The sequence below is a fragment of the Necator americanus genome, chromosome V, assembly GCF_031761385.1.
Source record: "Necator americanus strain Aroian chromosome V, whole genome shotgun sequence".
Classification (NCBI taxonomy): domain Eukaryota; kingdom Metazoa; phylum Nematoda; class Chromadorea; order Rhabditida; family Ancylostomatidae; genus Necator; species Necator americanus.
In genome coordinates, this window is record NC_087375.1 from 26,587,354 (window position 1) to 26,714,271 (window position 126,918).

The 126,918-nt window shown below is 40.4% G+C and overlaps 16 protein-coding genes across 25 annotated transcripts; 8 read left to right on the forward strand and 8 right to left on the reverse strand.

Moving 5' to 3' along the window:
• Positions 1–1,265: 1,265 nt before the first annotated feature.
• Positions 1,266–16,692, forward strand: RB195_015309 (uncharacterized protein; the record flags this gene model as incomplete). 3 transcript variants are annotated; one of them, XM_064205962.1, is made up of 27 exons in its annotated part: positions 1,266–1,379; positions 1,500–1,603; positions 1,752–1,835; positions 1,897–2,017; positions 2,409–2,591; positions 2,647–2,813; positions 2,880–3,009; positions 3,080–3,211; positions 3,357–3,594; positions 5,632–5,768; positions 5,823–5,941; positions 6,040–6,205; positions 6,341–6,450; positions 6,502–6,571; positions 6,634–6,762; positions 6,846–7,010; positions 7,095–7,166; positions 8,523–8,681; positions 8,739–8,821; positions 10,357–10,450; positions 10,591–10,788; positions 10,859–10,974; positions 12,274–12,415; positions 13,085–13,153; positions 13,789–13,901; positions 15,127–15,270; positions 16,656–16,692. In XM_064205962.1, the coding sequence occupies 27 exons, from the start codon at positions 1,266–1,268 to the stop codon at positions 16,690–16,692; spliced, it is 3,396 nt and encodes a 1,131-aa protein (XP_064061842.1). The 3 variants fall into 3 exon arrangements, with proteins under 3 accessions (XP_064061842.1, XP_064061843.1, XP_013301231.2); XM_064205961.1 differs by lacking the exons at positions 12,274–12,415; positions 13,085–13,153; positions 13,789–13,901; positions 15,127–15,270; positions 16,656–16,692 and having other exon boundaries at positions 10,859–11,038; XM_013445777.2 differs by lacking the exons at positions 1,266–1,379; positions 1,500–1,603; positions 1,752–1,835; ... (17 more) ...; positions 10,591–10,788; positions 10,859–10,974 and having other exon boundaries at positions 12,335–12,415.
• A 7,264-nt stretch (positions 16,693–23,956) lies between these two features.
• Positions 23,957–24,285, forward strand: RB195_015310 (uncharacterized protein; the record flags this gene model as incomplete). 2 transcript variants are annotated; one of them, XM_064205963.1, is made up of 2 exons in its annotated part: positions 23,957–24,067; positions 24,127–24,285. In XM_064205963.1, 2 exons carry the CDS (start codon positions 23,957–23,959, stop codon positions 24,283–24,285), a joined length of 270 nt encoding a protein of 89 aa, XP_064061844.1. The 2 variants fall into 2 exon arrangements, with proteins under 2 accessions (XP_064061844.1, XP_064061845.1); XM_064205964.1 differs by having other exon boundaries at positions 24,002–24,067.
• Positions 24,286–25,626: 1,341 nt separating this feature from the next.
• RB195_015311 (uncharacterized protein) lies at positions 25,627–35,555 on the forward strand (the record flags this gene model as incomplete). The annotated part of the gene is made up of 11 exons (XM_064205965.1): positions 25,627–25,674; positions 28,244–28,423; positions 28,724–28,808; positions 28,868–28,968; positions 29,058–29,151; positions 30,689–30,788; positions 30,994–31,143; positions 31,825–31,916; positions 33,349–33,455; positions 35,108–35,220; positions 35,426–35,555. 11 exons carry the CDS (start codon positions 25,627–25,629, stop codon positions 35,553–35,555), a joined length of 1,200 nt encoding a protein of 399 aa, XP_064061846.1.
• A 2,238-nt stretch (positions 35,556–37,793) lies between these two features.
• RB195_015312 (uncharacterized protein) lies at positions 37,794–43,357 on the reverse strand (the record flags this gene model as incomplete). Of its 2 annotated transcripts, none has more annotated exons than XM_013445775.2 (8): positions 37,794–37,980; positions 38,474–38,609; positions 39,525–39,690; positions 39,779–39,867; positions 40,694–40,814; positions 41,070–41,236; positions 42,841–42,949; positions 43,049–43,357. In XM_013445775.2, the coding sequence occupies 8 exons, from the start codon at positions 43,355–43,357 to the stop codon at positions 37,794–37,796; spliced, it is 1,284 nt and encodes a 427-aa protein (XP_013301229.2). The 2 variants fall into 2 exon arrangements, with proteins under 2 accessions (XP_013301229.2, XP_064061847.1); XM_064205966.1 differs by having other exon boundaries at positions 43,049–43,159.
• A 634-nt stretch (positions 43,358–43,991) lies between these two features.
• Positions 43,992–45,390, reverse strand: RB195_015313 (uncharacterized protein; the record flags this gene model as incomplete). Its single annotated transcript, XM_064205967.1, has 6 exons — positions 43,992–44,305; positions 44,373–44,538; positions 44,628–44,713; positions 44,780–44,903; positions 44,983–45,149; positions 45,231–45,390. The coding sequence occupies 6 exons, from the start codon at positions 45,388–45,390 to the stop codon at positions 43,992–43,994; spliced, it is 1,017 nt and encodes a 338-aa protein (XP_064061848.1).
• A 5,398-nt stretch (positions 45,391–50,788) lies between these two features.
• RB195_015314 (uncharacterized protein) lies at positions 50,789–67,308 on the reverse strand (the record flags this gene model as incomplete). Of its 2 annotated transcripts, none has more annotated exons than XM_064205968.1 (9): positions 50,789–51,102; positions 51,170–51,335; positions 51,425–51,510; positions 51,577–51,700; positions 51,780–51,946; positions 52,024–52,183; positions 54,999–55,092; positions 57,473–57,528; positions 67,261–67,308. In XM_064205968.1, 9 exons carry the CDS (start codon positions 67,306–67,308, stop codon positions 50,789–50,791), a joined length of 1,215 nt encoding a protein of 404 aa, XP_064061849.1. The 2 variants fall into 2 exon arrangements, with proteins under 2 accessions (XP_064061849.1, XP_064061850.1); XM_064205969.1 differs by lacking the exon at positions 67,261–67,308 and adding an exon at positions 58,405–58,464.
• Positions 67,309–75,138: 7,830 nt separating this feature from the next.
• RB195_015315 (uncharacterized protein) lies at positions 75,139–75,573 on the reverse strand (the record flags this gene model as incomplete). The annotated part of the gene is made up of 1 exon (XM_064205970.1): positions 75,139–75,573. The coding sequence occupies one exon, from the start codon at positions 75,571–75,573 to the stop codon at positions 75,139–75,141; it is 435 nt and encodes a 144-aa protein (XP_064061851.1).
• Positions 75,574–75,692: 119 nt separating this feature from the next.
• Positions 75,693–78,685, reverse strand: RB195_015316 (uncharacterized protein; the record flags this gene model as incomplete). The annotated part of the gene is made up of 3 exons (XM_064205971.1): positions 75,693–75,969; positions 77,150–77,250; positions 78,674–78,685. The coding sequence occupies 3 exons, from the start codon at positions 78,683–78,685 to the stop codon at positions 75,693–75,695; spliced, it is 390 nt and encodes a 129-aa protein (XP_064061852.1).
• On the forward strand, positions 76,868–80,906 carry RB195_015317 (uncharacterized protein; the record flags this gene model as incomplete). Of its 2 annotated transcripts, XM_064205973.1 has the most annotated exons (3): positions 76,868–76,995; positions 79,112–79,507; positions 79,640–80,906. In XM_064205973.1, 3 exons carry the CDS (start codon positions 76,868–76,870, stop codon positions 80,904–80,906), a joined length of 1,791 nt encoding a protein of 596 aa, XP_064061853.1. The 2 variants fall into 2 exon arrangements, with proteins under 2 accessions (XP_064061853.1, XP_064061854.1); XM_064205972.1 differs by lacking the exon at positions 76,868–76,995 and having other exon boundaries at positions 79,245–79,507.
• A 220-nt stretch (positions 80,907–81,126) lies between these two features.
• Positions 81,127–85,084, reverse strand: RB195_015318 (uncharacterized protein; the record flags this gene model as incomplete). 2 transcript variants are annotated; one of them, XM_064205975.1, is made up of 4 exons in its annotated part: positions 81,127–81,192; positions 81,534–81,680; positions 83,392–83,499; positions 84,974–85,084. In XM_064205975.1, 4 exons carry the CDS (start codon positions 85,082–85,084, stop codon positions 81,127–81,129), a joined length of 432 nt encoding a protein of 143 aa, XP_064061855.1. The 2 variants fall into 2 exon arrangements, with proteins under 2 accessions (XP_064061855.1, XP_064061856.1); XM_064205974.1 differs by having other exon boundaries at positions 81,153–81,176.
• A 2,208-nt stretch (positions 85,085–87,292) lies between these two features.
• On the reverse strand, positions 87,293–95,015 carry RB195_015319 (uncharacterized protein; the record flags this gene model as incomplete). Of its 2 annotated transcripts, none has more annotated exons than XM_064205977.1 (12): positions 87,293–87,305; positions 87,373–87,425; positions 87,482–87,649; positions 88,511–88,624; positions 88,692–88,759; positions 90,304–90,412; positions 92,658–92,783; positions 92,852–92,961; positions 93,058–93,123; positions 94,378–94,480; positions 94,540–94,642; positions 94,891–95,003. In XM_064205977.1, 12 exons carry the CDS (start codon positions 95,001–95,003, stop codon positions 87,293–87,295), a joined length of 1,146 nt encoding a protein of 381 aa, XP_064061857.1. The 2 variants fall into 2 exon arrangements, with proteins under 2 accessions (XP_064061857.1, XP_064061858.1); XM_064205976.1 differs by lacking the exon at positions 87,293–87,305 and adding an exon at positions 90,135–90,194 and having other exon boundaries at positions 87,369–87,425; positions 94,891–95,015.
• Positions 95,016–97,844: 2,829 nt separating this feature from the next.
• Positions 97,845–98,225, forward strand: RB195_015320 (uncharacterized protein; the record flags this gene model as incomplete). The annotated part of the gene is made up of 1 exon (XM_064205978.1): positions 97,845–98,225. One exon carries the CDS (start codon positions 97,845–97,847, stop codon positions 98,223–98,225), a length of 381 nt encoding a protein of 126 aa, XP_064061859.1.
• A 3,358-nt stretch (positions 98,226–101,583) lies between these two features.
• On the forward strand, positions 101,584–101,982 carry RB195_015321 (uncharacterized protein; the record flags this gene model as incomplete). The annotated part of the gene is made up of 3 exons (XM_064205979.1): positions 101,584–101,631; positions 101,702–101,806; positions 101,857–101,982. The coding sequence occupies 3 exons, from the start codon at positions 101,584–101,586 to the stop codon at positions 101,980–101,982; spliced, it is 279 nt and encodes a 92-aa protein (XP_064061860.1).
• A 4-nt stretch (positions 101,983–101,986) lies between these two features.
• RB195_015322 (uncharacterized protein) lies at positions 101,987–102,808 on the forward strand (the record flags this gene model as incomplete). Its single annotated transcript, XM_064205980.1, has 2 exons — positions 101,987–102,073; positions 102,665–102,808. The coding sequence occupies 2 exons, from the start codon at positions 101,987–101,989 to the stop codon at positions 102,806–102,808; spliced, it is 231 nt and encodes a 76-aa protein (XP_064061861.1).
• A 2,423-nt stretch (positions 102,809–105,231) lies between these two features.
• RB195_015323 (uncharacterized protein) lies at positions 105,232–112,403 on the reverse strand (the record flags this gene model as incomplete). Its single annotated transcript, XM_013445772.2, has 12 exons — positions 105,232–105,384; positions 105,901–105,970; positions 106,067–106,189; positions 106,953–107,061; positions 107,151–107,262; positions 107,347–107,440; positions 107,500–107,632; positions 107,689–107,755; positions 108,249–108,395; positions 108,451–108,645; positions 112,143–112,244; positions 112,314–112,403. 12 exons carry the CDS (start codon positions 112,401–112,403, stop codon positions 105,232–105,234), a joined length of 1,395 nt encoding a protein of 464 aa, XP_013301226.2.
• Positions 112,404–115,318: 2,915 nt separating this feature from the next.
• Positions 115,319–121,503, forward strand: RB195_015324 (uncharacterized protein; the record flags this gene model as incomplete). Of its 2 annotated transcripts, none has more annotated exons than XM_064205982.1 (10): positions 115,319–115,321; positions 116,158–116,164; positions 116,231–116,334; positions 116,566–116,736; positions 116,809–116,910; positions 118,532–118,588; positions 119,053–119,167; positions 119,220–119,359; positions 121,251–121,350; positions 121,400–121,503. In XM_064205982.1, 10 exons carry the CDS (start codon positions 115,319–115,321, stop codon positions 121,501–121,503), a joined length of 903 nt encoding a protein of 300 aa, XP_064061862.1. The 2 variants fall into 2 exon arrangements, with proteins under 2 accessions (XP_064061862.1, XP_064061863.1); XM_064205981.1 differs by lacking the exons at positions 115,319–115,321; positions 116,158–116,164 and adding exons at positions 117,381–117,454; positions 117,530–117,602 and having other exon boundaries at positions 116,233–116,334.
• Positions 121,504–126,918: the final 5,415 nt, after the last annotated feature.

A 126,918-nucleotide genomic window follows, 5' to 3' on the forward strand; every position in this document is an offset into this window, starting at 1 on the left:
TGGAAGTAAGATGCGATAAAAAAAAGTAGTAAGATACGTAGCCAGCTGCAAGAGAAATGTCTCACAGTACAGTCAAAACAACTTATTTAAGGTGTGTTACAGTGCGTAGCGAAGCAGAGCGGTTCCCATCCGGCAAGTGAAAGGAAGCGTATCAATGCTGTGGCCGAGGAGTGATTCGAACAAGTGCACCACAGCTCTGACGTGTACTGTAGATGCGTTGGAGGCAAAATAGAGCACGGTACGTAGATACCAGATCTTGAAAGACTTACAACTATCGGGACCGCAATGGGATCAACATGAACACATTCATTTTGTCGTACTTGGTCGGGCAAATATCACGAACTACAGAAAGGATCCGAATACCATCTTGTACTTCTAAAAAGGTCGTCTCGCCCGAATGACCACATGAATCGACTGGACTGCTTGACAAGTCGAGCATCCAGAGGAAAATGTAGTTAAGAAAGGAAGAAACATTCAGTGGCACCCTTACCTCTGGAACGCTGGAATCTACTTCCTAGTAACTTTAGCTCACATGTCATAGATCCTCTAAAACTAATGCTTAGTTATTAAGGCCCCATAGATTTAATTATTTACCTCGAGAAATAAGGGTGCCACTGAGTGCACCCGATCTACAGAGTATCCATTCCTCCGAGTACATTCAACTGGTTGACAATTCACAGAGCCTAGAAATCAAGCTATACGGGATCCATCTCGTATGTCCGTGCAAGCGTTGCGAATCAGGCCACACCCCACAAAACCACTTTGCCAAATTCTCGAACCACCGTCACATTCCTACCCTTCTACTCCACAAATATTTTAGAACTCTAGGCTTCCCTGCTCCAAAACCAATATCCGACTCATGCGGTCGCAGCTTGGACCTGCGTCGCGTATCGTTTAAAGGCTTTTAACAGTTTGCGTCATCCTTTAACAGACATCCTTCCTTTAATGATCAGGTAATTTTGAGCATCCTTTAATAACGTTCTTAGAGAGTGGTTGGAGTTTTTCATTGGAATTGTTTCCATTTCCGGTTCAAGAATGATTGGGGTGAGTTCGTAACAACATCGGTGGTCTTCTATTAGTATGGTTTTGATGGGGATCGATTTAATTCGTTCACGAATTTGCAGCCGAAGGTTTTTGTGGGATAGTTACAGGAGTGTAAAGTTTTTCCTAGAACATCTTAAGTGACAAATGAAGAAGATGAGACCAATAGAACCAGGATTGTTTATGATGGTTTTTCACTTTGGCCGAGCTGAAAATGTTTAGCCATGGCTTCAAGGCTGCAAGTTTTCTCGAAGGAAATTCAAAGTGAATGCGGCTATGAGGAAGATCGACATAAGTTGTTCGGGAACGAAGATGAACTGCATGATGAACTTCAAGAAGTGAGCTTTATCATATAATTTAAAGTGAATTCCCTTACCTGGATGTCGTTGTAGTCATTCAAGGATGAGTTGAATGACTACAACGACATTCGGGAAATATAAAGAGTGTCAACTTTCTAGGAACTTCTCTGTGATGAAGAGATTATCGACACAGGTGAAGAAGATGACTTGAGAACTGGTGAACTGCAGTTTATGAGGTCAATTCATAAGGAAGACCCTCCAAGGTCAGTTTGTGCAGTGTTGATTTTTTTTTCAACATCAAGCATAGATTAACTTAGATATATCTGGGGAAGAAAGTCGAGCTCTGAAACAGCGAATTTCAAGCAGGGAGCTCTTTTTCACTAGTCCAGCTATCATTATTGTTTCTTCCAGAAGAGTGATAAAGCCGAGAAAACGGCGAAGAGATGATGGTGAAAGCCCCACATTAGATCATGACATTGACTACACGGCCACAAAGTAAGCAAGTGTTTGGATTTTTTGTCGGTAGAAATATCATTCTCATCAAAATAATGTTCAGCTACTACCATCGTTATAAAAATAAATCTTATGTGCGGAGGAATGATGTAGGAAAGTACTGTCAAGTTTGCAAAGCCAAACGATTAGGAGGACGTTCGCGAGGGCTACCGAGCGATTTGCAAGTAATATTTCCTGTTTTTCTGTCTGACCTTTGCATTTATTTGCAAGTCCACGTCAGGAGGTCAAGCAATTAAATGCTTTGGAAAATGGGACATTAGATACTTAAGCTTTGAACCTTCATCCTTGAAATACTCATTCTGTTTCATTTATTTCCATATTCACATTAATATTTTTTGGTGAGAAGCCTTGATTTCTGCTCTTGCTTTTTTTTTGGAATTCTTTTCTTATTTTTGGAACGATTTATTGCGTGGATTACGCGCTGCGACCGTTGACGGAAATGTGTACCTTATCTCTGTCATAATGGGGTGTTTTGTAATTGTTTGACATCTTTTCAGCATTCGCACTTCCTTTATCCTCCTCTTTATTCCATTTTATAAGAGACATCTCTTTCAGCTGCGGAAACTTTGGATTCTTCGATTCAACTTGGATCCGGAAAGAGCAGCAGAATTATGGGTTAAAGATGCTTTTTCTGATAATGCTCACAGTGGAGAAGTCTGTTCTCTGCATTTTCCTGAAGTTAACGATACATACCGAAATCCTCGTGATGTTCTCCCCATTGACATGAGAGATCCTCAGGTAACATCCTATGTTTTTTTTTTTGTTCCTTTAAAGTTGTAAATCTTCTTTTCAGCTGGTGGGCGACGATGCGGACGATGTGGACTTCGGGAACATGATTCTTGCTTGTGTGTATTGTAGCGCGCAAAGACCTTTAAAGTCAATGATCCCTTTTGCAAGGGCACGATTTCGCCGTCGGAGATGGATAAGCGCCCTCTGCGATGGGAACCTTCAAGCAGAAGCGTGTGTTTTTCTTTTTTTTTTTTTGTTTCAAGCTTGATGATAGCTGCATTTATAAGAAACTTCCAGGCACCTACGCGAAGCGCTGAAGAACGGTGCTACGAAATTCCTCTGTGATTGGCACTTTGCAGACAACTGCTTCTCGATTAACACTTATGGGGAATGGAAGCTGAAGAAAGATGCCTTACCAAATCCACTTGTAAGCTGGCATCCTCAGCTTTGTGATGTTGTAACAAATGCAAAACATTCATTTTTATATAAACTTTCAGCTGGAAGAAAACGAACGCACGAGCTTACGTATTTACATGATTAACCACGTTGATTCAACCATTCAACGAAATGATGAATTGCGTCGAAGAAGGCTCAACTTTCTGATGTTGCGGAAACATGCAAAAGAAAAGGTTTGTCCTATCAAAAGGGAAAAAGAAGATTACGTTTTCTTGACGAATTTTCGCGCATTTTTTTTTTCTGTTTCTGGTACGGTATACTATTCAGCTGCCGTGAGCTACTCAATTGTTTAGCTATGGTTTAGCTTTTTGGTTTTAGGAACGAATGGACCGAGAAAATAGTCGAGCCATGGTAGACAGAATGCGACGGACATTTCCCAGACTCGAGTATGATCAAGCAGTTGGACGACATTCCATCTATCCCGAACCTAGCCCACCTCATTATGTATCGGCAAATGAAAGACGCATCGCACTGCTTAATACGTCAAACAATCATGAATCACAAGAATTCATTGAAGTGGATCCTGATATGCCTCTCTTATATCCTGATGTGGCAGGTAAATTCTACTCTGTTTCTGACCGCTCTATTCTTTCGAGTTATTTCTTGCACGCTCCGAGGGTATATTTTGACTTTCCTAAAAGCCGTCCACGCACTTATACACTCGAACGAGTTACGGCTGAGTGCTTCTGAAACTCTGTCTGAACAGCACATTATTCTAAGACTGTTGTCAAGCGTAGGGTAGTCACCAGCCAGAATTGCAAGGGTACGAAATTTTAGAGTTATTACCACGAAATACTCTCCAACAAGTACCACCTTCGAGGTGAGACGCTGAACAGATCGATTTTAAAGGCATCACCCCACGAATTTGGGGTGGTGTGGTGGGTTATGCCTATACGGGGTCGTAGATTGTGAGAGGGTGATTCCGTCCTTTTCTTCCTAATTGCCGTAAAACCCACCGTTTCTGCAGTCTACGATTCCGTGTAAGGGCGGGTGTAGTGTAGCGGTTAGAGGTTCCGCTTCCTGCACGATCGATCGGAGGTTCGAATCCGCCCTAGTGCTCACCAAGCCTTTCATCCCTCCGGGTCGATAAATTGATACCAGACTTGTCTGGGAGGATAAAAACACTGACTTGGCACATCGGCTAGTCACCGCAAGTCATTACACGCTCGTAGACATCAAACGATTCTGAATTGAAGTGAACATATCACGTCAGATTCGTGGAGTGATGCCTTTCAGCGGCGGCTACAACTAGTTGGGAGCAGAACTTTAGGTGTGAAAGTATAGGGATCACCTGCGACAACCAGTGTGCAACTTATTATAATTATAATTATAATTATAATTATAATTATAATAATAATTATTACTATTAATTATTAATTATTAATTATTAACTATTAATTATTAATTATTAATTATTACTCAAACTGTTTCCTGATTATAGTGCGTTTTTCGCTCAGGATGTTTGAGAATACAATGCTGCAGATGTCAAGAACGAAGCTCCTTAGCACTCTAATTCTCATAAGAGCTAGCTTAAACTTGAACTTAAAATTATAAAAGACACGCAGATTCTAGAACAAACCTTTAAAAATACCAAAAGAAATTATAGTGATCCATATCTGATACATGCCCTTTGGCTCTAAAAATCATCCGTTGTGATAAATTTTGGAATTATTACTTCTCTCTTGCCGCGTTCTATTGTGATGTTGGCTAGGATGTTAGCAACCGTCGGTCACGCGAATCAACTTTCTGAAGAAATGTCGTAGGGTTATCACGTGCCGGTGGTCCAGGACGAGTGCATGAATTGATTCATTTATTTTGAAACTACTGCCATAAATAGCGTATGTATGAGAGCCCTGTTCTTTTTCTCTCTTTTCTTTAGAGTGTTGTTTCTTTTAACTTTGACTTTTCGGTATTTTGTTCCTGGAACGGTTGGTTTTCCGGCTTTTCCTACCATAACAATCGTAGTCGACTCAGTTTTGGTTATTTGATCATTTTATACTAATCAAATTGTGCTCCACTAGGTATATTATCTCTCCATCAGAGTTTGTAGCCGTGAGGACTACGAATATAGCGAGTAATAGACCACGCAAGACGGAGCAGCGAAGTCGATACCCTTCAATTCATCGAATTCCGCAAGAAAGCCCAGTCCTCGCAGTTGAAAACTGCTATCGGTATTAGAGCTATGACAGTATACATGTTACACTGCTGGTATTGTTGTTGACTTTAAAGCTTGATTTTCTAATGCTAATTCTTTTTCAATGATTTGTCTATCCATCCGCCAACATTCCTATCATGTTCATAATATATGAAATATATGCAAATTTAGGACTATACACCTCTAATTTGAAACACTTAAAAGTCCTAGCAAGCTCGTAGATGCAAACATTCCGTTTGACAATCACTTACTGTCTATTGTTTCTTTTTCCTTTTTGACTTTAAAGAACTATTTCATAATTAAGTTTAACCTGTTCTGTTTTGAAAGTATAGTCTTCTCCTTTGTCCTGTCTTGAAGCAACAAGCAACTGTCTCTATTCCTTCTTCTATCCAATTCATCTGTTCTAATCTTCTGTTGCACTTCTTTTCTCAATTTTAGAAGGCCCAACTGAAGTGTATAATCAAGATCCTAGTACATCTCATGGTGCATTAGATTCGGAGTACCTAGAGGATCTAGTGGATGGAGACGTTCTCTACTCTGATGACAGTGATGCAGAATCGGAGATAATACGAAAGGTGTGCTGGAAATACTATATGCTTTGAAATCACAATCTGATTGTTATGTTTCAGTTGCAAAGGACAGTCGATGTAGTGGTCTCAGAAGTTCGTCAGTGCGAATTCTGTCATGTCGTTTCGGCATCCACCAGGTCAAAGTCCGAAAATCGACCACGCACGTGGCCTTATGATGAGTAAGTACTTTCTTGTTCAGAAAATCCCAACGTTTCTTTGTTATCCCGAACATTTCTTCTTTATCGTAAAATTTCCATCTTAATTCTTCTGTTTGCAGTGTCAAACATGAGAAATATCTCTCGTTCCTGGCATGGCCAAAAGAAGTCGAGGAAGACATACGTCGGTTGTGGGTGAAACGGCGTATCGAACCTCTTAACGTGCTTCCTGGTTCCGTATACAAGTATCCAACTCTTAGTATTTGTCAGCGGCATCTAGATGAAGCGGTAAACTACAAACTTTCACATTTGCTTCTTTCGCTCAAATCTAACATTTGTTGATGTTTGGACAATAAAATACATTCATAAACTTCCATTCAGAATGTGCCATCAAAGGTATTTGATAGTAACATACCTTTTTAGGGTGTTCCTCAACAGTATGAAGCTTGGCTTGCTAGATATTGTGTGTTATGTGATGAAGAGCTTCCCGATGAGAACCTGCTTCTGCCTTTCCCGGTTGATAAACTTGGAAGGTAAGGAATTCTCCTAGTTTCTAGAGCAACCAATCATCTTTATTACCTCAGGGTTGCATGGGCAAAAAGCCTCTTCTCCAAAAAACCATTGAACAATCTTGTACAGAAACAGCAACAATGGGTATGTAACTCCTTCATTTACTACCCTTTGTCATACTAATGGAGTTTTGGAATTCCTTACAGTTATGTGAGAGACTCACGCGAGATACTGCGACGCACTATCGCCTATGCCTCTTCCATTTTCACAAGTCCAGCTTCACCGTGTTGAATGAATGTATTGATTTTGATCAGTCGTCGCAGCCGTTAGGATTGGTTGGTCATTCTATTTTGAAACCCGGCAATACCTCAGAGATCACTTTCCGAAATTTTGAGAGGCTCAATCCTTATTCTTTTAGAACATTTGCCAGTATGCGAAAATCCCACGAGGCCCACAAGGCGTAGTAAAATGTCCTTTGTGTGACACTTGGAATGTGGAATCGGAAATGACGCAGATTCGCACACCGAGGGGATTGGCTGAACGCAATTTCCTCGTTGAAGTTCTCATCACTGCTGACAAGGCTGTAAATACTATCTTTTCTCTCCATCTTTATCTCCGGATTTTTACCTGTTCTAATTATTCACTATTAGCCATTTTCCTTTTTCAGACGCTCCGAAAAGGTGTCGACAAATTGTCTGCTGAAGCATCAACCATCTGTAAGGCGCATATGCCAGATGCGGTTGGTTACTCATTCAATGACACGTTTTATATTTATTTATTTTGTATTATTGTATTATTATTGCATTTATGCTTTATTTTTCACAAATAGGATTTTGGATAAATTGGGTAAAATGTAGTTGTGGGGAGGGCGGTTGGGGGGACGCTATGACTCGACAGAATCGAAAAGTGCTACTGCTGTAATATGGCGTGTACATCGACTCTGCTATTACTATAATACCGTATACTGACATACGCTCAAAGCACGAAAAAGGCTATGGGGCAGAACAAGCGCAAAAAACTCCAGACAGCACAGAAACAGTCGTTAAACCGTTTCATTTGTATGATGGTTGTTGCTAACTTGCTAACTCTTCGCGATTTCGTTTTAATTACTATGTGGCTGGAACTTGGATCGAAGTCTATGGAGGAGTTTGACGAAAAAATTTGGCGCGCTTATCGTAGATTCTGGGGAAAGAGCTATTTTGCCCCAACTGTGGAATTCTGCTTAAAAGCCGCGAAACAGACGAATATGGGCACCCTTCATAAAGGCTTACCCAGCGGCCCTTTTTAGGGCAATCTACTTGCGCGTACAATGAAAATGTGCGAATAAAGTTGTGGTACGGATGCTTGGTGATCTAGGTGGCTGTTTAGTCCATTTTCGGTTCTTTTTTATTTGGAAGTAATAAATGATGTGACTTAGTTCACTTCCGGTAAGCTTGTTCGGAAGGTTTGGTAAAGTTAAAACGGTAGTAGTTCTAGCTCTGTCTTCTTTTTTCCTAGTAACCTTAGCCTACATGTCATGGATCCCCTAAGACTGATTCTTAGGTTTTAGAACTCCGGCTGACTCAACTACTCATTTCTAGTAATGATCTCTCGATTGATGAACTATCGCCTTTTCAAATAGGAAACCTATTTGTTACTTAAGAACCATTTTGTGCTCTATGGACGTTTTTGCGCCTTCGCCATTACACGCCATATCAGATTACAGTAGTACACAGTTCGATTCTGTAGCATCAGAGTACTTCCCTTCCCCCAACTACATTTTACCCGGGATTTTTTTTTTCCTGGAGTTCTTTGTCCCTTTCTTTCGTGAATGCAATATCTCTGTGCTGTGTGGAGGCGTTTTTTTGCGCGCTTTTGCGCCTATTTCCACATATATTCCATATTTTCTGTGAGATTTACAATCATAGTTTTTCATCTACTTTCAGCTTTACGAGAGCACAATCCTTTGTCAAAAGAGTAACTAGAAGGAAATCAAATACGCAAATTTGTTTTTTTGTGAGACTGACATAAGATTTATGGATTATTTAGTATTTTACAACATTTAAATAACCAGAAATTCAACAAAAGAGGTAACAGTTGACGTCTACCATTATAGGATCCCTTCGAAATGATCGCGGAACGTGAGCTAGTCGCTTCCGTAACGGTGCAGTGTGTATCCTGCTCTATTCATGATTTAGCGCAGAATATGACCCCCTTCCCATATCAACCGGCTAAACGCATCATGTGGGTGGACTCAATGTCTCGACGGCGTGGAGTGAGTTATTTCGACGCTTTCTTCGCAACACTGGTTGAATACCCGTCGTTCTTTTAGAATCGCTTGCGTCTTCTGAATCGTTTAGCTCTTGAAGGACGTCATTACCTCTGCCCCGCTCACTTCCATCCCAATGCTCTTCGGTACGTTATAGAAAGATGGGTTTATGCCAGTCTCGGTTTCATCCAGATTTCAAGCTCAAGAGCCACCTTGTGTTATTGAGCACTTAATTGAACTAGTAATGTCTTTCCTTTCGGTCTTGTTTTCTTTTTCAAATTTATTTGTCATTGTTGTATGAGAAGAAGCTGAGCATATGCAAGAGTTTCATCGTTAGTCAAGACATGATAGTGGCCAACTTGCTGCAGGCACCATTTCCTATCCTTGTGATAATAAGGCAGGAAAAAGTTAAAGAAACCAGGTTTTCAGTGCGAAACTGGTGTGGGTTTGGTAATTTTCCTACTAGCAGTTATCATTTGTAGGGATCTGATCTTGGCAAAACATGACACGAATTGTGCTTCCATTCATGGTAAGAGTGGGAGGGAAACGCGGAACTCTAAAACGAATGCTAATATACTCATTTTTATACGATAGAATGAAGATTAATCGTTTAAAAGCAGATAGAACTTGGGACAGGCAGGTTGGGACATCTACGCTGACATGTATGGATCAGAGCTTAGTTCGCAAGTATCACAGTGAAAAATCGCAGTTTCCCCTTCTGTTCCCTCAACGAACCCTAGGATTTTAGAAATCATGACCCCTCAGAGTCAGCAGTCCGCACGACATCTCTGTCTGTGAATCTGTGAAAACACAGTCCGCACGACATCTGTGAAAACACATCCAACAAAATGATTTGTGCGCCCTCACAAAATAAGGTTACGTGCTGGAGCAAAAGAATCTTTTACTAAATTGTTGTTAACCGAACGATGGCTGCAGGGAAGAACTTCTGGCAGCTGTTCTCACTTAGTGAGAACATGTAGCTCACTTGGTTGGTTGTGTTCGCAGCTTCCTCAGTACTACTTGAGAGTCCTAAATATCGAAAATTCTCCCGAACGCCGGCTTCATTGAGAGTAAGTCCAAAGAAAGAAAATAAAGGAGAAAAGTGCGGAACAAAGAATTTCATAAAATCTCGAACTATCTTCCGCTTCTTCAAGATTGAAAGTCCATCGGCAGCAGTCTCTTTCGATGTGAACAGTATACTTTCCTGTTTGTACCTAGAATAAGCTCCGTACCATGTTTGGGGTTACTTGGTGAATTGCATGAACGCGTTGGATATGTTGCCAGCATTTGCTTCATGGGGACTGGCCATTTTAAAAACTTCATGGGGACTTCATGGGGACTTCATGGGGACTGGCCATTTTAAAAATTCTTATTTTCTTTTTAGTAGAGGATTTGCTTTCTTTAAGTCTATACTTCAACTAATGGTATCGATGTCGATTTGAACGTTTTTAGCGTAATAACTTTCGATTTGATTTGGAGATTTGAAGTGAAAGCTTCATAATTGTGGCTACAATCATGAACGTGAGTAATCGAAAAAGGGGAAACGGAAATTTCTGTTTCCTCTTTTTCGATTACTCGTGTTCATGACTGTAGCTGCAATTCTTTTTTGATTACTCGTTAAAAGCTGAACATCAATTCGTCTCATGAAAATCTTGTACGAGTAGGAGGTATGTGTTTTCAGGTACATCCCCGGCCTAGGAATCTTCAAAAAGTTCTATTTCCTTCCTATACCGGACCCAAATGAACAGCCGATTACTCGTGTTCCGGAACCGCATGTATGTACTTTGTTTTCTCATAATTGAACTTTACTTTTCTGTAGATTTAGTAAAGATATCCATAGTCTACACTTTCCTATGGGAGAAAAATCAGTAACGAATAAAACTTTTATTTTCCACTGATTTCCAATCACTGCCAGGAAGATGACTACATCCCCTTGCTTATCGACGGCTTCGATAATGAAAAAGTGCAATGGCACTTGAATTACGAAAAAGTGAGAAGTCTGGTAGGAGACATTGTCGACGACGTTCATGATGAGTTAGAAGAACATCCCCAAGCTGAGATCCCTGTTGTATACGCCGACCGCGGATCATCGGAAGTCCGGCAACAACCTAAGGTATATCGGTCTTTTTTTCTCGGAGAGATGTGCGGTAATGAGTGCAATTCAATTAATGCTTTATTTGAAGGATGTTGCTGCCGAAGACGCTGACGAAGTAGAGTATTGTTACGAATTAGAAGCTGACGATCATGAAGATCTCGAATCAGCTATTAATATCGAACCATCTAACGATGAATCTCAAGTGTTAGTTCATGATATTCCAACCGCTGGAAGGGAAGAAATTGTTGTCAGTGATGATCTGAGTTGAACATTGAACCTTTGCAGTTTACTGTTAGTAGCTCTTCTAATCAACATAACTTCACTCCAAATGGCCTAAGTTTTCTCCTAGAAAGAAATTTTATATATTATCATACGTTTTAGTTGTTGTTGTCGTACTATTTGTTGCTCCTACTTGTTACCTTTCATTGTTCATACAAGTGGATCATAAACATTAAAGTTGTGATACTTGCATACCTCGTTTAGAACGTACTGCGTTTTGATATTCGAATATTGCTGATTGTGATTGCTTTGTTTGTAGCGAAATGGCAGCATTGTTTCCGTTACGATTCCCAAGGAAAATTTCTTCCAGTGGAACTCTCCACTGATAATCGCATCGAAAATGATCCCCGATAGATTTCAAACATTTCGGTGTTCTGTTTTATTTGTGGCCTTTTCTATTATCTTCTGCTATCATTTCTATGAAAATCACGTTGAGTTCTATGGTGCGCCTTTAACATTTTACAAATAAAAAAGTGTTTCGCAGTTCGTTAGTCCTTTAATAGTGTTAGAATTTGACTAGCTGTTCTGAACTATTCGCTTTGTGCAGCCGCTTGACTATCAAGTTTCCGTTTTATTTTGTTGCCAACTTTTCTGGTTCCTATTTTGTAATAGACCTAACGAATTCTGTCATCGGTTTGTTGGAATAGGCTTAATCCAGGGACGAGCACAAACTGTTTCCAGTTTCACCTATTTTCATCAATATTTACTGCGTGCGGCTTTCCTAACATTTCTTAGCGTTTGTCTAACAATCTTAATTAGTGCTGTGCCATCTGCCTATCGGCTTTTTTCCTCTGCGATGACAGTTGCGCTTTCACAGTGGGGCAATCGAAAATCTGGTGCACTCTTTATAATTCTCTGTAATTAGCATTTCGCTTGCAGCTCTTCAAGCATTAAGGACAAAATTGGATTTTTTTTTTTGTGATAACATCTGCTCTCCGCTGCTTATTCGTACGAGTTCATTTCCTCAGTCTTAGAACAGCTGATCGATAGCGTGCAGTGTGCTCATTCGCTGCTATTGCTTCTAATTTAACCTTGGAACGATTCCCACTCTTGTGTTGAGAAAGATGCGTATGCTAACACCTGAGATACTAAATCATGCCGCTTTTGCTTCGAAAAACGGTGATGTTTTGATTTTTAAGTCCTTTATTCGCATGCTTAAGCGTCAATCATAGTTGTTTTCGGCTTGTCTAACTATTCGTGTCAGGAAATTCATATTCATTTCAGACTATCGTTCTTATTATCTGGATTATTATTGGGGAATTTTATTATCATTTCAGGTTCTGGAATGGCTTTCACTTTTGCTGCCTTCGGTTACCTCATCGCGCTGATTGCTGTCGCATTTTGTATTTTCTTTGCGATTTACACAGTAAGTGAAACATTTTGTTCTTTTTTTGTTTTTTTTTCTGTAGATGTTTTGTCGACTGTGTAGACATCCTTCTCTAATGCGGGTCTAATGTTGGTTGAACATTTCTGCTTTGAAGCTTTCTTAAAATGAAGGAAAAAGAGCCATTATGAGGAACAGTGCTAATCAGTGTTTTAAGTCAGAATATGAACCATTTTTGAAATCGCCACTGCAGGTAGGTATTGTGCTGAATTAATTTTGTATAAAGCCATCGTTTCAACCGAAGTTGCGTTTGCGCCATAATGAAGTTAGTGTCCAATGAACAAAAAAAAGTAATTACTGTTATTAGTGTAGAAGGACAGGATAGTTTACCATTGACTGAGGAAAAAGTTTTATTTTTCTGTGCAGTTCTACTTTTTTTTCGTTTCTTTGTTAATCTGACACCAAGAATTTCCCATTATAAAAACTTCCGCTATTGCACTCTTTCAGATTATCCACACGAAATCGTGATTTCCTTTATCATAAAATTAAGTAATTTCTGGTCATATGTATGGCTGCTTTTTGTTAGTTAGATGATATTCATTATTGCTTTGTGATCATCATTGAAAAAGGGAAATTTCTCATTTCATTCTGAGTAAATTCTTCCAACAAAATATCTACGGTTCGAAGAGTGTAACAGCATTCTCTTTACAGGTGATCTGCATTGATGAGCTCAAGACAGACTATAAAAATCCCATAGAACAATGTCGAAATCTCAATCAGGTAAAGTTAGCTTCGTATTTGCGATGTTTGTATGTTTAAAAAAAAAGAATTTGTAATTACTTCTTTTTTCACTTGCTGTTTTCCCTTATCGAACTTTTCCTCTTTTTTTTTGTTGTTAGATTTCCCTGATACCAGTTGTAGTAAATCAAGTGCAACCTATTGCTGCGTTTCACTTTTTTTTTTTAAATTAGTTCCCACTCCCATTCTTTTTAATTGGCTTTTCGATATTGCGCCATGTCAATAATGCAACACATTTTCTATCACAATTTTGCGATGATCTGCAGGTTAATCAACCTTACTTTGTTGTTCTAAAGAAATCAATATTTTGTAACATTTGCATAAAGAATGAGGACAACATACCGAGCACAAAGTATTAGCTGCTGTCAAGTTCACTCTTTTTCTTGAAATGACTAATCAAAACCTTCAAAACTTCAAACCGTTTGCGTTCCTTCAGGACAAAGAAATGACGCTAGACACATGTTTTGTGCCGAATCTCTACCATGACGCAATAAGTGCCGAGATTTTTCCCAGAGATATTCCACGATAATGCTATTCTATTCTACACTTTTCATGAAATTTATTTAGTTTAGAAAAACCTTCGCTCAGTTTCTTCAATAATGAAGTTTTCATTTCAGTTGATCCTTCCCGAGTATGCCATTCACATGACGTACACCTTCCTCTTCATCCTTAGTTGGCAGATGTTTGCGATTCTTATGAACCTGCCGCTTGCTTTCTACCATATTTCAACGTACGTTTTTTCTTGCTATTATTCATGTCTCAAACATTTTAATTTCAAGTTTATTTTGTAGCAGAGTATGTAAATCGGTGGTAGATTTAATATTTCTCAACTGCTAAAGCTAGATTTTCTGTTGTCACGACATTGAAATGGGATATCGATGAACTTCTCAGTTCGATGTGTACATTAGGAACTCATAACCGTGCACACACCTCAATGATAGATGATAGGACTCTTTCAGTGGAGTAAATCAGATTTAAGAACAATTGAAAAATACTAATTTCCACAAATACACCTTATGAACAGTAGCCTTTTTTTCTAAATTGGTATTCAACTTAAAATCACCCAAAATCACTACTATATGTGGACGCCAAGTTTTTTTCCCACTTCCTTCAAATCTCTGCCTTTAGGCCGAGAAGGTTCTGGTATATGCCTTTTAGATTGGTAGCTCTTCAGGCAATTAACGTGGCAGCACAAAAACTTGTCACTCGTGCTTTTGTTGCGCGGCTCTTTCATTATAAAACTACATTTTGAATACAAACTTTGAATATCTGCCTGAGCGTATACCAGAGAAGAGCGATGAAGAAGCAAGCTTTTTGAGTTTTGCAAGATTCCTCTTTCATAGCTCAAGAGCCGAACTGATGATCCAAACCAGGATTCCGTGGATGACTTGTGCATGAATCTCTGGTTAGAATAGTGGGTTTGGTAATAGCTGTACTTAGTCACATTACCCTCATTTCTGAGAGGAAATAATTCCTCTGAATCCGAATGGTTTCCTAATGCGTATATTTTCACTTTGAGCGCATAAGTCTAAAAACGTTCAAAGTAGTAACGTAGTAATGTGAAATCACAAATTTTTTATTTGGAAGTTTCTACATAGTACAAGCAGAATCGCAAAAGTAAAAGCAACTGCAGGGATTTCTTTGGGCGCTTCATTATATTGTTCCGCTACTGTGGATAACCGATTTATGTGGGCTGTTTACAAGCGAGTTAATTTTCTGTTGTTCATTTGAAGCGCGGTTTAAAAATAAAGCTGCACTATTTAAATATCCAGTTAAAAGTTCGCGGGATTTTGTTCCGAAAGAGTCTCAGAAGGAATATTTCAAAGCTCTTTTTCTTTACTTTGAAAATTGTTCTGTGGTCATTACTTTGAAACATTGCGTAAGAATTTGTTGAAATAATGACAAAACCTTTTCATGATTCACAGTGATTGTCTTTAAAGGTAGTATCGTTTTAGCTACATGAGGCGTCCGGTGATGTCTGGTCCAGGTATTTATGATCCAACTACGATTCTAAACCGTAACGAGTTGAGCGCTGCTCTTCGCGCCAGCTGGGCTAAACTGGCGTTCTACCTTCTATCCTTCTTCTATTATCTTTACGCGTAAGTTTATCTAATGAATCTCAGTTTTCCTTCAAACCATGAGTTCTTCAGCTTTTCTTTGTGTTAAAGGAGAACACTCATGTTGCTGTTTTTCTAACTAGAAGATGTGGGTACCCAGCCACTACTGCCTGAAGAGAAACTTTTGTTCGTAAAATCCTATAAAGCCAGTAGCCTTCATAATTCGTGTAAAAGTGTAAGTGCGTAGAGGCACTAAAAACCTTTGGTTATTGAGGGCAGAGGTGTGACTCGAGACATTTTTTCGTGTCTCTGGTAACGAAGTTATTTTTTATTTACTTTAACCTTTGCCTTTGCGGGCGTCCAAGTTCCTCAGTTAGGCTGCCCGCAGAGTTCACAGCCGCGCGGGCGGCTGTTTGGTTGTTATTGAGTGCGCGATTGCGGGCGCTCAATAACCATCAAGTGCAGACCAGCAAGCGGCCGGAGCGCCCGCAATCGCGCACTCAATAGCCACAAAACAGCCGGCCGAGCGGGCGGCGCCGCCCGCGCGGCTGTGAACTCTGGGAGCAGCCTTAAATGCATCACTCCATGAATCTGGGGTGGTTCGGGTTTCAGGTGGGTTATGTCTATCCTATAGCCTATGGGTCGAAGATTGTGGGGAAAAGGGTGATTCCGTTCATCTCTATCTGTATCAATGTAAACGGATGACCCCGGAACGCTGTTTCTTACGACGTCCTCTATTGCAACGCGCTGCCCTTGTGTCCCCTCCCGCTTGCGATTCGTCCGAATGGGTTTTCGACGAATCGCAGGCGTGGCGGGGCGCAAACGTTGCACATTGCAACAGAAGCCGTCGTAAGCAACAGCGTTCCGGGGTCACCTGTTTACAGTGATACAGGCAGAGATGAACGGAATCACCGTCTTCCCTACAATCTATGACGCCGTACAGACATAACCCACCTTGAACCCGTATCAACCCAGATTCGTGGGGTGATGACTCTAAATTCGTTACTTTGAATCACTCTCCTTGTTTTCTAAAATTTTAAAACGTTAAACGAGCCAGGCATTCCCTAAATATTTTATGATCATGGTTAGGTTTTTCTTTAATTCTCAAAGGTTTTCCGAAAATTTGCACACTTCTTGTGATTGGTATGTTTCTAGTTCCTACCATGGATACCTTTATCACCTGACAAACCATTGCAGTAAGGGTTTGGAAGTAATTGCAAACATCTTCCGAGGTTTCGAAATTCGAATCGAAAAGGTTTCGGCTCCGATGTTTTGAATTTTTGTACTATCTTTCTCTGGCAAGTCATTGTGTGGTAAAAACTTGAACATTTTTCTCTTCGGTTCTTGGCAAAAACATCAACACGACATCACGCTTTAGTTAGCATACGGTTGCATGGTTTGGATGTGTAACTGAGCACTTGTTCCAGGTTGATTTACACGCTAGTAACGTCGAGTAGCAGCTGATTCAGCAAGTGGATTTGGACATTGTGGGTGGAAAGAAAGTATCCTCCTGCCATATCTGCAACTTTGCCCACACAAAAGATCTGGAAATTGCTTTGTTTTCCTTAATTTGTACTTACTGTGTTCAAGTGTACGCGTTTAATTCTTCTTTCCAGTTGTTGATTAAGAATACCTGTGACCAGTACTTGTAGTAGTTTTTTTTTTTCTATGTGATTCGCTACTTAATAAATGTCGCTTATTCTTCATTTTGCCCAACGACATTTATCATCAGACAGATCCCAAACTAGTTCCAATTTGTTTACAACCATTTGGATGCAGAGAGAAAAATGCGCTAACATAGGTACCAAAAAGTAGCCTTTTCTTTATCTTTTTGCGCTCAATTCTTGTCAAGCTCACAAAAACTCTGCGATTTAGAGTGCGACTGTGGGATGTGGGACGTGGATTTCATTTTATGCCTCATTCTGAGGTGACTATAATTTGTTTTAATTAACTGGTTAATTTCTTCTTGATTTCTATCTTCTGCTGTTTCAATTCATGACAGTTCAGTAGTTCATGTTTCTGTTCGTTTTCCTTATAACGTACATGAAAACACCTGACCTCTAGCAAAGAATCTCTTCAACATTCGTACTTTTCGAATGGATAACCGTTTTACCTGAGGCTATGTATAGTAACCAATGTGAAGAAAATGTATTTCTCTGATAAGTTTTGAAGGAGTGGGAACAGCGAGAAAATTGAACCATGATAGGAAACTATACCATAATGAAATAAGTGGAAGAGTTAACAGAAATAGGTCCTTTGTTGCATTTCCCTAGCGCCGCTTCCGCATTCCTTGTGACTGCTGTGTCTGAATCGGAGTGAATGCGAACGCGCGACTTCAACTTCCATTCGATGTGTCTGTGAAATGGTATTGATGTGTATAGGCGACGTCAAATAGTGATCATCTGGTTCGGACGTTCGTCATATCCGATTTAAAGAATTCGAGGCACCAACTATGGTGGTAGACTTCGGAAACTGCATTCAATATATTTGTCTTTGGGAGGATAAATACGATGGGAACAGGATCATTGGTGACTTCTTCTCCCTCTCGTGCTATCCACTGCTATTTGGTTACTTTCCTGGAACTCGCTTGTCCGGGGGAATTCAAAGCGTAGGTTTTGCCGTACTATTCTGGATGTGAAATGTTTATTTTCCTGGCGCAAACTCAGTGTAACGGCACTACGTCGCTTGTTGTAGAAACATTTTCAGTGCTAAAACGAATGGAGATGTATTTCCGTCACGGAAAAATTTCCACGAATAGCAACCAAGAGATTTTTCTTTCCGCTGGAGCGCGTTTATCCAAATGGAGATATTTTATCAGACATGGACTCAGGTTCCCTAACTCCTCAAGAGTAATGAAAATGGGGGACTCTCAGCAGCGTGAAAATCCAGAATGCTTGGAATTTCTCCCACTACTTTGTTTTTTATTTCAACACTCGAAAAGTGTTTTCAAATCGTCATTAACACTCATGGTGTCATTCCACGAAATGTGGTGGCGTGATGAGCGTCAATGAAATAGTACGAAATAAGGTCAGGTGAGTCCTTCAAATGAATTTGCAGCATTTTTTTCTCCAGCAAAACTACATGTTTTTGATTGAATTAGAATGAAATTATTTAGCTAAGTAAAGGGCCGTTGAAGTTAGAGAATTTTACAAGTTCTGCTTTCCAAATAATCCCGTAGTACAGGGAAATGACGTTGATTTGTGCTTTCTTCTCGTATTTTGCTTACGTACGTGCATCTCGTTTCTTGTTGTTATTTTTCTGTGCGTGAGACAACCGCTGTGTGACGCCTAGAACAAGTTCCTTGTGGCGTCGTCTTAAGCGCAACGCAATTCCGAATGCGGTTTGGGCTTCTCTAACTTCTGTCTCGATGACTCATAAACATTTATTATCCTATACTGGATTTTATTACAGTAGTATTGCGTTTCTCAATGTAAACGTAGTTTGTTCCCGTTCTTGGTTCGAAGACGAAATGACGCTGCTAAGAATCTCTTACAGTTTGTATGTCCGGGGAATTTTCTTTCAAATTTTTTTTCATTTTCATCCTTTTAAGAGTAAAGATCTACAACCGAGTAAAGCATGACTACTTACATAAATACGCTCCTTTTTACTGCTATTATTATTGTTACCATTACTATTATTACTGATACTAAATACCTTTGATCAAATTTATGGTGTTTTCTTAATGTTTGGACTCATCCAATCCCACAGAAGCCGAAGTAAAAATACTGCAAAAACCAATACAGAGCTTTGTTGAGTTTTTCGAAATTATCTGTCCAGTTTCCACACTAATGAATTGATCTTTCTGGATATGACGACGGGCATTGCGGTTTACAAACGACAAGCGTTACATGTTAATTTAATTGGAACTGACTGAAGGTTTTGAAAAAATTGCTTGGAAAACTGGCATACAATTTTTGAAATAATTCAAGGTGCACAAATCGCAATTCGTTACTAAATTAGAATGAGAACGGAGGGAGAAGAAACAGGAAAATTGAACTTTTCCCAACAATACCAACTCTGAACTGAATAATTTTGAAAACTTCTTTATTCAGACACATTTTCGTCAGATTTCAAGTAGTTTTCCAAAGGTATTATTTGCTCTGAAGAATACTCTAGAAATAAACGGCTTCAATTTGACGGAAATGATTCTTTTTATAACTGGTCGATTGAGTTTCCATTTACGTTGAGAACCTCAACAGGCCCACAGTTCATTTATGAGGTGAGTGTAAAATGGTGTTTGAATCTGCTTGAGGTAACGCAGTCACGTAATTCTAATACAGTGCCGGATTTCTTGATCTTGTGATCCGTGGGACACTACGGACTATCCGCATTAACCTCTTTCTTCGAGTTGTTATCATGTCAAGGACATTCCTGGGAGAACCCAGGCACCTGTATGACCTTATGATTATTTTCGACGGTTAGTATTGTTCGTTATTCAGTTTCGTAGGTGCCATGAACAGATTTTTAAAAGCTTAACTTCTCAAGAATCAATCGTGCTCTGTTTCAAACTTATTGCACATATCGGTAGAAGAAATCTATTTCTATTTATTTATTTATTTTATTTGCTTATTTATTCTTTACGTGACTCCACGGCACTCAGTGGTCATTAAACACGACGTCACAACGGAGAACATTTGAAGTTAAGATCACAATATTGGCACGCGAACCTAGTATTCCCGTACATAAGGCTTTGGAAGCGTTTTGGGTCCATTCGAAGATCTCAAATATGAATCGCAGAAAGTAATGGCCCTATATTACCCGGGAACTCGCCTCCTATTTAAGGTAGCTACTTGAGTGCGTTAGTCACCATACCACGGATATCTAGCTGAAGCAAGAAATTCACCGACCTTGAGGTAAGACTTAAACATCCACTTGTAGCTATGAGACCCAACAGCAGGCTTAGGATTCTCTTTATTGGGAATATGGGGGGTTTGATCGGATAGTCACGTTCAATTTGATCCTTTTAGGCCCTGAAGAAGGCGATTTCGCCGAAATGTTAGCCGGTAATAAAGGATTGTAACAACCTCGCGTCCGGATCAAATTAAGAGCACATACTGAATCATCACCATGTCGCGGTTTATTGAAAGTCGAACCTGGAGATGTTCTTTAGTTCCTTTGCACCAGTGAAAAATTTCTACTTGTTTTTTTTTCTTTCGCAAGTCCGAAAGACCATTTCGGATCACAAACTTGAGCAAAATAGTCGGGTTTATATACAATGTTATTCATGGTGTCACTTGAGAACCAAGAACTGAAACCCACAGAAAAAATCCCTCAGCTTACAAGTGGGCGTGGTTTGTGTCGCACTGCTACCCATACTCGCGGTGTTGTTATTAAGGGGAAGAAATTTCGTTGGAATTTGGAAATGTATGGAGGCACATCCGTCAATCTACCACACAATCTGCTAAAAAGATCAACTTTGCTGTGTAAAACGTAGGCGAAATTCTAGTAAACTGTGTTCCTTCTTGTTTCTGTTTTACGGCACATCGGTGGATATTTTCAAAGAAATTAAAAAATAAATAGCCTTTCAAATTTCGATGCAATAAATCCATATCTATTTTATGTCGATGAGATGGCAATCACCCTTTTCGTGTGTACGGCAGTTTCCAGAAATTCACATTAATCTTGTAGAGCCACGTATAGAAACACATTAGCAGTGGTTTTCCACTGCTAGTCATCGCTGTCAACAGGTTCTATCGTCATTTCTTTGCCGCTCGCTCATTCGAATCGACTCGAGAAATCACATCACCATCGCGTATCACAACGTTAACGAGTGACTTATTGTGTCGCACAAGGTCTTTCCAGTTCCGTACGGTTCCAAACATCTTTGCCATCGCTCAGCCATGGTGTTAGCTTCTTCGCAGTGTAATATGATCAACAATTTCATTCTATTTATCTATTATACTATATATTTTTACCAGTCCGAACGTCCGGCTAAAGCCGTACTTCAGAATTTCTGTGGTGTTTGGTTCGCTCGCGTTCACTGATCAACGAAAATTAATATTACTGCCGTTCTCTGTGAAAATAGATTTGTCTATCTCTAACAATCTTTATTCATCTTTTTTATTATGACTAAAGACGGAAGGTTTCATAGTCTTCTTTCTAAACGTGTCAGTTCTGCATTTGGAAAACATTCAAAGTTCAGCGTCAAACACTCCTTATCAATATAATATATAAAAAAGCATTCCTCAAAACGTGAGTTTTCTTCCTGTTTCCCCACAACAGTTATCAAAGGATGATGTTTTGGCATAAAATGACGTGAAGACATCAGCCTCCTGATAAAGATAACGTTCCTCCTCAGATCACATAAACATCCTGCTACTATTTAAGCAGCCGTTTTCATGGGCGTTTCCACATTCTGAGAACGGCATGCTACCAACTTGAGGCGAACGAAGAAGGAAATAGGCACGCGAAGTCATAAAGGTGAAGAGCAAAGCGCCCAGTGGTCAGTGGTCGCCCAGTATCCAGCGCCGGCACATCAATCCGACGCCGTTAGACCCGTCGCACCCCCTTCTATCGGTATCTGGCGCCGGCGCACCAATCCGACGCCGGTGGACCCGTCGCACCCCCTTTTTGAATTTCGTGACACACACACGTAACAGAATAAGCCCGTTAGCATATATCATGATCATGATGATCGTTTATACTCACTTAAACCAATGGTGCATGAGAAAAAAAGAGACACACTTTGTGTGAGTTAGGGCATTTTAATAAAAAGTCAGAAGCAAATTTATGTCAGTATCTGGGGAAGTCCTTTTCGTGGAGTATAACATGTCGAACATTTAAAACTAATAACGACATATTTCTTCTAAACAAACTCTCGTAGGGTCATCTCCAAGCAATCTATGGCTTACTCCGACTCTACCTTTACCTACAGTGCTTTGCTTTAGGGTATTGTCCAATAAATTTCCAAGCGAGCAATGATTTACAGCCCATTTGTGATATTATCGCTCCCATTAGTGAGCACATATATCATCTCTACTACTAGTTATTAACCGTAAGTGGATCTCATTTACCAGTAATAAATATTTTACCCTGTTCTTAAACTGAAACGGTAGTAAATGTAAGACGAGTTAAATATGTTGAACTTACGTCCAGCGAGTGTGAGGAAACAAAAAAAAAATGAGGTGAGACAGGTCCAGCGGGGTCGCAGGGAATTTCAGGGAAGGTTTTGTTCCTTTAAAATCTGGGCTTTGAACTTTAGATGTCCATCTATGTCAGTTGACACCTTACTTGAGAAAATTCAAAATAATTCCTTAAAAGCTTTGAGAAAACAATTTGCTGGGTTATGATGTTTTTGAAACATCCTAGCCGGACAGATGGCGAACACGGCAATAACAATTAATCCCATGTACTTTCTGTCAGATGTGAGCTGTCCGGTTAATTTTTCCTAAAATCGAAAAGAAAACAAATAAAAATAGCGGACAATTAGCGATAAGGAGGAGGGAATATATATTTCCAGAAGAATCACCCCGAATACCGCCATACTCGTAAAGAAGCTGCATTTGGGTCGTAAAACTTGCTTGGAAGAGATGAAATATTCCTACTTCCTCATTCTTTCAAACAAATTGCTTCTTTTTCACATTTTATTCTTAAAAAGAACATTTTCTGTAATGATTTCATTGAAAAATGCAGCAATTCCACCTTTAGTGTATTAAAAGTCTCCTGGCTCTTTTTTCTTTTGTAAATTTTATCATCATGCACCACTTACAAGAATACTTTTTCCTGTCCAACAAATCGACTGTGGTTTACTGGAACTTTGATGTGCGGAAGGCCGGACATAGACGATGAAAAATGGGAAAATAAGCAGTTTACTGCGTGACAACGCATGCGTGAATGTTGACACTGGAAATGGATGAAGTGATAAATGAACGATTTTTTTTTTGGATCGATGAAAGCGTGATGGGAATGCAGAGAAAGGAACCCGAAAAAGTTCAATTCTTCTTAAAATTGTAAACTGCGGATTGAAAAGTTTTGAAAATCTTTTAAATCCAAAAAAAAACATCTTATCAGACTTTCCAAATTTCTTTTTTTTCCCTGTTATATTTTTTCCGCTGCTGCACAGAGACCATTTTTTATTTCGTTGCGCGGAACACAGTTTCTCTTGAGAATTTTCTGAATAAATAAATTAGAATTACTTGATCCATGCAAAAATAGATGTAAGCAGACGGATGGTAAATAAATATATGCAAGTAGCACAGTGTAAGAGGTTTTAGAAAAACTCATGTTTTTATTGAATGAGAATGTCACGCCATTAGTGTTATTGAGCTTTTTTTAAACAACGAGCTCAAAGAGGCAAGACAAGTTGATTCCAAAATGAACAAATAGGAATTTTATAGTATAAATTTGAAATTTTCATTTAATTACGATACTTTGCATGAACATTAAAAAACCGACGGTGAGGTGAGACAATGAGACACTGTCGGCCACTCTCGTTTCTCTCAAGAAATAGAAATTTAAGAACAATTTATGCATCGTTGTGCTCCTTCCTTGAAGATATATCCAAAAATTGGCATAACAATCATTGGAATCCAACACACCCTAAGGTTCTTCTTGAAGAAGTTTTTAAACTGGGAACAAATATGGGCAAACTTTGTGGATTTAACAAATCATTAGGTGAATTGTTCTCCGACTTCCTCGATTTCAACTTAATTTTAAATTTGCTCCTTCGCTTTTTTTCTTTTATTTACCGCCCATTGATGTTAAGAGTTCATCGAAATCTTCTCCAAAAATGAGTGTCTTATGTACACATGTGATCAAGCGCATGAATTTTTTCATGCGGGTTCAGAAACTCCAACATTTGGTCAGGACAGCAAGAAATTGTTGGAGGCAAGCAGATGAAGTTGTTCATTTGTTATTTTTTTTCATTTGCGCGGTTTTAATTGTTGTGTAAAATTTCAGTTCGTCCATACTTTGAGCCTTGTTTATTGGAAAGGAAAAAATTTATCGAAACGGCCAAGAAAATTGCGTCGAAACACAACTATGGTTGGATTTCACGAGATTCGGATTGTTTGTGGACTGATCAACTTCGTTCGTGCAGTCAAGCAGCGAAAATCTTGAAAAACCCACTTCTCGTCCTTTTCCTTTCATTTCTACTGCGCTTTGCACCTCCGTCAACGTCCAGAACTGAGTTTAAATTGAAAGAACCTAAGCAAAACACGTGGAACGCAAAATGTACTTTAGTTTATGAAGTTGTTTTTTTTTAAGAATTTTTTTCTCTGAATAGATTTTCTCTCTTCCTTATAACACCTTCTTTTCATAACTTCCCATAGAAAGAAAGAATATGGACCTTTCGGTTAGATTTCAGATTTTGCAAAAATTTGAATACTATCCTTCTTAATTTACAAAAAAAAAATTGAGTTCGCCGCAGCATTTCGAGTTGAGTGAAGTCGTTTTCAAGACTATGCGAGATTCCTTATTTTCTACGAGACTCCGACGGCCCGGCTATTTTCGCACCTCAACCAGACCTGGCCTATTGCACCACCGGCAACTACAGTGTTGGGAAGACAAGATCGCATATTTTTGTTTGGAAGAATTTCTGAATTAATCTTTTGCAAATATTACATAATTTACAGAATAATCCAAATCGCAAACCTCTAATAATTTCTTGCTGTTCTAACCAAATGTGAAAGTTTAATAAATTCCATGGAGTCAGCACGCGTGAATGTCCTAATGAGGGCTACGCTTTTTTAGTCTACCATTCAATTTTTTTGGTGTGACATGTTTTTTTTCTCACAAATTCCAACAATAAATTTGCAAAAACTTTTGGGCCGTAGCGAGTAGAGAGAAAGCCATTTTAAATGCCGTATCCAACTTCGAAATATTTTAATTCGTTTTCGTTTTTTTTTATCTACTTATTTGTTAGCATTCCTTTTATATGAGCGCTCAGATCCTTCCACTGGATTTTCCGAGGCCATTCACTTTCGCTTCTTGCTGTGATCCTCCGTCCCATTTATGTGATATGTAGAATTCGAACTGGTCGCTCAGACAAGATGAAGGCGGAGTTCGACTCCGCCCTCATCGCACAATATCAATCATTTCGTGATGTTACACTACGTGTTTTTTCGTTTTCTGAGTTGTGAAAATCACACACATTCCTTGCTTTCCGCCTGCTGCTTCTTTCTTGGAGTTCATGGCGGTTTCCTTTCCTTCTATCACTTTTGTTGCTTTGAAAATTCACATTTATTCTCTGCATCGCTTAGTTTTGCGTTGACCTTGTACACTGCTAAGTCTTTTATGGATAGAAAACCATTTCTCTGGTGTTTAGTTCCGCTACAGTCCCAGTTACAGTATGTGTACTGTAACGCTGTGACTCCTTTTTACTTTCCTTCAACATGTTTTTGTTTTCTGCAAAGCGGAACGCTTTTCACATATTTTTCGATGTTATATCATTTTATTCAGATGCCACCTGTTGCTGACAGCAAAATTGACGCAAATGTCATCGAACAGGTAATTTTTAACTTAAGTTTAGAGGTTTTCAGTACTTTTCTCGTTAATTCTTTGCCATTAGAAAGCGCGAGGAAAAACAATAACTGAATAAAGGAAATTCTGGAAACGTGGCCATTGATTCTAGAAGTTGTCATCTTCCTCTTTCCTGCTCATATCTAGTGTATGAATCAGTGCGATTTTCAAATGGATTTCAAACCTCACACTCAAACTGAGGATGCCAGATGATTTTTCAATAGGCATAGCCCGTTCCACCGGCCAGTTCTCGAGTTGTTGATGGGAATCCGCGCATGGATTACAGCTTTTGGACGACGACTTCAAATGACGAAATGAACTCGCCATCCTGAACGCAGTGTGTCTGACGGTCGTGTCAAAATTACCCTGCTTAAAATGCGCAAAGCTCCATTTTGTCGCCGAAGTTTTTCTTCGAGCGACCGATTGGAATTGGAAGACATCAAATCGTCCCGTTTTGTTAGGTGTTAGGAATGTTGTTTTTGTTTTAACTTAACGTATAGCAGTTGTACAACGAAAACCTCTTACAGCTACGTAAAAACATCTTTGAACATCCGGAAATAGCTTTGATGAGAAAAAAATTATAGAACTGTAAAATGACACATGTTCATGTGGTCAAGAGTCAGTCAGGAACTGATTTTTACAGTGGAAATTTCGTGAGAGAAAAAAAATGGCGTGACGTGGCAAAAAATGGCAGGTCATTAAATTTGAAGGGGAAGATTCAGGAGAGAAGTGAATCCCACCTGTATATTTCTTATGCAACAAAAAGTATAAGTATTCGCTCTTGTTCATAGTGAATCGAGGATTTTTTTTCTAGGTTTACATAGGCAGTCAGTAAAACCAAAAACATTCGATGTATGCAGACGATCGAAGCGATTCGATACGAATGCATACATCGTTCGATCCTGAAAACATTGATACAGTCTCAGCGCTTTATAACCTGCACTGTCACAGTCTGTTTCTCTCTTCTCCAACCAACCTCATTTCGCCTTTGGAGGGCAGCAATCAACCACAAATACAGCTTGTTCATGCCTACTGCTGATGTAAATGTAAATGTAGCAGAGATTGCGATTAATTTCACAATTTCTTCCAAAAATTATCATATACAACCACATTTTTTTCAAATGTTAAGAAAGAAAGGAAATGTTTACTTCATTTGAAAAAAAAAACATTAAATTCAAAAATATTAAAAATTTCACAGAAAGTGTTACCATGCAAAACGCTCTGATGAGACAACGATGAATGTCGTTGATCTTTTAAAGCTCTTCTTGCAATTTTTTTTTTGGTCGTTTAAAATATGACAATTTTCTAGCCTAAGGAGGATTTTTGCTCTAGGATTTTCGGTGAAGAGTATACAGCTTATCTGTGTATCTATTTATGCTACTTTTTATATCTTTGAAATATTAACGTAACCCTGTTATGTTTCCGTCACTGTCTCAGGATGTTTTTCTCCTTTTACTTTATATTCCTGTACTTGGCTTCGGGTCTGCAATGAGAAGCCTTTTGTGAGTATCTTTTTTCCCTGTGAAACAGGTTTCCACGGCAGCGTATTCGTTGTTTAAATTGAAGGTTTTTTATTGAAAAAAGCTTGTGAGGAGACCTCATTGATCATGGACCGCTCGCTCGTGGACGCGGCGCAGTGCGTCCTTACTTACCTCGTAGGAGCGAACGCCGTTTCCCACGTCATTTTTTTAAGGAGAATTAAGGGAAATTGCGCGGAGCCACGTTCATTTGCCTAATCTACACCACGAACTTTATTTTTTTTCAAAGAGTTTCCACAGCATGTCAATTTCTTGATATGCCACCTTTAAAGAGTTAAACTTGATTTCGAAATAATCCAATTCTTTCACGGCACAAAGAGATAAAAATCAGGACTCTATAACTATCTTTGTAAATACGCTGCATCTATTAAATAACTTAGCATCAGAAGATTAACCTATCACCGAAATTGAAGGAATCTGAAAAAACGGGAAAAAAGGGAAGAAATCTGTCCAGTGACATCATCGTTTTGCAGAAAATGAAAAAGCAACTCGATATTTGTTTTTGGACACAGTTGTCGGCACTGATTTATTTTCAAGGTTTTCAAAAATAGATAATGTGCGTTACAGTGACCAAAAAACCCCAAGCATTCTTGTTAGTTATAGGACTCTTAGGTCTTACGATGAATATGACAATAGTAACCTTAACGTAAAAATGTCGTGGATTTTGTTAGAAGCTTCAAAATAAATACCAAGTAATAACCTATTAGTAGCTTAATAGCTTTGGTGGTTACCTGCTTCTTCATACTGTAGATGCTAGCTCTATTTAGTTGTACTGTAGATAAAGTTATTTTCCTATACTGGGTTACATTCAATAGTTTGTAGAATTTTTACAGGAGGGGTTAGTAGGATAGAGTTTCTCCCACTCTAACGGTTTTTGTAGAGATATAAGCAGCATAAAGTACTGTCCGCCTGGTTTTTTTTCCGCTGTGATTAAATAGATTGTTCGAAAGCCTGAGAGGACGTTCTCTTTTACAGACGTTCTCCTGCTGCTTGAAATGTGAACTACAACATGGTTTTAGGTGCGTTCCCAAGTGGCAGACATCCTCCACCCTCGTTACAACACAGAGTTTAACTTCCTTCGTTGGCTACAGTCATACGATTTCAATGTATCGAAGACAGTTCACAATCTTCGTAAACATTTGAAATGGCGGAAAGAGCGGCACCTGGATGAAGATGCTCGTGGTCTTCAAAGTTCAGCAGTAGGTTTATTCTCCAAATTATCATGTTCATTTAGTAGGGTCAAAACAGCATAAAACTTGGTGCAGTTGCGTACGCGGCTGCGCTTCAAGCGGTGCGGTGCAGTGTAGCTGTAAGAATCTGGTTGTGACCCTTGCTGGCACCGCTCACCGTTGCACTTCACGATGGTCCCACCTCGATCCCAAGCGCTAGCTCCACCGAGCCGCTTCGAACGGAGCCGTTTACGCAACTGCTCCGAGCTTCATTTTGTTTTGGCCGACTGTACTAACTTTGCGAAAAATTATAAAATTCTGTGATTGCAGATCACCGCCGAATTTGCCCCTCTCTCTGTGGTTGGATGGAATCGTCGCGAAGGCGGTGACCGTCTTATAGTGGTTGAACAGAGCGGTAGGAATTTGTTAACATCCCATGCAAGAAAACTCTGGAAGTAGTTTCTTGCTCTTCAGGACGAGTTGACATCGGCGGTGTGATGAAATCGATACAGCCAACAGAGTACTTGCACCAGCTGTACAGAAATTTCGAGAATCTTCTCACAATGGTTATGGAGGTGTGTGTGCAGGTTATATCCGCGCTTATCTGAAGGATCGATTGTCGATTTTTTTTCCAATTTGTTGATAGGAACATGAATTTGTTCAGATGGAAGCAAAATTGGGCACACAGTGTTCTGTGCTGTACATTTTTGATCTGGATGGCTTGAGTTTTGATCCGTCACTTCTCGGAGTCCTTAACGGTATGTCGCACCGATCAGGGTTTTTTTCCTATTGTTCTCGGTTGGAGATAATTTTCTATTTACTCAGAAAACTAAATGCTTATCAAAGAAATCTATTGGGAGAGTCAATCTATCTTTTTTTCGTTCTCATTGAAAAAATTATGATCAATTTGTATCCGTGAAGAAAAAACTCAATCTGAACATTCATTCTTTACGAATGAGGTGTTCTAAGACTCGTTTATGCAGAAACATAACTAGTTTCGCCGGTAACAGGCCTCTTGCTTCGAAAAAAAACCTTTAAATGTTCTATGGGCTAACCAATTCATGAGAACTGGTTTCTGTGATCCGCTGGTCTCCGTCCGCTGAGATCACATCTTAGACTGTGAATGACAGAAGTGTACTGTAGAACTCATGACCGATTTTCTTTCTTTTGGTGTTTTGTAGGATTTTTTAAAAGAATTTAAAAGAACGAAAGGACAACTGTCATATTTATTTTATTATAAATAATAATTCTCACTCTCAAGTAATCCAAACTATTTTAACCGGAAATGATAGGCATTTCGGTTGCACCTGTTCCGGAAGGAAAATTAACAGGGCAAGATTGCTCTAAAGCGAATGGGGAAGAAGGAATTTTTCTCGGCGGAGCTGAGCCTTTACTTCTACCACGGAGAGGTGTGATTGTTTAGAAGCAACCAAAAGAATAGTCGACAGAAGAAAACAACTCCGCAATCAAAAATAAGAAATTCATGAGGAAAATAACATTAACTCAAAAGGAAACCTCTTTTTTCATTCCGCCTCCGGCCACCACTTTCCAGAAGTTCGGAAGCATGCATGTGCTCATTCCATCTCTAGGTTCCTCTCCTTTTTTTCTCTCACTGAGCTGTTTTTCTACGAAATGCTAAAAATAGCAAATAGCGTAATGTTGTATTATAGTGGCTATTGTCAAGGCAACAGCTATAGCACGTCAACAACTGGTTGCCAGCAACAGGTCCGTAACAGAACACTTTTTCGTGATAAGAAAAAGGAGTGCATAGTTTTTTTGACCGATGATCGTGGTTGTTATGGATTATTTGTGGAAAACAAGTTGTAAAAAAGGATATTACATTGATATTAGTTGGTAAAAACATTCCAATAAGGTTTTTTTTCCCATTTTTTTAAAGTGAAGCTTTTCAAACTCTAACTCGCGAACTGTATGTGACGATTTTAAGCCTACAGGATACAACGAAAATATCCGGAGCGAGTCAGATTTTCCGGAAGAAAGGGGCTAGCACTGCTAGTATCTTATCAAATTTTGAAAACAAGTTTTCTTTTTTGAAACCTGTGAGTCGCATGCCGTAAATTAACGATGGAAATGTTTAAAAAAAGGCTGGCTGCTAACACTGATCATATTACTCATTTTCACTTTTCTCATAACTTTTCATTTCTAGCCGGGGGCAAAACCCTGACAGCAGTTTTGTCCCCTCCCTCCACACCCCCCCCCCCCCCTTACACACAAAAAAGAGAGTTTTCCTATCATTTAAGTGAGCTACATATCAATCATAAAATGTACATTTCTCAGGTCCATTCCGCGTATCCTGGCAAAGCCTCGGCATACACTATAGGGAATTGATCGATCGATTTGTTGTGATCAACACTCCAAGCTACATCAATGTGCTATGGTGAGCTGAAAATCTTGAATCTTTTTTGAAGGGAAATCCCTTTTTTGAAGTGGAAAAAGAAATGTTGTATATTGCACCTGGAGAATTAAATTTATTTCCGAAATTGAGGCAAACGGACTGAAAACAGCGAGTGTGCCTTTCAGCTGTCATTTTCTTCGTTAGTTCATGTTCTTTAACTGAAAAATCTATCGAGACACCGTCCTAGGACTGCACTTTCAACTTTTGTCCCGGAACAATCGAAGAGTCGAATTGTTATCACTGGTAAAAATTGGCGAGAGGAACTGCTTGAAATGGCCGACGCAGATTGCCTCCCGGAACGATTTGGAGGAAAAATTCCCGACGAAATAGCGCTGAAGTAAGCTGTGTGTTTGTATCAGAAAAATGTTTCTCATTTATTTATTTGGTCTGATTGCCGTTTATCATTGTTAGTTAGCCGTTTGCGGCTGAATTTATATCCAGATTAATTTTTTTAGTTCTTATCTTTCTCACACGTTTTCAGTTTCATTTACCCTTCAACGTAGTTTCATCTAAATTGCTTTTCGTTTCTTGAAGAGTTCACTGATACTCTTAATTCTGCATTTTCTTTTTTCTTTCAAAACTTTTGATATTTTCTACTCTTTCTGACACTTTACCTGCCTTTTCTCCTCCTACTGCTTTTTCTTTACTTTTCCTAGAACGAGCCTACTCAAATTTATTGCCGACATCAAAACCTTTCCCTTCTCTGTCTTTAAAATTTCTTCTACTTCTATTGAAGAATTTACTGGTACACTTTGATTATTTTTCCTTGAACTAAAACCTACTTCAATTCTACAGTGTATCTATTAAGGTGCCGATCCAAAGGAGTTTCAATAATTTCTAACTATAAACGATCCACGATCCATTCTCGCTATTACTCCAACATTTGCATTGCAACTTCAGCATTTGCAACTTCTCTTGGTTCTACTGTGTATATTTTTTGCTGCTTACTTACCCAACGATGGAAAACATCCTAATTTCTCGAGAATTTTCTCAATCTCAACTCAACTCTGTGCTTCAGAGATCCTCAGCCAGTGCCGAAGGACCTTTATTGGCGGCCGAAACCGGATTATCCAAGCGTTGCATCGATGCATCGTGTCTCGACGCCAGCAGGTGAGCGAGCGTGATTTACCTTCGCGAGGTGGCATCTTACCATCGGGTCCTACGTACGAATCGAGGTCGTCATAAGACTGGAACCGTCGCTGTTACGTTTGTTACGACCGTAGACGATAGTACAGAGGAAGTAGACGGCAAGGGAGTTAGTTGAAAGGTTGAGTGGCGACCATGAGCTACAATTTTGACATATTTATATCGCACGAAGATAGGAAATTTCATATCGTAATTTTCTTTTTTTTTGGTTAACAAGATTCCTTCATTAAAAAAATACTGCGAATAGTATTGCAACTTTCACAGAACCACGACGATATTTTTGTTCTGTTTTCATTGTTGCCCATCGGTTCGAACCGAGCAAACTAGATAGAATAGACGAAACACTACTAAAACCTGACAAGATCTGCATCCAGCTCTAATCGAGCCGGACATACTTGAAGAACTCCTCGAAGTCCTCAACTAGTCCATTTCCCTCCTCCTACAAGCACTATCGCTACATTCTGGGTGACTAAAAGGGATAATTTGTGTGACTAAAAGCGGGTGTAACGCAGTGGTGATGAGGTTCCGCTGTGACTGCACGATCGACCAATGGTTCGAGAAACCCCCAGTGCACCAAATAAGCCTTTCATCGCTCCAGGATCGACAAATTGGTGCCAGATTTGTCTGTGAGGGTAAAAACCACTGAAGTGGGACATCAGCTAGCTCCAGGAAGGCATTCTATAGGGTAGACACGTTTGAGCCTCAAACGCTCGAAAACCTCATTTCTGAATTCTGAAGTGAACGCGGTGGACTGATTAACACCGGACACCTTATCCTTTAGTACTTTTGAATGACTCTAAATAGTTTTTGTTCTATGAGGGTCTATGAAAAATTCGGTTGAAAAAATCGATGCTTCGAGATTAATTAGAGACACCTGAGATGCAGAGAAACGCTCTTGATCCTGGAAAATTTGAATTAAAATCCTGTTCTCCTGTATTAGCACTGATGATCGGATTTGTCCGAGATTCTTCAGAGAAAAATGCTCAAAATCTCGTTCACGTTCGTTGAGCTGCTGGGCTCATAGTTGAACTACGAAGGCTGTTGAAACAACAAAAACAACAAATAAATAGAAAAGAAAATAAAAGAACAGCACAAGCCAAGTTGGCTAACTTAACTCGTGTTACACACTACCATCACTTCTGCCTTGTTCGTTTCCCGTTTTCTAAAACCGTACTTAACAAAACAAATGTCAAAAAACGCCCAATTTTCGTTCACTTCCACGAAAATTCAACTCTTGTTTTAAGGCCAAGTGTTAGAGAAGCTATAAATATTGAATAATCTTTTCTGCGAATGATGAAACTCGTTCGGTTTTCCCTTAAAATCATCGTGACATGCGTAGCAATAATATATGTTATCGTCCATTTTTTTTGCTTGAACATACTTTGTTTTTTTCTAGGAAAAACGCGAACGTTGACCTACTACGTCGAAGCTGGAACGGAGCTGAATCTGTACTCACATAATGAGTCGGACTTCACATTTGGAATCTATTATTCAGAAAAAGAGGTGAGGACATCGTATTTGTTTGTTTATTTACATTTACATATCTTATTTATCTTATAACATAATCTATTTATATATATACCTTTACATATACTTACATATGTATATATCGTTTTATTTTATGTTGTCAGTGAAAATCTTAACCTGATTGTTGGAATGTAACTGATAAATTTGTGGACGACGCTCGACGGAATTTTTGATGCCGAGTTTTTTTTTTTCGCCGCAAATTAGGGTTCATCACGTTGTTTCTATGTATCTTTGCGCAAACACAAAACACCGCCCACACATCCAGAAACCAGACCTGCAGGATTGTGAAGAATGGCTTCATTCTAGTAATTGCGCCAGCACTCTTCTTTTCGTCAGATGGATGTAAAAAGTAGCGTTGTTGGCTAAAATAGGGCCTACATGGAGTGTGATCTTCAGATTTAATGAGATAGCGGTTTTTTGCCTTTTTAACGCAATATTTTTATAAACTACATATCAGAGCCTACCCCAAAATAGAAGAATTTTGAAATGTTGAAAGATTTTCTAATGGATGCTTTCAATCAATAAATTCTCGTAAGCTAAATGTTTTTCTCAAATTTCTTTCAGAACGTTAAATTTCTCTCAAATGCGAAAATACTTCACATTTTGTAATTTGTGTTTATGACGACTGCGATTTATGACGATATTAAAGTTGCCAGGTTTTTCAAGCAAGAAATCGAGCATCATCTAGAATGATTAACATCTCCATAATTATTTTAGCTGTTTTTTAAAGACGAGAGTCTCTTTTTCTCACAAGGGATATAAAACCAGAATAATCTGAGAAGTACTAACATATCCAGATAATTTTTCTTGGGAGGGATTAGAAATGGAATTCCGTTCTATAGTTACATCCGTAAAACTCGCTACCATGCTCGTATATAAAGTGGAATGTTCCGTGTGTTGAGTTCATGAAGCCGATTTTGTTTTTGAGACTCTGGGAACGAATTCAAAGTGATGCTTGACCTCCGTCCGCAAATCACCATTCAACAATGTGTGTCGGGTGTTTTCCGCTCTGTTGCAGAGGCAGGCGGTCAAATCAATTTGGTCAAGGAAACAAGCGACACATGAAGGGGTCCCGCATCAAGGACGGATTTCGTCAAATAAGAAATTTTACTCTTCCTCAGTGAATAAGAGCGAACTTCCTATGACCAGAACAAGGTCACAGTTGCTGAAAGCAGGAACGAAGAAACCAAGTGGGATTATGTTGAGCTCACCGGTTCTTCTTATTTTGATATTGCAATATTTCGATCTGATTTCCAATATTTCAATAATTTGTGCCAATAATTTCAATATTAGCTGTATCACGCAAAAAAATTTCAATTTCTTATTTCTTATTTCTTCTAAACTCCAAACAGGAAATAGAGTCATGTAATTGAAAATATATGCGAACTAATGCACTAGCCATTGGATACGATGGAGTATCGAATTGAATTGAAAATTAATTCGTCTATGTGTATAAAATAAATGTATAAATTAAAAAAGACATAGAATAAGCTTTCCAAAAATGTGTAATACTTTGCCCAAAAGTCTTATTTTATTGCTATAAAATAATGTTGAAAAAGTGAAGCAAATTGCTCGATTTGATAGAATTACGATGGCACACAGAACATTGCGCAGCGTTTTTTTTTCAGGCAGCACCAGAAGACGAACACGAAACTCTGTTACCAGCGACTCAAAAATGTGCCCTCCCTGCCGTTGATCTCTATAACTTGGACGCTACGCGCACCGGTTACTATCACTTGAGGTTAGCGCTTGCTGTTGAATTCTCAATTCTTAGACAGAAGGCTTTCAGCTTCTGTTTAAGAAAAAATCTAAAACGTTCCGAATTGGAATACTTTGACGGGTTGGTATAAAATAAAGAAATATGCTTTGGCCAGTTGCTATGAAATTGGTTTTATTCCGGCTAATTCAAACCTATTCAGGTTCATAGCAATTCTCCCGTTTTTCAGGATAACAAACGATGCCGCGTGGCTGTTCTCCTCCACGTACAAAATAATTGTCCATGAGAAGTCTGGCAAGGAAATTGAAGCATTGAACCAGAAAGAAAAATGGATCAAGCAGGGATCTAAGTCAAAATAGTGGCTGTACATAAATGTTGTTTTTTCTGCCGTTTCTGTAAATCGATATTTCTATTTCTTTTCGACTGCATTTACACTTCGCTGGATTCCGCCCGGATGATGTGGCTAGAGTTATAACAGAGCGCGTGAATTCGAACTTGTACGCGACGCGCGCGGTAAATGCAGGCACCGTAATGAGCGTATCAGCGCAACTGAGCTGTTTCGTATTTCTTTTAGTGATACATTAAAGCGCGATTTCGTAGCGACCACATCAGCCTGGTTCTGTGGGTACTGTAACTATGTACTGATGCCGATGTCGATCACACAGCATCATACAGAGAATTGGTACACGCTTTGCTCTTTTCTTCTGCCGAATATATCGGAGTCCTCCTGTGTAAATGTGATCTTCAGAATTTGTTTGTCTGTAAATGCGTACATATTTCCACGGTACAGTCGTGAATATTCGCTCATTTTGTAAATCCACATTTCTTTCGTCTTTTTTCGACTGATGCATAGAAACTAATCACCATTGTACATTTGATGTTTCTCATGAAATGTTATTATATTCTCCTTTTTTGGTGAATGTCTCTTTCATATTAATAAATAGTGGATGCGCTTGGTATTTCTATTAAGATAATATTGAACTCTAAATTAAAGGCATCATTCCACGAATCTGGGGTGGTACGGGTTTCAGTCGGGTAATGCTTATACGGGGTCGTAGATTAAGGGTTCCGTTCATCTCTCTCTGTATTCGTGTAAAACGGACCCCGAAGCGCTGTTTCTTACGACGTGCTCAATTGCAGCGCGCCACCCTTGTGCCCCCTCCCGCCTGCGATTCGTCCGAATAGGTTTTCGACGGATCGCAGACGTGGCGGGGCGCAAACGTTGCGCATTGCAACAGAAGCCGTCGTAAGAAACAGTTCCAAGAGTTCGCGATATAATATAATTTACCCGATATATATCAATAAAAGTAGGAGGAAATAATTTTTCTTGCATTAAAAGACTCACGTAGCCTGTTCAGAGGATAAAAGTTCACTTATTTGGATGTCATATAAAGTTAACAGATTGTACCTTGATCAGTTTAACGTTAGACGCTTCATCATTTTTCCTTTACAGTCCTTGTTATCGATGCCTACAATCGTGATCTTTGTGTTTGCACATAAATAGGTCGTCGCGGTGGCGCGGGGTCCCATCGCGCGCTGCCGCTGCTATACTTCCACTAATGTGTAGAAGGACGAGCGCAGAACTCGAGTTCGTGCTCTGACCTTTTCATCGCTCGCATTTCTTTCTCACTGGACGACTTGTCACGCTCCCCTGTGGTCCTGCTTGGCATTACGCGCCTGTTTGAAATGCAACCACAGATAGCTGCGAACCATTTTTGTAAATCTACCGTTATCTGTGTATTTTAATTACTAGTAATCGATTATGTCGTTCATCACAACAAACTCTGTCCTAAAGAGTGTAAACGCAAAATTCCGAAGAATCCAGCAACGATTGATGGCGGAAGATCACGAAGAACAACCTCTGTATGCTTTGCACCGTTATCGGAGAGGTAACCGAAGGTAACATGATCATAGCCCACTCGGCCATTTCGATCAGAAGGGAAAACAGGAAAGGGCATAAAGTGGTCCGTTTACCCAGCACGTTTAGATCCGTGCAGTTGTGATCTGTGTCCACCCATCGAAGTTTGGTGATTTTTTGGAAGCGAGCCCGAAGAACTACAGCGGGGGTATGTCTGTCTATGATAAAACTAAGAGAAAAATCTAAGAGAAAGGAAAGAAAAAATTGAAAAAAAGAAGGAAAGAAAAATAAATCTTCTGCCCAACTTTCAACATCACAGACTAACTTCCAAGGCTACGAAAACTTCCCAATTAAAACTTAAAAGTAAAGGATAAAGTCACTGGTGTATCAATCCACTTGGGATGCGGCAACGCGTTTTACTGGAATTCGTAATCGTTGAGGTTTTGGAACGCGAGTTGGCCTATACAATGCCAGCCGATGATCAAGTCACTGTTTTTATCCTCCCAGACAAGCCTGGTACCAATTTATCGATCCCGGAGGGATCGAAAGGCTTGGTGAGCACTGGGGCGGATTCGAACCCTCGACCGTGTGGCTACAACGGACCTCTAACCGACTGCGCCACACCCGCCGCGGGCTCAAACATGGACACCACCAATTAAACTCTTCACAGTAACTCTTCAATATAAAGTTCTTTTCAAAGTTTAATATCTCCGACATTACAATTGATTTGATTGAGACATTATGAATGTTTGTTTGTATTGTTTGCAGGAAGAATTGCCGATATGGATGTAGCATAGAAGTGAGGGAGAATATCGTATGTATGATTGTTGCGCATCTTCTCCAGTTGATTGAGATCATGAGAATTATTGAGGATGAGAAGAGTGCGCATTCCGTGATTACGACCAAACATCACGTCGAAGTTAATCCTGAAACGTGAGCCAATCTATCGTATAAAATTCAACGTTAGCCGCATTTATGCTTCATCAAAGTCCGTTTCCATTCAAAATTGCGCTGCGATGCTCCATGCGATGTCGGAACTACGAGTTTTCGCACTCATGAAAGAATGAATGAAGTCTCCGCCTTAGTAAAAACAGCGATCCTATGCGTAATCCGAAAGTATAGCAGGGTCAAAGCGAAATCCAGCTCGATGCAGTTCCGTCGGCTGGAAGCGGTGCGGTTGAGCCTAGCGGTTACTATCGAGGGAGAACCCTTGCTAGCACCTCTCATCGCTGCTGTTCGCGATGGTCCCACTTCGATTCCAACCGCTATTTCGATTCGCGGCGGTTCGAGCGCAGTCGCGACCGCACCGCGTATCATGTCGTTTTGACCAGAGTACACGTTTTGCTTCTTCCCGTCCACAGACTCCGATGAAATTATGCGCACTTTTGTATCAAAATGATTGCAACTGGTAACACATACGTGCTGCATATCACCATTGTTCGACTTTCATCAATATTCCACTTCTTTTTTATGTAATCATAACCGGAACTGTATGGTTTCCCGAGGATTAATGGCTCTCGTCCTGACGCCTTCTTTACAGCATCAGCTATTGCCCCTGAACAAGGTCCTTTACGTTATTTAGTGTTCTCTTTCTGCTAAGTACAAAAAATAAGCTTCTTAGGAAGCGAAGACGTGAAGCTATCACTCTATGTATCTTATTGGTATGATCAAAAAGAGCGCCGTTGAAAAAAAAAATAAATGCTCGGATATTTTTCAATTCAATCCTGGTGAATTCTAATAGCGACCTTTTATCGTTCCAAAATAGCTCCACCGGATTTTTCTCAACATCTTAAAGGCACCACCCCACGAATCTGGGGTGGTGCGGATTTTCAGGTGGGTTATGCCTATACAGGGCTGTATATTATGGAAAAGAGGGTGATTCCGTTAATTTTTCCTAATCACCGCAAAAAACGGCCCGGGAGATGCGGCTTCGAGCGTTCCGGGGTATTTTCTACAACGAGTTCGATTGGAGCGCGCCAGCCTTGTGCACGCGCCACATCTTTCGGGCCGTTTTTTTACGGGAATTAGGAAGAAATGGACGGAATCACCCTCCTCCTCATAATCTACGACCCCGTATAGGCATTAACCACCTGAAAGCCGCACCACCCCAGATTCGTGGGGTGATGCCTTTAAGAGTCTCGAGTGCATACATCTCCAACTCCGGAATTTTTAGATTTTTCCGCTCTTGACGATGTACTATTACAAAGAATCTTTCTCGCTCAGTATTATTCACTTCTTTCTCCATAAATCGCAAATCGTTGGGGATTTTTATTGGAATCATTGAGTAGAATTTGAAAAAGAGAATGATCTTTGATTTAGCGAGAGCTGAAGATCGCACGTAATCATCGCAACAAATAAATACAATGTGGATGAACAAGATTCATATTATATTTGTTTTAAAAGACGCGCATAGGTTCCATGTTACGTTTTTGCTCTAAAATTCACGTCAATCAAGGAATTGAAGATGAACCTGTATCTGGAATGACAATATCTCCGTTCGGTACCGAAAGCGTTGCATTATCGTTGGTTGCAAGGAACAAGCACTTTGGATCCTTTAAGAAGTTTGTGGCTTTCATCAATTTTTTGAAGTTGAAATGTTTGTCCAGACCGACCACAACGGCACAAACATTTTTTGCCTTAACTCATTTCGCTTTTAATAAATGTTCGAATTGGCCTAATTATACGTCAAATGATCAATAGTCTCGTTTCATGCAATGTCCTCACCCGAACTGAGATATCTATGTTGAACATCGTTCCCTCGTCGTCTTTCAACGATGCAAAAGCGTCGGGACCTTGTCCGAAAACACTGAATCCTGAAAAGAGAAAAATAGAAAATTAAAGGCAGCGTATCACGTGGTACAGAAACAGTGAAAACGAATGGTTCGGGTTGTTGGGTTGTTGATTACGGAAGCGAGCGTGGGTCTGCTCATTTGCCTCTGATTCTCGTTTAAAAAAATGGTGTGGAAGACGACGCTCTTTCCTACGAAATCAATTACAGCTGGCGAGCTGCGGCCACGGTGGTCCATTGTCCATGGTCTCTTCTCCTTATGTAAAACCATTGAATAGGCAGCAGAGAGGACCGGAGCGTATACAATGGTGTGCATTCTAACGCACCTTGTAGAAGCTGGAACAGTTCCTACCCCGTTCCTTGAGATGGCTAGGGAATTTTGTGGGGCTACGCCAGTTTCAGTGATGTAGAATCGAAAATCTACTTTTTTTATTGGAGTTTCTATTCCGGATCCCTACACCTAGGAATCAGAGGCCTCAGTTTACACCAAGGGTGCAAGTACGGCTGTATTAGAAATGGAACGAGAATGCTTAAACTGGACTGAATCGCTCGTGCAACGGGTTTTCTCGTCGGGTTACCTCATCACTCATCCATTCCATGCGCTTTCGTCTCATCTCTCTTTTTTTTAGACGTGGAGAGCTTTGTAGAGTGAAGCCACTGACATCTAGGTTTAGACGGCGTTAGCGTGGACGCGCCAGAAATTTCCGTACAGAAATACAGTTACTGATGGCGAAAACACATCACTGGAAATCTCTGCAAATGCTGAGTGCAGTAGGTCGGAAGTAAGAAGATAATTGACATTTCTTGGATTTCTTTCGCTCCATTAGATCGCGCGAGCATTGAAAAGATACCTTGTTCTTTGATGTCGTCTTGTATTCCACCAGTTGCAATGAGATATACACCTTTGTCATCTGGAGACCCATTGGCAGTGATATAATTTGCAGCAAGCAATCCTGGCGTTATGATATGTTCCTAGAACCATTGTTCGCGGTTTGTTTGGAATAAAAAAAACGAATCGATGGGTACTACTAAAACAGGAGATACGTGAAGAAAGACATAGCTGGCGCCGAAAATGTTCAACCGGGCGAGTGCGACGCGCCACCGAGTGAAGAGCGAGTATAGATCAAGCGTGGAAAGAGGGTGAGTTGTGACAGAAGCGTTGAGCACGTCCGGCTAAAGGTCTGTTTGGCCCCAGCTGTGTGGTTTCTTGAAGAAATATGACAATACTTTAGTTAATTTCCGACTGAATCGGTGTTCTAGAAGTTTTTTCTCATGACTTTCACGAGAAAGGGTAGTGTCATTGGTCAGTATGAAGACTCGTTTCCTGTCATAGATCAGTGAGTTTACAAGGTTGGCGACATCAGTGATAATACCAAGGCGGAGCCAGAGTAACCCTGAAAAGAAAAATGGGATAGCACACTGAGTTTTAAGTAAGAGTGATGGTATTCAGACATGCTGCAAAAGAGACATAGGACGTGGTTTAAGTATATTCCTGTTAGTGAGATCGGAACTATCTGGCACCTCATGCAATTGCAGTGGCTAAAAGCGGCGGATTGAGGTGGGATCCTTCCTAGCTTCATTCATCTCTGCAGTCCAAATGTAGCGATGATCCCACCTCGATCACAATCGCGGACTCCAAAGTCTCTTTTCAAGCGCATCGCTGAAAAGCATCACTCCACGAATCTGAGGTGGTACGTATTTCAGGTGGAGTATTCGTATACGGGATGGGAGACTATGGAGAGGGGGGTGATTCCGTCCATTTCTTCCTAATTGCCGTAAAAACGGACCGGAAGATACGGCTTAAGGCGTTCTGGCCCACTATTTTCTACAAGAAGTTCGATTGGAGCGCGCCAACGTGTTTTACGGCAATTAGGAAGAAATAGACGGAATCACCTCCCTCTCCATAGTCTCCCATCCCGTATACGAATACTCCACCTGAAATACGTACCACCTCAGATTCGTGAAGTGATGCCTTTCAAGGCAGCATAACATGAATCTGACGTGGTGAAGGAATCTGCGGAAAAGCTAGAGTTAAGATTGTAGATGGCGGGATCAGAGGTGGTTCCGCTCATCTCTCCCTAATCGTTGTAAGAAACGGCGTAGAAAACGACGTTATTTCACGACGATTTCAGTTGCAACTCGCCACCCTTGTGCATGCGCCGCATCCAGGTGCGATCGGTCGAGGATCGGTGATTTCTTCTCACCAGCCTAGTACAATATAACCAATGAATAGGCTGCTAAGCGGACCGAACGTGTGCCTGGAGGAGCGTTCTAACGTACCTCGTAATAACCAAAGTGGTTCCCACGCCGTTTCTTACAACGATCAAAGAGAGATGAGATGAAACATTCCTGGTCAAGCAATCTACAACGCCATATCTAGCTTTTCGCGCGGATTCCCTCAGCACGTCAGATTCGTGGTGTGCTGCTTTTAAGCAATTCCCCTTGCGCTTCACGTAGTTTTTTTCCATCTCTATGGACTGAAACTTTTTGTCTCAAAATTTCTCTCTTTCTATTTAGAGTCACGTCAAAAATGGATGTTTGGATGAGTAATGTGAAAGCATATTGCGTTTAATCTTTATCAGCTGACGCCATCTAAAACCACTTAGTAATTCCATGGTACGTTATGCCGCAAGCGGTTGCGTTCGACGCGTCTTGAAAATATTTCTAGTTAAAGAGTCCGTAGTTTTTTTCTTGATTTTCCGTATCTGCAGAGTTTTTTTCCTTGCTAATTGGTTATGCAATTGCTATAAACTGCTTATTCATTTTTTCCCGTGGGAAGTTACTTCATTCTCTTCACCCGTCCTTGCTTTCTCGCGTTTACTTTGAATCTAAGAAGGAGATGGATGAGCAGTGAGTTTGCGAGCTCACAATAGTGAATTCAAGCGATCTGTGCCAAGGATTTATTGTTAATTACACCATCAGAACAAGGCATTGTTGATTTTTGCCGCTTTAGATTCAGATGAAGAATCAATAAAATAGAGACGTTCTCTCATCTTACCGTCACCGCCAAATATAAACGTATCAAACTCCGGAAGAAGATCCGCAAAGTTTTCCGCTGTCAGTTGTTCTGCATTCGCTTCGTTGCAGCTCATGTTGAACATTTTTGTCTGAACATTTGAGGTTGCGTATACGAATTTTAAAGTTATACTTATATTATGTTAGGGAATTTTAAAGGTTATCAACAAGTTACAAGAAATGCAAGTTACCATCTTGTTGGCAATTTTAATTCGTTTTCGTTGAGTGTACCGATTGCACTCTTCTTTGAATGCATGGTAGACACTCGTGAAAGTGCCGCCCCCACCGGAAGACTGGCTCATCTTCCAAGGCCACCTTGTGGCGAGTACTGCTAGTAGAAAATGAGAAACACTCTTCATATTAGCATGATATATATGTTCTGGGGCGGGTGTGGTGTTATAGGTTCCGCTTCCTGTACGATCGATCGGAGGTTCGAATCCGCCGTAGTGCTCACCAAGCCCTTCATCCCTCCGGGGTCGAAAAATTGGTGCCAGACTCATCTGGGAGGATAAAACCACTGACTTGACACATCGGCTAGCCACCGCAAGTCATTGCATAGGCCAGATACACGTTCGTAAACCTCAAACGATTCTGAATTGAATTGAACGTGAGGGCGCATCCCAAGTGGATTGATTAACGCCAGGAACTTTATCTTATCTTTATCTTTATACATGTTCTGCGGTTGTTTACAGTTAGAGTATGACTGTGGCGCTGCCGACTTTTTTGTGACGTAGACTGTCAATACAAATATTCACTGATACTCGTTTTTTCATATACTGAAGAACTGACTGTCGTCGTGCGTCATTTCGGACAATGACTGAGTCCCGTATACACTAAATTATCGCAGAAAAACGTTCTCTGGCTACTCCTGGTTCCCTCATTCACTGCTGGAAAAAACCACAAAGAAAATAGATGTTTACTGTTCCATATTATGAACACAAAAATACAACGTATGTACACGTAAGTCAACAGTGAGCAAAACCAGTAACAACTGATACCTTTCCACACAGTATGAGTGCATTCTTATTCGCAACTGACTTATAAGAAGTGCCCTTCTGACCAAATGTCAACTATTCTGACCAATTTATTCCAACTATTATTTATATACAGACACATCTTTAGAAACTCTCTAACTTAAGCTTGTCCTCGTGGAACAACAAGGGCTCCTATACACGTGGTATAGTAATCAGGAACCATATCGAAACGATCATTCATGCGATTATCCATGACATCCTCGAGTTGATGACAACCGGACAGTACTAGGAGTGTCTTTAGTCCGTGATCACGACCAAACTTCACATCAGTGTTCGTCCGATCCCCGACCATCATAGTTCGTTCAGGATCAATGTTCCACCTTCGTCGGATAAAGTCGAATGCAGGTGTGTTCGGTTTCCCGACTGTGATTGGCTCCCGACCAGAAGCACAACGAACAGCTGCCACGAGTGGTCCTGGGAGGAAACGTAGGTAGATGACAGGTCTTTGAAAAGAAGCAATTTCAGATATGAAAGTACTAACCAGCATCAGGAGTTATAATATGGGGGTTGGGGCCTGGACATGTCTCGTCCTCGTTTGTAGCCACGAAAAGACAGTGAGGCTGTTGGAGATAATTGGCTGCTTTCATCAGTTTGTGATAGTTGAAGTGTTTTTCGTAACCAACAACGACGGCTCCGACATTTGAAGGCTGAAAGAAGAGAAGGGCTAGGATGGATCTCAGCTGATGGATAAAACTGCGAGTTAAGTGAGAGTTTAAAAGATTGAGTGGTTGCTTACCTCCTCCTCCAGTTCGATATCGAACATAAAAGCACTTCCATCTGAATTGTCTTGCGGCTCTGGACCGTGTCCAAAATACTGGACACCTAGAATAACGAAAATAGTTGTCCAACAATTAAATCATGCTGAGGGGCGGGATCTTATGTACTTACCGAGATCATCCATTTCATCCCGTACTCCTTGAGCGCCTATCAGGTAGACCTTCTTTCGACCATTCGATAAACCGGCTCTGTAGAGAGTGTCTGCTACTACGGCTGCAGGATTCACAAGAGAGTCCTGGAAGGAGGAGAAATGAGGAAGTTTGAGAAAAAGTTTGAAATTAAAATTAGAACACAACCGAGAAGAGATAAAATACCTTGTCCAATTTCTTGTTGAACCCAAGTCTGGCAAGTTTCTTGGCGTACACAGCTCGCGACTTTGTGGCGTTATTCGTTAAGACAATCACTTGCTTATCCTTCTTTATGAGATAATCAATAAGCCGAGGTGAACCAGGGATCGCATCCTCACCAAGCCAAAGCACTCCTGGAACAGCCGTGATAGAAAAAAAAAACACTAGCACTAAAATGAGAATTTTTAAGGGAAAGTGTGTAGACTGATACTCACCATCGGCGTCGAAGATGAAAGTGTCTATTTCAGGAAGGATATCCTGGAACCGCTCAGGGGTCAACGGCTTGGTGGGATGTTCCGAGAAGGAGTCCTGTCGGTTGAAATTGGGTGGGCTGAGTAGCCTGTTGGAGATTGCGGTAGAATCAAGGATCTTCATCTGAAAAACGAGGACAACTAGACTTCTCTCCATAAACGTTCGCATATCAAGAAGAAGTAAGCGAAAAAATGACGTTGAAGTGAAGGCCGTTCGGCCCTTTAAGAAGCAATGGTACTACAACTACTACAGAAATGTAAAAGCCCAACGAAAGGCTGCTGTCAGCCGAGGGAACCCCTCGTCTTATATACGTGTTCTCCGGGCCAGGCAGAGATCGAAAACATGTTGGACGCAGGGATGCTAAGAAGAGCAATGAGCAGAAAACAAATCCGCCTCTGTAAAGTTGTTATTCACGTGGATACCACGTGAATGACATCCAGGGGATCCGTCAGGATTCACTAGTTATATTTTAGATAAAGGATTTGGAAGGTAACTGGAAGGGGTAAGCGCCTACTGAGACACGGTTAACAATATCCTAAAATGTCCTAGCTGGACAGTTCTGGAACTTTCGTCTAGTAACAGTGAAGCTGCTTTGAAGACAAATGCAGCAAGACCAATATTGTCAAATGCTGTTGTTCCTGCGGTTGCGTTCATTGTTAGGTGGAAATTTCAAAAATATTCCATAGTACAATCGTTGGATTCCACATTTCTCTACTATATTCCCATTCGCATCCAATCTCCCTAGACGTTTATTCGATTATTTTCTCACGAGAAAAGCTAGTAGCGGAAATGTTTCTTCAAAAAAGTTCTGCAAAGAATCCTTACCCTAACAAGTACCGCATATTCGTAGTCGACTACTACCACATTTTTGAGGGGAAAATTATGCACGATTAAAAAAGTTTCTACACTGCTCCGATTTTTTCCAAAGTTTGTAATTTTCTTAAGGATCATTTCGAGGGGTCGGTATTCGCTCAGACATCCTTCTTATTCGTATCCTATCCTTTACGTCCTTCTCAAAAATCCCAACGTTGAGGATGAATGGTCCTACACAGGGTGGAGATGATTCCTTATTATTCGAGGATATCCAATAGAACGACAATGGAGGGGCACGGAAACCTGATTTCGTTCTTGTCATAACGTTTTCACGTGAAGTGGCCTTTAAGGACTGTGACGGTAGAATATGTGTGAAGAAGAGTAAAGAATGATTGTTAGAGAGTACGTGAAAAACAGGAGACGCTGAGAAGAACTTTGTACCTCCAGCATGAATGTCCAGTCAACACAATCCTATTATTAGGAGTACAGCGTCATTCGCTGGTGAAGTGTATTGAAAACAAAAATAACAGTGATCGTAATCACCAATGATTTCGTCACTGATGTGCTTGTACTTACCGGTAACGGTTGGTGTTTTGATTGCTGTCAGTTCCGTGTGAAGATTTCCTTGCGTCGTTCCAGATTTCAGGCTCCTTACAGTAAAATCTGCTGGTAATCATAATGTTTTGAATGGAGATCTTATGCTAAAATTATAGCAGTTCTAGGAGGAAAAATATAAATCTTTTTCTTGGAAATTCATACCCTACACCGCACAATACAGGTACGATACAAACCACATCCATCAACTTCTGAGATGAAAAAACATTTAACGACCGTGTACTGTAATTGTTTAGGAATAGTAGATGAGGAGAAGACACTCATCACAGTGAAGCTGCTGCAAATTGAAAGGTGTTCCCCGTAAGAGCTTAAGCTTTTAATCGGCTTGACCATATATTATAATAAGCCAGATAAGAATCCGTAGAGTAGCATCACCTCAGGTGTTTATACTTTGAGTTTTCTCAATTTTTCTTCTTTTCCTCTACGCATGCAGCTTAACGAAGTTGTATTGTGGAGAAATGATGGAAATGAGCTCTACAAACATATCATAATGAGTTTAGTTGTGTTTTAAGACTCTGTTGTATCTTTTTAGGAAAAAAACTGCAAGAAAATTTTCATAGTTACTTTTTACCTGACCTGCCCTCAAAGGACAAACTTAGTAATCAAATATTCCTCATTAGCGAAAAATGTTCCTAAAAGAAGCACAATTCCACAAGAAGCACAATGGGAAGTCAGTGGGAACTAAATTTCCACACTTCTTTAGGATATGTCCCTCTCCGTTCGTATTTCTCCGTAGTCGGAAGACCTCTTGTCAATGCTTTCACAACAAAGTTTGATCAACGCTCTTCACGATCTACATCTGCAAAATGCTATTGAAGGAACTTTTTCTTGTTGTGTACATTTAGTTCCACGCTTTTTTCTCTAAACAAGCAACACCGTCGCTGCCCAAACGAGAGTTGAAATGAGATTGCATTTCGACTACGAAAAATGTAGCCTATAGGTATAAATTATACTGGCATTCTCTTCGCACTTTTGTACACCGTTAATGAACTTATCGGCATTTGTGGTTCCTAAACAGGACCTTTGCGGTCGCAGCGACGGCGGAAAAATCTCCGCGGATACCGCTCTAGCATTTGCGCACTCAGCCAGTGCACTATAGTATCCGTATCCACCTTACCAGTCTTTGGTTCGGAATCGGGAGACTCTTTCTTATTACTGTGTGTAAACAATTTTAAAACCCATGGGCAAGCTGCGGACCTCTAGTCCCTCAAGTTTTCGAGAAAACGCTGCGTTCTCCTGGAGTGGGCAGGTGGAGCTTATTTTTTGGAGGCGACCAGAAACCGCTCATCTTATACCATCCAGTCACTTTAACGCAGGCTTGGCCAGGAGGACGTGCGGGTTACAAGGATGTTGTGAGTTAGTCCTGGCACGGTAGAAACAGGGAGTCGGTTCCCTTAATCTGCCGAGTCTCAACGCAAACATAATTTACCTTGGTCCACTATTAGCCCCTACCTGCCAACTGGGGACGCTCTGAGCCTTGCGGTTAACCGGCTGTGATCCTTCTACGGCGGGAGATCCGTGGGATACAGTACATAATTGGTGAAAAGACGGGAAAAGGATACGACGAGGGGTCAGTTCCGTGTATGAATCCTGTCTCAATTATTCAGTACTTGTCGTCTCAAACCAACTGAGACATAGGCAAGAAGCTTAGGTATCTAAGAGCTGAGGAGTTATCAAAGTAAAAGCGGTCTTCAGATATTGGTTACACCAGGCTCACACCAGCCAGGAGGTCGAATTCATGGTGAAAAAAAAACAGGCAAACGGGTATACTGGCTCGCCACGCTCAACCGGTATGCAGAGAAGCACTCACATCTTAGGTTCTTTGAAAGAAGAAGTAGCAAGGAAGTACCACTCTTGCTGAAGCAGAATTTTAGAGCACACAGACTAAGGATAATAGCTCACTTGTTTAATCCCTGCAATGAAGTGGAAAGCTAATAATTTAAATCAAATGTATCGGTGAAACAAAACAAAATCTAGCTACTAGAGACATTTGAAATGAAAAAAAAACAGAAAAGGTAATGACGGTTAAACGTGGAATTGTATACAATTACAGTGTGCTATCGGTGAAAGATGACCACTGCAGCTAGAAATGTTGAAATTTGACTCTTGAAAAGAAGTGTTGTTCACGTGAAGTGTTTTCAAGATCAGGTGAAAATGTGTAATGAAATGTGAAATAAATTAACTTTAATAGTCTGTGTTTGAAGGTTTTACTGTTTTCGGTCATTGTCACATCTGCAGAAAGGAGACGAAGTCATTTAGCAGTTCGATTATGAAAAATATTGTAGAGATGTGGATACCTTCTCTCCAAATCTCCGCTACGCAATCCAAATCCTCTCATTCTGAATTTCTTTACTATGAACATCCTCCACTTACAAGAAGCTCAGTGACAACATCTTCGATCGAGTATTGTAATCAGCCATTTTACGATACATATACCCAATTCTAAGGAAAACTAGTTTTGTGAAGGTTTTTTTAAAGGAGCTTCTCAATAATAGCAAAGTATTTTTTCCTTGGTATAAAGACCTTAGATTTGTGAGCAATATTCTAGGTGAGGTGAAACAAAGCTTTATACAAAAACAACGGTAATTTCCGACTATTGCAACAAATGTTATGTAGGAATTGTTAGTAGCACAGTGTAAGCTTGTTTCACGATGTTGTCAATATGATCAAAACACTTCAGAGAATAATTAAAGACTAATCCTCAATTCCTAGTAGCTCTGTTTAAAAAAAAGAGATTCATTGATCTTATAATTCACTGGCTTACATTGTGTTATTGTATGTCGTTGTTTGTTACATGCTGTTACTGTAAAAACTCATTTGATCATGTCTACCTCACTGATTTCGTGAGTTTGAGTTTGAGTGTTGGAGAATTACGAATCACATGATATCATCTCGAGAACCCCTACATATAAAGAGTTCGCAGTCGAGACAGAGAGGGCCTGGAAGTTCGTCGTCCGGATCAGCGCAACATGTGGACTGAGGAGAAACAAAGTTTTACTTGAGCGACTGGACGTCCCGTTAGACCTAGCAATGGAGGCAAGGCACAAAACACTGGTGCAGGGAAGGTAGTGTCCCGAAGAGAGTTTTCTTGGTAGTGGAATGGTCGCAGGCGTACACACACGGACGATGAGTGGCTGAAGGTACTCAGAGCAATCTCAAGGTCTAAGCGTGCGGACCTTGTGGTTTAGGATGCGTGCGTAGCGACAGAGCGATTGGCACGACAGAAAGTTCCCGTAACAAAGAACATTGGATTACTTACCAGACACTGGCCGATACGGTCGCTGAGTGTCTCAAAGCTCCCTGTAGACTCTGTCAAAGGGCCACGGGACAGGGCGCTGGAACATTAGTTGCTGGTACGAAGAACGCTGGGAGAACAGCTGTTGATACCGTTCTCGGCCATAGCCAAGAGAAGTAATTAAAAACTTGGATGTTAGTAGTAGTAAATATGTGTAGTATGTACAGTCACCGTAAAACACGATATGACGACGCGAAAGGTCCTCAGTGAAGGCCGCAATAGGGCCTCCCTACTGTATACGGAGAACCCCCCGGACCCCTTTTTTCTTGCTTTTCTTTGTTCTTCTGCTCTGTTTTCCGCTATTTCTTCGTATAAAACACATGGATGGGATGACACGGTCTAAGTTAAGTATCTTCCTATTAGTTTTACCGCTTGTTCTGGTCTTAGATCGCCTCAGTAACCTTTGTATGTAATGGTTTGATCTCTGTTCCGTTCTTTCGTGTAATTATGCATGATTATCATCTTTCGTAGTCGTGGGAGTTCTTCGATTCGAAGCGTTCTTCTAATTCAACAGTGTCTCCTCAAAGAGTCTCAAAGTCTCAAGTTATTGGATTTCTGCCCTCCCTTTTTGGAAAACCATAAAAGCTAGAGGTTCAATGCTTCATAGATTACGAACACAAAAATACAATGCACGTACACGTAAGTCGACAGTGAGCAACACCAATAACAATTAATACATTTCCAGGCAATATGAATACATTCTTATTCGCAACTAACCTATAAGAAAATCTTATTGAGCAAATTTCAACTCTGTTAACCGTTACATATATACAAGCATATCTATGGAAAACATCTAACCTAAGCTTGTCCCCGCGAAACAACAAGGGCTCCTAAACACGTGGTATAGTAATCAGGAACCATATCAAAACGATCATTCATGCGATTATCCATGACATCCTCGAGTTGATGACAACCGGACAGCACAAGGAGTGTCTTTAGTCCGTGATCACGACCAAACTTCACGTCAGTGTTCGTCCGATCCCCGACCATCATAGTTCGTTCAGGATCAATGTTCCACCTTCGTCGGATAAAGTCGAATGCAGGGGTGTTCGGTTTCCCGACTGTGATTGGCTCCCGACCAGAAGCACAACGAACAGCTGCCACGAGTGGTCCTGGGAGGAAACGTAGGTAGATGACAGGTCTTTGAAAAGAAGCAATTTCAGATATGAAAGTACTAACCAGCATCAGGAGTTATAATATGGGGGTTGGGGCCTGGACATGTCTCGTCCTCGTTTGTAGCCACGAAAAGACAGTGAGGCTGTTGGAGGTAATTGGCTGCTTTCATCAGTTTGTGATAGTTGAAGTGTTTTTCGTAACCAACAACGACGGCTCCGACATTTGAAGGCTGAAAGAAGAGAAGGGCTAGGATGGATCTCAGCTGGTGGATAAAACTGCGAGTTAAGTGAGAGTTTAAAAGATTGAGTGGTTGCTTACCTCCTCCTCCAGTTCGATATCGAACATGAAAGCACTTCCATCTGAATTGTCTTGCGGCTCTGGACCGTGTCCAAAATACTGGACACCTAGAATAACGAAAATAGTTGTCCAACAATTAAATTATGCTAAGGGGCGGGATTTTATGTACTTACCGAGATCATCCATTTCATCCCGTACTCCTTGAGCACCTATCAGGTAGACCTTCTTTCGACCATTCGATAAACCGGCTCTGTAGAGAGTGTCTGCTACAACGGCCGCAGGATTCACAAGAGAGTCCTGGAAAGAGGAGAAATGAGAAATTTTGAGAAAGAGTTTGAACTTAAAATTAGAACACAACCGAGAAGAGATAAAATACCTTGTCCAATTTCTTGTTGAACCCAAGTCTGGCAAGTTTCTTGGCGTACACAGCTCGCGACTTTGTGGCGTTATTCGTTAAGACAATCACTTGCTTATCCTTCTTTATGAGATAATCAATGAGCCGAGGTGAACCAGGGATCGCATCTTCACCAAGCCAAAGCACTCCTGGAACAGCCGTGATTGAAAAAAAAACTAGCACTAAATGGGAATTTTTAAGAAAGGATGTGTAGACGGATACTCACCATCGGCGTCGAAGATGAAAGTGTCTATTTCAGAAAGTATATCCTGGAACCGCTCAGGAGTCAACGGCTTGGTGGGATGTTCCGAGAAGGAGTCCTGTCGGTTGAAATTGGGTGGGCTGAGTAGCCTGTTGGAGATTGCGGTAGAATCAAGGATCTTCATCTGAAAAACGAGGACAACTAGACTTCTCTCTGTAAACGTTCGCATATCAAGAAGAAGTGAGCGAAGAAATGACGTTGAAATGAAGGCCGTTCGGCCCTTTAAGAAGCAATGTTACTACAACTACTACAGAAATGTAAAAGCCCAACGAAAGGCTGCTGTCAGCCGAAGGAACCCCTTGTCTTATATACGTGTTCTCCGGGCCAGGCAGAGATCGAAAACATGTTGGACGCAGGGATGCTAAGAAGAGCAATGAGCAGAAAACAAATCCGCCTCTGTAAAGTTGTTATTCACGTGGGTACCACGTAAATAACATCCAGACATCCGTCAGGATTCACTAGATATATTTTAGTTAAAGGATTTGCAAAGTCACTGGAAGGTGGTAAGCGCCTACTGAGACACGGTGAACAATATCTTAGAATGTCCTAGCTGGACAGTTCTGGAACTTTCGTCTAGTAACAGTGAAGCTGCTTTGAAGACAAATGCAGCAAGACCAATATTGTCAAATGCTGTTGTTCCTGCTGTTGCGTGCATTTTTAGGTGGAAATTTCGAAAATATTCCATAGTACAATCGTTGGATTCCACATTTCTCTACTATATTCCCATTCGCATCCAATCTCCCTAGACGTTTATTCGATTATTTTCTCACGAGAAAAGCTAGTAGCGGAAATGTGTTCTCAGTTTCTTTAAAAAAGTTCTGCAAAAAATCCTTACCCTAACAAGTACCGAACATTCGTAGTCGACTACTACCACATTTCTGATGGGAAATTTATGCACGATTAAAAAAGATTTTACACTGCTCCGATTTTCTCCAAAGTTTGTAATTTTCTTAAGGATCATTTCGAAGGGTCGGTATTTGCTCAGACATCCTTCTTATTCGTATCCTATCCTTTACGGTCAGGCCCTTCAAGAAGGAATGGTACTACAACTACTACAGAAATGTACGAGCACACGTCTGGGAATAAAAACAATTCCAAATTGCTTGCCAACAACTCTTTCTAGGAAAGCATAATGAAAAGGTGCAAAATACCTGCGGAAAATGTTTAAAAATAAAGATAATTGTCAAATATATGTTTTGAAAAGAGAATTAAGCGCGTTCTTCTAAACTGAAACTCTTCTATCACATATTGGGCACGATGCTTTGGTAACACTAAACGTTCAAGGAAAGCGCAACGAAAGGTTAAGAAAGTTACCGGTTTATTTACCACTAGATGATAATTTTTTATTATCTATGGATATCTCCTATAACGACCACGGAGAAATAAGAAATCCTTCTGATTTGGTTCCTATCACCACGTTTTCGCGTGGAGTGATCTTCAAAGATGTCAACCATGATATACGTGTGAGGGAGACAATTAGGAGTGATTATTAGAGATCACTGGGAAAACAAAGACGCTGAGAAGAACTTTGAACCTACAGGATGAAAATCTCTTCAAAACAATTCTGTTATTAATGAAAGGGCGTCATTCGCTAGCGGTGAAAGTGTGTGGAAAACAAGTATTGCGATCATTGATTAACAATAGTGCCGTCATCAGTACGTTAGGGATATCAGTATCGATACGTACATTAGGGGTACCCGTAAGTAATCACTCATTATCAGCGTGGAATACTTGTTTCGGTCTAACTCAAAGCGTGAATGCATAAAGATGTGTTTTATATGACAATACAACTTGTAGCTTTGAATTTTGTGGTAACTAAATTCAAACGTTTTTATTACAACATTGTAAACAAATGAACAATCAACCAATTGAATAACATTTACGTCACTGCATGTTGTTTTAATTTTCGATCGTGTGTTAAAGGCATCACCGCGCGAATCTGAAGTGGTGCGGGTTTCAGGTGGAGTATTCGTATACGGGATCGTAGATTATGGAAAGGTGGATGATTCCGTCCATTTCTACCTAGTTACCGTGAAAAACGGCCCGGATGACACGAGTTCGAGCGACCTGTCGCGCTACTTTCTACAGCGAGTTCGATTGGAGCGCGCCAGCCTTGTGCACGCGCCCCATCTCATGCGTTTTTTACGGCAATTAGGAAGAAATGGACGGAATCACCTTTTCATGAACTACTATTCCGTATATGAATACACCACCTGGAATCCGAACCACCTCAGATTCGTGGGGTGATGCCTTTAAGAGTCTCGAGTCCATACCTCTTCAAGTCCGGAATTTTTAAATTTTTCCGTCCTTGAAGCCCTTTAGAAGATTTTCCAGCGGTGATTTTGACTTGTCTGATAGCGATCGAGGTGGATATACTGTTGAGTTCGAAAATCACTGATGGAAACTGATCCTAAGCTGATTATTCAGGAAATAGTAAACAATCTTCAGGCTCTACTTGGTCAACAGTCCAATGACTTCTTCAAGAAATTGGGTTTAAGGTTTACAGGGACGGCGTATGGTGCATCTTGTATTGCAGCACGATAATTCCAAGCCGCACGCAGCCAGGCGAAAAACCCAGAATAAAATAAAGCAGCTAAACTGGGAGATAAATGACATGTGGTGCTATGTCTGGAAATATGGGAAATTTTACCACGTCTCCCATATTTTCCAGACCTAGCACGATTTCATTTTCATTCATTGCTACCTGTGGAAGATTCACTAAGGAATAAAAATTTCGAAAATATCGATGCAGTGCGAGCTTACTTAGAATCATACATTTCTTTCAAAGAAAACGAAATTCCATGAACAGGGGATCGAAAGTCTACCAAAAGGTTCTGAGTAGCAACGGGAATTACATAATCGATTACAGATTAAATTAAATGTAAATTTTTTGTTGCCACTGAAATAATTGATTACTTATGGGTACTCCTAATACTTACCGGTAATAGTTCGTGTTCGATTCGTGTTAGTTTCGTGGAAAGATTTTCAGGCGTTGTTCCATAGCAGAGGATTTGAAGCTCTTTGCGGAAAAATCTGTAAGGTTTTTAATAAAAATATTATGTTCCACTAAAATCATCATTCTTCTGGAAAGAAAAAAAAAGAATCCTTTCTGTTTCAGATTCATGTCCTCCACTAATACGGGAAAGATTCTAACAACACCTATAAAGTTCTGACATGACAATCTTGTAACGTCTACGTGAACTGGGACCACCATAAAGTGCTTATTTTTGGTGTTTCCTACACATAAAACTTAGCAGACTTGCTCAAAGGAGAAAATAGTGAAAATATGACCGTGAGCTTCACGACCATTTAACAAGGAGCTTAAGTGTGCTTGGAAGCTTTGCCGTAGATGATCTTTCAAAAAAAAAAAAAACAACGCTGTTTGTTTAAAGTTACAGGTTAGCGTTTTCCATGACATTTCTCATAGTGCAAACTTACAGAAGCAGCGAAAGAAGTGAATGTTCTATGCGAGACCCACAGATGCTGTTCTCATTGAGGTCTAAATCCATACGTCATACTACATATCTGTCTATTCACATCATGATTCATTCACGTTAATGTCTTTAGTTCGTAGTCTTCACTCTTTGGTTGCAAATCGAGGTGAATTCTCATTTCCTTAGTACGTGTGGAAGACCCGGTGCGCTCTTCCGGAAGAACATAACTGCTGACGATTGGATTATCATGCTACATGATAACGGGCTTATTCTCTCACCTATGTGAGTGTCCAGGACCCACTAAGACGGCGTTGAATTGGCGTTTTGGGGCCAAAAGGCAGTGAATTGGGGTGGGTCAGGGCCGGCAGCGTCGAATTTTTGCGCCAGCATCAGGAACTGGTAAAATGGGGTAGGACGGGTCCCACTGCATCGGATTGATGCGCTGCGGTGCCGTAGTAGTATCGCGTAATAGCTGTAAGATCGCTTCCTGGTTGTGAAAACTGTTGTGTTGCGTTTCAGCACCACGTGCTTCACTCCAAGCCTATTCCCGTGCGCGTTTACCTCAAACTGATAAGACCCTTTCTTCAGAAATCGGAAACACGAATGCAAACGATTGCTTGAACAGTGCTTAGCAGTGTGCATCATCTGACGTAGGACCCTACCTTTATCAGAATCAGATGATGTTACGTCATTTCATGTTAGCATCTCATTCTGTGCTGATTGTTGGGGAAAAGCAGGAGGAAAACCCATAGTTTGAATAATGGCTTAAAGGCAGCATACCACGAATCTGGGATGGTACGGATTTCACGTGGAGTATCCGTAAACGGGGTCGTAGATTATGGAGACCGGGGTGGTTCCGTTCATCTCTCCCTGAATCACTGCAAACAGCCGGCGCCTGGATGCTGTTTTGCACAATGCCTTCTGTTGCAGGACGCCACCCTTGCACCCGTAGCGTCCTTTGCTGCCTATTGTGGCAGTCCGAATTCATTTTCGACGTATCCCGGGGCGGAGGCGGCGCAAGGGGTGGGACGTTGCAACAGATAGCGTCGTACAAAACACCATTCTGGAGGCTGCTGTTTGCAGTGATGCAGGAAGAGATCAGCGGAACTACCCCCGTCTCCATTATCTATGATCCCGTACAAATTTACTCCACCTGAAAACCGCACCACCTCAGATTCTTGGTATGGTGCCTTTAAAATTATGGGATCATGAAGAAAATACAGGTGTAAAATCATTCTCGAATATTCTCCAGATGTGGTGTGACGCATTTAGGAAGAAAACAATGCAGCGATCACTTCATTTCATCGTCATTTCATCAGTGATTGAATTTCTAAAAAAAAAACAAAGAAGTAAACGTCGCTAGAAAAACTACAGATCTACTTTTACAAAAATTATCATTACTATCAATTTCTTTTTATCACTGAAGGCGAGCAAAGCAAGCAAAACAAGAAATCTAATATCCGGCCTTAGTTGCACGTTCTGAGTGGTAATTTACACACAATATTCAACAATTATGTTTTTAGAGGTAAGCACATAGAATTAAAACAAAAATGAATGGGCTATTCCGCAACAATTTTTTTGTTTACTTTTCAGGAATGTTCTGACGGAAATTGGTGGATCATTTGACTTATTTATTTGAAAGACGCTCGATACAAGATCTCTGTGCTCAAAGGATGCTGCAGCGCATTCAAAATTATCATAAAGCGATGAACGCAAAAACACCCTAAAAAGTTCCCTAAGAGCGCTAAAAATAAAAAAGATAATAAAAAGATAATAAATAAAAAGAAATAAAAAAAGAAAAAATGAAGAAATAAAAATGAAAAAATAAAAAATAAAAGCTGAAGCGCTAAAATTGAAAACTAAATGAAACAAAGGTCTCTTGATCAAATATGTGAAGAAAAACTTCATTATTTTTTCAAATTCTGACTACATGCACACATTTTTACAGGTGACCAGATCTGCTGTAAAGACACACTCACCTCAGCGAATTACACCGGTTGATCAAAAGAGCACAGGAGTTGCGACTAGATATCATCTGCAAAGAAAAAAATAGAATTTAAAGAGAGCAATAAGTTCCTTCCATTTTCCTTGAAGGAAAACATATCATCTGCTTGCATTTCCCAGAGAAGTCCTGGGAATTTTAAGTTATTTCGACAAGGAAAAAAACAATATTACGGAAATGAATGGAGAAAGAAGGATCATATAAAAATTTCTGCCAAGGTAACGCATGCAAAAAGAAGCCAGCACAGCTCGAGTGCCTCGGAGACGGTTGCCTAGTGAACATAAATGGTGCTATATACAAGTCATGCGTGTAAATAAGGAATGAGAAGGATGGAACTGTACAATGGCTGTAAAATTTTGGAAAACGTCGAGAAAGGGAATTCCACAGAGTGTATTAAAATACTGAGCGTAGCATGTTCTTTAGTCTTGGAACGAATGTTAAATTAAGAACAGGGTCTAGACTATGAGTGCTTAATTTCATACGTACCGTAACTAATGCATAATAGAAATTATTTTTCAATGCCTACATTTACTGTAAATCGTATATCCGATAGCTGCAAACGTAAAATATCAAATGTTCAAGATTATCTACTGCTATTATTATTATTACCAGTCTGAGCGTCCTGCTAAAGCCGGACTTCAGACTTTCTTTGGTGTTTGCTTCGCTCGCCTTTACTGCTCAACGAAAATTAATACTAGGGCTATTAGTTCTATGAAATTGCACTTGTGTATCTCCAACAATCTTTCTTCCTTTTTTATATTATAACTAAAAGCGAAAGATTTCACAGTTTTCTTTCTAAACGCGTCAGATCTACATTTGCAGAACATTCGAGCTTCAGCTTCAAACACTCCTTATCAATATATTATAGACAAAATTTGAAAGTATCACGCGAAATATGGGTTTTCCTACTGTTTTCCCCAGACAGCTATCAGAGAATGATGTTTTGGCATAAAATGACGTGAAAGACATCAACCTACTGATAAAGATAACGTTCCACGTAAGATCACATAAACATCTTGCTACTATTTAAGCAGCCGTTTCTATGCCTGTTTCTACATTCTGAGAACGGCATGCTACAAAATTGAGGCGAAGAAAGAAGGAAATAGGCACGCGGAGGAGTTGTAAAGGTGAAAAGCAAAGCGCCCAGTGGCACTGCTATGAAACGGCTGCAACTATCTACCTTTTGCGTCGTGCACACAAAGTTATTGCGCACCAGTCCGACACCGGTGGACCCGCAGCACCCCTTATTATAGTTATCTGGCGTCAGTGGGCCAACACGGAGCCGGTGGAACCGTCACCCCCTTCTATAGGTATCTGACGCCGGTGGACCCGTCGCACCCCCTTCTACAGGTATCTGCCACTGGTGGACCCATTTTATAGCCCATTTTATAGGTCGCACCCCATTTTATAGCCTTTTAGCGTCGAGGCACCAACTCGACGCCGGCGGACCCGTCGCACCTCCCTTTTTGAATTTCGTGACTGACACTCACAGACAGACACACAAACACACACACGTGACAGAATAAGCTCGTTATTATATATCATGATTATTATTATTATTATCATTATTGTTATTATTATTATTATTATTATTATTATTATTATTATTATTATTATTATTATTATTATTATTATTATTATTATTATTATTATTATTATTATTATTATTATTATTATTATTATTATTATTATTATTATTATTATTATTATTATTATTATTATTATTATTATTATTATTATTATTATTATTATTATTATTATTATTATTATTATTATTATTATTATTATTATTATTATTATTATTATTATTATTATTATTATTATTATTATTATTATTATTATTATTATTATTATTATTATTATTATTATTATTATTATTATTATTATTATTATTATTATTATTATTATTATTATTATTATTATTATTATTATTATTATTATTATTATTATTATTATTATTATTATTATTATTATTATTATTATTATTATTATTATTATTATTATTATTATTATTATTATTATTATTATTATTATTATTATTATTATTATTATTATTATTATTATTATTATTATTATTATTATTATTATTATTATTATTATTATTATTATTATTATTATTATTATTATTATTATTATTATTATTATTATTATTATTATTATTATTATTATTATTATTATTATTATTATTATTATTATTATTATTATTATTATTATTATTATTATTATTATTATTATTATTATTATTATTATTATTATTATTATTATTATTATTATTATTATTATTATTATTATTATTATTATTATTATTATTATTATTATTATTATTATTATTATTATTATTATTATTATTATTATTATTATTATTATTATTATTATTATTATTATTATTATTATTATTATTATTATTATTATTATTATTATTATTATTATTATTATTATTATTATTATTATTATTATTATTATTATTATTATTATTATTATTATTATTATTATTATTATTATTATTATTATTATCATTGTTATTATTATTATTATTATTATTATTATTATTATTATTATTATTATTATTATTATTATTATTATTATTATTATTATTATCACACACTTGCTGGAAATTTCCTTTAAAGTGAATTCAAATTTAACTTAAATGAAATTTACAGCAAGAGTGTAATAAAAGATGATCGTTGAAAGCATCTCTTGAGTAACAGCAACTCTTTTCCCTTCTCTTTTGTTTCTTTTATATTTACGATCCAAGAAGCCTCATATTCGCGAAGAACCATTAGTAACATGCCCAGAAGGATATGATGGTGTCCACACTTTTACTGAGCGCTCGATGTTTGCAGAATTCGAGAGTTTTCGCCGTCAATAATGTGTGGTTTGTCACGCGCTGATGAAAGAACTTCCGATTTGAGAAAGAAAGTCTGGCAGACTCTTCTCTTTGGACACGATTCTGCTAAGATTTTGCTTTGTTACGATGGAAAACCATTGATAATACGTGCACACAAATATGCTTTATCGACAATTCCTTCGCTTATCGAACCGTTCGTAGGTTGTTCAAAGAATCTACGCACACGAATGACTAAGTAGTAACTGATGAACAGAAAAACCGCCATAACATGCAATACACGTGGAGAGTGTGTGAAAAGTTACGAAAATTCAGCAATAACCCAGGTTCAGTCACATAACCTTTTTATAATATCTAAACAATAGAATAGAACTGCTCAAATTGTCTTATAAACACCATTTTTGTACAAAAAAGAACAATTTATTTATTTTTTGATTTTTGTGCAAAAAAGTGCACATAATTGTCTTTTGAAAATTCTTTTAAAAAATTTTAGCCTTTTTTATTTTAAATTTTTTAAATCGCTAAATTTCCCTTCCTAGATATGTTATATGTGATATAATGGTATTGTAAATTTAAAATTAATTGTGAGGGAGCATCAAGCACTTAAAATGGCCTTCTGACACAGTGGTGTAATGCAAGCAACCGTCAGATTTATAAGGATGCTAAAACCTTGTGGTTGATGCATTCTGAAATTTTATTTCTTCACAACAAACAATCCTAAGCATACTTCCAGAATAGTGAACCCTCATAGCATCGGGCGAAGAAAATTACTCGAAATGCTTTTTATGGCTGTCAGCTCCATTCATATATACTCCGAGTTACCGGAATTCCTTTGTGACTTTTGCGTACTTTTCTTGCCAGTCTTTGGAAGATTTCCTGACAATATGTAGTGGATCTTAATCCCGAAAAGAGAGACCTCGAAGAGATTTGAGAAGCTACGCAAAACTAAAAGGAAATAAAAACCGAGAAAACATACGAAGTTCTCCCCAGTAACAGGATCTTACAACGAAAAAATTCAATATCCTACTCAATATCTGCAGGCCAACTCCACTGCCACGGGACCTTCTCGGCGTGTTATTTGCACAAAAACAACGCGCAGTTGTTTAGCTGGGGCAATTAGAGGATCTATGTATATCGACTAAGAGAAGAACACGCATAATGTATGGTCCGTCTGGTGTTTTAGCAGCAACTTGTAAAAGGCCCGAGAAATCGACTCTGGATGCGAATCAGCTGAAATCATGCACAAATCAGGAGACGCTGCAGGAAGTAGCGTTAGACACATAGACACTGAGTGATAGAGAAAATTCCCGTCTGGATGCGGAGGCACCAGCCTGCGATGTATCACTGATGAACCTAGGATTTTACAGCAGATGGTTATTTGTGAGTGGATGAGATGAAGACGAGCTGGTTGACCGAAGAGTGCAATTCGGAGACCAACAGGCAAAACCCGGTGCGGCTGTGTGAACGGGCAAAAACACTCCAAATCGCACAAAAAGATTATATGAGCAACGTCGAGAAATCTCTAGTACAGAAAAAAAGCAAAAAAAAAACTTTAGCTGCAAAAACTTTGGAGAAAAGATGAAGGATCCATCTAATATGCAGTAGAGGAAAGAAAAAAAACCCAAAGGCATAATATAAAATTAATAAAATATAATATAAATAAATAAAAATAATAATAATATAACAAATAATAATATAACATAAAATAATTCGAGGATAAGAACGCGGAACTGCAACATATGCAGAAGTAAAAATTGTTTATGGTAGTCTCATTACATCAGCCAAATTTGACTAACGATAAGTTTTCGCAGTGTGGGCGCAACCACTCTTCACTTCCACCGTTTTGTCGCGGAGTATAACCCGCAGCGGCATGGCTTTTGTGGAATGCCGCCCACACAATGGATATTGATCGACTTTCCGACCACAAGTGTCAGTCAACAGTTCATTCATAACGATTACAAGAGGATACTGGTGTTCGCTAATCGCTTGTTTCGCTTGAAATTCGTTTTGAGAAATTCTGGTAGAACTTCAGAATGCTCTCCAGGTTTTTCTTCCTGTGATCTCAGTCTCACGCGCCGTGTTCTACCACAGCGCTACTAACTATTATCCCAGAATTCTTCTCAAACGGAATAATTGGTCGGAAACGGTCGCAATCTTTAGGAGAGGGCAAATTGAATTATGAAAATGCCTTTCGAATGCAAATGAGCCACTAATTTCAAATATACATAAACAAATAAAAAAATAAAATATACATACAATGTACATAAATATAATTCATTTTTGACAAATGTATGACTTAAAAAGTATCTCCAACTTTCGTTAATTACTTCTACACCCAACTACTAGCATACCCCACTGCGGATATGTATGTCTCTGTGGATGGAAGAGGTGTTCAAAGGATTTGAGCTGATCTCTCAAGATCGGTCAAAATGTTCAATATATTCGTAATTAAGAGGTTATTTCGAAGATTTTGGTAGACCATATCGCATGTAGGTTCGAAATTTCCATTGTCTCCGGAAATTGTATATGCCAGAACGCTCGAAGCCATTTTGTTCCGGGCCGTTTTCTCGGTAATTGGGAAGAAATGAACGGAATCACCCTCCTCCCCATAATCTACGATCCCGTATACGAATACTCCACCGGAAATCCGTACCACTCCAGATTCGTGGGGTGATGCCTTTAAAGTAAGGCTAGTTACTCACAAGAAACTCATAACGAACGTGATGGGATGATCTACTTTCATCATCCTGTGAGTTTGTTATGAAAATATTACGAAGCCGGTACTAAAATGGACAACAAGAGATAATTCGTAGTTTGTCACTTAATGCAAAAAGTAAACCTCTAACTATCTGTTTGCAGTGAGAATCCTTTTTTTTTCGTTAGATAGTGAAAGCTTCATCAGAAACTTTCAGTACAAGTAAATAGAAGGAGCTAGTTATATAAGCAAAAAAAATCCCATCTGGAAATAGGGCATAGTAAAGCCATGGATGAAAAAACCGATGGATGAAAAAATATCAATAAAAAAATAAATAAAGTAATAGAATAAATAAATAAATAATAATAAAAGTAAGAAAATAAAAATAAAATATAGATAAAAATGGATATCGTTTTCTGAACAGGAAACGAATAAAAGAATTTCAAATTATTGTAATCATATAGAATTTCATTAAGGAAATTTTTCTCGTCCTAGAGAGAGAGGATTCAAATTAGAGAGTCTATTTTTGATGAGTACTTCTGTTTACTATCTTAGTGAAAGTCATATACACTGAAATAAAATCTTAGTGAAAGTCATATACACTGCGTAATCCATCCACGAGATTGCAAGTCATAATGTGATCACAACTTTCTCAGTGAAATTTCTGAATGTTCGCTTATAGCTCCTTATATTATGTTTATGAGTTGAAACAATCACGAGAATTCATTTTTTCTTTACTTATTTGTTGCTATGACCAAGTGAAAATACTCGTCCATGAATAATGGGACATGGAGAACGTAATGCATCAAGAACAACTGTTGAGAGCCCACGAAATAATCAACACTGAGTGTTTTCGAGAAATTGCAGCCTTGCAACGAGAACTCGTTGCAGAAGCGACTACTTACACCATATAACCGGAAGATAATTTTTACCACGCGAATAGATGTTACTAAAGTTGTGGTATTAGCATTCACGGGGCCTAACCTGGTCATTACCCTGAACGTGACGCATCTTCGGGGATCGGAGAGCTACAAAGTCCGGCTATTCGGACTGTTTTACCGCAGTTTCTAAGATGCACTTCCTCATAATTACGGGAAAAGTCCTAATTTTGACTGTTTGTTTTGTTAACCTAAAGAACTGATTGTTCCTTCGTGCGGAACTCGCCTTCTGTCAGAAAATTGCGGAAAAAATCATAGCTTTCGTGGAAAATGCTTTCATTGATGTATTCGCGCAATTTACGATTCAAATAAATGATTGAAAGAAAAGAAGAAATTTTACAATGAAACATTCTGGCACGGTCATTACGATGTACTTCCAAGTGTATCATATTATTAATAACCTATGTAAAAGTTGAAGAATATTTTTCCTCTTCTTGAAAAAGAATATTTCTGGATTGCAAAAGGAGGAAAATTTGTAAAGAAAAATGAAAACCGCAAATTTTTGCTTCAAGATGTTTCGGATAGAGGTTAGTTATAACAAAATTACGGTACCAAACTGGTAACAAATTACGCGTTCTGTGTGAGTTGTTAGACTTCCAGAATATTTGTAGGGAACTTGTTGACCTTCAACCTTGTTAGGCTGTTAACCTCCAGTCTCGGCGTAGGCATTATTCGTAATGTCTGTGTGCCGCTAGTTACTCCTAATCCTCCGCACGTAGTTGGACGAAGAATATTCCCTTTCACGTCACGTTCTTTATAAGCTTCAAGTGAACGTTGAATGCGTTGATGACGGGGTACTTCAGAGTGGGATCAGCGGAAAATTCTTTTCCTTATTTTCATCGGAACCATCCTGGTTCAATAGGAAAACATAAGAGCCCAGCAAAAGGGAGAGATACAAGAGTGAGCGCAGTAGAACTCCATAGTGTAAATGAATCTTTTAAAAAGTGAAAAGTAAAAAGAGAAAGTAAGTGGGAAGTTTACAAACGAATCAAATAGAAAGTGCGTAATCGGATACACTCCGCGATCTGATGGGGTCACAGACAGCTGACATGGGAAAGGAATAAGAACTTCGTGGAGACGCATGTGTGCTATCAGTGCGGTATGTTCTAGTAGTGATAACGAGTAATAGTGGGGGCAGGTTTCTAAGAAGTTAAAGCACAGGCGAGCACCAAAAGAGTAATAATTGATTCTCAAGATGTTCGTTTCTGGAAGAAAGTCACCATGAAGTAGTTCTTAACAATGAGTTGTAAAAAAGAGGCTGCAAAATGTGCTTATCTTGTTTAGTTGAGGAACAATCCTTAAAGAAAAAGGGGAACAGTTGATGCAAATGAAGTATGCTACCACGACAGAAGAAAAGTAAATTGAACAAATAATCTAATAGAAAACGAGTGAAAAAGAAAAGGAAAAACGAACAAAAAAAGAAGAAAGCTTTATCTTCTGGCATTTTAACTACTCTAAATCAATATCAATCAATCACAAATTTTACTAGAACACAAGCGTGCGGACCCCTCCCGAGGTTAAAAACTGTGGATTTGATGGGGAAGGCGATGTCACGTGGTTTGATTCATCATACGTATGCATACGGGTGAAGGCAGAACAATGGAGAATATCTGGTCTCCGAAAATCAATCCAGATACTGCGATTCGTGTGACGAAAACAGGAACATTTCTCCCTCGGAACCAAAGATTCAGCAGAATGGCAAAGTCTTGAAACACTATTTTCTACAGCAAAGTGTTTCGATAAAAAGTGGTAGAATCCAATTCTAAATATTTGTAGCCGCATGACAAAACCTTTAGTATTACAATCAGAGAATTTCTACAAGCGTTTACGAAGAATTCTATGATACGCAAAGAAGCAGATGTAAATTCCTTGACGAGTACAGATATAACCACGAAATCCAACTGCAGCAAGCACAAGGATGTGCGGCTTGAAAAAATAGCACGAAAAAAAAGCGCAGCGAGGATGCAAAGAAAAACATACTAAAATCTTTAGGGACCGAATATCACTTCACGTATTTTCATGCACATCTACTAATTATTTGTTCTTTATTAACATTTACTACAACTATTCCAGAAATTTGTACCATATGTGTTTCCAGATAGAGTGAAAATTTTTCACTTTTCTGTACCTTTAACTCATCAAATTAGCGCTTCAACCACATCGCAGTGATATTTCAACACAACGAGCTAAGGATTTGAACCAGTGACTTAAGGATCCTTAAGGACTTGAGGATCAACTCTACAGTCTTCCGTCCTACATGTCAGATGTTCTATCGACAGTGTGAGGCACGAGTGTTATTACCTTTGAGAACAGTGATTCCCAGTACAAACGAAAGAACAGGCTACACACAATTACCACAAGCGTAAATGTTTACTTCTTTGATCCAAAAACAAAAAATTCTTCCGTCTGATATGAGATCCATCCATAAAAAGTTATCAGATGTTTTAAAATATAGGAGAAAAATTCTAGAGGGAAATGTGACGAAAAGATATAATAAAATCGCCAATGTCTTCCTGCAAATCACTAGGTGCTTAGGAGTGTGTCGCTGTTTGCTCGGTAGCCGTGTCGGGAGGCAAATGAGCGGAAATAGAAGATTAGAAATCAGCACTCGGCGGAAACCTCTTCTGGAGTGATTCTAACGTCAGTTGAGTTCCACACAACACATTGGCATTTTCTCAGACAGCATTTTCTGAGAATATTTCTATTTTTAATTTGGAAATGTCCGACTGAATCTTCTTTATAATTAGTTTCTACATCGAATAGGCGAAGTCTGACTGCTCATTTACGTAGATTAGATGCTATAGCAGCGGGTAAAGAGGTTCCCGTAGATTTTCGAAGATCCCGGTCGTGCCTTGCCTGAGCAATTTCCGACGTATTGTTTCCTTAAGAGGTTCATCATAGTCGGTGCCCAAATAACTGATTCTGCCTACCTACCACCAATGCTTGAAAAGATCTACTTCAGTAATCATAGATCCTTTTTATATGGGTTAAGATATGGTTTGCAAGCTACTAAGCCATTTTGGAGAATCAAACACATTTATTTGGATATTTCTGGAACAAATTTTGTTGAAGTGTTCCCAGTTTTCTGCGAAGTATTTAATATGCATAGCTGGAAACCATCAGATATAGTGTTACCTCATAGCTCACGTGAGAAATTCTCTTGCTTTTGGTACAAAATAAAATCAAAATAGAATCAAATAAATTAAAATTTAAACAAATCATTTAACATTAATTATCTAAATTAATTTAAATTAACTAAAATTTAAGTAAATTTGAGACCACCTTACATCATTATATTTCTCCTTAAAAGTTACGGGGATAACGATATTCAACATTCTGTAATTCCCTAGTTTTTTCCAGCTTAATTGGCCTCCATGTGAAATTCTGAATAATATTTGAAATACGTGAATAAATATGAAACAAAAGAAATAAAAAAATGGTACAGATGGTGCTTGAACTCTCACAATGTACTCTTCTTTTCACATTTTCTTGTGATTATGTTGGTCCTTCGCGTCTCTGCGGCCATTATAACATCCAGAAGGGTTGTTTTTCTCCCGTTAACGATTGGAGCACGGCTTCGCCGACATATGATGGCGTCTGCTCGGGGATATTCATGGAATACATAATGTTTCAGATGCAATCGCCAAAAAAATGTACGAGAGCCTCTTTACCATTCCCTCGTTCTTCCTCACTCTGGTTAACGCTGAAACTCTCCAGACGCTCAAAATCATGCCGTGTTGAAAAGAGAAAGGATTAGAAGGAATAAGTGGAAGTAGATCCCGTATTCGCTAGACAATCTTATTAATTTTTGTTTGAGGGAGAAGCCAAGGAATTATTGGAATATTCATGAAAATTCAGTAAAAAAAGTGATTCTCATGAGTAAATAATCACAACGAATAAGAACAAATATCGAAACTTCTATACCTAACGCTATACTTATTTTTACGAATTATACATAATTTCAAACTAGGACTCATTCCTGTCGGTACTAATGCAAAAGGTTTTTGAGGGCCAGCCCACTTCTAACCTGACTCCTTAATTGGCGACCAGTAATTCCGAACCGAAAAATTTATTTTTAGTTCCTTTCTTAGGACGTGTTTTGGTCTATACAAATGACTCCTCGTAGGGGCAAGTCGATGTGTCAAGTCAATGCTTTTATCCTCGCAGACGAATCCTGCACTGCCCATGTTCGACTGTCTTTGAATCTCAGCATGTTGAAACGTAGTTTTTAAATGATTACTGAGATTATTGATTATTAATGAGGTAAGCACTAGCTAATGTGTTGCTGTTTGAGTTTGCCTACCGTTTGGATGCTTTCTGTAGAGTGATGGGGCGCTTGAGAGGATAAATCACTAATGGCTTTAAATTTTCCAGGCTATGACGAAGGCGATAATGCCGAAAGTTAGTTGTTGATTAATAAAGACGATCAATAACAATCTTGGCTACAGCTCAAGAAAATCAATTAAAATCCTGTGCTAATCCATCAGTCTCGGAGGGATGGTAGACACCTGGATCAGACACCGATTGTGCAGTAGTAGACTTTTTCTGATTCCGCTATACCCGCCACGAAACCATTTCAGTAGCAAACAAACAGTGCAGAACAAAGTTCTGAAGGTGCGTGAAGAAGTCAATTGACTACATCTACATATTTTGTATATAATTATCATATATTTAAAATTTTAGAAATAAGTCCTTTCTACAAATTTGATGAAAAGACAGATTTCTTTCAACGGGTTTCTACACTTTTTCTAAAAACGTTGAAGAAGGAAGTGTGATTTAATTGTATAATTAGAGGACCATTGATCGGTCAATTTCGACAGGTAAAAATATTTCTTTGTAATCTTTCAGTTATGTGCAATGCAAACAATTATTTTCCACTTCTTTACCGTCACATCTTCCATCACGTTATTTATTACGTTTTTTTAAATTTTCGATAGTTTGTCCTCACGTTGATAACTGACTAATACCAAATACGATTTTGGAGGGCTTGAGGCAGCAAATTGACCCCGACGTTATCAAATTTACATAGCTTAGAGCGGCAAAAAAATTCATCCATAATCAAAAGTGCAGGAGCACACCACTTCCACCTCCGAAAGTATAAGAAATAAGCTCCTTTTATCATTTGTCGCCTGTCTATCATTTTATCCAAACTTTTTCGTGTACCTCAATCACTCATTCAGAAATTACATGACTTTAATTCAAAGAAAAGTATCGAATATGACCCACTGCGATCCTCTCTTGCCTCCATTCCTCTCTTACTACGGGCTGTTGGAAAATTTCAAACAAACGCTCGATTCGATTATTCCCACTTAAAAGTCTCATTTATGTAGTTTTTCCTTGGCATCCTTTTTTCAAGCTTAAAGTCTAATACCTTTCTATAAATTACAATGCACATTCCAGAATAAAATGTCCTACTCCCTTCACGTCTAAATAACCTACTTAGCAAGGTTTATGTAACTCTTCCAAACAGGTTATATGGTTGACCATTTCCTGGAAATTCATCTGATGGGAAACTAAAGCTAAACTATAGTACTCCGCTATTAATTGCATGTATTTTTACATCCTCTGATCACTAAACCTTAGTCTTTTCTAGGAGTAAACGACAAGAGAGATGCTAATTCATGTCATTGTGAATCGTAGTAAGCTAGCGCTGCTTTGGCCGTACTCCCAGACATTCACCGGGTAATATGGTTCTGTGCAGATCTTACGGAGAGTGTAGTTTCAGAAAACGTGACAATAGAACAGAACGAGAATCTCACGCATCTTTGCGGGTATTGGAGTCATATCTACCCTCTGCCTGATGTGTCGTTGCAAATTTGATTAAAGGCATCACCCCACGAATCTGAGGTGGTACGGATTTCAGGTGGAGTACTCGTATACGGGATCGTAGATAATGGAGAGAAGGGTGATTCCGTCCATTTCTTCCTAATTGCCGTAAAAAAACGGCCCGGAAGATGCGGAGCGCGCACAAGGCTGGCGCGCTCCAATCGATCTCATTGCAGAAAATAGTGCGCCGAAACGATCGAAGCCGTATCTTCCGAGCCGTTTTCTACGGAAATTAGGAAAAAATGAACGGAATTACCTTTCTCTCAATAATCTACAACCCCGTAAACGAATACTTCACCAAAAATCCGCATTACCCCAGATTCGTAGAGTGATGCCTTTAAGAAGAGAAAGATGCTTCCGCCCATTTCTTCCCAATTGCCGTAAAAAACGTGTCAAAAGATACGGCTTCGAGCGTTCCGGTGCGCTATTTTCTACTATTACTATTATTACTCCATTATTTTCTACGATTTATTCCAATTCGATTGAAGCGCGCCATCCTTGTGCGCCGCATCTTGCGTACCGTTTTTTTACTGCAATTAGGAAGAAATGGACGGAACCCTCCTCTCCATAATTTACGACCCCGTATAGGCACTACCCACCTGAAAGCAACACCATCCCAGATTCGTGGGGTGATGCTTTTAAGGGGAGTTGGCGTTCATCATAACACCACCCTTATGTTCAAAACTTTGAGATGACCTACCACTTCTTTGCTGGCAAGTCAGCGTGCTTTTGAGTTGAGATAGTGGGACATTCCGTTTTCACAGTGGTTGATCCCACTTTCAGCTTCGCAGTGCTTAAAGAAAGAACAAATTAACGCGCAGGACTATCGTCGGATCATCAAACCAATCAATGTGAAAGCGTCTATTTTTTTGTGGGCTCTCAGTCCAACGACACCGATCTCGTTTACATCACCCGTCACCTATCATTTCACACATGGGTTTGCCGCTCCAATTCATCTTGCTTTGAAACACTAGCAAGGATATCGACGTCGAGTAACGTACATGATCCTAAAAACCTTCCTTCCTTCGTGCTATCAGCGCTGGAATGGCTGAGCCCCGATGTAGGTCGGTGGAGAAGGTTGATTGCAGCATAATATCCGAACCACTTGCGCTTGTCTTCGATTTGAGCAAGTGATTTGAACTTCTCTGATGTTTCAGCGTGGTGCCAGATAATTATGTAAGGAATGTGATGGATTGCATCCTCAAATTGAGGAATGCGAGATACAACTGTGGCTGTATAAATACGACGTGTCAATCTTATTATAGAACCATTTCTAGAAAGAGACGTAACGTTCTAGTGTAATGCAGTGAAGAAATTTCAGATGTGACCGTGTGCCTCACGCAAATCTATGACAGGACCTTTCCTGCTCGATTGAAGACAAGCCACGTGAAGGAACGATCGGGACCCTAGTGATACATAGTACTGTCAAAGAATCCATTGGTCGCTCTCGTGTGTGGCAACGTCCCCGTAGTATTTGCAGAAGTACCAGATGCTTACAATATATTATCAATCTCGTATGTAAAATAGCTGAGGCCAATGGTTCTTGTCCACGGCATTAATTTGGCAGACGTACATGGGCTTTTGCCCTACGTGAATAGAGGAGAACGGTACTAAACTTTGCTAGTTGCAGCTGAGCTTTTTGTCGTAAACTACGGGAAATGAGACCACTCTCTGCCTTTTCTGCGATTACACATTGTTTCTTCGTGGCCGATATTAGAATTATGTATATAGGCTAATCCGTTGATGTTTTTTGGTGTCTGTTAAAAAAATGTGAACGGGCGGTGATTTTATAGTGACGTAGACGTACTTTGCTTTTGAAATCAGCAAAATTTAGTTGGCAAATTGAGTTGTTGAATTGAGTCGCGCTAATTCTTATTACCTTCTAAAAATAATTAGTTTCAGTTCTGACAGACAATCTGTTGTCTCATAACAATTCAGTATGTCATTGCGGAAAATTATTTCTTCCAGAAAAACTTCCTAGGTGAACGATACTGCACCTGGATAAGATTCAACAGTTTTGTGGTCACGTTCCTTACAGTATTCACGTCTTTTTTTATTCTGCCATTATCTGATATTTTAGGTTTGAAAAAAGTGCAGTAGAATGTTCAATTTCCCAACTTAATCAATACATACGAGTTTAAACTCCCTTTAAAGGCATCACCCCACGAATCTGAAGTGGTACGGATTTCAAGTGGAGCATTCGTATACGGCATAGTAGATTATTGAGAGAAGGGTGATTCCGTCCATCTCTTCCTAATTGTCGTAGAAAACAGCCCGGAAGATACGGCTTCGAGCGTTCCGGTGCACGACTTTCTACAAGGAGTTCGATTAGAGCGCGCCGGAACGCTCGAAGCCGTATCTCCCGATTATGGAGAGGGAAGTGATTCCGTCCATTTCTTCCTAATTACAGTAAAAAACAGCCCGGAAGATGCGGCACGTGCACGAGGCTGGCGCGCTCCAATCGAACTCGTAGGAAATGACGCGCAGGAACGTTCGAATCCGTATCTTTCGGCCCTTTTTTTACGGCTATTAGGAAGAAATGGACGGAACCACCCTTCTCTCAATAATCTACGATCCTGTATACGAATACTCCACTTGAAATCTGTACCACCTCAGATTCGTGGGATGATGCCTTTAGAATAAAGAAAAAGTGCTATGAAGGTGAGAAAAAAGACGGTTTCCCGAATTGTCGACTTAAGAGAGTGACCTCTCCACGAAACAAACTCCAGCCACTTTTCGAGTCCAGCAATAAATTATGGCACCAACACCGACGTCGTCTGGACAACACAGGAAAACATGGAAAAGTGGCTACTATTATCAACGCATCATTTCAGCATGAATTTTATATCAAATTTCCGTTGGCAGAAAATCACAGATATTTGACCAAGCCTTCCAGATCCAACAAATTTCTCTACGTATCTGACACTAGCGTAAAGAATGATGACGTACAGACCAGTGGCTATTATCCTTATTCAATCAAGTTGGTGAAAATGAAAAAGCAAACAATCTTTTCTACTAGTCTGGAAATTCGGAGCACATCAAATTCACTCGTAGAAAACCTCGACGAAATTGTTTTCTTTCATCCTACCAAAGATTATCGAGTGTCAGCAGAAAACGTCTTCCGAAAAACCAAATCTGTGTAGCAAATGCTCAACATGTACCGACGAATGAGTCTCTTTACTCATTTATATTATTATTTACCAGTCTGAGCGTCCGGCTAAAGCCGGACTTCAGACTTTCTGTGATATTTGCTTCGCTCGCCTTCACTGATCAACAAAAATCAATATTAATGTCCTTTTCTGTGAAATCAGACTTATGTATCTCCAACAATCTTTCTTCCTTGCTTTGTATTATAACCAAAAGCAAAAGATTTCATGCTCTTCTTTCTAAACGCGTCATTTCTACATTTCGAGAACATTCGAACTTCAGCTTCAAACACTCCTTATCAATATATTACAGACAAAATTTAAAAGTATCACGCGAAATATGGGTTTTCCTCCTGTTTTCCATAAACAGTCATGAAAGAATGATGTTTTGGCATAAAATGACGTGAAAGACATCAACCTACTGATAAAGATAACGTTCCACGTCAGACTACATAAACATCTTGCTACTATTTAAGCAGCCGTTTGCATGCGTGCTTCCACTTTCTGAGAACGGCATGCTACAAACGTGAGGCGAACGAAGAAGGAAATAGGCATGCGAAGGAGTCATAAAGGTGAAAAGCAGAACGCCCAGTGGCCACAAAATTATTGCGCACCAATCCGACGCCATGGGACCCGTCGCAACCCCGTTTATAGCTGACTGGCGCCGGAGCACCAATCCGACGCCGGTGGACCCGTCGCGCCCCCCTTTTCGAATTTCGTGACACACACACGTGACAGAATAAGCCCGTTATTATATACCAGCCTGAACGTCCGGCTAAAGCCGGACATCAGTCTTTTTTTGGTGTTCGCTCCGCTCGCCTTCACCGATCAGAAAGAAATAACAGTAGCGACATTTTTTTTTGTAAGATTAGTCTTGCTTTTTTCTATCAACGCTTTCTTCAATTTTTTCTACCCCAAAATTTAAGTATAGGTGAAAGATTTTATGATTTTTCCTTAAACCCTCAGTTCTATATTTGGAGAACAATCAAACTTGATTTTACATCCATGCTCCTTTCAAACCTCTACAATTTGAAAACATTATTCAAAGTATGAGTTTCCTTCGTTCTTAACTATTAGCAAAGACGATGTGCTAACATGAAATGACGTGAATATCGCCATCGTAGTGATAAAAAATAGCGTTCTACGTCAGATCGCGTAAGCTGTTGGCTACTATGCATTGCATTTGAGCCATTCGCACGTGTGTTTCCTCCCTTTGAAAAAAGGATGTTAGCATCGTTAGGGAGACACGCTGGGAAATAGATGTGTGAAGGAACCACAGAAACCAATTCTACTGCATTGGGGCTCCAGCGCACCAATCGGGGGCAGCGGAAACCATCTCTCCTCACTCTATAACTTTGTGGCACCGGTGCACCATTCCGACCCCATGGGACCCGTCGCACAAAATTTTACATCTATTTGGCTCCGGGGCACGAATTCGACGCCGTAGGATCCGTCTCACCCAATTTTATCGCGTTGAGGCTCCAGCACACCAAACCGACGCCATGGTATCCGTCTCCCTCTCTTTTTGGAATTTCTTGACTGATACACACACTTACACACACACACGTGACAGAATAAGCCCGTTATTATACAGCAGCATGATAGTTTGCAAGTTTGGGAGTATACATTCAAATAAAAGTTTATTTTCCCTTACTAACATATGAGAGAAAGTAATTAGCCTTACCAGAGCCAACATAGATGTTCTTATAACTTTGGGAACTAGTGAAGATGTAGAGTGCTCGCCTATCAGGTGCATGGCGACGGTTCGGCACCTCACGGGTGCAGAGTTTTGCATCATTATGGAGTATTTTCGTGACACGCAGACAAACACATGCACAAACACACACTCATACACACACCACACACACACCACTCATACACACACACCACATATATATGATCATGATATTATTTATATTTTTTGTCTGTTAAAAGTGAGCTTAACATTTGCAATTGCTTAAAATTGCACCGAGTGGGTATTTCTGCTTTTATTTGTGTTCTTAAAATATAAAATGTGCAACAAATACGCATATTTACATTACATATTGTTTTAGATTCATTAATTTACTGCTTAATTGTCAAAAGCAAAGTAAAGCAGTTGGGAATGAAAAAAAAGTGTCCCAAATTTTTTTTTTCTAGATGAAAACAAATGATGCAACAAACGTTAGGTTCCACTTATGTTAACAATTGTTTTTAAGCATTCCATGAATGAAAAAGCCTTCCAAACATTGTTTCCTGTTTCCTGAGTAAATTCGGTGCCACGAAACCTTTCGCGTGAGTAGCAGAACTGCTTTGAGATTCAAAGGACTCCTGTGATTTAGTAGTTTCCCTCTTCTTCGTATCACGCAACTGCAAGAGGTTCTTAACGCGATTCTTCACGGCTTTCTTTTCGTCTAGCGTCATCGTTGGAAGTTTTCGTGCAGCCTTTACAACGAGTTCACTCGCAGTGTGCATTCTGACAGGTTTCTCTTCAGAAGATGTCTGACGAACACTTGTACTTCTTTCTGATGGTGCTTGTTCTCTTCCAACCATCTTTCTCTTCATCTTTCTTCTTTTCTTTTTTTCTTTTCTTATTGTTCGAAGTTTCATCGCAAGAAGAAACACTACAACATTGCTTAGCAGCACCATGATGACCAACACCAAAAGAAAAAAGAAAGAGTGTCCTGAAAAACAATCATAAAAATGTGAAATTAAAATTGGATTTTTCTTGTTTGCCCCTTTTAGTTAAAATGATTTCCGGTAGGCTTCTAAACAAGGGAACTGGAGATTACAAATAACTTATCATCTTCCCCTTCCATCTTATTATGATTCTTCTCTCCTGTAACGAGTCTCGGCTCTGTAATTGGAGACAGCGTCGTTAACTTTGAGGTTTTAGTGGTTTTAATTGGTTCTGCTTCTGTTGTCGATGTGGTTGGTGTTGCTGTTGTTGCTGTCGTCGTCAGACTCGTTGTGGTAGATGCCGTCTTCGTTGTTGTCGTCGTTGAGGTCGTTGTTGTCGTCGTTGTCGTCGTTGTCGTCGTAGTACTTAAAGAACACCACTTAAAGGCATCACCCCACGAATCTGGTGTGGTGTGGGTTTCAGGTTATGCCTACATGGAGTCGTAGATTGTGGAGAGACGGATGACTCCGTTCATTTCTTTTTAATTGCCGTAAAAAACGGCCTGGAAGATACGGCTTCAAGCGTTCCGGCACGCTATTTTCTACAAAGAGTTCGATTAGAGCGCGCCAGCCTTGTGCACGCGCCGCATCTTCCTGGCCGTTTTTACGGCGAATAGGAAAAATGGACGGAATCACCCTCCTCTCCATAATCTACTACCCCGTATAGGAACTCTCCACCTGAAATCCGTACCATCCTAAATTCGTGGGGTGATGCCTTTAAAAGCTACTAGTTAGGTTGAGGGTGAAGGATAGACATGATTCAAGACATCTCAAAATTATTACCTCACCTACCAACAAATCGCTAATCAACATTGCATTTAATACATACGTTATTTATGTGTGCATGCATATGTGTATGTCCACGGTTTTCCCTCATTAGAGAGATCACAACCGATTATTCGCGCAAGGCTACGTGGCGCGTCTTTAGGTGGGGGGCTAGTCGCGGACCAAAAGCGACTTTGTGCCTGCGCTGAGAAGCGGTTGTATACAACGAACGAAATCCCAGTTTCTGCTGCACCAGGACTGCCTGATATAATCGTACGCTGGATCGGCTTAGAGCATGCAATCAAGTGACAGTGAGGTGCAAAAAAGCTGGTTCGATTCGCCTCCAACAGGCGAGTCCGAACGTTTCTTAACACAGTTAGGATGCAAAGTTCTCCAAACACAGAATCGCCAATCGCCAGGCCAAGAGGCGTGCAACTTGCCCTTGGACTTTGACATCATACGTAAAACACAGCCATAAGAAGTAATGTCCTGACTCCGAATGAAAACCTGGTACAGTAGCGCCAGGAGGGACGGGGTTGCTGGAGACGCTAGCAAAACTGAAACGGACAAGGGCTGGGATGGCGATCTTTACAACGCAAGCGAGCTCGCATGTATATGTATGGATGGGTAATATGTATATGTGTAGATGTACATGGATAGTACGTGGGTTGAGAAAGTCGCGGAAATGCGCCTATGGATAAGCGATAAGTACGTATGCCAGCACTAATTTGGAAGCGGGCATCGATGTGACTAAATATAATAATGACCTACGTCTCCTTACTTCTTGAATGCTACTCTTCTTTCACGCAATGTGGAGGCAAAGTACACATAGTATTCCAATAAATAATTTGTGATAAGAAAGAGTTCGCAATGTTTGGTTGCCTTAAAATATCAAGTAATAATATCAAGATGTGCTTGCAAATACCATAATAATACGTTAAATTCAAACCCGGCGCAGACTTGTTCAATATGAAACGTTTTTTGGAAACAATAATTCGTCGCATTGTTATATTGAATTCCACGAGATGTTCTAACAGCACCTGACCAGACTGTTAGAACACAGTGAGGCTTAGCATAGGTATATTTTAATTTCAGGACTTTGGCATCTCTTTTGATTCATTTTTCATATTATCACCCAACCATAGTTGCTGTGTGTCCAAACATAAAGATTTTTCTGGCAATATTCTGCCCTTCCGTCTTCCGAAACCTTCTTACGTTACTTCCCTTCTTATCCTATCTTTCAAAAAATGCCAAAGAAAGCAAAGAAAGTGTACTATACATGCATCATAATATTGACTATCCGATAACGAGGAAATCCTGTGTAATCGTAAAAATGCAGAGTAAACTAATGAACCTTTCAGAGGTACTTCACGCTAATGTACTCTGGTGCAAATACCAGAATCTTACACTTTTCTCGTGTACTCAGGTGGCGTTTCTTCCGGGCCGTTTTTTACGGCAATTAGGAAGAAATGAACGGAATCACCCCCCTCTCCATAGTCTCCCATCCCGTATACGAATACTCCACCTCAAATCCGTACCACCTCAGATTCGTGGAGTGATGCCTTTAACTTGCAAAGTTAGAGTTGCTCCCTAATAGGACAAATCTCTAATGAATTCCTAATAGAACAATGTGAACAGCAATTGAAATACGACGAATCAGAATTTTGGTCACGAGAAACACAGGTGTTCCTAGCTGTAAAAGCTTCAATAATAATTCTCAGTTCTGAAAGCTAGCGTAGGACAGGTTTTTCATGCGGCTCTCATCCATTAGGAAGCGAAAGTGGGATGATTCCAAGAAAAATAGCCGATCTTTCAATTTTTGGAAAGTTTTTAAACATTACATGGATGTGACTATGGAGCGTTAGAATATTCCCTGTTTTCTCTAATTTCCAAAGATGTATACGATATGAAGAGAAGATCGGCACGAATTATGCTACAACGTCCACGAGCGAGCAGTCACAGATCAGTGATCCCTCCTCACCAGCCTATTCAAACAAAACCAATGAATAGGCTGCTGAGGAGGACCAGAGAGTGTGAAAGAGGACGTATTCTAACGTACCTCGTAAGAAAAAACGTCCTTCCTGCGCCGTTTCTTAGGACGATTAGAGGAGGTGATACGGAATGGCGCTGGTTCCCGCAACCTCCAACCTGAACTCTACGGTTCCTTGGGGTTTTCATACTACGTCAGTTTTGTGGTAGGCTGCCTCTAAAGGCAGCATACCACGAATCTGAGGTAGTGCGGTTTTCAGGTGGAGTATCCGTACACGGGTCGTAAAATTATGGAGACGGCGGTGGTTTCACTCACCTCTCCCTGCATCACTGAAAACAGCCGCCTCCAGAATGCTGCTTTGTACGACGCCATCTATTGCAACGCTCCATCCCTTGTGCCGCCTCCGCCCTGCGATTCGGCGAAAACCAACTCGGACTGCCCGATAGGCAGTAAGGGATGCTACGCGTGCAAGGATGGCGCGCTGCAATAGAAGAAATCGTACAAAACAGGTTTTAGGAGCCGGCTGCTTGCAGTGGTTCAGGGAGAGATGAGCTGAACCACCCCCGTCTCCATAATCTACGATCCCGTATACGGATACTCCACCTGAAATCCGTACCACCCCAGATTCGTGGTATGCTGCCTTTAAGTGCAATTGCCCTACGCAATCAAGCAGACAGATAGCGGACAGATTCTCAACTTGACTTCACTGGAAGTGGACGTTTAGAAGACTCTTATCTGTACGACGAAGTACAGGCAGAAGAAGATTCGGGAAGCAGCACAAAGAAGAACGAGTCTAAAGAAGTGCCGCAGGGATCTCCGCGAATATAATATTCCGCTAGCAACCTTGCTGAGCGAAGACGAGACTCGCACGTCTTCTCGTCGTGAGATGGAAATCATTACAGAGAGGTTCTACTCGAACCTTTTCCGTTCATCAACTCCTGTGTCAAGCCCAATCATCCCCACTGGCGAAGCTCCACCACGGATTCTCCCTTTGGAAGTGCGAGTCGCTATCAAGAGCATGAAACCTGGCACAGCCCTCGGACCTGATTTTATATCAGCAGACTTTCTTCGGGCTGGTGGCCATCCGCTTCATGTAATCTTAGCAGCGCACATGACATCCTACCTTCAAAAAGAAAGGATCCCAGACCAGTAGAATACCTCGCGAACCGTTCTTATCCATAAGAAAGGTGACCGAAAGGACCTTCGGAACTACCATCCGATATGCTTGCTGAGCGTGTTATACAAAGTATTCACTGAGATCTTCCTCACGCGCATATCTAGGACGCTGGATGAAGCCCAGCCTCAAGAACAAGCTGGATTCCGCCAGGGGTTCAGCTGCTTGGACCACATCCAGACCGTGTCGAGGGTCATTGAGGTTTGCCGGGAATACCGCCTGCCCTTTGTTCTAACCTTCGTCGACTATGAGAAAGCCTTTGACAGCGTAGAAACGAATGCAATACTGTCAGCGCTGGTCGATCAAGGTGTGGACGCGTCGTATGTGAGGAAATTAGCCAATTGCTACGATCGATGCACGACTAGGATACAGCTTTTTCACCGCCCTCTCACCATACCCATTGGAAAGGGGGTACGACAAGGCGATACCATATCGCCAAAGCTGTTTACGGCTGCATTGCAATGGATAATGAAATCACTTTCCTGGGAAGAAAGGGGCATACGTGTTGATGGAAGATTTCTCTCGAACCTTCGTTTCGCGGACGACATCGTTCTATTTTCGAGCAGTACCAATGAAGCAGAAACGATGCTCAACGAATTGAACGAAGCAGGGAAGAGAATAGGACTACGAATAAACAGAAAGAAGACACAGTTCATGAAGAACGCCCACTGCGAGGACGGAAGAGTACAACTTGAAGGCTCCCAAATCGTGGAAACTTCGTCATACATATACCTCGGACGTTCTATGCACATGGAAAACGACTTAAAGGAAGAACTGAATAGAAGAATGAGAGCAGCATGGGCAGCATTCGCAGCCGTCAGGGAAGCTACGGACCAACTGACGGACCAAGATCTTCGTGCCCATCTGTTCGACTCGACAGTCCTTCCAGCGCTCTGTTACGCAGCGGAGACGTGGGCAGACACGGCAGCCACGTCTAGGAAACTACTTACTACCCGCAGAGCCCTTGAGAGATGTCTCCTGAAGTTTAACCGGCGCATACAACATCTAGCCGGTCTTCGTAGCTCCGACTTAAGAGGAATGTCCCGTCTTCGCGACGCAGCGAAATATGCATCGAAAGCAAAACATAGATGGGCCGGTCACATCATGAGAAGAATCCACGATAGATGGACTAAAAGAACGCTAGAGTGGATCCCAAGGGACGCTAAACGCCCCCGAGGGAGACCGCCAACGAGATGGGGTGACGTGTTCGCTGCACGGATGGACCAGCTGAGAGCTCAGCTGGATACGGCTCAAGGATCTCGTCAACTCACGAAGCTTGAGAACATCTTGTATGACAACGGCGAGGAAACGAAACGAGTGGAAGAGATGCTGGGGCCCGCACGCCCAGTGAAGACGGGCCATCTAGGTATCTAAGTAAGTATCTGTACGACTGAGACCGCTGGGCACAGCTAGCTTATATACAACAACATATACAACTCTTACATATTGCTTGTTCGCGCTAATTCTACAAATAGTGCCGTAGTGGTGGCTTGATGTCATCAAAACGCTGGAAGGATTCTCTCCGAAGGTTTTCATCGATAATCGAGCAGGAAGAACATTGTGATGGATCAACGTTTCAGCATAGTTTCTGTTACTAGTGATAAAGTGTCCCGGCTGGTGTCATAGTGATATCATGACTAATATCTGTAAATTTAAATTGCTAAAGAGCTCGAGGTATGAACCAGCAAACCCTTTATTTACAGCATTATGCACCCACCATCTCCCACAAATGCTTTCCTTAATCAGTCATTGTCGACAGAATACACCACTTTCGTTAGTTCAGAAGTCTACGTCACAGACTCTACGGTGATGTAGCAAAACAAAAATACGTAGCACGGTTCAATTAAGTTTCACATAAACTATTAACAATTAATTAGCATTATGACATGATAAGTTGCATTAAATTTTACGAAGCGGGTCATTCAAATACAGCACTCCCAAGATATTTCGAAGTTGTACGGTGTAGGACACAAAGCTCCAAAAGAAAACAAAGGGACTAACTCTCATTTCGAAATCTCGGATCCTAGGGCAACTTTCATCAACGAGGCGGCAGTAGTGCAAGATTCCAGTGAAATAGACTCGAGGATTCTTCTCCCTCCTCTTAAGTTTCTTTTTGTCTTTTATGATGTAAGTCATACTATTTTTGTGCTGAAAGACACAATTCCGACAAAAGCTGTATAGAAATGCAACATTGTGGTGGACAAATCTGAGATAACATAATTTCAGGAAACCATTGACCTTCATGCACATTCTGCCAAGCCCTGTCCTGCTTTATTAGCATGTTTTAGCGTACAAGGGACATATAGATAATAACCGAATACAATGTGCTCCTTTGCACGAATATTTGCCTTTTCACCTGACGACCCACTTACAAACGAAGTCCTTCAAGTCAGAATCTGCTCCGAAGATGATACCTAGTAAGCGAAACGACATAGGCTTGTTAATAAAGTGTGCGGTCAGAAGCTGCCGAAATGCGGTATTGAAGGGTAAAGGCATGAAGCAGGTACGCAGTTGCGTACGCGACTTTTCTCGAGCCGCTTCGGTGCAGCGTAACGGCTAAGGACGGGGTGAAACCCTTGCTGGCACCACTCATCGCTGCAGTTTGCGATGGTCCCACCTCGGTTCCAACTGCTGCCTCCACCGCGCCGTTTCGAGCGGGTTCGCAACTACACTCGTGATTCATGTCGTTTTGACCCGACTATAGTATAATGGATCGTATGCTACGCTCGGATGCTTGTGCTTTTTTATTTCGCGCCTATTTTCTTCTACATGTTTTCCTATGTTACGACCAAACATCGAACTCTGGACGGCATACAACGCCTCGGCATATATGACTTGATGAAGGTGTAGTTTAAAGGCATCACCCCACAAATTTGAGGTAGAACGGATTTCAGGTGGAGTATTCGTATACGGGATGGTAGATCATGGAGAGGAGGGTGATTACGTCCACTTATTGCTAATTGCCGTAAAAAACGGCCCGGAAAATACGGCTTCATTCGTTTTGGCGCACCATTTTGTACAAGAGGTTCGATTGGAGCGCGCCAATCTTGTGCGGCGCTGCATCTTCCGGACCGTTTTTTACGGCAATTAGCAAGAAATGGACGGAATCACCACCCTCTCCTTAATCTACAATCCCGTACAAGAATACTCCACCTGAAATCCGTACCACCTCAGATTCGTGGGATGATGCCTTTAAGGCTAAAGAACAGAAATTTTTCCATTTGGAGTTTTTCGGAGATGAAGAACACGATAGTAACGTTTTTTCACTACTGTATTTCACACCTTCGAAAGCGATTAAATCACTTACAGAATTCTAACTTGAAGGATAAACTTCTTCCGCACTTTGTTTCCATAAACAAGTCACGCTGCTATTTCTACAACGTAAACACCACGAATATTAGGGGCAAGAATTGTCCGAATGAACCGATTCAACTACGCTTAATGACTAACAACGAAATGAACTAAGATCTTTTTGTTCTGTCGACGTTTTAGCGCAAACTACCATCTCAGTGCCTTATGGACTTTTCTTGTTTTTGAGCCAAAGTACAAGCCAAAGAGGGCGCGTTTGAATGACTCTTTCAAACCATCTTAACACAAGCCTTTTTTTTAGTACAAAAAATGGAAATTGTATACAATTACGCTGAAAATGAGAAAAAAGTCAAATTCCTACAAATTGATTGCAGAGGTGCAAAGCAAACAAAACTAATAGAAAGGAATTTTCTAAGACCATGGATTCCCATTCAGACAATATTGCACGAACCGTGAAGGGAGCACAGTGCACGCATTCTCCGAAGAGGAGCCGTGTCCTCATGTTAGCATTCGTTCCACGTTGGCTATGTTTCTTAAAATCCACACTCACCTTAAACCGTTTCGGCTTAGGAAATTCGTTCACAAATTTAAATCTGACAGATTTCACTCCACAATTTTCTACGGACATATACACACAAACAAATATTCCATTAGGATCCTGTAATGTACCGAGATTACGAGTTAAATCTACTTTCTCTCCGCTATATCTTATCTTGAAAAATTCCATGTCGACAAAACTTTCTCCAGCACTAAGCCTGAGGTGAATTGTGTTTGGAATGGAGAGATAGGATAGGGATTAGGATTACATGGAAGCCTTTGTGGTGAAACACTGGTTAGGCTACCAGCAGAATTCGCAGGAGAGTTGGAATCGCGTCTCTACCAGTTGGTGACTGTCGACCGAAAGACGCCGCGATGTAGCGCTCTAGCGATGAACACCAATCGGTAGCGATGCATCGCTTCTGTGTACTCTACTGGCACTGTTAGCCTGTGGAGTGTGTTAGAACACACAAGAGACACACATTTTCTCTTTAAAGACAACATACCACGAATCTGGGGTGGTACGGATTTCAGGTGGAGTATCCATATGCGGGGTCGTAGATTATGGAGAGCGAGGTGGTTCCGCTCATCTCTCCCTGAATCACTGCAAGCAGCCGGCCCCTCAATTCTGTTTTGTACGACGCCTTCCATTGCAGCGCCCCACCCTTGCACGCGTAGCGTCCCTTACTGCCTATCAGAGCAGTACGAATTGATTTTCGACGAATCGCAGGGCGGAGGCGGCGCAAAGGGTGGAGCGTTGCAATAGATGTCGTCGTACCAAACAGCATTCTGGAGGCGACTGTTTGCAGTGATGCAGAAAAAAATGAGCGGAACCACCCCGTCTCCATAATCTACGACTTCGTATGCGGATACTCCACCTGAAATCCGCACCACCTCAGATTCGTGGTATGCTGCCTTTAAAACTCATCTACTATGACTCATGCGACCCCTTCGTACTTCTGCGACTTCTGTGCACCAATTTCAATGAATCAATAAGATGGATCAACCAGGGAAGTTTAATGAACCGCTTCTAGGGAGCAACAGATCATGAGGGCAGTAGTGAATGGAAAGTAACCAATGCAGAAGCACAAGGATAACGATTAGTAAAAATCGCTTATCAGTCTCAACGCATTCATTTTCAATTCTGAACTGTTTGCGGAGGTGTATAAACGCATAAGCAGCTACACAACAACTTGCGGAACTTAGCCGATGTACCAAATCAGTGTTCCATCCTTTCAGACACGCATGGTACCACGGAAGAAGAACTCCCTGGTTAGCTCTAATGCGATTTCAAACTGACGACCATGTATCGCAGTGCAGTCTCTTATCACCACACCTCCCATGCAGAAGCATATCAAAATCACTCGTGCTCCAATTGATCCAACAAATTATGCCTGGCGGACGGATCACTGACTGAGTGATCCTTGACAGTAGTCAAAAAAGGTCACAAGAATGTCAACACAACAACTGTTCTCGCGTTTCTCACCGTATGGCTATGTCCAGTGTACCTATGCATTTTGGCAAGAAACTTCCAAAATATGTCACACAAGAAATAAGCAAGCGAAGTGAATTATGGCAGTAATAGCTCTACTCACTTCTGGCGGGCACGTTCTGTACTTTGCCGGATAAGGCGGATCATAAATCACTTCCCATTGCACAGAGAACGGAAAATATGAGACAAATAACAAGAATACACTTGTCTTCATTCATAAAGCCGATGATTGACGAGTAACAAAATAAGGAATGAGACTGACTGTGCATATTGTTTATTCGAGATGTGAAGATGACTGATCACTGAGTAACAACAACCGCTTTTATATACAGAACCAGTCTGAACGCCCGGCTAAAGTCGGACTTCAGACCTTCTGCGCTGTTTGCTTCGCTCGCCTTCACTGATCAACGGAAATTAATATTAGTGCCGTTTTCTATGAAATTGGACTTGTGTATCTCCAACAATCTTTCTTCCTTTTTTATATTATAACTAAAAGCGAAAGATTTCACAGTTTTCTTTCTAAACTCGTCAGTTCTACATTTGGAGAACATTCGAACTTCAGCTTCAAACACTCCTTACCAAGACATTACAGACGAAATTTAAAAGCATCACTCGAAATATGGGTTTTCCTCCTGTTCTCCCCCAACAGTTATCAAAGCATGATGTTTAGGCATAAAATGACGTGAAAGACATCATCTTACTGATAAAGATAACGTTCCACGTCAGATCACATAAACATCTTGCTACTATTTAAGCGCGCGTTTGCATGCGTGTTTCCACTTTCTGAGAGCGGCATGCTACAAACGTGAGGCGAACGAAGAAGGAAACAGGCACGCGGAGGAGTCATAAAGATGAAAAGCAAAGCGTCCAGTGACCACTGCTATCAAACGACTGCAACCATCTATCTTTTGCGTCATGCACACGAAGTTATTGCGCACCAATCCGACGTCGCGGGACCTGTCGCAGCCCCTTCTGTAGGTATCTGGTGCCGGCGCACTAATCCGACACTGGTGGACCCGTCGCACCCCATATTAAGGCTATCTGGCGCCGGTGAACCCGTCGCACTCCCTTCTATAGGTATCTGGCGCCGGTGGACCCGTCGCACCCCCTTCTATAGGTATCTACGAATTGAAGGAAAGCCATACTACAGGTCAGATGATCTGCAACATCAACGAATCCTTAAGTGAGGGAACTACTCACCCTATAGCCAACAACTGGTTTCTCCGAAAAACTTCTCTTTCGAAGACTTGCCACACACAGGACATCCGTACGTAAACATCGGCGATGATTTGTGCACTCTTGTGGAGCGGTTTCTGCACGCTACAACGTAGATAATACAACTCTGCGTTGCCAAGAGCACCATCGGCATTCACAAACACGCATTTGGCTACTGGGTAGTTGTGCCTAGATGGGTAGTCAACGCACTCGCTGATCGAGACCAACCGTTTACGCAGGATCAGCATACGTCAATAATTACTGCTTCGCCCGCGTCGTTCGGAGTTTATGCGGGATACTCTCATGGAATACGAAAGATGGGTTCTTTATGATGACTATAATCGGTGTGCTTGCTGGCTCCTCTGAGACATTCGGCCACCGCGGGAGCCCCAACCGAGTCAACACTAACGGAATATTCTCCTTGTGCTTGTGAAACTCGTGAGAAACGCTATGGTGGGAGCGGCTGCCTGACAGCCAGACGGGCGACTCCAAAGTCTACGCGCTGCAGCTCCGCGAGTTGGCCGCTACAATCCGAGAAAAACGACCGACCACTATCCACCACAACGTGGGGTGCACGTCGCTTCCATCACCCACCACAAGCTCGAGCTTACCCGCATCCCCTATCTCTCTTCACCTCAACTGGGAACTAGTTTCCGATGCACCCTATTTTCTCGACCTCGCTCTTTAGGCTATCATTTTTTCCCGAACCCTTAGGCATTCCCTAAAGCGTAAACGGTTCAATCTTTTCACTGAACTGAAGTTCTCTTTTAAGTCATCCCTTGAGTCCATCCTTCGATTTCCGTTCCCGGAAAATTGTAACCCTACCAAAAGATGAAGCACATAGATACATAAGCACATATACATGTTGAAGACAAAGGCGGATGATCATCAATATACGATAGAGAAACTGTGAGATTTTAAAGGGTATGTGCGTGTGAAGAAATATGTACCCGACATAAAAGCCCTTTGATCGCACACTCGTTCCCGTTCTTGAGTCTAATGATGAATTCGCTGTGTTTGTTGTGTTGCAGACAGGTTCCAGCGATATCCGAGAAACTTTCTTGCAACGCTAAGCTCGTGTCAAATGTTCAGCTCAAATTTCCGCAGTCCACTGGCAAAACAATTCTCATATTTATTAAACAAAAACACACGTCAACGTCTCTAACCGTCTGCATATATTATACCATGCAAAATAAAACACATTCTTCTACGTTATTCTACTGAAAAAAAACAGCTCATACACCAGGATGAGGCAAGTGATCTAGATGAGGGTCACCGTCGGCTCACATGTTCGCTTCTTCGCAAGCTTTCAGAGCGTCGTCGCGCTCCTCTTCGAGTTCCTGAAAAGAGCCCAGTAATCAATCGCTGTGCGGATCATTATGGAAATTGCTCGTACCTTCTGTGTTTCAGCAATTTTTGCTTTGGCAAAATCATCCATGGAGAGACCTTGGACAATCTTCCATTCTTTCGTGGCTCCATCAATAGTGACCGGGAAGGAGAAGACTAGGCCAGCGGGAATACCGTACGAGCCATCAGAAGGCACAGCCATCGATACCCACTCTCCCTGGAATGTTTTAAGATCCACGCTACGGAGTAAAAGAGCAACTGATGTGATTTTCAAAAATACTAGGATTCGAATCATCGTTATGTATTAATGGACAAAATCATATCTTAAAGTGTCCTCAATTTTTTTTTTTTTTTGAAAAAGGTGATTAACTACTTCATAGACGCGACTGTTATTTTCCTCTTTCAAACAACACTGTTTATTTCACAGCAATAAAACCAGCTTTATTCCGCGTGCTTAATACTTTCTTTTTAAAAATATGCTACAAGACACATCTCTTCCATATGGGAGTGCCAGTATTTGTGAAATGCGACGCAAACTTTCACTAAAATTTCAACTAAGAGAATGTAAGCAAATGCATCTTTAAAGGTTGCTTAATTCTTACAAAAAAAGTAGTTTACTACAACAGCATCAATACTACCGTGTTCTTCCCTTTACTTCACTAAATTGTACTCAAAGGACCATTATTTGCATGCTCTTTAGCAGGCCACAAAAAAAATTATCTCTTCAGCCAATCCCTTTGAACGCGATTCCTCTGGGTTCTAGCAATTCTTTTAAAAAGAACTGTTTAGAAAAAACATTAGATAAAATAGAAATAGAACATTCGCATCCATTGGTGGATAAAGAAAATCTGACAATTTATAAATGCAAATATATCTCCCGACAAATTTCGTTTTGGAGAGAACCCATATTTAGAATTTCTTGCTAGCGTTAAGAATAAACCTCTCATGACTGTTCCCTGTGGTCAACACTGTTTTTCACCTTCATAAAGCTAGGATTTTTCTCCTTATCCCGACTTATAGTCTGCAGAATATCTCCAAAAGATTTTTGCTTCCTCCTCATACCAGAGAATAACCTTACAGGCTTGGTTCCGAAGTGCCAGTCGTGGATGTGGTCGCATGCAGCCTTTGCAGCCGACATTGCAGAAGAAAGTTTTCGCTTCTGGATGATAACAGCTCCACGTTTCTGGATTGTCTGAAAAAAAAAACGCGAATGAATGATCGTGGTTATTTTATCTAAACAAAACACAATGGTAACTTACCGAGATGAATGGTCCTTGTAGATAAGCGGTGTCGTTGATAGCGGTATAGGCATCGACGCTGGTTCCTCCTGGAATGAGAGAAATCGGGAAAAGTTGTAAACCTTTCAAAGATTTAGCATTCTCAAGCAGACTACGTTGTGTAAAAGTTGTATTATACAAAGAAAATTGTGAAACATCACATTATTACAATGATTTACTTTAGCCTATCACAAAATTAGCATCCACAAAATCACATTCTAGAAAGAATGCAAAAAATAGGATGTGGTGTTACAAAATCTTATCCCCTCCCAAATCATAGACATGGAACTTTTTTTACCGTTAACTTTGACTTTTTTTACCAGTATTAAACTATTTCCCTCTCCACCGTTCCAAACCCCTAGAAGGTCGGAGAATTCTGACTTTATGATCTCCTAGACTATTTGCCCATAAATGTCACAATAACTGCGACGTACATAGCTAGACGTTATCAAGAACTGTGGAAAAATTTTATAGACGTTATTGCGAAAGAGACAGATAAACCACCAATGTTTCTAGAATACTTCTTTGGTTTCACAACAGAATGGTTCCTAACACGCAGTTCTTTCCTCGGAACCATAAAACCACCTAAACACACATCACACACGCAGCACACCTGTACGCCGCAGTCAGTTTCTTTCCATTAGGATTTTGAACGTTCAAAAATCGACTCAAACTTCTGAATACACATTCATGAATTGAAATCTATCGCAAAATATTACTGATTAATCTACCTACTTCTGAAAAAAATACTGCTAGTTACTTATTATTTATTATTTATTTTATTTTATTCTTATTTTAACGGCAAAACTAAAAATAAGAACCGTTGATCGAAGTTTCCTTCTAAATATAAATGGGTGACACGCCCTTCGCAAACACGTTCGATTAATATCAGCACATGATCAGAAGCGGAAACTCACGCGGAAGATCACTTAAATCACTAAGTTTTTTGAATTTCAATTTTAACTTCAGACGACAATTTGTTCTTAGTGAAATAAGCATTGTAAAATGTACACAGAATTCTTAAATTTACATAATTAATTGTAATAGATTGTTACGTATGCTTGGTTTATTGTCTCACCTTCTCCATGTTTATAAAAGTTTGGGTTTTTTTGAAAGCATAAGCTTCATGATTACTTTTTACGATTATGATTTTGAGTCCATTGGCTTCATCAACAATATACAAAAGTGAACTGTGCCAACTTCATAAAGATTCGAAAATCTTTCAGCCGTCTTGCCGTATTAAAACCCGGAACTACTACGTATGGTTGCGCTTTTTTTTTTGTTTAAAAAGATTGCTAAACCATTAAGGGAGTGCTTAGCATAGAACGTATGCATTGCAGCTACTGTATTTCATCTTCTTTTTTTTCCGGTTCACGGCTGAACCTCACAAATAGTTTTGTTGTGCTTGATGCTCGAAGAACTTACCAATTACAGCCGATACAAATTTTTTCAAGAAATCGAACTTCAACCAATCATCATCCAACTCTGCGAAAATTTTGATTAAAATTTGCAGGCAGAAGTTTTTCAAATAATCTTTTTTTTCTAAATTTTAGTATCCGTGAAAATATGTTTGTTTTTAAGATGAGAAACTCACCCTTTGTGACAACGGCGTGTTTTGCATCCGGGAACTGAGTGCTCGAATGATTTCCCCAAATGATCACGTTCTTTACATCACCGATGCAAACTCCTGCTTTCAATGCCAGCTGCAAATAATAATATTGAAACGATGCCCTCGGGCGATGATGTAACATTACACCGACATATCGGTGCACATAGTTGACTAGAGGATTTGTTCTCAACGCACTCTGCTCTGATGTCTCTTCTAACAGTTTAAAGGCATCACCCCACGAATCTGACGTGGTGCAGATTTCAGGTGGAGTATTCGTATACAGGATGGGAGACTACGGAGAGGGGGGTGATTCCGTCCATTTCTTCCTAATTGCCGTAAAAAACGGCCCGGAAGATACGGCTTGATTCGTTTTGGCGCACCATTTTGTACAGGAGGTTAGATTGGAGTGCGCCAGTCTTGTGCGGCGCCGCATCTTCCGGGCCGTTTTTTACGGCAATTAACAAGAAATGGACGGAATCACCTCCCTCTCCGTAGTCTCCCATCCCGTATACGAATACTCCACCTGATATCTGCACCACCTCAGATTCGTGGGGTGATGCCTTTAAGGATGCACAAAGATTGATTTAGTGTTACGCTGCTTACAGTATATGTATGGTGCGGTTAACATACTTTTGTACATGTTGTACGAAACAAAATCCCTATCCTTAAAATATTCGTTTCGCTGTACGTGAAAATTCGCTTAAAAAAGAACAAATACATTTTTCCTGTCCTATTTAGGGTTTCCCTCCCAGTGGAGGCTATAGCTGACTCCCGTCTTGTTATTGATAAAGGGATTCCTCGGGTTAGATCTTAGCGCATACGGTGGCCACAAATTTATTGAGGAAGCTTTACTTAGTCACTCCGCGAGTGTTTTAACTCCAGCAAGAGTAGTAAAGGTTAGGATACACAGGATCGACGTAGGTTCTTATGTGAATAACTCTTCTAACAGGAGGAACGCAGGTTTAGCGTTTATTAGCATTTAGCGCAAGTGGGCAGCTGATATGTATAAGTATGTACGTAAGAGCTGCTACGCAATGCGGGTCACATTTACTGCAGTCAAAGATAAAAGGTGAGCAGGAATAATAAGACTAGAGGGGAATATTGGAGTAGCCACAGTTTATGTTAAAATCTTAGTTTCGGTTAATTTGCATTAATACCAAGGTTTTCTTGGGAAAATTTGAAAAATTCCCTCGTAGTGCAACTTCAGTGAACGCTACGGTCATTTCAAAGAAGTAAACTAAATCAGTAACGAAGGCAACATGAAACGGTTAATTTCTCAAAAATGGACTGAGATAACCAACATTCTTACGACTATGAAAAGCTTCGATACCAGAAACTTTTTCCGCCATTTTTCTACTACGAAAAACTGAGGATGATTATTTTTAGCTATTAAATTTACTAAAATTTGTGGAAATGTCCTCAGTATGACAAAAACATGTCAGTCATATATTAACTGTTTTTAAACAACATTAATGTTGTATGCAAGTATGTACTGGACTTAAACACTTTCTTAAGATGCAGAAAATTGTTTAAGGCGATCCAATTCATACAGTTAAGAGTGCATTGCAGAAAAACATAGGGATTCTGCCCCTTGCTAGCTCCAAAACCACAGTGAACTCAGCCTGACTACGCAAACAATTTGTCCGCTCAATGCAGAGGTCTTTGCGTTCACTGAATTACATGGATTATTTGGAAACTATTGAACATGGCGCCGAACATGGCATGGATTCTCCAGGAACATTCTAACAGTGCAAATGGACATGCACTTCTGAAATTTTGCTGAAAATTCAGTCTTTTTTGAGGTTCTGCGGCAGACGACATAAATGAGTTGAAATACGACAGTCAGCATGTCGCTTGATACAGTTGAAAGACAATACGCCTACAGAAAGCAACGGTAAGAGCGCATAATGTGTCCCAAACCCAAATGTTAACAGGAATGATTAAAAAAAAAGAAGATGATAAAAGATAGGACAAAAAATCCTCCCAGGGGAAGAGGTCCACTAAGCTGTGAACACATTTTTTCCAGACCAATACTCATCTACTATGTATTTCAATAGATTACGCGAATAGCAGTTATCATTTCTATTAGCTTATAATTATTTCCTATTTATTTTTATCTATATTGCTAATCTATTCACTTTATTTTCTTGTTGTTATCTCGTAGAATTTCTTCTCTTTCATTTACCCTTGTAGGATTTGTCTTTGAAAGACTTTGTTATCACGCAAAAATATCCATGATAGTTTTCTTCCAGGTTGAAACGTTTTTAAAGTTGCATAGATAAATCTCCCGCACAGCGCTGCCAAATATTCTCGTCCTACCAAAAAAAAAATCTACAAACCTGAGCAGTTGCTCGGTTGTGGTCGAGGCGAGTCATTGCGGAAAAGTTGCGAGCGGGAATCTTCGGGGCAGCATATTTGGCGCAGATGAAAGCGTTCGTGTTGGCTGGGTTCCCAACGACAATAACCTAAAGAAAATGTGAATATATTGATATTATACAGTAGTTAGAAGAGAGAGAGATAAGTTCGAAGTAACCTTGGTGGTGGCCTTAGCATAATCGGCTAATGCTTTGCCTTGTGATTTGAAGATCTTCACGTTAGCAGCGAGGAGATCCTTACGTTCCATACCCTCCTTTCGAGGCATTGCTAAAAAAAGTTTCATAGCAAGTAATCAAACCACAAAAATTCCGTTTTCTATGGTTACAACAGATCAATGCTCGTCTTCGTCAAAGAAAACCGCACCTCCAACGAGGAAGGCGTAGTCGATGTCGGTGAATGCTTCCTTTTCTGTCGTCACGCATTCCACACCTAGAAGTAGCTCAATGAGAATCGCATAAAAAACGGATGTTGAACGAAATGCGGTGAAATGAATAAAAGAGCAGAATGATCAAAAGATTACTGCTTTTTCTCAGCCCTTCAAAGACCACCCTGACTTTAGTCAGTACCAGAAATATTGGGCTTCAGGATACCAAATCGCAACAAATCCACCAAATTCGCATAATTTAAAGGACACTTTTTTCAAATAAATTTTTTCATGCAATTCCAAATGTTCAGCTGCTAAACGCATCTTTTGATACGAAGGTATTTGCTCCTTGATTTTTTTCAGTCTCCAAAATCTCCTCGGGAGCGAAGCAAAATAGATAGTGGTGCAACTACACTACGGTGTCATTGGCAACAGCGACTACATCTTGATAAGCACCGATTATGCGAGAGAAGGTCCCAGGCTATTCTTCACTGGATCACTACGTCATGCTCCTCTGTCTGGTCAGCTGCGAGGGCAAAAGAAGGTATAGGGTCAAGGATACACCTTGAAATTTAGACCAATTATTTTGGATTCTAGACTTGAGAAACAAATAATTTTATATTTTCAACATCCCTAACCACATCAGGTTACACATCATGGTTAGCTAAACTTTTACTAATCTAGTACAGTAATCAGCTAAAAACAAACACGTTCCCGTGGTAAGAAAAACGGTCAACTTATGTGCTTGGTGTGCAATAGCTGAGGAATTCAATCGCTCCAAGAACCTCGTGTTTTTGTTTTCTCTTTTACAGACAGAAACTGAGAAAAAAAAAGAAAAAATGCATGAAGTACTATGTATGCAAGAGTTTCTGCAAGAAAAAAGCTCACAAACGGCCTTGGTTGCTTTTTTTCAGGCCGCATTACAATAACTTTTCTCTACTCTCTCCCCATATTTGATTCTATTTTTATTCTATTGTGTTCTATTTTTCAACCATTGATCTACCCATCGTAGAACTTGAAGTTTGAAATTCCGAGTAAGTATGGGAATGAGTGTTGTAATGACTAGCCGGAAGCCATTCTAAGTTAATGGAAGATTACACAGAGTATGTGACCACCACAGAGATCTCCGTAACTCTCAGAACCCAAGGATATCTCTTATTTGCTGTAGGAATTATGCTCCATGACACCTCTCTTATGAGGACTTGAATAAGAAACGGACTTTAATCTGGACATTGTCACATTCCAAACAGCAGACGTTGATTCTTTGTCCTCTCCACCCTTTTCCAGTGTAATACTGGCGTGAGCATCAAAACTCCTACCGTGTAGAGTTGGTAAGGCACAATCTTGCAACTCAAACTGCACTCCTTCCAGAACGGTGGCCATAGGAGGAATGTCAAGCATAACGAGAACAATTGGTGTATCCTGAATGATCGAACATTGAATAAGAGAGAAAACGGGAAAATTGTAAAAGTATTGATTACCTTGCCAAAAACATCTCCCTTAGCAATTTGCAGAACGAGGGAGTAGCCGATTTGGCCGGCAGCACCTGTGACAAGTACTCGAAGAGGGGACATCACGCTTGGCCTGCAATTTAAAAAATGAACCGAAACAACGAGAGAATCACGACAGCGACTCCCGTATACGTGATAGCGGTGCGATAGTAGAAGTAAACATTTCAAACAGAATAACAATACTGGTGCGGGGAACGCGAGGAGTGCAGCTCGGTCGTACTGCGTGCCGCCGTTCGTTTGTGCTACATTTCACATCGATTTTCGACGAGAGATCGTTGGCGATCGGGAAAAAAAGCCGACCGATTCGCCGCCTTTTCTTACTCAGTTCGCGGCCTTGGAAAACCATTGGACGAATGATTCGGACCAAGGGCAGAGTCCCAGAGGAGAAGACGTTCGGCTGCCTGTTGAATGTCAGCAACCACAAACACTAACATTTTCCAAGGCATAGTGAGTCATGTCGAGTATACGGTATCCTGGTTAAACTCTCCGTTCATGTTAGACCCATGATCATGCGATATAACTGTAGTTAACTGCGATATAACTGTTCGAATTGGCGATCAATAAAACAAGATTCAGTTTCCGAAAAGTAGAACACTAATCGTGCTTTTCACAAAACAGCCGTTTCCAGGCAGGATAGCGATGTTGGTGGGAAAATTGGGATGGTATCAGAAAATTGGCATCTCTAGAACTTTTCTAAATATTAACTGCTTGTCATGCACTTATTTACAAAAAACTGACTGTAAGGAAATAAATGTGGTTCTCGATTAACACTTAAAGTGCTTACTGTCACAATGAAATTATTATTTAGTAATATTATTATTTAGTAATTAAACGCATAGGGGAGGGTGCAAGGCAACAAACATTTATTTACTAGAAAAAGTGTATCTTCTGATCACAATCAATGTCAGTCGTTCAGAATTTATTGCAGAAGTTCCCCAGTTTAAAATATTGATAGAGGACTGCAACTCCACCTAATAAAATTAGGATTTCAATTAATATATCACTGGTTCTTGAATTATTAAATTTACTGACGCATGTAATTGCTGGCATATGACATCAAACGATTCGGGACGGATGTACATACCCTTCGCTGCAACAGCGTCGCGATACGAGAAACCGTTGTCCCGTTGTGTTGAAATTGAAACGATGAGAAGTATCAAAACTGGGTAGAACTAGGAAGCTAGGAAGACTGAAGACGTTTGAAATTTGTAAATTGACATAAAATTACAAACTAAGCACAGTTTTGTAAATTTAGATGGTGTGAATAAAAATATGGAAGAAAAACCTCTCATTGTTGTTGCTACGTATATTGAAATGAACTGGAACGTTTAAACATATTCTCACAGAAAGACGAACCAAACATGGAAAAATCTACAACATATCTTAGATCTATTGCATGGATTTAACTTTTATTCCCTTAATATATAATATACAACCAGTCTGGACGTCCGGCTAGCGCTAAACTTCCAGACTTCTTGCAGTGCTCACGTCGTTTGTCTTCACCACTCATTAAAAATTTGAAGTTGAAGCAGTTTGGGAAATTCCTGGCACCGAATCGAACTGTAATAACATATAGTCGGGTCACCACGACATGAAGCACGGTGCACTGGCGTACATGCTCGAAACGGCGCGGTGGAGACAGCAGTTAGAACCGGGTTGGGACCGTCGCAAACTACAGAGATGGGCGGTGCTAGCAAAGGGGTGACCATGGTCCTAGCCGCTGCGATCCTCGAGGCATAGGTGCGATAGGTAGAAGCCGGACCCTCTTCAGGTGAAGGGGGTTTAGTTCATGGGGTGCAGCTCAAGTGAAGGGGGTAATTTCGCCAACCGTTCAAACGTGAAGGAGGTCCTCTCTCTAACCGTTCAAAAGTGAAGGGGGTCAGAGCTCCGGCTCCGACTATCGCATCTATGCCTCGAGGGAAGCCGCGTACGCAATTGCGTACATGGCTCATGTCGTTTTGACCCTACTATAGATTCAAGCAGCTGTTCTGAGAGGATCACAAAGCAAGCATTCGCTTTTTTGAGCTGTAAGATCATCTACTGCTTTCATAGTCACTTAGCCAAAAAGCGATCGCTACAGAAACAGGAAGAAAAGTATCCGTGATGGTACTTTAATGACTAGTTCCATTGCTGCAACATTTGTTTGAACAGGACGAAATCGATAATAAACAAATATGAAAATTCAGAGATGCATAGAGATAAGATGACGTAGAGATAGAATGTAACGAACATGTAGTGACTACATATTGTGACTTCAATAATCATCCAGACATTTCTGACATTCACGGATGGATTCTCGTCAGAAATCCATCCAAGGACACTAAAATAACTGCTTATCAATTCCTTATGAGACTTGATCCCGTTTGTGACACTCTGTGAGCTATAAGATCGTCCCACATGCAGTTCCTTAACATTATCCAGGCAAGGATACTGCACAGTGCGTAGATCTCGCCTTGGGTAACTATCTCTGAGGTTGTTCGCCAGCTCCGCTGGTCGGTTAGACTGGTCAGTTGTTTTCCTTCTGGTGTTCTTTAGCAGGTGCTTAGAACGATATCGAAGGTTGGCAAGAAAAGAGGAGGAGGTATACATGGCATCAAAGACCTCGAACCATCTTCGGGACCTTGATAAGGACGAAGTTGTCAAAACGTAATGCCAATAATAAACAAGAACATCACAAGAAAACATAAGTACAATATCCAATACCGACGTTTCACGAAGAGAAGACCTGAAGACTGTCCAAACGCTTGCTGGTCGCTGACGTACATATACTATAGCAGTACTGCACATTCACGCTCAGTTTTAGTTCTTTTTTTTCGACACTGCAGAAAAGTAGCTGATTTTGTACGGACAATGTTGAACTACGGTCGGCTCAAAATGTGTCCGTACAATCGGATGCGCGCGATGCAGCTTCGATGAGGTCAGAGCGGATGAAAGGAGTGTGTGCGTCAAAGTTGAAGTGCCACAAAACTGACGATCTTGCGATTTCATCAAGAATACGCAGGCGTAGACACGATTATAACTGTGATCGCGATTAAATCCCACCAGTGAGTTGAAGAAAAAGTGTGTGGAAATCTCAATGTCACCCACGTCTCCAACGATGCAACCTATTACGAGTGGTAGACCCGGAACGCATTTGCGGTTGGACAGGTTGGTAAGGTTCTGCTGTTTATTTGAGCTACATTGGTTGGATTGCGGACGTCAGTTGGAATAGTTTGCGTTCTATCGCGTGAAAAATTTCATGATAGGAGGAATAGATTGGATCTAGGCTGCTTCTCATGCTTTATTCCGCATCACCAGGTAAAATTGAACGTGGTAGCGCTCATGGTCGTAAACTAACCACATACCCTCATCTATTCTTGGAGAAATCTCAACACCGGCAGGTATGCGATATGTTGTCTTTAGGCAGTGAGCGAACGGGAATTGCGGCAGCGTCACACAATGTCAACCCGGTTGAACACATTCGACGCTGTATACCTGCACATCCAGCTAAATCCTTGACCGACGTTACAGAGGACAAAACAAGACGTAAACTGAACACTGCCGAGCGAGCCACTGAAGGTAGGACTTCATCGCTGGCGGAATACGATGAATATGGAGTGGTAGCAGTGCGGCAGTCGATGCATGGAGTAGGCCTTGCATCGATTCGAATACAGTAGACTGCTGTCCCTGCGGTAAACTAACTCTACCGCTTCGGTTGAGGCCACCGCACTTTTGCGGGCTGTTTCAACAATCACTCGACATACAAAAAACAACCCAACGCAGAACGAGTACATTTGCTGCTCTCTCTAACAACTCTCTCTAACACTTTGACTGTCATTTCTTCCACTTTGTTCAATCGATTAATCCCCAGGTTTTATGCGGAGCGTCAACTTTGCCTCCCTTTCTCTCTAGTTCGGTAACAGCAAACATTCGAATGTTTCTAGAGGCAGTATATCACGACACTGACGATGTTCGGATGTCTGGAGGGCAATATAAAGTTAGTGAAGTATGAAGTAAATTACGACATGAGTGTGGCCACGCTCAACTCCTCTTTGTCGTCCTTAACAACGGTGTGAGAACCGTTTTAATTCTTACGAGGTACGTTAGGACACGCCGTCCTTGCACACACTCAGGTCCTCTCGGTAGCGTTGACCGATTGATGTCCTATTCATAGATCTTACTTGAATAGGCAGTTGAGGAGACTTCACTGATTTTTCAACGAACACCGAGCGAGTACAAGGTAACGCGTCCTGACGTACCTCGTAGGGACAAACGTTCGGTACGGCTAGCTACCGCGCAGTCTTTAGGACGACGAAGGGGAAGTGAGCGTGGGTACGTTCATACTGCGGCTCGAATCTTACATTGCCCCACAAGAACCCAACCTCTTCGTTTTCCTGATATACTGCCTTCAGTGAACTGATGCAGGATTGGGAATGGAAATAGATATGGACCTTTTCCGATACCAACGATTCCATTCACGGATATCCAGCCGAACAGAGGCAGGATGGAAGACGGAATTATTCTGTAAGTATAGTTGGGTCAAAACGACATGAAGCACGGACCGTTGCGCAAGCGGCCGCCCTCGCAAGCGGTGCGGTGGAGACAGCGGTCGAGGTGGGACCATGGCGAACTGCGGAGCTGTGTGGCGCTAGCGTGGATCCTTACACGATCCCAACCGCTACGCTCCACCGCTCCGCTTTGAGCGCAGCCGCTTGCGCAAATGTCCGTGTTTCATGTCGTTTTGAACCGACTATATATTCTTACAATAAACTGACAGATTCCACACAAAAGATAGAAAGAAGTAAAAGAGGTAAATTCATCAAGTGACTTTGTTTTTCGGATCGTCGTAGTGCCGGTTCTACTGTTCTCATTGGACGGATGCATCTGCATTATTTTCCCAGATAAAGTTCAACCACCGTAATCCTTCATCAGTCACAAGATCCACATTTAGTGTTCAAATAAATCAAACATACGAAACGTTCTCGCTTTCTCGAAATAAGACCTGTTACCTTCAAACGAAACAACTATCAGCGCTTTCAAGTGAAAAGAGCTTCCCTTTACAGGATAGTGCGCATGTACTTTTCCAGGAACCCTATCGATACCTGAAAGCTTCCTGAGCATTGAACGCTTAATTTCGCACATAGCAGTGATTAAGAACAGTAACTCTTCCAACTTGAACCTGGGAGAATCAGAGCACATTGAACAAGGAGGTGTGCTAGTATCCTTGTAATGTGACAGAAGAAGCAAAGAGTAGTAAGAACAGTAGTAGTTATATCTTACTAGAAACAGTAGTCAGGCTAGGAGACCTAGCTGGCTAGTTAGCTCCCTGAAAATTGTATTAACGCCAATAAGTGCACCCTTTCCTGCGTCGGAAGTGTAGCGCTTCCGGTGACGGCGTATTCGTACATCCCTCATAAGAGATTGACCATGGTCCCAAAACCTCTCATATGAAGCAATCTAAGGCTGTTCTCAATGGATACGAGGAGATGGATTCTGGACTACTGCAATCGCCAATAAAACAACTGTGCTTGGCGAAAAAAAAATGGAGCAGACAGAGCAGCAGTTAGCCTGCGTCAGCAATGAGGAAAGCAGAATCACAGCACGTTTTCAAGCGAGGCTGCAAGGAACGAAAACCGTCAGGAAAATGAGTGGACGAGATAACAGCAGCAGAGTGCAACAGTAAAAAAAAACCCATCCTGGAAAGAATTTAGTCGGTTTTTTTTTATGCGTGCAACGTAGGAACGTCTTCCCGGCAATCTGTTACACATCACGTTTGCTCACCACACGAGAAGATTAAATGTGGGAAAAAAAGGTCTAAAAAAATCTGAAGGAAATGGCAAATTTATGGCAAATTTTTTGAAGGTGAATTGAGGTTAACTATATAAAGTCGAAAAAAGCACGAATGGCTTGTCGCAACATCTCTTCAACATTGTTATACAACCTAACTTTATATATATATTTATATATATATATATATATATATATATATATATATATATATATATATATATATATATATATATATATATATATGTAATATATTCAGCTCTGCTTTACGAGAGGGCTTCGTAATACTAAAAGTGTAGAACGAGTAACTATATATTTCCTGCCCAAATCACACATGGAAATTCTATTTCTCTCAGAAGAAGAAAAATCCGAGAAAAGCACTGATCTATGTTTTGTCCTCGCCAAATAAGGACATCTTCTTGGTGCATATTCTCCGGTCTTCCCCTCATGCTTGCTCGTCATACACCTGGGAAAATAAGGCGAAGAGTGAGGAAAAGGGAAAAGAAACATCCAATTATTTCACGAAAGACTCAGGTTTTGGGGCGTTCCTACCACTCAAATTTTGCTTATGATAGTTTTTTCTTAAGAAGTTAAAAATCCAATATGTAGGTATGCGACAAAACATTAACTTGTGAATGACTGCTGCTCTCCTAAACATGGACAACAATTTACGAGTCCATCACCCTCAACCAAACTGTATGCGTAAAGGAGAGGGCACAAGAGCTACTGGCAATCCACTCGGAAATCAAGCAACTGTAGGAATTTCAGTGAGGAAAACGGTGCAAACCAGCCGAGATCGACGGAGCACTAGAATCCCGTCGACGTCTGCGACGCTGACGCTATGCCGCCGCTCCGCTTTGGCGAAAAAGAAGCGGCCTGCGAGAAATATTGCGAAGGATAATGTCCAGCAACAAAAGATAAATGTCCGGACGTAATCGCATGCCGACGAGAATCACTATGAAGGGAGTTCAGCGGGTGGAGGTCCTTCGGCTTATCAATAGGGAGTGGGCGTGGCGCTGCGGCGCACTCCGTCGGCTCAGCGCTCTCTGCGCCGCACAAACAACTGCCACGCACAGAGTTGGGCGCTGCAAAACATCGATTTTGTAAAAATTGGAATGTCACGTTCATCATTCGAAAGTGAGCAGCGAAAAACGTACATTGCAGGGTACTGTTGCGAGAACGTGGACAAGAAATCCTGGAAGAACAACCTAGGAAAAATCGCCAATTAGCAGGCTGCTTCTAGCTAGGATGCAAGAGAGTTCGCAAGTGGAAGGCCAGAGATCAAACGCTGAAGAGGTGAGGGGCCCATTTACATGTGAACTATGACGTATGGAAAGAGAAAGTCGATTAATTACCATGATTCGAGGAAGAAAGTAGCAAAAAATGCATCGCCAGCCGCATGAGCGAGGACTGTCGGCGACTTGGGGAGGTCGAAGAGAAATCGAAACGCTGGGTGATTCCAGCGATCTGGGTGGGTCAAAAGAAATAGACCAGATTAAGTGGGGATAAATCGCATTTTAGGCTGTCTGGATCCATCCTCGAGAAGTTAAGAGAGTATCTGCCATCATTAACGTCACTGTTGATCTTTACGAACAAAGAACAATGTACATAATGATGTTTATCTACACATGGACGTCCCCAAAATAACTCGATGTCGAATCGATCAACGCGCTTCGTGCAGACATGTATGATCGAAGAGAGATCGAAAACAACTGCATATTCTTCATTTGAAAAAAATGTAAGAAAATAAGATACCTCTAAAGTGATCAGATCTTGAGAAATTTGAAAACTTCGACAGTACCTTTTGCAACATGGAGGAGAAGGTACAGGAATCGATAACTGTTCGTTCTCCCACTGTTTTTCACGCAAGTGATGTCCTGTAAAAGTTCTGTTCTCGGCTGCACCTAGAAAATTTTCCACAGAAAATCGTAAAGACAAATTTTAGCCGTTCTTCAACCTAGGATATAGGAGTACAGGAGCCTTTCTTACATGAAGTGCAACCAATCCTTTTCTGACGTATTTTTTCGTTCTTTAAAATTCACTGAAAAAGAAAGGTTATATTTTGTTTTACTATACAAACCTATGTAGTACTTTCGTTCCTTTCTACTAAAACTTCCCTATTTATCAGTACGAAACTTGACCATTCAATATAAACAAATGAAAACTATTCGACTCCTTACCCGTGAACTTTTCAAAAATTTGAGCGTTCTTGTTGAATTATTCAAAATTTGAATGTTCAAGCGTGACTCTACTTTCAACTGTTATTTCTCCTTTCTTTGAAATATTTTCATCTTTTGGTGTGACCTACTGGAAGCAATCCTTAATTCAGGTTGTTGACAAGCGGGAAATGCATCTAATATCTCCACTTTTTCTTTTCTGTGCTATATTCTTCTCTACTTTTTTCTTCATGGCTTTCACTTGGAATGGTTGCAACACAACAGCAAATCACACAATCACCGGTGCGTCTTTTTAAAACGGAAACTCGTCCGAATCCCCGTTTTCTACCATCCGCGAGAACACCATCGAAACTTTAAACCTTAAACCAATGAGACACTTATCTCATGCAAACAATAAAGAAGATTAGCAACTAGTCGGTCCAGCGGAGATAATTCGATCAAACATTTGTCTCCAGAACTGTCTCTGGGAAAAGAGGCGGTAATTTTCCTCATTATGATTTTGATACCTAATTTCTCACGCAAAAACAGAGGTTTCACACATTCTCTTCTTCTTTTTCAGGGGTGATCATGCGATGATTATAGTTGAGGGAAGTTAACTTGATCAACACTTCTTTTTAACGCATTATAATCAACCTCAAAGTATACAGTGCCGAGGCATGCTGGCTTTGAAAAAAATCGAGACTTGAACGTTTGTAGAAGTACCAGAGCGTGGAGAGACTCCTCACTCCGCAGAGCACCTGTGAAATCCGGAGAACACCTGTGAAAAATGAAAGAACAGGAAGACCGAGAAATTCTTCGGTGATTTTCTCTTTGCGATTTAGCTGTGTGGCTTACGAACCAGCCTAGGGAAAAAAATTGGAAAAAACCTAGAACTAGATAGTATTTTCCTGATTGGGTTGATCCAGTTATGCTCGTAGAGGAGTCAACTTTGCAAATCGGTTGAAACTATAAAATGTGGAATTTTCACATAACGCCATCAAGTTGTATAAGCTAGGCTCTGTCTGTGAACGCACTACTCTAACGGGTTGATTCCAATTCCCGCAGATTTGGCAGATTTGTGTTGACGTAACAGCGATTGTCATGAAATTTATTTTCTATGAAGGGCAGGAAAAAAACGAACTCGTTTGTTCCCCTCATACTCGCAGCTGAATCAAAGTAGTTGTTGAGAAGGACTAGAAATTGATTTGTTCAGCCCTGACCTGACAAACTATGTACTTCGGCTTTTCGTTGTTTGAGGAACTGATGCACAAACCAATTAAATTCTGTGCATGACTTGCTTTTATAAGGGGAAATGAACATCATTGCTACGGCTCAAAAATATTAATAAACTACCTGCGACCATAATTAGCACTAATATCGGAGCAATACAGTTGCTATCGTAGCATACGTAAATATATGCATGCACGCATCAGTATTAAATCCTAAGATTCAAAAATGAGAGGTTGATTTAAAGTTTGGCGTTCGTCGAATCCTTTTCTTGGATAATTTTGGACCTTGCCAAAGTTACAGAGCACAAACGATGCGCAAACGTGATTCAAACGTTCCTTCGTGTGTCTCGAAACCTCAGCATGGTTCAGTTTATGTGTTGTCCTATTTTGCAAGCGAAGCTCTTAGATGGAACCTTTATTATCCTGGAATTTCGGCTTTTTGCCGTCTCTAGAGGCATTGTGTGTGCAGATCAAATAATTTATATCGTCGTCGGTGATACTGCGCAGCAATGCTCATTCGTTGGTGCACTCAGCAGCGACACGTGTGCAGTGGCCTCACATCCAAAAGAACATTATGTGAGACCAATACATTCTGTGTGTAGATCAAATCATCTATATCGTCGCTGGTGATCCACACGAAGCAATACTCATTTTCTGGTACACTGAGTGACAAGTGCGTGCTACCAACCGCACCAAATCCGGTCGAACAACACGTAAGGCTATTTTCAATGTAGATGGGTTCTGTTTTCACCCCCTAGAACGATTGTCGAAACAGTGATCCAGGGTAGCATAGAACCTGAGGAAATAAACGTAAAATGGTTAAAGTAAACCTCTATTTACGCCTCCGAATACCGCGAAAAAGCCGAAACGTCAGGCAAATAAAAGTTCCATCTTAAAAAATCTTCTAAAACACTTCTAGAAAACATAAACATAAACGCAAAAGAATAATCATAGCTGGACACGCTCAACCAGGTAATCACAGGATGGCTACGATCGGGGCAAGACAGAAGAAAGAACTAGTTTGCGTTGAACAGAGAAAGGAGCTTGCGTTGGAGCCAGAAAGTCGCGTTTATCAGGTTGAAATAATTTGATGACAAAAATGCCCATAATTCTATGCGTGTCATCGAATAGCCAATTATTTAATTAGAAGTCAGTAAAAACTTGGAATAGAAGTGCAGTTCAAGACAGATTTCCTCTCAGTGTCAGTCTGCAAAAAAAAAAAAAAAAAAAAAAAAACAGAACGTTCACAGTGACCTTTCATGCATTCTTTCATTTATATATTAAATTTTCAGCTATACAATACAAAAAAAAACTAAAAACAATGGGTTCTTTACGCAAAAATAGACGGTTTTTATAAGCGGAATTGAGCATACACATACATTTTTTATACCAATAATGTCTACTGAGGATATTGTAGCGAATGCTATTTAAAATGAAATTTCTGGACAATGGTTTTCTAACCCATAGTAGTGGTTCACCATTCTCTTTTGCCAATAGCAGTTTTCAGACAGCTAATGTTTGGTTTGACCTGAGGAATGTTGCTCCAATGAATTAACAAAATCAAAAATGTCGGCGGCAAGTGGCTGAGGCATTTCAAACGCCGCGAAATGTCCCATATCTTCGATGGCGGTGTAATGGGTGAGATTGCACAATGCGGAAGAAATCTGAAAAAGAACAAACATTACACAAAAACATCTACGGCTGACATTTCTGGATAGTTCAACTACACTTCAAAAAAAAGCAAAGATGGTCTCCTGTAAAAATTTTTTTATCGTGCATATGAGGAAATTTTCCTGGATGAAGCGCATGAAAAAAGGAAAGTGGAAGGTGTGGTTTTTCAGAAATCGGTTTAAAAAAGTCCCTAAAAGACATACAAAAATGAAAGATAAGGTGTATGACGTTAATCAATCCATGTGGAAGAAACCTGGAGAGTAGGGACGGAGGGGGGTAGGGGGAGGAAGGTTAAGGCATCAAGTTAGTTTCGTTCTCCAAAATACTGAGTAGTTCTGCTACTGAGTAGTTATGCCGACTCTAGAAAGATGTGAGACATTTTAGTTGACCAGAAGCAGTGTCGAACCATTGACAGCACAACCGCAACGAAACCTCTCATCATGGCGCACAATCCACATCCATAACAATATTTTGCCAGACAATCACACTTTTACAAAGACGAAAATTACCTCTGGTGGTGTTTTGTCAAAGACCTCGTTCATTCCGGATGCGTGAGCAGTGGGAACTCGCAAATACTGCCTAAAAACAACATTCAACAATATCACTCTAGTGACACTTCAGCTATGTCGAGCACTATTTGCATCATGGTGCTCTAAATTTCACACAGAAACTCACTTTTGTAAGGCTGTGTTTCGCGAATCCAAAAAGTATTCACGATAGAATCTTTGGGATGAGACGATGTTTCCGTTCACCCAATAAATCATCACAATGGTTAGCAGTTCATCGCGAGAGAATTTTCTAAAATGGTTTCTTCGAACAAAGTCAAATTTCATGTATTTTCAAAACAAAATTCCAAAATACACTTTAGAGAAGAGATTGCAATCCTGGAACTGGTTCTCTAACACCAAACCACAGATACTTCAAAGGGAAAAAATTTACTATTTCTACATAAAGTGCTATTTCTACAAAGGTGCTACAAAAAGTGTGGATTCCTTATGTACGCTAAGATGTTCAGACATTTACGGTTCGGAATAGCATAATGAGCACCGGAAATGAAAGTGTTCAACAGATTTCAGTCCGCCGAGCAAAATTATATCTTAGCAAGTGGAACTGACTTCTTTACCTTTACTTTTCATAATTTACAATTTAATTTCTACAGTATCCTTCTTCAAGCCAGGTAGAAGAATAGTGGCATAATGTATATCCCATTTATTACTTGTGTTTCGGAATGGTAGTGGTTGAAAGTATCAACAAATGCTGCCATAAATATTTTCGGTGTCTATCTAATAGTAATAGATGTCAGTAATGCTCCAAAGAAGTTACCCCTGTTTCACATCAAGTAGTTTTTATTTGGATAAAAGATGAAACTATTCTCTGGTACGCTGAAAGACGAAACTTGAAGCATTAAAAGAACAAATTTTGATAAAGTGGCCAACATTGCGTATCCACTGGTGATTGAAGGAACTTGTATAGAATCAAGGCTCTAAGAAAAAAAGCAAAACCAAATAACTGGTCACCGAACACAAGACTTACATTTATTTGAGTAAAAAAAATAACTAACTTAGTCAGCCCTCCATCTGGAAGTTCCGTATATTTCAGATTTGTCCATGTTGAAAATTTCTCCAAAATATATGCAGCCAATCCTAGCGGAGAATCGTTAAGAGCGGTACCTGCAAATTTCACAAAATATCCATTACTTAGTAATACTGCATTATATAGTCAACTATCATGGTTATTTATACTTTGTCCTCAATCTTACCTACAGTATCCGGCTTTGTTGCCTGTAAATGCATATAACCGCTTTCAACAATCATTCCCCACATCTTGTTCAACATATTGTGATCGTGGTGCGAAGACGATGAGAAGATGAACTAAATTGTACGAATTGTGACAAAACCGAAATTAATGGCCTAGTTCCAATTTCTTTCCGAATTTGTTGAATAGATGTTATTCACCTTAGGAAATAGAGTTCCCAGTACGTCAAGTACGAGCGCTTTCATGGAAGCGCCCGGCAAGGCAGCCATCATGTTCAAATGAATGCCGAAAACTCTGGAAAACATGGATTAGTCGTCCACAATTAGTACAACTATTTTTTTGTTAAAACATACTGATCGGGGTAGAGTTTAGCCAAGTTTGAGGTAACAAGAGAACCCCAGTCACCACCCTGGAGGTAAAATCTCTTGAATCCGAGTCGTTCCATTAATTTTCTAAACACTCGTGCGCATGCTACCTGGCTGAAACCTGTAAAGCGAAGATTCCAAGAATATTCGAGAGATAAACATAACGCAATGACGTACCAGTCTTCTTTGGTTGCTCTGACCATCCATATCCAGGGATTGACGGTGCGATGACCTCGAAAGCAACCTATGATGGAACAATTAGGGCGTTGCTCCTAATTTCAAATAGTTTGCTACCGATAGAACTTTTGAGCTCTCTTCACTCTCCACAGTTTTCAAAGTTTATATTTCGAACATTTCTCGTAATTATCTATAGTTTTCTTATATCTTCTCTATAAAATGCAGATGATGCAGAACCAGATATCGATACATGACTAGAAAAAAGGAAGAAGGAAAGGAAGAGAAAAGAAACATAAAGAACAAATGTATACGATGAGACTCAATGATTTCGATCACCCAAGGATTACAGGCTGGAAATGAATGACCTCAAGGATGATCCAAATGAATCCGGTATAATAAAGTAGCACCTGTAGAGCTACGAAACATTCCTCTCAAAACACTTTTCGATCACTCCCGATTATTTTTATACTCTTCGTTGCCCTTAATTATTGTAAATAAAAGAATATAAATATATCACATTGCACAAATTACACATTATTTGCTGCCCCCAAAGAACTCACATCAGACTTTATTCCATGTTTTTTCGGATCAGTCAGCATGGGGATCATCTTATAGAATTCGTAAACGTTACCAGGCCAGCCATGAACAATAAGAAGTGGCAACACTTTCTTGTAACCCTTGGCGGCTGGTTCATGAATAAAATGAACCTGTGAAAAAGAGAAAATTAGAACGGAGCAGAAATCAGGAAGCAAGAAATGTTACCTTTAGACCTTCTATCTCTGTTTTGAATTGTTTAAATTGATTTATGATGGCTTCTTGTTTTTTCCAGTTATAATTGTACAACCAATACTTTCTGAATACTTCCAGTTCACGGGAATTAAATCCGTACCAGAAATTGTCAGAATCTTCGAGGTAGGAATGCGAAACTCGGGAGTTGACCAATCTGTGTTTGAGATCCTGAAAACGAAGGAGGCTGAATAGAAAATTTACAGCGACGGAACAGCAAATTTTCGAGGAAAGGGAAAGACGCGATTCAATTCGCTAAAACAAAAAAAAAGACAGAAATGCTCTGAAAAGAGCTAACTTGATGATCGATTTTTTATACTCGCACATTTAAAAAAAAAATTTAAAATTTAAAACGACTTCGTAAGCGCCTTCTAAATTTCTGGACTTGTTGACTTGTAATTAATTTTTTTCAAAGATTTAGAGATTCTATTGGGCTTGAAGAAAACAACACCGATCTACAGTCAGTAGATACAAAATAAGGATTTTTTCGTTGTCGAGACTGAGTGACAAATAAACAGGCTCAATATTCCTCTTTTTGATATCCAGCCAGACATCGATGAGAACAGGTGATGATGTAGCTTTTTACAGAAGATCACAGTGATATTGCACCTCAATTATAAACCCGAGGTTCAATATCACTGTAATCTTCTGTAGGTTTTGAATTTACTCTTACCCTCACTCTCTAGATCACTAAAGGGCTTCTTTCTAGGAAAAAACATAAAGTGCTCTTCTAGAAATTGAGACTAAGGGTGCCCGCAGAGTTCGCAGCCGCGCGGGCGGCCCCACCCACACGGGTCTGCGCTTGATGGTTATTGAACGCACTGTTGTGAACGCTGAATAAGCATCAAGCACAGACCCGTGCGGGTCGGGCCGCCCACGCGGGTGTGAACTCTGCGGGCGGCCTAACATTGGCGGAATGGGTGTCACTGAACAGTTAACCCTCCGAAGAAACAGTATTTTTCAGAATTGAAAGCCTCCAAAAAAGACCGGAGACGATTAGTTGGATAAGAAAATCCGGGAGCGCTTATTTTAAATCCAAGAGAGAAGTTTCGTTGATTTTAGTTTTCAAAAATAGAGGAAATATAAAACATCCCAGCACTTACGAGATGATTTGTGAAAAAAGTTAAATATGTGATAAAAGAGCGAGCGAAGAAAGGGCACGAATTAGCATATTGTCCTCAACTTTATTGTTTTTAAGATTCACTGAAAAATATACTACTGAACATTCGCATTCCTACCTTTCGAATAGAAAAACGTGTCATGTTCTTGGCCTCCAAATTCAAACATTGTCAGGAAGATGGGAGCAAGATAAGAAAAAATTGGATTTATTAGGCAATGCAAGGAAAATGAGCCGTTTATAAAATAGTTATGATCAGCAATAGCATGCAGAATACATACCGTTCCCTCAATGCATATAATTATAACTGTAATTATTAGGCTGTACAGAAAGTCTTGTCAGCATTTGCCATTTTTTCTGTTTAATTTTTTTACTCAGCTTACAATGGAAATCAATCAATAATATGACTACCATTATTAATTACCACAGTATCCCACCTAATGGGCAGGTCAGCGATCTCCTTCTCCTAGGGAGACTAGGAGTCGAAGAAGTCGCTGACCGTTTGACTTTGCTAGGAAAACGTTGAGAGGCGGGAATAAATGGTAGGCTGAGGGGCAAGGTCGCGAGAATAGGGGGATGCGGCACCGTGTCCTAGCTTAACTCGTCCAGTTTTTCATAGGTCTCATTAGCTACATGAGGGCAGCGTTATCGTGCAGGAGGTGCACCGAAGCTCGTCCTGGCCGTTTTTCTCCAACGGCCGATGGGCGCTTCTGGAGCTAACTAGCGTATGTGGAACCGGTGACAGTGTGGCCTTGTGAGAGCAGCTCATAAAACAGCATTCTCCTCGAATTCCAGAAGCAACAAAGGAGAAACTCAGGGAGGTCCGATTTGGTTTGCGTCGGCGGGTCTTCTCCTCGAAGGAGCCACACGACACGGTGCGCTGTAGAGTCGTAGAGGTCCCAACTCTCATCTCTAGTAATGAGATCTCCGAGAAACTCCTTTCGATGCAGGCGTAGAAGAAGAGATTGACAGATGGATACCCAGGTAAACCGGGTGCCATCCGTCAAGGTGTGAGGGATCCATCGAGATAGCACTCTCCTGTAGCCAAGGGCCTGGGGCGACTGACGACTGTTGAATGCCTACACCCAAGTCTCGTCGCAAGACTGCAAGTCTTGATCTCCGGATCCTCTTTGACAGCGTCGAGAATGGCAGTCTTTAACAGTGAAGGGCGTCTCGACCGGAGCTTGTCTTCGAAGTCGGTGTCTCCGCTTGCGAAGCGGACGAACCAGCGCTTGACAGTCCTGATGGTAGCGGTGCCCTCGCCCAATCCGCTGTTGATGCTGCTGCCGTTGCCCCAATGCCGTCACGCCATTCATAGAAGATGATAGTTCGAAGTTGCTCTTGCGTAACTGACATCCTGATTAAAGTTAAAGGCATCACCCCACGAATCTGAGGTGGTGCAGATTTCAGGTGGAATATTCGTATACGGGATGGGAGACTACGGAGAGGGGGGTGATTCCGTCCATTTCTTAGCAAATGCCGTAAAAAAACGGCTCGGAAGATACGGCTTCAGGCGTTTTGGCGCACTATTTTCTACAGGGGGTTCGACTGGAGCGCGCCAGCCTTGTGCGGCGCCGCACAAAGCTGGCGCAGCCCACCTCAGATTCGTGGGATGATGCCTTTAAGGAAGGCCCCCTGGCTATATATATATATATATATATATATATATATATATATATATATATATATATATATATATATATATATATATATATATATATATATATATATATATATATATATATATATATATATTGTGGAGAAGCTTCAAGAATGTTCTATAGCTACCACATGGTGTAACATGGGTCCCGCCCAAAAATTGAAAGTTTTAGAAACTTCGAAAACAGGGTAACAAGACTTTTTGTCCATCCTAATACATGTATAGTCGGGTCAAAACGACATGAAACACGGACATTTGCGCAAGCGGCTGCGCTCAAAGCGGAGCGAAGGAGTGTAGCAGTTGGGATCGCGTAAGGATCCACGCTACCGCCACACACCTCTGCTGTTCGCCATGGTAACACCTCGATTCCAACCGCTGTCTCCACCGCACCGCTTCCGAGCACGGCCGCTTGCGCAACGGTCCGTGTTTCATGTCGTTTTGACCCAACTATATGTAATTTGAAGAGTAGTCCAATCTTACAGTACAAATAGCACAACTAAGAAGAAAGTTAAAATAACACTAAGCGATTGTAATGCCCGATCACGACATAACAAACAATTTCGATCTCAGCGAATTTTAAGTGATAAGAAAATTCTGGAGGTTTCTGTGTAGAGTTCAGAGATCGGAAATGACCTTTAGAGATTGAAACTTTTCCTCTCCATATTGGGATACTTTGATGGAAATGTAGAGTATCCGTCCAAAAACTGCGAAACACTAAGGTCCCAATCAGTATAACGCTGCAAAAAAATCTAATCAAGCATCTACACCTCCGCAAATGTAAGCGGACCTCCATATTACCTACAAATCTTAACTTTTGCCAGTGTTAGTTGCTCCCTTGAATTATTCAGCGCATATGCAACCTTCTAAAGAGATAACTTAAACACTGCTAACCTCAAGAACATCATCAGGAACTTCTACTTTGAATGGATGTACGGTAAGGTCATCTGAACGCGGTGGCCCCGCTCCAAACCACCCGTTTTCCTCAACCTCCACCTAAACCAATAAGGTGGTCGCAAATTTGTTTTGAAAAAGAAATAGTTCAAATACACATAAAACGAATACCTCAACTGGTGGAGCCACATATGTGTTGTAGGCAATGTACGCCCCGAAACCGAGAGCAATAGCTAAGAATAAATGCAAGGTTAAACCCATTCCTGAAGAGATTATTCGGGTTTCAGGAGAAATGCAGAAGAACGGCACCAATATGAGATCCGCAAAGATCGTAGAACAACAACAGAATGCAAGTAATGCAGAAAATTATTGATAAGACCTAAGAACTTCGTTTATGAACTTGGTTCTCCTGAACATCCTGCAAGACGGAGCAAAGACTAAAAATTCATAAAATAATTTAAGATTTTTAAGTGATAAAAAGTGACGAGTCTTTTTACGATGACATATCTTCAATCAAAAATCTAGGGAATAAATGAAGGAAAGAAAAATTTACGAGAGATGAGACGGCTACTCCCATGAACTTAGAACGTAGCAACCAATGGAAATTGATCATATGACGAAATAATTTCTATTTGCTTAGGAAAACAGCGTGAAATTCAAAAGTTCTACCACAATATGCCATTACTAAATACTTTGTCAACGGATTCTTCGATAACAGAAGCCGTTTCATTACGTCGTCTTGACCCTCGATAAAGATAGAGTTGTCTTTCAAAAAAAAAAAATTGAAGTAGTGAATAGGATAGACTCCACGCCAACAAGTTCCGAGAAAATTGTTAATATATGTGAAGGACGGGAAGAATAACAAGTATTTGCGAAAAATCGTTTATTGGTGGCTCTTGGTTGGTTGGAACTGTTGCGCGTGACAAACAAGTTTTCTTGGAGGTCGAACTTTATCAAAACATCCGAGAAAAATAGTGTTAAGAAAATTCGAAAGTCTGCAGTTTAGCTTGAAAAGACGAAAAGAAGTACGTATGTTGGTCCTGTCAAGAAGGAAACCAAGGTAAACACTGACTTTCTTGCACGTCGAGAAAGAAGTGAAGCGTGCAGAGATCACTTATGAGAAATCAGTCAAAAAACGAGGCACACATCTGAGAAGAGGAAAATATTTTGAGAAATGCACGAAGGACAGAAAAAAATCTAGTTTACACCAAAGAGCTGTAAAATCTCTCGGACATACTTTAACCGATTGACGACAGCGAGCTTTTTTTGCGTATCTGGCGCCAATCGACTTCTACGAGCTATAGTTGAACAAGAAAAAAACAATAATGAATTATAATAAGCCGAGTAGTTAGAAGAAGCTTTTTTAAAATAAGAAATCATGAAAAATAACTGTTTTAATGTGTGCAGTTTGGCGTAAAGCCGCATTGTCCCAAGCTGTCATCAAAAGATTAAAAAGCCAAATGTGTTTTGCACTAACAGAGAGACGTGAAATCCCAGTAAAATCAGGAAGAGGAATTCATACATATTCAGAAGCGCCACAAGAGAAAGTGTGTGTTACATGTTACAAGTACTTTCAAGAAGCAATTTATTCGTGATTAAATAGTGTCAGCAATTCTAAGCGATTCAGAAAAATGAGCATATAGACGTCAGGTAATTATTTTCTTCCTAAATCTCTCCAGTAAGTCGTGAAGTCGAGAAAAGGAGTAATTGTAAGACTCAGCTTAAAAATTCGAGACAAAGAATGATGCCCATCGCTAGTGATCGCATTCTTGCAGTAAACACACACGTGCTGTTTCGGACGTGATCGATACGGCCAAAGAGTGTGTTGTTGCTTACTGCTAGAGGAAAACAACATGGACAACGCAGAAGTTAGCAGCGCTTGCAAAAACATCACCCGTTATGGGTGATTTCGGGAAAACCGCCGACTTCGAAAAAATTTCAAAACTATACGGAAACACAGGAAAAGCAGGATTCATAACAAGAAACAAATACCAAGTACAAAACACAGAAGCAAAGCTTCAATACACATAATATTTGCTGAAATTATTATTTAAAAATTCTTCTCAACTTCTGAGAGAACCTGATTCATGATCATATTCTTAAGAAGGTAACTGCTCTAAATTAATCAACAAAACAGCGCCAGTAACCTCATCGAAGTTTTAAAATCTGTCTTCTCAACCGTTCAGATGCTTCAACACCACAGCATCCATCGCTTCATCCTCTCTACATGACATATGTTCAACATCTTTTGAATTTTTATCATGGCTTGAAACGAGCAGTTCTGAAACAAATTCAGATCTAACAAGAAAAATTCATTTTCATCTAAATTCCAAATAACAACGTCTGCTTGTCACCAAATTCAGTTAAAGAGAGCGTCTCACGAAATTGGCGACTTTGAGGTCTTTATGGGCAAATAATAGTTCGAGTTATATGTAATTATAAATATATATGTAATTATAAATAAGTGAGAGTGTGGCCCCACAGAATTCCCCCTAAACAACTTGAAAAACAGCGTGGGAACAGGTGTTTGTCTCTACGAGACACTTGAGAAGGCGCCACCAAGGTCACGCGCTGCGTCCACTAGCAAGCGGTCGGAAATCAATGAGATTTCCTCAGTAGATAGTTTCTCTAATCTATAAATATTCAGATCTTGAAATAAAATCAATGAAAAGACTGCTGAAGGATCCACATCGTAGGATGGGACGTTCTACTGCAACTCGTAGGCACTAAAGCGGTTCTCACGCCGTTTTTTTCAAAGACGATTAGGACGAATTGAGTGGTGCCGTGCTCATGGTCGTAGTCTAAACCCCGGTTCTACATTTGCCCACAGAGATCCAACATAGCCTGTTTCGTGTTACGCTGCCACTAACTTATTCATTTGGTTGAACTCTTCATGAAAAATCCCTTGTAAATCCCAATTCTGATTCGAGCATTAAATCTTCAATGATCTAGAAAATTGTGTAAATAACCTAGTCGTTGGTCGTTTTTGGTTGTTCGTAACACGATGACAACTGAAGGAAACGTAATTTACTGTAGAAAATGATTGCAGTTGACGTCAACAAAATTGAGCAGTGATTGAATTTAGCAAGTGTAGTTAGTACAGAGAGAATTCAAAACATTTCCAAAAAACCTTAAGCCGAGAGATTTCTCAATTTGCTTCAGTCACTGCAGAAACGATGGTAAAGGGAGAATTGACTTTTCACTAATTAATACAGTTCTTTCCTCCCACAGAGAAGCGGAAATAGAACTGTACCTAGAATCCTGGACAGACAGTCTTTTTCTCACCATAATTCCTTATAAAGCAAAAAAGGAGGAAACCATCGGGACAACGAACAAATCACGTATGTAGATGTAGTGAATAGCGTTCTGGAAACGACGCCTTGACGCCATTTGCATACAGAAAATTATAAAAATACTGCGAATACGAGGAACAAGATCGTAGGGCAACCACAATCCATTCGATGGGCGTTGGGAAGAAATTTCGACACTCTGGTCTGATTCCGTACACTGTGCTTTGTTGACTACAAACTACATCATTGTGTACAACACGTGCCGGACAAAACCATAGCAAATGCTCAGTTTCAGTGCTATTACACTTGTATAACAACAGGTTAGAAAATATGATAAGGTAATGCAGAGAAGAAAACATTAGAAATGAAGAAAATGACATAGGAAAATACGCAGTAAAAGAAATACCTAAAGTCCCCTTAAATAGTGCGCTCTATTTGGAAGAAGAACGCCCGCGAACCGATGTTTTTCGAACGTATAACTTCCTTCTTTGTGAGAATAGTTGGTAGTTTTTGTTGGGTTTATTTCATAAGCTGTGAGACGTTGATCAGTACAACTTAGTTTGGATGTACGGTTCTAGAATATTCTAATATCTCAAGTTCTTATCCTTCAATGAAACAGCGGTTACTGCGTTTTGCATAGAGGTCGTTTATAGCGGTGGCTATCGTTAATCAGTTACTGAAATTGTTTGCTGTTCAAGTTGGAAAGTTCATAATCGGACGGTTAGTGGCTCGGTATGGTCGTCTTGTTCTCTTTCGGTTGTTTCGGATGTTGTTAATGTTAATAATCATTGTCTTTAGAGATGTTCTCATTACTTTGTCATCTGCTATCAGCTTTTGTTGGGGCTGTTTTACCTGTATTTTATTCGTACAAAACTATAAAGAAACCTAGCCAAAAGATGCTGGTAAGTCGTTCATTCTTTTTACAGTTAAAACGACAGTTGCGTAAGTGGCTGCGCTCGACGCGTCGTGGAAGGGCGTAACGTTTAAGGCCTTAGAGCACTATTCATCGTTCAGTTCGCAAAGGTCCCATCATGATCCCAACCGCTAGTACTACCATCCCGCTTCGAGCGCAACTGTATCGTGCTTCATGTCGTTTTGATCCCGCTGTATCCCACGAATGAAGAGTATTCCAGTCGTATTGGTCGAAATATTGGGCAGTTTTTGGATCTTTTCTCGCAGTAGATGCTGTGTTGGATTCCTTGTTCATACACTACTTTGTTCCATTCTATGAGTTCGGAAAGTTGATGTTTCTTATATGGGCTGTCAATCCGTACACTGCCGGAGCACAATTTGTCTTCGACAAAGTTCGTTTGAAGCTAACTGCACAGGAGTTCATCATGATTTTTTTTTTCTCTATCTGATGAGATCTTTTCCAGATACTTGCTCCTTTCATTAAACGTCATGAGAAGGAAATGGATATCTACGTTGAGTGCATGATCGACGGTGTAGTTACCCGTGGTCCCGAACTGGCAATCACGGTAGGAATTGGACTCGGCACATCTGTTTCAGTTAAATTGTTAAATGCAGCATATCACGAATCTGAGGTAGTGCGAATTTCAGGTGCAGTATTCATATACGGGATAGTAGATTATGGGGAATGGTGTGGTTCCGTCCATTTCTTCCTAATTGCCGTAAAAAACGGCCCGGAAAATGCGGCGCCCCACAGGCTGGCGCGCTCCAATCGAACTCCTTGCAGAAAATAGTGCGCCTGAACGCTCGAAGCCGTATTTTCCGGGCCGTTTTCTATCGCAATTAGGAAGAAATGAACGGAATCACCCTCCTCCCCGTAATCTACAACCCCGTATACGAATACTCCACTGGAAATCCGTACCACCCCAGATTCGTGGAGTGATGCCTTTAATTGTGAGCAGGATTCAGTAGAGCATCTCGAGCACACAAAATAAAGTTTGTGGCTCAGTTTCTGACGTTGCGTTAAAGATTTCTCCAGCACAACACGGCATCGCTCGAATTCGCGCAGAATGAAAGGTGTTTCACAAAATGGGTGATGAAACTTGATATGAAGTAATTTTTTAATTGTTACGTCTCTTTATATTAATTATGGTCTCTATAATTCAATTTGGTCCTCTTTTATAACAGGAGAACGCCCGTACTTACCCAATCAAAGCTGTGTATGCCGTCCAAGTTATCTACAGTCGGGGAGAAACGTGTTGTAACATGAAGACGTTGTTTGTGATTTGTGAAGGCTTGCACCTCTCTCTACAGCATAAGGAAAAGTTTTCGGAACTCTTTTTTGTTTTCTTGAGGTTAATCATTACCTCCCCATATAGTGGCTCATGAGTAGAATTAAATGGTCCCAGTGAAGCCTTCTTCCATTAGTTCTGCCGTTTGTTCTGCTGCTAGGATTCCTCTAAGAAATCAGCTTGTAGATATTTAATTTCTGTTCATTTGTTTGCTCTTTTCCCATATATTTAAGCACGATTTTCATCTTTCATAGTAATTACACGAAGAAAACATGTTTTCACTTCTGCAGAAGCTTATCCTGATTCCAACATCTTCTCAAAGAATTCAGCTTGCAGGAAATGAATTTTGACTTTCTTTTGTGTAACTGTGTATAGTTAACCTTCTAGACCGGATTTCGGGACTCTACTTCAATTCTGATCATAATAAACGCCAATCGTGCAGAGGTACATAAGGAATGGGACAGAACCTGAACCTCTAAAATCTAGAATCCCAGAGGCAGCTTAGCAGCAAAACAAACGAAATAGGAAAAAAGTGGTGAAAAGACGAAAATCAAAAAGAATGGAGATACGAGAAATTTTCTGATCGAAGAAGAGAGAATTCTGTGTACGCCTTCTCCGAGAATGTGCTTCGTCATGTTAAAATAGTTTCACGACGACTGTTAGATTTGCTACATATCTATAATATATTAGCCGAACATAGTGTAAATATAAATATGTGCACTACGCCTACTGCCTCTAATCAGACAATGAATTCAGATAGTTTCAAATAACAAAAGTGAGTCAAGTTTTCGAAGTTAAACGGAAACTTGCCACGTCTTTTTTTTTAACCTCACTATGAAAATCTAAATTAAAAGTACAAGTTAGTGGGTAATTTATTTCGTAACCGAATCACGTTTAGGCCGGATCAACGTTGTGGAATGCGGCAAGAAATCTCCATGCTTTGTCTCGCATGAGGGTAATCTTTCTGGAAATATGCTTTTTTCACAAGAGACTGACTTTGTACTGTTGCTATTATGTACGAAGAAATACCAATAACTTTAACAACGGGAGAGAAATGGCAGTAATTAGAAGATAGTCCACTGTCTGCTAATGATACGTATAGTCAGCATTGAACGTGATCAGCAGCGAGGTCAGCCTGATGGCTGAGGCAGTTTAGAGGGAAGAGATTGTGTCTGGCAAAGAATCAGCCCGCTTCTTCTTCGCTTGTATTGTATGGTATTGGACACGCTCAACGGCGACGTTATGTTTTTTTTTTATTGAAGGTCTCGAAGTGATTATTTTTACTGCTAGCAGTTGCACTGACGTGGGTGTTGCTTACGAAATCAGTTCTGTTTGCAAAAACAACCGCCAGCTGCAAAAAAACGTATTAGAAACCGAGTTTATTTTCATTCTGAAGGTATATGTTGCTACTTTTTGCAGACGGATACTCTTGGACGTGCTTTGCTTCAAGGTGAACAAAGAATTACTATTGCGGAAATTTTAACCGATCAAGAGGAAGAAGAAGCGGAACTAAATGCTCTCGAAGCTGCTCCAGGTTAATGTCCTCTTTTTTGTATTTTTGTTGGTAAACGAACAGAGTAATTAAGTGATCGCGGAGGTCAAGGCTGAGGAGCCCGAGTCTGACGATGAAGTTATTTTCGTTGACCCACATCAACACATGGACAGAACTATGACATCAAAATCATCTGCATCAGCATCTTCGAAGACGCCTTTGCCAACAAAACGAGTAAGAATTGTCTAATTGTTTTACTCTACGTATCTGTAAGGGCGTAATTAGTGATATGATAAGGCACCATCGTTGCTATTAATTGAGTTGCAGCTGAAGTCATTGGCGTTTGAAGTTGAATTGAGGAAAGATCTACGACTGGATGGTGCATTCTCATCTAAAATACTCACTTTCAAGAATGTAATGTGAATGTTGCAGTGGAATAACATGGGAATGAAAGTTGATGGCAAGGTCCTAGATCACATTCGTTTGATCTCGCTCCGATAACATCTATCACATTGGTGCAATAGGGAGGATCCGCACCCTCTTCAGGTGAAGGGGTTTTAGCTCTTGGGGGCTGCCCAAGTGATGAGGATCTCTTCGCCAACCGCCAAAAGTGAAGGGGTCCCTTCCTCAGCCGTCGAAAAGTAAAGGGGTCTCTTTGTCAACCGTACAAAAGTGAAGGGTGGCCCTTCGCCAACCGTCGAAATGTGAAGGGGATCGGGGCACCGGCTCCGACTATCGCATCTACGTAGTGTCGAATTTGATAAGCTATACACGAGGTTGTTAAATAAATTTATTGGCTAACGTTTCGGCTATATCGCCTTCTTCAGAGCCTGAAAAGGGCGATTCAATTTACAATTTAAACGACCAACCTCTCCACAACTAATCATCCACAATAATCCAATCATCGCATCTGTGATCTATCATCACCTAAGTAGAAGATATGCTGGTCGAATCATGTGGAAACCCCGGTGTTCAGCAGAATCTGATGTCTATGAACAACGGATGGGTGTGTGATCCCCCATTCACGCTCAACAGAACGAACATCACCGAACCATAACTGCACCAGATATATCTAGGTCGGAAAATGAATATAAGGAACGATCTCATAGCCGGGCTGGGGTGATGGGAAAGAGTGGGAAGACAGCGTTCGAAAGCATCGAGGATGTTTTGAGGAAGTTCAGGAACATATGGGTCACCTGTTTAGCGTCAGATTACTTTTGCTTCTTCTGGAACTCCAACGCTTCGCAAGCGGGCGAAAAGTGCGGAGAGGGTCATCGAAGAATGAAAGACCGAAAGAGTAATGCTAAGAGTTTTCGCTTCACGCAGGTAAAAGAAGGATTCAAAGGTATGCCTCATGTCAGCGATCGATGATGAGAGATGCAGTCACATTTGTCAAGTTTAAATAAGGACAGGATACGTAATGCGAATCAACAACAAACGCTGGATCACTGCAGTGAGCGACTGAGTTCCACACGATATCAAACTACTACAGGACGTATCACCCACCCACTGGCCACAAAGTCCTTCGAAGGAAGATTGGATGTTCCTTGTGAAAATAGAAGTCACTGGACAGTGTTCGCATGCGATAAGCGCAAATGGAAAATTACCGATCAGTTCGAAGAACAGTAGAGGTCAACGCGGTCAGGGTAGTTATTAATGTGCTTTTGTTCGCGTAGTGCAGTTCAATTCCCTTTTATCACAGTCTTCGTTAGTGATCACCTTTGAAATCTCAAGTAAATCTCAAATAGTAATCGAAAATTATGGATAGAGAATTTTTCATCATTTGGGAGTTGGTGTGAGTGAACTCCCCGACGTTGAATGTGACACGATTAGCCAACAAGCTTGAAGTAAATCATAAAAATAGACATAAAAGGCTGTTTTCTTTTATACCATAACACACAAAAAGTATGGTTGCGTCAAAATGACCTCAGGTCTGGTGCAGTGGCGTAGGCAGTGGCATTCGTAGTGATGTGGTGGAGCGTAGTTGCTAGGATCGGGGGGGGCTCCAGTTGCGTCGCTCTTCACTGCTGTCCGAGTGAAGCTTTCGATGATCCCATCTCGACCCGAACCGAGCCGCTTCGAGCGAATCCGCTTAAGTAACTGAACTGTTCAACTATTTTTTCAGAGAAGAGGACGGAGACCATCATCAAATGTTACTCGCAAAAAGAATAATAGAAATGCCAAACGCGCAAATTCCGGTGAACTTGCATTTGAAACTTTTGAAGGTAAGCCTTTTATGCATCATTGATACTATAGACGAATGATTGCTTTCAGACGACATGCCCAAGAGGCCGATGCGTCGAAGCAATCGTGTCGCCTCTGTGGCTTCGAAAAAACAACTAGTCATAGTTGGAGATGATATGACTGGAGAAGAATAGTTTCTTGTTAAGAATTTTCGTTTGATATAGGTGTTTACTTCACCTTCTAGTCACAGTTGTCGATTTTTGTACAAACTGAGGTGTTATGGGTAGTTTTGACTTCACTAACAGTACTATTCCAGTGATAGGGTTGACATGGTTTCACTTACGTATACTTGCAATTGCAGTTGTGCATTTGTAGTGACTTGCCTCATTTGTCGCCATAATTCGCATGCCTTTTTATTATTAGTTATACTTGTTTTTGATAGATTGTGCATGTAAATGTGACAATATTGGTTCTGATCTCGATTGGATCTTTTCATAAATGCAGTTTATAATTGTTCTCCGTAGACGCAAGAAATGATTCCCTAGTATGAGTTAGAAAAGGCGTCAACTAGGAAATCATTTTTCAATGTGGATGTTTTGAAATTGGATGCGTTGTACAGCGTGCTATGAAAATTTGTTGGATCTTATCTGGAAATTATCCCTAATCTGAATGCCGGGTAAAGCTGAAGCCCACGGTTATGGTCCCGCCTTCATTGGATATTGAAACTCGATTTTACAGCTATCTTCCTTCGATATCGCTGCAACTTGAAATCTTTTATTTTTCAGACGAAGTCCTTTTCTTCAACCTAGAGTGATGTGCTGACGTAAAATGAAGTGAACGCCATCATCATACTGATGTAGCTAAGAGTCCTACACCAGATCACATGAACTGAAAGCTACTATTTAAGCTGATTTCTGCACACGTGTATCTTTTTGAAAAGTCGCTCGGAACTATAGCGGGATGTTGCTGCACCAATTCGCCCGGTGATTCCAGTTTCAGGTGCCGCTGCACCAGTTCGATGTGGTGAGATCCGTCTCACCCAGTTTTGTCGCTTTCTGGCGCCGTTGTAGCCGTCTCACTGTTTTCTGGAATTTCGTTTCACAATACATACACGTGACAGACTAGATTTATATAGTTGGGTAAAATGACATAAAGTACGGACAGTTGCGTAAGTGGCTGCGCTAGGAACAGCACGGTGGAGTGTACCAGTAGGGATCCTGTAAGGGTCCTCGCTACCACCAACAATCTCTGCAGCCCCACCTCGATTCCAACCGCTGTCTCCATCGCTTTGAGCGCAGCCGCTAACCCAAGAGTCCGTGCTTGATGTCGTTTTGACCTGGCCATTGTATAGCTCGATAATTATCAGTTTCGAGAAAGGTGATGAAGAAGGTCATTCACGATTTTTACTTTCCGATCTCTTCCACACCCACATTAGCTTGCCTCCTAACCATTTGAAGGAAGGTGGAAACGCCATCCTAAATTTCCTACCTTCCGAAATTTGAATTGTCATAATATCAACACAAAAGCGAGGTTCTTCTCTCGTTCGTCGGAATGGAAGGTTTCTAAGCAATTGAAGACCAACGAGACCGTATTATTGTATAAGAAGGGGAATTTGCATTATGTCAACAACTAACCCCTAATATGCATATAGCTTGTTTACAAAAGTAATTCTGAATTGAATTGAAATGAATTGAACAGGATTGAAAGAACATTAGGTGATGGACAGCTCTACGACCAAAGAAAGTTTCGAAAAGAAAAGGTTCAGCACGATTGACTACATACATACCGCTTCAAAACTCAGAGAAATATCTGTCAACTATAGCTATTCTTGTGAACGAAATTCAAAATTGCGTGTATTTTTGGGAACGGATTGATGCAAGCTGTATTAGGGTCAAAACGACATGAAGCACGGTGCAATTGCGTACGCTTCTTCTGTCGAGGCGGTGCGGTGGAGCGCAGCGAAATCAGATGTTAAACGCTTGGTCAATGTTTGCTTGTTTTGTCAAAAGTTACTATAAATTACATAAGCTAGATGGGATTTTATCATTAATGAAAACGACCATCTTTTAAACCGGATCTGAAACTATAAGAGGGCCAAAATGAAGATGAAGCACGCACGTAATTGCGTATGGGGGTTCTCTCGAAGCGCTTAGGTGGAGCGTTGCGGCTAGGAGCGTACTGGAACCATTGCTGGCGTCACCCATCGTTGCAGTTTGCGATGGTCCCACCTCGGTTTCCCCTTCCTCCGCCGCGCCGTTTCGAACGCGTGCGCAAATGCACCGTGCTTCATGTCGTTTTGACCCGACTATACATGCCGGTATTGTTGTTTTTACATTCTTCCACATTCTTTTTTAGGAGTCCAAAACAGCTATCGTGAGAAAGGGTAACCCCGGTGGAAATCTCGCTGGTTTAGGGCATGTGACCAGACACAGACTTAGAGCCATGAAAAAGTTAAAACATTCGTACAACTCTTTTTTCGTACCAGTAACATTAATGATGATCAAAAACAAAGAAATATATACATAAAGGATAAAAGTCACTGGCGTATCAATCCCTTGGGATGCGCCAACGCGTTTTACTGGAATTAGTAATCGTTGAAGTTTTGGAACGCGTGTTGGCCTATACAATGACTTGCGGGGGCCAGCCGATGATCAAGTCAGTGTTTTTATCCTTCCAGACAAGTCTGGCACCAATTTATCGACCCCGGAGGGATGAAAGACTTGGTTTGCACCAGGGCGGTTCCAAACTCTCGACCGTGTGGCTACAACGGACCTCTAACCGACTGCGCCACACCCAACCCGAAAAAATATAGTCGGGTCAAAATGACATGAAGCACGGTGCGTTTGCGTACGCGCCCGAAACGGCACTGTGGAGACAGCACTTGGGGCTGAGTTGGGACCGTCGCAAACTGCAGCGATGGGTGGTTCCAGCAAGGGTTTCACCGTGCTCGTAGCCGCAACACTCCACCTAAACGCTTCGAGAGAAGCCGCATACGCAATTGCGTTTGTGCTTCATCTCATTTTGGCCCTATTATAGTTTCAGTTCCGGTTTAAAAGACGACCGTTTTCATTAATGATAATATCCCATCTGGCTTATGTAATTTATAGAAACCTTTGACTTTATTTGGTCGAAGTGCTTTTAGACTCATTTCTCTAACATTCAAGCAGTTTATGTCATTCTACAAAAGATGATTTCTTTTTGCTATCTAGTCATGAATTTGTTTACTTGTGGACCCGTAAGTAGTGTGATTGTGTACGTAGTAGTCACCTTAGCGGGAGCGCAAACAAATCAACCATTGTTCGCCGACGATTGCAATATAGAGGCAATCATTTTGCAAAGTGCCTTCTAATTTGGACGTCTGAGTAGAAAACTGACACTAACAAACTTTAAACGTATGAAAAGTGACATTTTCCATTAACAGACTCCAAGTTGCAACCCTTGTAAATATTCCTGTTATCCTTAAATTTCTAGGAAAAAACGTTTCTTCACTATCTTGGGATTTTCTTCCATAGCTATGCCAGATTCATAGATACCTTGACTCTTCTACTTAGGCTAATTTCTAAGTGAGTCTATCTAGAATTACGTAAAAAAGTGGAGTGGAAAAGCTACTCCGGAAAGAATGCCGAGAAAGAAAAAATATTTCTCATATGTTTTTCTTGAATTGGCGATGATGAAATTATTATCAGGAATGCATCATGAAAAACAAAACATTTACAAGATCCTTGCGAGATTTTTATTTCCTTTTTTCATTTGCGAAGTAATGATGTTTACAGCTCATGTTCGAATTTCCTTAAATTTGCTCACACTGGGTATGTAGTAGGGAAAATAACATTCTCTCCATCTTATTGCGACATGCTCGCTATTAGAGCAGCTTTTTTTATATCTTATTTATTGGCACTAGAACTTATGCGCTATTTTTTCACAACAGAACTTCTTCTGCTAAATTTCTTAAACGAATTTGTTGATTTGCTAGAGGCTCATGCGTTACGCCCGTTATTGTTTATTACGTTTTTCGATGCCTCATATTACTTTCTCCTCACTTGTTTCATCTTCTATCGGTTTTCAAGCCTACTTTTTCTCTTTTGAGGTCTTTGTATCTCATTCGGTGCTCTCCATGCACAGCAGAAATCTGACGAGCAGTTTGAGCGACCTTATTACTTCGATTACACGCATAATGTAGAAAGTGTCGATAAAATGCTCACGTTTATCCATTTTTGTCACGCTAATGACCTGCGGAAGAAGAATCAACGAAATTAAAAAGTTTGAACAATACTTTCAGATCGGATCTAGTCCAGTGTAGCATGTCCTAGCGACCAGTGCTGCTAGCGGTGGTGGTCGTTCTCCGAGGTTAAGGCTACCTAACTTTTCGAAACTGGTTCTGCGACTTAATCGTAACTGCCAGCTGACTGTGTATGATGGGTTTAATTCTCGTCTCACATCTCAACTTCCCATATTGCATTGTTATGAGGAAATCATTAAACCCATTTGTTACAACGATGTCGTAGCTCATTTGATACTTCTCTTGCACCTCGAGCCAATGGACAGTGAATATTCTCGTCAACAATTGCGTGAAGTTTGAATTTTATGCGAAATATTAAATTCAGAAATACTCCCTACCTTGGAAAGCCATCCGAGTCGTAGTTACCGCATTGAAAACACTCGTTTGTAGTTCATTTTATTTACTGTAAACCCTATGGAGTAGTCTTTCTAACTTTTGATTCCCCACTGAACTGCAATATATCATCATGTGGCGTCTATCACTTTCCTGAATTTTGCTCCTCTTTTTTCAGTGCCGTCTCGTTCATCATTATCAAGATACGGGTGGTCAGATATGTGAAGTGGTTTCGAATTATGCATACCTTCGACTTTCATGTGTTTCATTTTACCTGACATAAGCTTGGAAATGGAAGGACAGAATTGAGGGATGGAAAGACAAAAAAAGGCTTTCGAACCAACCAATAGCCAAAAATCTTGTACTTTCTGACATTCTTATAGCTATTAAAGTGAACAAACTGGAATGAAAACTGGAGCAGAGGCAATACGGGAATTTGTTGAACACATTTTCTTTTTCGAATCTTTCACAGTATCCTTCAAACAACTGATTTCTGGTTCTGAAGGACAATTAGGGACAACGAACAGCAACAAACTCGCCAAACTTTCAAATTCTAGCCTAACTTGACTTTATTATTTCGCTGTCAAAGTATTCGATCAGGGGATTTCGGTATCGCTTGCAAAAAATAGAAAACTCATCAGAAATTCGAAAAAAAAAGAAAAAAAAAAGAAAGAAACAAATCTCATGCGCACATGTATATGTGAATTATATCTTTGCTAAATGATTTGATTATTCACTTACGATATATCTCATGAAATCGATTTTCAATTACAGTAATGACATTCAGTAAAATGGAAAATGCGCCTTTTTATTTGAGAAGTGATTCCCGTAATGTTTACGAAATGTTTATGTCTAACGTTGTGAATGTTGACAAAACTACTGCAAATCTTCTCCTTAAGGGGACATAATTGCATCAATAGATTAACGGGCAAAATTTTGGACATTTATCGGAGACGCTTCCTAACGTTGACCTCAGTTCTTGTTCTATCGCCCTAAT